Raw genomic sequence first — 121,896 nt, 5'->3', positions numbered from 1 at the left:
TAGAAATGTCTGAACAGAAATTAGAACTCTAGTAATATAACCCACTTCTAGGAAGAGATGAATGTGCAATTAATTAGGATACAAATATACTGTAGACAAAAGCATTTGGAAAAATAATGGCGAAAAGAGAAATAGAGCTGGCAACATTTTGAAGCATGTTATTAATAACCCTTTCATGACTGGACTATAAGGTTTCAGAAGACCACCCCATGGAACATATTTGCAGTTAGCTCAAAGGGTAATAACACATGTCTGCTTATCTGTCCCAAAAACTTATCTACCATTATGACACTGGCTGCAGCACAGCACAAGGTCAGGACAGAATTGAAATAGGCTGGCACTGATCAAATGCAAGGGAGAATGAACACCCTGATCCCAGTTAAGAAATTCCTAGCTTATATTCTGGAATCCTTATTGAGCTGAAAACAGAGGAAATGACTCACAATCTGTGTGACAGAAAGAGAAGATCACCATTATAAAATGGTGGGAATATAGGTCTAACCTGGGAACGCATCACCAAAACGTAAGAGTTAAGAAATGTTTTTCTCCTCCCCAGAAAAGCAAGCACTCTGATGCAATTACCACTCTTGATACCACTGTTCCTGAAATATTTTATTTTTCTCAAGCTTGCAAGGAGAACAACAGTTTTTATGTTTCAAAATTTATTGTGCAAAATTAGGTAAGTACAGTATTAATTACATATGTTGCTTGTATCGACAAAAGAAGCCCATAGTGTAATACTCTGTGCAAAGCAACTTATTTAAGTGCCACATCTTCAAGCGTCATTAAGCTTCTTTCATAACTTGCGGACTAGATCCAACATCTCTCACTGAATAAGGTAGGCGTAATTGCTACTTCAACAGATCTGACTTCTACAACATGTATGCTCACAGGAAAGAAGAAATTTGGCAGGCTGAGTATAACTAAAACAAATACATAGAAGAAAAACATGTAAGAGATTTCAAAGGGAAGTGTATAAATACTTAAAAGGAATAGTATTATGCTGTATTTGTTCAAACACAACAACCTACACTACTTTAAGGAGCACTGCCCTAACATGGTTGGCATTTATGAAGGTAGGAATTAGCCAATTTTTCATACCTTTGCTAGTTCTTTCTCCTACTTAACCATCAAACTGAACCCTTGCACACTGCTTTATTAGAAACAGAAAATATCTGCTTAAGGTTTGGTTACTAAGACTTTTAACCAACTGTGCCAGATATTGCTAAGTAAATTAACATTCAAGGCAGTACTCCTTACTTTGATTGTTAATAGGAAGTTGAAGTATACCAAGTGCATGAAGAAATGAGAAAAGGGGTAGAAGAAATTGAAGGCAGTGCTTTTTTCATGGCTTCGCAAAGCATGGCTCCAAAAGATACTGAATGAACTGACCTATTGTTAGTTATTAAAGACATGTTTACTATATTGCATCCAGTGATATAAAAATATGCCAATGTTCCCATTAACTATAAAACAGCTGTAATATAGTTATAATTTCATTAATTTAAATGACATTTAATTATTTAAGATCAAACACAGAAAATCTCATGAGTCATAAATGCATCAGAATAGTATTTGATCACACTGCTATTTTGGAATACAAATAACGCAAGGTTAATAGTCTTCAATAAAATCTGTTTACTTTTATTGCATATTGCAGTTCTCAACTGGAGAATGTGTTATCTTCAGCCAGAGAAAAATATTCAGATATGGTGCTAGATTCACTAAGACTAGACGCTTGGCTTAAATCTTCCCCATCAGAATCTGAATTTACTATGCAACTTGCTTCTTTAGGTACTGAGGGAGATTTCTGATCTTCTACAGCCAGTACATGGTTTTCTGATGTATTTGTCATTTTGGTAAGTTTAGTTGAAGTTAAAGTACTATTTGCAGAATCAGAGACATTTTCCTGAGGAACAAGCATATTGGCAGTTTGTGATTTTGAACTATTGTCAATGGAGGAAGAGCAGGCCACTAGATGTTCAAGTCCTTTTTGAGTGGGCACATCCTTTATTGAAGGCACAGAGGTTTTTGCAGCTAAATATTTTTCTTTTGACTTCATTTCTGATTTAACATTTACGTATTTAATTCTGTTGAAAGGACTTTTCCTGGCCCCTTTGAAAGAAAACAGACATGCATCATTGCTTGTCCAAGAACAACTAGGAGACAGCTTAGCAGGAATCGCCTGCTTTTTGGAAGCATCTCTCTGATCCAAAGCTGAATCAGATAACAAGTTAGAAGTGAAGCCAGAGTTACAAACCAAGTCCTTAGAAGACACGGCAGATGAAGCAACAAGCCAAGTTTGCTCCTTATTAGTCTCCATACTGAAGCAAGATGCTTTGTTCTCTTGCTGTATCTTCTCAAAAGGAAGAGTAAATGAAGTTTGATCTGAAGTGCTTAGTTTAGTTTTCTGAAAACATTCACTTTTGGAACTAGTAGAAAAAGCTGAGAAGGAAGCATTCTCACCAACTGATGTGACTGGCTTAGAACCTGTGATGGTAGTAGTGGCAGTACCTACCGAATCTGAAGAGTTATATCCATTTATATTACTTGCATTACAATCTTGGCTTACAGATTTTCCAATGAAAAGTGTGGGGAATACTTTCGTTTTTTCGAATAAGAAGCCTGATCCCTTAGATGTTATGAAGTTGCCACTTGGATTGGAATCTAGAGGTGCAGTTGGCTGTTCTGCAGCACCATCTAAAGGACACAGGCTTAAAGTAGGTGCAGATGTTGCTGCTGTTACGGGCACTTTTGAAAACAAAGTTGAGGGGAGATGCATTTCTGAAGGAACTGTTACTGCAGGAAGCAGGGGATTTGTTGCTGCATTCATACAGTTCTTGCTATTTTTTGACAGTGAGCTCTCCTTGCTATCATTCTGAGGTTCTTTCACATTAAGCTGAGGCAAATTATTGTTTGAGCCAGAGAAATTCAAGTTCACAGCCTCGAAAGTAAAAGAAACTGAATTAGATGAAACAGCTTCCTTGATACTTTGTCTTTCTAACACCTGAATCCTCTGTTTCTGTGGATGTTCTGCTTTGGCAGTAAGGCAAATGGGAACAACTGAAATGCTTTCGGAAAACAGAAACTTTGGCAATGTATGGTTTTCATTTACAGGAGGGGCCTGTGTCTGCGATGTACTTGGATGCATTTGATGTTCCCTGTAATAGTTATAGCGCATTTCCTGAAATTAAAGAGGATATCAAATTTAGTGCAATAGTTTTCCCAATCACACAAACTGATTCTGAAATAAATGTCTTCAGTGACTATGTTCAGATTTATCAAAAGTGTGGTTCATCCTTGTACACAATGGTAATGTGTATTCTGTAAGATGCAAGCTGGGGATATGGAGTATTTTACAGACTTCCCCCAAAATTATCTACCATATACCCACATATAGGTCAACCTCATGTATAAACTAAGGACAGGTCTGGGGGCCAAAATGATAAATTCTGATATGATCTGTCAATGAGTCGAGAGTCATTCTGAGGTTCTCCTGGGCTGGATTAAATTCTTACACCTTTCACCATTTGACTCAGAAAAGTAGATGATTCTTTTTTTGATAAGAGTTAAGGTACAATGCTTATACTGAACTGTGGATAAGACCCAACCAAGGGGTTTGAGTTTATTTTTTGACTAAAACTTCTAGAGTTATAGATCATGCAAAGTAAATAAGTCAAAGGATGTGGTGACATTCCACTGGGTATTCCACTTAGAGTAAAGATCATGCAAAGTAAATAAGTCAAAGGATGTGGTGACATTCCACTGGGTCTCAGCTCTAGCTCTTCATGTCTTGGTACTACATCTATACTAGGATGAGCAAGTGTTTTTAAAAATATAAAAGGATTCTCATTGGGGTATGTTTAGCATGCAGAAGAGAGGGTTAAGAGGAGACATTATTGCCATGTTTAAATATTTGAAAAGGTATCATAAAGAAGAGGGAACAAGCTTGTTTTCTGATGTCCTGGAGACTAGGACTCAGAATTCAAATGACAGGAAAGGAGATTCCACCTTGACATTAGGAACTTCCTGACTGTTGAGGAGAGCTGTTCAGCAGTGGAACTCCCTGTCTCAAAGTGTGGTGGAAGCTCCTTCCTTGGAGGCTTTTAAAAGAGGCTGAATATCCATTTTGGGTGTACTTTAATTGTGCTTTTTCTGTATGGCAGAGGATTATACTGGATGGCCCATGTGGTCTCTTCCATGATTGTAATATTCATAGTCCAGAAGAACACTTAAGCCAAACAGATGACATTTAATGTTTGTCACACTGTAGTGGTAGATATGAAAATAAACATAATTATGCATAAAGGGACACTGAAAGGTTTTCATCATAAACATTTCTGAACATTAATCTCGAGAAATATTACATAAGCAACCTACCTCATGACTCATATCTCCAAATTCAGCTCCTGCAGATACTGACATATACCGAGTAGGAATACTGATACCAAACAAATCAGTGTCTTCTCCTGCCATTGGCTAGAAAAATATTGAAATAAAACACCATTTTGATGAATTAATCTATTTATTTATTTACGATATTTCTACCCCACCTTTTTCAACCCCGGAGGGGACTCAAGGCAGCTTTACACATAGACAACTATTTGATGCCTTAAAAACATTGTAAAATTCAAATGTATATTAAAAGAGAATTATAAAATACAGTGAAACAATTAAAACATTTAAAAACAGTACATTCACAATTAAACATGTAATCCACAGGCGTAATCTAGGTCGTTCCAAAATAAATGCTTTGAATGCGATTTCCTGCTTCTTGGCAGGGGGTTGGACTGGATGGCCCATGAGGTCTCTTCCAACTCTACTATTCTATGATTCTAAATAATATTCCATTACATTCATTACACATGGAAACTTACACAGAAGGCATCCTTTTTGTTTTTCTTATCTTCCCACTTATTTCCATAGTTTGCAGATGTGGGACATACACTACCACTGGGAGGAATATCTGCTTTTCAAGAGAGATAGCTAAATCAATGTTAAGAAACACAGCATGGAAAGCACTTTACCTATTTTTATGTATACATTTTCTGAAAATAAAAATCAAGTGATTACAGCTATATTTGTATACTAATCAGCTTATGGGGATTTGTTTAAGAATTTAATGCTGTAGGAAAAAAGTTTTTAAAACTTGAAAAATAACTTCAAAATTTCAAAAGTACGGATTTTGTATTATAGAGAGGCTACGTCACACCTGATCAACAGTGACATCATCCTACCTGTGTCAGCATCCAAATTAACCGCAGTGAGATTTAAGGCTAAGATATCATTAATTACAGATGTGGTATCCATTTGCCTTTGTCTGTCTTCTGGCTGATTTTCGTGTTTGGATGCTAGTTGCATTAAGTCCAGCTGAGTTTCCATTCTGTATAGAAATTAGAAGATTCAGTAACCTTTCTATCACTGCTGCTGAAGAATCAATCACATCAAGAATTTCTAAATCTCTCAACAAACATGAGAACATGCAAGACTAGTTCATAAGACTCTGCAATGACAACGCGTACAAAATCTGTGACTATATGTATTTTCACATAGATTAGCCACTGCTTCAGCTCCAACTGTATTGCTCTGATAGCATAGGAAACCCCTATTTATGAGTACTTAAACCAGGCATTGGGGAAGTGTAGCTTTACAGGATGTTTCTGAAATCCTAGGGTTCAATGTTCCTGTTCCTAAATGCCCTCCAGGGGTTTGGGGGGCGTTCTGCCCATGGTTTTGCCTCCCCTGGAACAAGTATGACTAACGAGAGGCTATTTGTTGAATCAAGAACCACAGTAACCACATATGATTCTCAGTTAGAAATGTGTGGGTGGCAGTGCTTGGTGGGTCTGGAAGCACGTTTGAATGAATAAGCCCATCAGACTTGTTATCTGATTATGTTTACAAATCTGTACGGCACCTTATCACTGTTCCTCACTCTACATGCTATAGCACTTTAATGGAATTTGTTCCCTTGTTCCTCCCCTACTTGCTTTGGTTTCATTTATGGACCTTTTGGAGCTCTGTACTAGTCATCCTCTGCCACGCGTAGCAATTGATGCTCAGGCTCTTAAAGTAACTGTCATGTTATATTGTTTTTATCTTGCGATGTAATGTTTTAAAATTACTGTTTAATTACTGTGTATGCAATGTTATGCTATGCTGTTCGGGCCTGTCCCTGTGTAAGTCGCCCTGAGTCCCTTCGGGGAGATGGTGGCCAGATATATAAACAAAGTTATCATTATTATTAAGTGCATACACCAGGCAGCAGCATGCACAGGCTCTTCTGCAATGCTTGAAAATGTTGAAGCATTTACACACACAGATAAAAATAAATATGTTAAGAAAAACACCTGTTTAAGTTGCATTTTTTATTTTTGTTGGAGTGGTGTGGGGTTAGAGCCACTGTGATTTTTTTTACTAATGACTGTATCATTAAATTAGAAAGATTTAATTTCACTTACTGTACCTTTTTCCATTTCATGAATACAAAATAACATGCTCACCTTTGATTCAAGCTGCACGCAACCTGTCAATTAAACATAATAGTAAAAAAATCAAGTACTACTTTTTAAAACCTACTACTTTATCAGAATGAATAACACAAATCAGACATTTAACCATTTATATTAATTATGTCATGGCACCCAAGTCTCCCTCTCTGAAGGTTTTTAAGCAGAATCTAAATGGCCATCTGTTGAGAGTGCTTTGATTGTATTTTCTTACATGGCAGGGGGTTGGACTGTATGGCCCTTGTGGTCTTTTCTAACTCTGATTCTATGAAGAAAGTAGGTTGGGAAGAAACTTCACCTTATAATTTTTTGGTTCAAAGTGTAAGCACTAGGATCTCTTTTGAGTCCTTATTTAAACAGTAAGACACCATAGATATACTTGCTAGAGATAATTTTACCTTTAATTCTACCTGACAAAATACTTTCTAACTCCCTGCATTGAATAGAACCACAAAGAAAAGCAGGATAACACAGTAGGAAAAAGAAAAGCAGTATAACACAGTGGTTTGAATAGAACCACAAAGAAAAGCAGGATAACGCAATGGCTCGGGCTGTGGCGCAGGCTGGAGAGCAGCTGCAATGAATCATTGCAATGAATCACTCTGACCAGGAGGTCATGAGTTCGAGGCCCGCTTGGAGCCATGTTTGTCTTGTCTTTGTTCTATGTTAAAAGGCATTGAATGTTTGCCTATATGTGTAATGTGATCCGCCCTGAGTCCCCTTCAGGGTGAGAAGGGCAGAATATAAATGCTGTAAATAAATAATAAATAAATAGGAAGCTTTTCAAATCTACGTGTTTGAAAATTTCCCCCAAGAAGACGTTGTTCTGAATATTTTGTTCTGATTATTTGAATACTTAATTTTAGATGCTGTTTTGACTGATATGAGCCATTCTGGACATTCAATTTGTATTAGCAATGCTTTCTGTTTTTGTTTGGAAGGTGGAAATTAGGGTATATACTTAAAAGATAACTGAATCAACATTTATATGGCTGTCTTGAATCAACATCTCAGCCACAATATATTGGAAGGACTGCCATATTACATATAATTCTTGTTAAGTCATTTCTTTCAACATCAGAGGGGCTGCTATGTATCCCATCACTTTCCAAATAAAGAAAAGAAGTTGAATGGACACAATTTTTTTTTTACTGCTGCACCAGGTTTGAGAGGCTTGGTAAGCTTCCCCTCTTTTAATCTTCAGCAAAGACACTAAGCTATTTTCATTTTGCTCACCTTTTAGTGTAGGACTTTCAGTTCTGATACTGAATTTTATACTGATTGTAATAATTAGGATCTTATAAAATGTGTAAGGTGCCTTGACTTTGTTATGATCTTTTCTTAAAAAATGAACATCAGCCTTACTGCTATCTGTGTGATTTTGCCATCATTCAAATGAACTCAGGCCTTGGTCTTCACAAACACAAACTAACTGGAAGTATAAGGGAATACTACTCTTTTTAGCAATTGTATAACACAGAATAGGAAACAGTTTTAGAATAACATTCTCACAGAATTGTTTTTACTGATATTTTTGAAAAATCCTTTTTTTCCAATCTTTTATTTATGGTGTCGGCCCAGATAACATGAATGTTTTTACCTCTAAGAAATGCTGGGGATTGCATTCATCTAAAATCTTCTCACAATCATTCAGAACATTTTCAATGGTTTTCCTATGAACGTCCTTCATTCGCTTCCATATCTGATATTCCTTTTCTTTCCACTTCTTCTGGCTCTCAAGATCTTCAAGCAATTGTTTCATCCTCGTTTCCAAAGCATTATGGACTTTTTCAAATTCAGTTTTAATAATCTCCTCTTCATTCTGCATTACTACCTGAAAACAGTAGTTATACATGATAAACGTAGGTGCATATACTTATTGTCTCCTGGTTGCTTTGCAGAGTCCGTTCAAGAATTATGGCATTAACGTTTGAAACAAGTGTGTGTCTGTCTTTACAATGTTGTTAAACTGCACGTCTCAGATCTCCTAGTACTGATCTCAACACCTTGAAGGCATTCATAATTTAGTTTTAAAAACAACATACTGCTTCTTTTGAAAGACCTAGAATGAATGAGATGGTGTTATTCACAGGAATATCCAATAATTCAAATTCAAATAATATCCAATAATAATAATAAAACTATTTATACCCCGCCATCATCTCCCCGCGGGGACTCGGGGTGGCTTACATGGGGCAGAGGCCCAAACAACATAGAAAAAACATAGGCAACATATTGTCACTTTCATGTATAGTTGCTGAGAATGAACAAGCATGAGTGCTTTGGCAGATTCCATACATTAGAGATTACTGAAAAATGAATCTGCATTAATCTTAAAGTAATTTACACACAGAGAACAATGGGCTACTGTTGGCTTTTCTTTATGGACAACATTTTCAGTCTAGTTTATGCTCTCACACTATCTTTAAAATCTTCAAACAAAACTGAATAGTAATAAATTAGTATTTAAAATCATTCCATCAATAATGGAATTGCATGCCTTACTGTGCACATGATTACAACCCAATAATATATTATGATCTCAGAATTCCTCAAAGGTCTCTTTTATTGCCTCCCTATTTCTCCTTAATACAGACCTTTAACAGGATAAAATTTGGAACTAATCTCTTACTGTACCTAAATGAAAGTCAAGGTAATTGAAATAATCACGAAGTGAATCCTGATTTTTCTATTCAGCTCTCTCTTTTCTTGTGTTCCTGTTCCTTGCAAGTCCCTTGGAAAAATTAATTACCACACCCTTACTTTACACAGTACTATGTGCACAGACAGTTCTGAATCTATATGAATAAAATTAAGTTTGTCTATCTGTTATCAGATCATGTCAGCTAGCTGCCTCAGTGTCAACTGAATCTGATGTACAATGAGAGGAACATTTGAGTACCCTGAAAGATAAGATGTGGGTTGTTACGCTGTATGTGTAAAAGGTGTTTGTCAAATGTTTTGATACAGCTAATCAATAAAAGTATCCTGAAAGATAAGATACATCCTTTAAAGTAGTTGAAACTGAACTATGTAACAAAATACGAAAACATTTCTGTTCCTGGTTTGAAAATGTTGTTTCCTGTTTAATTATGCAATAATTACTTTGAAAGTAATTGTTAATACTCCAGAAACTTTATGTTTGTTGCTACTACAAACTACAGGTATGTTGAATTGGTTGAGACTCTATGAGGTATTAACTGAAAAACTATGGCAAAATGTTCCACAAAACTGTTCCGCAGTTTAATAAACCCTTTCCATGTTTTTATCATAGAATCAATTAGGAAATGACATTTATAACCCAGGAACAAAAATCGTGTTACATAGTGCCATTAACTGAAAATGAACAATGAAACTGAACAATCATAATTCTCCTGAGCAACACTTGGCATTACAGCTAACAAATAAATGCATGACAAACCAGGTAAACATGCACAGAATAGATGTAAAGCAGACTGAGTTTACTTGAACTAAATATTCTCTTCATAGTTCTCTGTCACTGCATTCATTTCAGCTTACCTCTGCATTCTTGGATGAAGTTGTTTCCTTCAGTAGGTTTGCTTGTAATTCTCTTATTTTTTTCAGATTGCTAAAGAAGGCCAGCTGTAAAAACAGATATTTATAACAATGTGTTATCGTTCTGAAACTGACTGAACTTTATTCAACAATATATTTCATTACAAATATCTTTTGCTTAAGGTCAACATGATATAATAAAATTATCTAACTACCTAATTTTTTCTACTGTCCATGAACATCTCCTACATAAGCAGAACTTCCGTATTCATGGGACTGGTACCTGCAGTTTCATTCATTTGCACCTCACAAAACATGTCATCTTATGACACTTTTAAGGTCCTCCAGAGGAATTCTATGCAATGCTGCTGCCTGAAGTTGACCACAAAATAGTGCTAGTGGCCCTAGTGATACCTGGAAAGGGGTCATATCTAAGCATTTCCTAGATCCTCCAGCACAATTCTTTCAATAGGTGTCACTATTATCCATGATTTTTGTTAATTGCATTAAGACCAGGAATAGGCCCTTAGAGATGCAAAGGTTGTACTGTACTCATATTTTGGAAGAAGTACAAGGTTTTCCACTTTTACCCTGTAATTTGTTGAAGTGTTAATTTCTACAGACTGGAAATTTGAATCAATGTAACATTTAAGTTCCATTAAAACCATCACTGCTGGTTAGCACTGCAAATATAAGAGCCCCTGATTTGAAGTACAGCAGTCCCTGAGTTATAAACATCTGACTTACATCTGGCTTCTAGTGACAAACGGGAGTGAAACAAAGGAAGTGAAAGGAAATCTAGGAAGGGGAATTCACTCCTGTAAAAATTATCATGGGGAAAAGGGTATCTTACTGAAGCTTTATCACCAATCCTTGTTTTCGGGACAAGCCTACATTTTCAAAACTGAATAGTCACAGGGTCAGAAAGTGAGGTGAAATCTTCTGAACAGGGGCACTGACAGCAAAACAAACATCACAGGGGTGTTAACTATTTCCTATGCTATCCAAATTTTTTTAAAAAACCCACTTAAAATGTACCTGTTCCTATCTACATACATATTCAACTTAAGAACAAACCTACAGAACTTATCTTGTCCAAAAGCTGGGGACCGCTTGTAAAGTGTATAAAGCAGAGCTTTCTGAATATGTGTACCAACGTGAAACAAGCAATAAATCATACATTTTTAAAAACATAAATGAAAATTATCTATGAGATACTTTGTGCCCCATACATTCTGTTATTGTTATAAAAGGGGTTGCAGACCACATGCTCTCTCTCTCTCGCCTTTTGACTATGTGACCTGTTGATAGCTGTTTTGTTATAAAAGAGATGACCTAGCCAAATGCCACAAAGAGTTATCTTAAATGGTTATTAGTTATAATTATAACTATAATCTGGATCCTGTAATGATAGAAATGGCTGACTTTAAATGGCGTTATATAATGTTTTTATGAGGTTTTACAGTGTCTTAAAATTGGTTGTCTATTTATATTTATATTGCTGTGATATTTTGTTTTTATTAACTAATGTGTCATTATTTTTTATGTATACTACTTATTGCTTTTGTCTGGTTGTAAGCCGCCCTGAGTCCCTAGGAAGATGAGTCGGGGTACAAATAAAACTTATTATTAAACATATCTGAAACTGGACAAATAAGTTTTGTACCTGTGTAAGCTGAACACACAAAGCTTATGAGGAAACCAAATATGTTATTTTTATCCAAGTCAACTTCATTTTTATCTCTTGAGTGCATGATATAAAACAAGTTGTTTTATGGGAGAGTATATATTATGGGAGCCCCCAGTGGTGCAGCGGTTTAAACCGTTGAGTTGCTGACCTTGCTGACAGAAAGGTTGGCAGTTTGAATCTGGGAAGCGGGGTGAATTCCTGCTGTTAGCTTCTGCCAATCTAGCAGTTTGAAAACATTCCAACGTGAGTAAATCAATAGGTACTGCTCTGGCGGGAAGGTACATGCCAGCCACATGACCTAAGAGGCATCTATGAACAATGTTGGCTCTTTGGCTTAGAAATGGAGATGAGCACCAATCCCAAGAGTCGGACACGACTGGACTTAATGTCAAGAATAAACCTTTACCTATATATTTTGGGCACTGGAAACACTTCTGAAGCTCTGCTGTTTTTATGCACTGGAAATCTGTTTTCCTAACAGATCTGTAATTACAGATTATTCCGTCAAACAACTGATATCACTGCCTCGCATAATTACATCTGGCTGTGTACCACAAGAGAAAATTCTACTCTAAAGGATTTTTGGCTCTTCTCAGAAATGTCATGCTTTTCTAAAAGGTATGGAACACCCCCCTCCCCCATTACATCAGTGCTGGTTTTAGCCTATAATGCCCTAAAAGGCTCTGGCCCTGTTTATCTGTCAGATTGTATCTTCCCCTATGAACTAGTTCAGATGCTAAGATCTTATGAGGAGGCCCTGCTCTCGATCCCACCCCCTTTGCAAGTTTGACGGGTGGGGGCGAGAGACAGGGCCTTCTCAGTGGTGGCCCCTCGGCTATGTAACTCCCGCCCCAGTGATATTAGATCGGCTTCCTCCCTCCTGGTTTTCAGAAAGGAAGTTAAAATCTGGCTGTGGGATCCAACGTTTGGGGAGTAAATTTATTTATTTAAAACATTTATATTCTGCCTTGAAGGGGACTCAGGGCAGAGCACAACATATATATGGCAAATATTCAATGCCGGAACATAAAATAAACCATAAATATACATAAATGCTAAAATCAGTTATCTTCACATTAAAACCATTATTTAAAACCATCACAAGTCAGCCTTACTGTATCTGGGCAGCAGGGTGAAATTTCCCATTGCTGCCGTTATTGCACTGCCCCAAAGGCTTGGGCCCACAGCCAGATCTTTGCCATCTTTCCAAAGCACAGTAGGGAGGGCGCTGATAAAATCTCACCAGGAAGGGAGTTCCACAGCCGAGGGGCAATTACTGAGAAGGCCGTCTCTTGTCCCCACCAATTGTGCCTATAGGCAACCACCAAATCGGGATTGCGGAATTAGATGCTATGACTTTATATAGTTTCTTGTAAGGAGCCCTGGTGGCGAAGTGTGTTAAAGCACTGAGCTGCTGAACTTGCAGACCGAAAGGTCTCAGGTTCAAATCCCGGGAGCAGAGCGACCTCCCGCTGTTGCTCCAGCTTCTGCCAACCTAGCAGTTCGAAAACATGCCAATGTGAGTAGATCAATAGGTACCGCTCTGGCGGGAAGGTAACGGCGCTCCATGCAGTCATGCCGGCCACATGACCTTGGAGGTGTCTACGGACAACGCCGGCTCTTCGGCTTAGAAATGGAGATGAGCACCAACCCCTAGAGTTAGACATGACTGGACTTAACGTCAGGGGAAACTTTACCTTTACCTTATATGGTTTCTTATGATTTCAATGTCAAATGTGTTGTATATTTATTTGCTTTTACACTACTATGTGGCATTGAATCACTGCCCAACTGGAAGCCGTTCTGAGTCTCCTTCGGGGTGGAGATAGAGTGGGGTAAAAATGAAGTAAATATATTAATAATGATCTCCAAATGGTGTTTATGAATCCCATTTCCCCAAAATCCTAACAGCCTTAGTTTGGTGGCGAAGCGGTGCCCGAAGACCCTGTAAACCTACAACTCCCAGGCTAGGCCCTCCGAGCCTTGGACCCCATAGCTCACTTTCTCCTCCTGGTAGACGACGTCGATGAGGTTGACGGCGTGGAAGAGGCCCCGGTGCTCCTCGGAGACGCACTGCCCGCACCCGGCGCGGAGGCACATCCGGCAGAAGAGCTGCAGGGGGCGGTCCGGATGCTTCTCGCAGGGCAGGCGCAGCGCCGCCAGCTGAGGGGCCAGCGCCGAGGAGCCCTCCGCAGGCCCCGCTTCGCCCTGGGCGCCTTGGCTGGTCCGGAAGAGCTTCACCACCTCCGCCAGGGTGGTGTTCACCGGCAAGGAGGCCACCCCGCCCTCCGGAGGCAGCGGGCAGCGCTTGCGGCAGAGTGGACAGGGCACGGACAAAGTACCGCCGCCGCCGCCGCCTCCTCCTCCTCCGTCGCTGGTCTGAGTGGCCCGAGTCGAGGCCCGCCCGAAGGCCGCGGGCGTCGTCTCGGCGGCGCTAAAGCACTCGGCCAGGCAGCGGCGGCAGAAGTTGTGCGAGCAGACCGGGAGCGTGACGGGCTCTTCGAAGAGCGAGAGGCACACGGCGCAGGTCAGGCTCACCTCCATCCCCGCTACCTCGCCCGGAAGCGCCCTGAGGGACATAAACACCCGTTGCCGAGAAACCGGCTTCCTGCTTCCGTTTGCAAATACCCCACACCCTTCCGCTCCCGCAACTGACACTCCGGAAGATTCCATGGCATTAGAAAGCTTTCTTCGCTCCGCCTGTTTTCAGCATTGGTGGGTCGTTTCAGATTGGCAGCGGCGTTTGCCAATAAAAATACAAGGTATGGACGTAAGGGTGTGGCAAGTCTTTTTGCCCCGCCCTTTCTCAGCATTGGTGGGTCCTACAGATTGGCATCAACTTCTGCCAATAAAAATACAAATTATGGATGTAAGGGCGTGAGGAGTCTTCTTTGCCCCGCCTTCTTTTCAGCATTGGTGGGTCGTTTCAGATTGACAGCACCTTTTGCCAATAAAAATACAAGTTATGAGTGTAAGGGGTTGGACGCGTTTTCATCGCCCCTCCCCTTCTCAGCACAGGGAGCCGTGTCAGATTGGTAGCGCTGTTTCCTAATAAAAATACAAACGATTGACGCAAGCATTTAGGAGGGAGACCTTCGTCGCCCGCCCCCTCCTCACCATTGGTGGGTTGCTCCAGATTGACAGCGCCCTTTGTCAATAAAAATTATGAAAGTTATGAAAGCAAGGTTTCGGGTATTTTTCATCGCCCGCCCCCTTCTCACCATTGGTGAGTTGCTCCGGATTGGCAGTGCGTTTTGCCAATAACAATACAAGTTATGCATACAAGGATTTGGACACACAGCAGTCTGAAATGATGCAGATTCTTCCACAACAGGGCGAATGGAGGTCTATCTGCGCTACAATGGAGGCCGTTTAATTTATGGCTCTATGCTGTTAAGGGTTGTTGAATGTTCTGGGAGGCACCCTGCCTTCTCAGTCCAATCCACTTTGGGAAAGTGACAGAGGATGTATCTACACTGCAGAATTAATGCAGTTTGACCTCACTTTGGGTGCCATGGCACAAAGCTATGGAATCACGAGACTTGTAATTTTACAACCAATTCGTAGTTTGGTACTTCACCAAACTACAAATACAGTTAGACTCTCAGTTAACTAGAATTCTCAAACAACCAGCAAAAATAAAAAATTAAACTGTAAAACCGTAGGAGGAGTTGAGGAGCCTTATAGCCAAGGCGAAAGAAGAAAGTGCAAAAGCTGGGTTGCAGTCAAACATCAAGAAAACCAAGCTTATGAAAACCAGACTCATTGATAACTGGCAAATAGAGGGAGAAAACGTGGAGGCAGTGACAGACTTTATATTTCTAGGCACAAAGATTACTGCAGACACAGAAATCGGAAGACGTTTACTTCTTGGGAGGAGAGCAATGACCAACCTTGATAAAATAGTGAAGAGCAGAGACATCACACTGGCAACGAAGGTCTGCATAGTCAAAGCAATGATATTCCCCATAGTAACCTATGGATGTGAGAATTGGACCGTAAGGAAGGCTGAGGGAAGGAAGATAGACGCTTTTGGACTGTGGTGTTGGAGGAAAATTCAGGGAGTGCCTTGGACCACAAGAAGATACAACCAGTCCATACTCCAGGAAATAATACCTGACTGTTCATTGGAGGGAAGGATGTTGGAGGCAAAGATGAAGTAATTTGACTGAATGATGCTGGAGAAAATGGAAGGAAAAAAGAAGAGAGGCCGACCAAGGGCAAGATGGATGGATGGCATCCTTGAAGTGACTGGGTTGACCTTGAAGGAACTGGGGGTGGCAACGGTCAACAGGGAGTTCTGGCATGGGCTGGTCCATGAGGTCACAAAGAGTCAGAAGCGACTGAACGAATAAACAACAAGGCCACTCTTGATAACACTATTCAATGCTATTCAGCTAATCAAGGTAGCCAATTGAAACATTCACACCTGCCTCAAACAGACACAAGTTCTTTCTCCCACCCTGAACATTCCATATTGACAAGTTTCCAACAAACCTCACAGCCTCTGAGGATGCCTGCCATAGATGCAGGCAAAATATCAGGAAAGAATGCTTCTGGAACATGGCCATACAGCCCGGAAAACACAACAACCCAGTGATTCCGGCCATGAAAGCCTTCAACAACACATTAAGATACTACACTTAGGCAGAAAAAATGAAATGCAAAGATACCGAATGGGTGATGCCTAACTCAACAGCAGTCCATGTGAAAAAGATCTTAAGAGTCTTTGTGAACAATAAGTTGGACATGAGCCAGCAGTATGATGCAGCAGCTAAAGAGCCAATGGAATTTTGGGCTGCATCAATAGGAGTAGGCTGGCTTTTGAGGTGTCAACGTGTCAGTTGAGGAAATCACATCGACTCTAGTTTCTGCGGTGCTCTACTCTCGAGTAGACCGGATGTTGCATCTCATCTCCCTGCCAAGCCTGGACAGCGATTCAGCTCTACCACGACTAACTTTGCCTTGCCTTGTTATCCTAGCCTTGGACTTGAAACCTGGAACTCTTTGACAGACCTTGCTATATTCCCCACTCAAACTGCTTAGAAGTTTGAGTGTGCTTCAGTTATTGGATTAAAAACTTTGAACTCTAATACTGGACATCTACTTTCACATTATTGGACTATATTTGACCTTTTCTGAAAGGACTATTGCTGGACTATATACTCTGCTTATTTTTGTTTGACTCCTTTATTTCTTTAATAAAGATATTAGATTGTTTATTGGCCTCCGTGTCTGGTTCCCAGTGCTCACGCTGCCCTGAGGCGTCACACACACTTTATTTGAACACAGTGAAGTTATAAAAGAGGATGAAATTAGATGTTGCGTATTTGTAGCTACAGTTGGAATAGAAGCACATATGATAGTAAAATTATGTATCAAATTATATACACTTTTTTCTGGTGAGAAGTTATTCTGTTAAACATCCATTTATGACTGTACAAATGGTATGATATCAAAAAATGTGCCATATCCAGTTGAAAACACTTAAAATTTTACTTCTGCATTCCATATCAATCAAACTGTAAAAGATCCTACTAATACAAATGCTGCCATGCTGCAATCTGACAAATGAGTACAATTATGTTGGAACAATATGTCAGGCTAAAAGTTGGAAGTAATACAGAAAATAATATTCACTTGTCTTATCAATGGATATGAAAAAAAATCCTTAATATAATCATAAAATGGAAAGTGTGTTTATGTGTAGTGGTTTGTGAGAATCTGTCTATTTTTTTTGAAGAAAGACAACAAATTGAACAAATCAGACTGATGATTGTGATAATTTGCACAGATTGAATTTCTATAATTAAAACATTTCCAGGCTGTAATGGCTTCTTCTCATCTTCAACACTGTTGTCTTCCCTTTAATAATCTTGAACATCACCACCGCAGATGGCAAGTAGAGCTGTCTCATAATGTCCAGAGGAAAAATGCTGCAAAGTAAATAACAATTAAACATTGTAAAGACGTAATTTTATGTAAGATTTTTCTAAGGTTGGGATGTGGTGTCAAACTGCATTCATTGTTGGAAATAGCAACTTTCTCAAGCCTCCACTAATACTTTGTGTATGATTTTGTTTTTTACTGCATTGTATATGTATGTTATGTATGCAGCTTTCCCTTTACTCTATGTTTCTTGAGGTTGTGGGAGGGGCTGCAGACCACGTGATCAGATCTGGGACTCCTCTAGGATCTCAGACTCCATTTTAGAACAGAAAAAATGCTTTAGCCATGAGATGCTACTGACTTAGACTGCTTAGAGCACAGAAGATGAGACACCATGTAGACTTTGGACTGTTAAGAGCAAACACACATTGCTCTTGATTATAAGAAAGATGCCCTGTGTTATCTGCACAGAGAAACCACTTCAACTGTAACTGGATTGACAAATTATGTACCTGTATGCTGAATACATGAAGGTTGTGAATAAACCAGGTATGTTACTTTTAACAAAGTCTACTTTATTTTTGTCTCTTGAGAACATTATATAAAAATGAGATGTTTTATGGGAGAGTAGATGTTTTTGGGCACTGAAAAGAATCACTTCTGAAGAGCTGCTGTTTTTGTGCATTGACATAATCTCTGTGCCTAACAGATCAGAGTCAATCAGGTTATCAGTCTAACAACTGGAAACTAAACTGTCTTACATAAGTACATGTGGATATATACTACTGAAGAGAAGATTTTACTCAAATGAGTTTTGGGCTCTTCTCTGGAAGATCATACTTTTACAAAAGGTTATGATTTTCAAATGCTATTATTCTCCAAAAGGATTATGGAGATTCTGGTTTTCCAAAGGTTACGGTCTCTAAAAGTTCACGCCTTTCCAATCTACAGTGTAGATGCACCCTAGACCCATGCATAAATAATAATAATAATAACAACAATAATAATAATATATCTGCAAGGAAGCAGATGAAACAATAGATCACATCCTCAGCTGCTGCAAGAAGATCGCACAGACAGACTACAAGCAGAGACATAACACCGTTGCTCAGATGATTCATTGGAACTTTGCCTGTGATAAAGAATTGGTAGGATCACAAGTCTGAAAAGGTTACAGAGAATGAACATGTCAAGCTACTCTGGGACTTCCGAATTCAGACAGACAGAGTTTTGGAGCACAATACTCCTGACCTCATGATCGTGTTAAAAAACAAAGTATGGATTGTTGATGTAGCAATCCCAGGTGACAACAGGATTGAGGAGAAACAACTGGAAAAGCTGACACGATATGAGGATTTAAAGATTGAATTGCAAAGACTCTGGCACAAGCCAGTCAAGGTGGTCCCAGTGGTGATTGGCACACTGGGTGCAGTGCCTAAAGACCTAGGCCTGCACTTAAACACAATCAGCGCTGACAAAATTACCATCTGCCAGCTGCAGAAGGCCACCTTACTGGGATCTGCATGCATTAATCGCCGATATATTCACACAGTCCTAGACACTTGGAAAGTGTCCGACGTGTGATCCAATTCCACAGCCAGCAGAGTGTCCGCTGTGGACTCATCTTGTTGGGTTTCAAATACTAATATAATAATAATAATAACAATAATAACTTTATTTTTGATTCCTGCCACCATCTCCCTGAAGGGACTTGGTGTGGCTTACATGGGGACAAGTCCGGTCAGACATAGTTAAAAATATAGCACAGTAAAATGTATAAAAACAACATCATAGAATAACATAAAACAACCATTCAACAAACAACCAATAGTCTGACATAGTAATCAATACTAAATTCGGGCAGGCAGGGACTGGTGCAATACAGTTGCAAGGACAGGGCTGATGGATAAAGTGCCAGAGCCAGATGATAAGTTACGGGTAGAAGGGCAATATCAATTAGAATACTATAATTATAGGGCAGGGAACAGTGCAAGAGCAAGATATTGAGTTATGCCGGGGGGGGGGGGGCAAAATTATCTCACGAACTGTTTAATCAAAGGCACAGTGGAATATCCACGTTTTTAGGTCTTTATGAAAAGTGGATACTGAAGCGGATAGCATGGGAATTGAGGAAACTTGTTATGAAATACTATCTACTGAATTGGAATGATACAAGATGAAATAACATATCAGGCCCTTCAACCACCAAGCCTCTTGTTTTCCAAGAATATAGATGCAAAACTATTTTTTTTAAAAAGAAGTCTATTGTCAATTTAGATTCCATTGTTGCCCGCTTTCTTAAAAGTTGAGGATATACTGTATTAAGATTAGAATATTTGCTGTCTGTGTCTGAATGGCAAAATGAATATACAGAAATATACACAGGCAGTTATAAACTAGACATGTACTGCAAACTTACGTTGATATCATGGAACAGTGATTTTCCATATCTCTCTTTATACCGTTGTCTGATAGTCATCAAGTCAATTTCACTTCTGGCAATCAGAATCCTTATAACTGTTTTATTATGGAATCCTAAATCCTGAAAGTAGATAAAATACTTAAAAGTGGTATATTTTTGTTGCCTACATAGAATTTTGTCCTATATAATAAATTAGGATGAATCGTCATGAAAAAAAAAATGGCTGTTTTTATTTTATTTTTTTACTGCACAGAAATAAAGAATGTATGGTGTACATTAGAGGCCATGCCAAAGGTGTAACACAGCCTCTTCTACACAGCAATATAAAATCCAGATTATCATCTTTGAACTGGATTATATGGCAGTATAATCCAGTTCAAAGCAAATAATGTGGATTATCTGATTTGGGTTTTTTTATCGTGTCAGAAGTGACTTGAGGCCATACTGCAAGTCGCTTCTGGTGTGAGAGAATTGGCTGTCTGCAAGGATGTTACCCAGGGGATGTCCAGATGTGTTCGCTGGGAGGCTTCTCTCATGTCCCACAAGCTAGAGCTGACAAAAGGGCACTCACCCCGTCTCGTGGATTCGAACCAGCAACCTTAAGGTCAGTGACCCAACCTTCAGGTCAGCAGTCCAGCCGGCACAAGGGTTTAACCCATTGTGCCACGACTCACCACCTTTGATAATGTGCATTATATGGCAGTGTAGATGGGCAACAGACAAAAGTAATATAATTTTCTCTGCTGCATTTGTTGCTTCGGAGGCAATGACTTACTCCCATTTTAGAGATTATCCCTAAAACGTTGGATCATGGCAGCTATAATAAAGAGTTTAATTAAAATAACTCTACTCTCCTTTAGCTGGCTTTTAATGGTTTAAATGATGTTTTTTTAAGGGCTTGTTTTAATTCACTGTATAATGTAATGTATTGTGTGTTTTTATATCTTTCTTGTTTTATATCGGCATTGAATGTTTGCCTTTATTATGTTGGGAGCCGTCCTGAGTTCCCCTGGGGAAATAGGGTGGGCTACAAATAAAGCATTATTATTATTATTATTATTAAAATAAGGATAACAATAATTCTGCTTGCAACAGTTTTAGTAGATACAATTTAATTAGATACTTTGCATGGATGCCCTTTCAAGTCACTTGTGTCAATCTATGGCAACCCCATGAATTTTGTGAGATTTTCAGATATTTTAGAACCAGTAATTCCAAATATGAACTTGAATTTCATTGCCTGCCTGTGGAACAATGGTGACATCTAGCGGACAGAATTTTAGGAACAATATTTCATTGGTGATATTATGCAAACACATCATAACCATGGATCCAATATTGGAAGCAAATCATCTGGGGGAAAAAAAACTTCATTTGGCAGACTAGAATCAAGTGAGTGGGTTAAGCTTGGAGTCCTGATTTTTCCCATCCTTTAGGTGTCTGATTTATGTGTTGCTGTGAGTTTTCTGGGCTGTATGGCCATATTCCAGAAGCATTCTCTCTTGACATTTCGCCCACATCTATGGCAGGCCTCCTCAGAGGTTGTGAGGTTTGTTGGAAACTAGGGAAGGTTTATATATCTGTGGAAGGTCCAGGGTGGGTGAAAGAACTCTTGTCTGTTTGAAGCAAGGGTGAATGTTGCAATTGGCCACCTTGATTAATATTGAATGGCCTTAAAATTTCAAAGCCTGGCTGCTTCCTGCCTGGGGGAATCCTTTGTCGGAAGGTGTTAGCTGGCCTTGATTGTTTCCTGTCTGGAATTCCCCTGTTTTCTGGGTGTTGGTCTTTATTTACTGTCCTGATTTTAGAGTTTTTTTTAAATATTGGTAACCAGATCGTGTTCATCTTCATGGTTTCCTCCTTTCACTGAAATTGTCCACATGCTTGTGGATTTCAATGGCTTCTCTGTGTAGTCTGACATGGTGGTTGTAAGAGTGGTCCAGCATTTCTGTGTTCTCAAATAATATGCTGTGTCCAGGTTGGACCATCAAGTACTCTGCAGGAGTCTATCGTATACCATGCAGCTGTGGACCACGACTACATGGGGACCACGAAACACAGCACAGTTTTCTTAGACAAGGCATGCTCAGAGGTTTGGCAGTTCCTTTCTCTAAAATATAGCCTATAGCACCTGGTATTTTTGGTCACCCATCCAAATATTAACCAGGACTCACCTTATTTGGATTCCAGCATCAGACAAAATCTTAGGTTGTGATTTAGGCTTACAAAGGTGAATTGCGATGTCTTAGGCCCCTTCTACACTGCCCCTATATCCCAGGATCTGATCCCAGATTACTTGCAGATGGCCAATATGAGGGCCCTTCCAATCAGCCATATAACCCAGAATATCAAGTCAGAAAATCCCACAATATGTGCTTTGAACTGGGATATCTGAGTCCACACTGCCATATATTCTAGTTCAAAGCAGATAATGTGGGATTTTATTCAGCTGTATGGAAGGGACCCACGTTTCCACTGCCAGAAAACCTGGGATAAGCAGATAATCTGGGATCAGATCCTGGGATATAGGGACAGTGTGGAAGGGTCCTTACTCATCAGAAGGGAAAAGAGACTTAACTACCTTTCTGGGACCATTTAGCAAATATAGCCAGCGGCCTGGCAGATGCACAACAATCCTAATGCGTATATTGTGCTTTGGAACATGTCATATGAAGGTAACCCCAGTTGCAGAATTTTAAATTTCCTCTGTTATACCTCTTTGCAAACAATAGCATGGTTGCAAATCATGGCAGTCACATAGCCCCACACTGAAGACTGATGTAGGCTCTTGGTGAATATATCCCAAGATTTGTTTGGAAGGAGAAATGAAGCACTAGAGTTGTGCTTTTGTATGGAATTGCTGTTCGTTTTGTGTAGTTTCATTCGTGACCTCTCATTTTCGTATTTGGTTTCTGCTAATGAAAATGGGCCGCCTCTATGACACAAATTTTCCTCTGGCTAACGAAAAACATGAATTTTTTTGTGCCATTGGCGGCAATGGGAGGGCTTCCGAGGCTCTCCCTCCCCTCGGTTTTTGGGCCAGAGGGGTGAAAATTGCCACATACGGAGGGCATTTCGACCCCTTTTTGCCCACCAAGTTTTTATTATTAACACCCATTGGCACACATTAACTGTCATGGGGCTATGGTATTGTTGGACTACAGATGAGTCCTACGGCATGATAGTTTATAACTTGCAATTTCACATTTGCACACCAGAGGGTGCAATGCTCAATGTAAGGAACCCATACAGAACAATTATTTTCAGTGGAATATTAAATATTTGTCTTCATGTCTTCATGTTAGGTATATACTCAGGGCCCTTCCAGACAGGCTCTATATCCCAGGATCTTATCACAGGTTTTCTGCTTTAAACTGGATTATATGAGTCCACAGTGCCAGATATTCTGGGATAAACAGAAATCCTGGGATCATATCCTGGGATATAGGGCCTGTCTGGAAGGGCCCTCTGTCCTTGATAATACCAATGTAGAGGACTTTATAATGGAACATCAACTATATACAATTTGAAATATTGGATAGGAAGAATATCTAATAGTACTGTCATTTCCTCTCTTATTAATAATAGTAATAATAATAATAATAATAATAATATTTTTCTTACTCTATTTAACAGTCAAAAAGACTTCAGTTCAAAGCAGAATAGGTAGTATGCAAATATCTCTCTGTACATCTGGCAAACCAAGCAATTTGCAAAAAGAGGGGTCATGTTGCATTTCTCGGGTCATTATATTAATTAGATTGTTTGGGATTTGTAATTGACATAATCACAATAAATCCCTAAAGCTACAGAGCAGCACTTTTAAAATGAAGATTATAACCCCTTTATAGAGGAGAACTGGGCCATTTAACAAACAAAAGGATAGTAAAACCGTACTTTCAGATTATGTAAATACTCACATGAATTGCAGTGTAAAGTCTATAAGCAAAATAGGCAGCTTTGTCTCTAACACACAGAACTGAGGGGAGGAAATCGGATAAAGACATTACAATTTTCAAAACATTCCTATCACAATTATAAGTAATTATTATTTGTTTATTTAACTCATAGCAAGGATCAGCCACTTCTTTCTACCCTTTGCTCTGTTAGAGCAAAAACAAAATACAAATAGACACTTTCTACACTGCCATATAATACTAACTGCATTATATGGTCCGTGCAGACTCATATAATACAGTTTAACTGCGCTGAACTGCATTATATGAGTCTACACTGACCATATAACGTAGTTTTAAACTGGATTATATAGCAGTATAGATGGGGCCCTAGTTGAAGAATTCTAAATTTCATATTTTACAATGAAGGGTAAGATGCTAGAATTTCTTCACGCCTGCAAGAATCTGCTTTGCAATGTTTTCCTTTGCAATCTAGTAATTGGGTTATCAAAAGCAGTATTATTCCTTAGCTAGAACGAGAAATTCCAAATTCTATTGGTACTGAATTGGATTTTTAACCTCAATTTCATTAAATACATTAGACATGCATGGAAGTCCTCAGAAGCATGATTTACTTAAGGGTTGTTGTGTGTTTTTGGGGCCGTATGACCATGTTCCAGAAGTATTATCTCCTGATGTTTTGCCCACACAACCTCTGAGGATGCCTGCCATAGATGTGGACGAACTGTCAGGAGATAATACTTCTGGAACATGGCCATACAGCCTGAAAAGCACACAACAATCCTGTGATTCCGGCTATGAAAGCCTTCGACAGCACAATGATTTGCTTAAGTTTAAAGCATGGTGAATGTGCATAAGAGTACATGAAAATACTTAAACTGTCTAAAGCAGGCATGGACAAACTTCAGCCCTCTAGCTGTTTTGGACGTCAACTTCCACAATTTCTAACAGGCAATAGGTTGTTGTGGGAGCTGGAGTTCAAAACACCTGGAAGGTGTTTGCCCATGCCTGATCTAGAGGACGGAAAACAACTAGACATCTAAAAACATTGTCAGTAGTTTCAAGTATTGATCTAGGCTCAGATCTAAGTGGACACAGAAAATTTTAAGCAATGATAGCTATAAAACAGGAGGCAGAAGAGCAAAGTCTCCATGTTATATACAACTGTAGTTTACAAAGCAATTTGTAATGCTGTTTCAGAAGTACTAATAGCTTTTCCAATTAGAGAACTGTTTCTCTAATGTTTTTTTTCTATGTATGAGAATGTTATATTAATATACATGCGACAGAATAATGTATTGTAGTTGTAAAAATTTTGTTACCTATTGCTAGCAGTAATTCCTGAAAGTATCCATCGTAACATTCATTAATGGCTTCTACTATGTCCTGTCCAGAGATATTCTGAAATTCCTGAAAAACTTAAGAAAACATATCTGTAGTTGATGAGCAGCTTTTTTTGTCAATGAATTTGAATACATTGAATTAATGTAAATGTTACTGTTCCAAGTATAATTTTACATTTGAGATACAGCACAATATCCACTGGCTACAAATCCATATTGTCATAGTATAGGATTTAGCAATCACAATTTACCAAAGTAATCAAAGAATATTGTTTACACCAAGTATAAGATTATACTTACTACTTACAGTATGCAACTGGATCATAGTACCAGTCATTGTACCAGTTATTAGCTTATGTTTCTAATCTTGTTTCTATAAGCAATACGTAAACCACTGAGATCCAATTTGGTCAAAATGAGAACTTGTTAATGTGACTAATTCTTTGAAGTAGTAAACTCCCATGAGTGAAGGGGTCTTCAGCCACCCATTAGTTTGGGTTAAACTAAGTTACTATGAGTGGCTCCTCAGTTCTGGCGCTATTAGCATTCACAAAGTAATATTTTGTTCTTATATGAGCACTGTATCATCTTTTCCCATTACACGTTCATTTGGTTAAGGCTGGAGTGAAGTATGAAAATAAGTTACCCATCCACAACTGCTGGTAGCTCTTGTTGCACAAAATCATCTGCAGCATGTTTTTGTGTTCTCCAGTCTTTTGCTGGCATGCTTCCCATAAGACCTAGATCATTAGAAGGATAATGATGTGTAAGATGTTACTCCAGCAAACAACTTTTCAAAGGGATTTTAAACTTGCTCATACCATTGCATCCTGAGCAGCCATAGCAGGATCCGCATATCCTTCTTGTCTGGTTCCCTAGAAGAAATGAATGCATACGGTGCAAAGTAAGATTCTGTGATTATCACACAAATGTAGCACAGTGTTTGCCATGGAACCCCATCTATCTAAGTCCACATCCATGGCTTCTCGTAGCTATTCGGTTGAAGGAATAGTGCAACCAACATGAACATAGTTACTCTTTAATATTGGTAATGCCTCCCGAAGTTAGACCACTGATACTCCTGTACTCCTATTATACATGTACTTAGGCATCATCTGACTGTCCATTAGGTTGGTTTGAAGGTGGATCAGCTTGCAGGTTTATATACAACACATGAAGACTTATCCAGCTTAGCCAGGGAAAATCCACTTAAATTCTAACCTTTGCTGATTACTCATAATTCTATAGTCTCACACTGTATTGGAGGAGAAGTGAGGAGTATAAAGGATTAATTTACCTATAATGCTAGAGTGTGGTTTGGCAATATTTGGGCTTGCAATATTTGTTTTCCTCCTAAACCCAAGTCCTCCAATTTTTTGCCTGAATTCTTTATTCTTACATTCCAGTGCTTTCTCATTGAATCCTAATAATCAGACTATAGTTAGTGTCTGGCTATCAGCTCGGAATAAGAGACCAGTCTTAAGCTACGATTTCCCATTCAAGACTGAATGGCATTGAAAGTTCAGGAGCAATCTTTCCTATTCTGTCTACCGGAATTAAAGTATTAACCCTGGCCAATTTAAAGAGCAAAAGAGACCAAAATAACAACAGGAATGTTGATATTTAAAACAAAAAGTCATACACATAATACCTGAGCAAGGTTCATAAGTGTATCTCTAAAATGCCCAGAGGTCTCAGAGTAAATGTCTTGAAGAAGGTCATTTTGGTATTCTAGGAAAATACACAATAACTGTTATTAACATTGTTTAATGCGTCAGGTGCAACTATTGTGAAATAATGGTGTACTCTATAATATATAGTAGAATCTTTTCTAACACAAATGAGTTCTTTTCAGGGGGAACAACATATATAATTAAGACAACTGTTGAAGGATGCAAGGGTGGACCTCTTGTGTCGTTCCAGCTGCTGATCGTCTATATCTCTAGCTAGGCCTAGAAAGAAGAGTCAGTGGTCAAGTTGTGTTTCATTCCACATTGGGATTTGTTTCCTACTCAGGATATCGAAAAGCCACATCTATTGGACCTTCATTTTACTGCTAGCTTACAGAGGTATTAGAGGAGAGAAAATCCCATTATACATTGGGGGGTAGGGGGTAGTCAATACAACCTTTTTTGTTTGTCTGCAGTATTTTCTTCCACCTAAACCTACTCTGGAGCAGATAGGAGAGGAAGGGGAAATCAATTCCATAACTAATTGTTATTTAATTGACAGACATCACTGTCTTGATCATTTTTGTCTAGAACACACTTCTTATGAAGTCTATTAGGGGTGTTATTACTCTTTGCACCTCTTACCTCCACCTTTACCCAGCTACTATACTTTATTCTGGTCCATCTTATTAGAGGTTGCAAGTTTTGCAGATATATAAATTTTATTGCCTTGCCTCCAATTTTGAATATGTTCACTGTGTCTGGCTATTGGTTATCTGTTATATGTTTTTATTGTATTTTATATACTTTATAATTTTATTTGTTTAATATGTTTTAAATATATCTATGGTGTTGTATTTTATTGTGTGTTATGGGGCTTAGTACCCATGTGAACTGCCCCGAGTCTGTTCGGGGAGATGGGGTGGGATACAAAAATAAAATAATAATTATAATTATCATTAAGAATCCATTTTTTCTCCAATCCATTCCTATGAAATGAACTTCTAAATTCTATCAGAGTACAGACACATTTGGGATTGTATGCACATGAAAGACTTACAGCACAATGCTTAGAAGTAAGACTAACTGTGTTCAATAGAGCATGCTCTCTGATGAGTGTATAGAGCAGGCATAGGCAAACTTTTTTGCCTTGGGGCTGCATTGTAGGCCCGACCAAGAGGACCAAGCCAGGAGGGAGGGTGGCCAGGCACATACTGGGTAGGATGGGCTTGGAAGGGACAGAACCTGTGAGAGGATGGAAGTGGGCAGGGCAGAACCCGGGTCATCTTCAGGTTGTCCTCCTGGCACAAGGATGGGGCTGCTTGACCCATCCTTATGGCGGGAAGAAAGCGAGACATATGCTGACTGTCCTGATCCTCCTTCCCCTATATTTGAGCTGTCCTCTCAGAATTATGCCAGGTAGACAGCAAGACATGCTGTGGCTGAGAGCACTCCAGAGGGTTATCAGCTTCTGTGTGCCTTCTTCCCCGTCCTTTCTGCATAAGGATGTGGCAAGCCACCGTGTCCTTATGCCGAGAGGACAGGGAAAATTAAGAGGGTATCACATCTGGCCCCCGGGGCTTAGTTTGCCCATGCCTGGTATAGAGACTTACAGCTTTAGTAATAACTCCTCCTCCTCCTCAAGTAATTATGGACACTGTAGAGCAGATGTTTTTGCCTTCAACTTCCAGATATCCTAACAGCTGGTATACTGGCTGGGATTTCTGGGAGTTGTAGGCCAAAAACATCTGTAGAGGGAGTAGGTAAAAGTCCTATGCCAATATCTCATCATACTATGATTCCCAGGATTCCACACAAGCAACCATAATAAATGGTCTGAAACAAAGCTTGGACAAATTCAATTTTTGGGCTATGCTAGTTGGCAATTATTGATGTTCTTCAAAACATAAATTTCTGGTCTAACACACAAAACATTAAAGGTATAAATATGTTCTTACAGCCTGTTCTAGATTATAGTTGCTAATGTATGCTTTGTGTGGGAAAATAATGATAGTTACGCATGAGGTAGGCCTCTTTCATCTGGAAGATCTCTCCATTTGATCTTGAGGCTAATATGTCAATTAGGCAGTTTTCATCTGTGCCTGCTCCCTAGGGTGGAGGAGAAAAAGATTGCTGATATAGAAAGTGGTTTCAAATACAATTAATTCATATTTAGAATAAGCAGAGTAAACTAGAGCTTATAAAACCATTTCATAGCAAGTAGCTTTTCAAGTTTTTCATTTTCTGGGAAGTAGTGATTTTATCTCTTTTGCTTTAGGACTGCATTGATCATGGCGTATCAGGCTGCCTAAGCCTATGACAGCTTATCAGCATGTTTACATTTAAGTGCACAAGTACTTCTTTTGATGAAACAAGATAGAAAATAATGCAGCCTCTTAGCTAGTATTAATTGGATCCTTAGGAAGCAGTAAAAAATAACAACAAATCACTGTTATGTACATGGGATTTAATACTGTGCCACTATGTTAATATTGTAATTGCATACACCTTTACTTAAGAATAATCCACCTCCCAGAAACAAGTGCACTTTCTGAGCAAATATGCATAGGACTACACAACATAACCTCTAAAATATTAGGCAATGTATTAATAATATAAAATTGTGGTACCCATAGAATTAATTGTGCTACTGAAGTGTGTACTAGATATATATGTTATAGTACATGTGTCACATTTGAGATGACACATAATGTCAACATTCACCAATTATCAGTACATTTTATTATTTACTAAATACGGATATGATTTCCTCCCTAATACCATTCAAATTTCAGTAATATAGATCTGCCCCAGTGTTTGGGCTGAAGCCAATACCTCAGTAAATTAATGAAAAAAACCCCCATCATTTTTTGTAGTTTAATAAAGGTCAGAGGACACCAAAATCCTGGCTTTTAAATTTTTCTTTTAAATCCTGAAGCAAAGGGAGAAAATAGGGGTGTTTATGGTGGTGTCAAAATTTTGGCTTGTTTTTTGACCCTCAATAGCAGCACTGATGGATGGTTGAGGCAAATGAAACAATAGATGCTTCAAAATATATGACAAGTAGGTTATATATTTCCTACCCCATGGTTAACAATGCAATACTATACAATGCCATATGACGCAATGAAATGCAATTTTAACAACTCAGACATTGGGATTTCAAAATTTCCCCTTCCAATTCTTGTGACAGTTAAGTCACAACAAATCTAAATAGTGTTTAGCTTTCTGAGTGAAATAACAGAATGCCGAACTTTGATTTGATTGTGCCTGTTGTAATTTGTGAAATAAAACTGTAAGATTATTGATTATGAAAAATATTTATCTCTATTGAAAATATTGCAGGGTGCTGAAAAAGTGTAATGCTACAGTTTAATGGTTCAATAAATACCTTCATAGCATGCCAGAGCTCATGAGCATCGTAAGTGGCGGGTGGATACATCAGACCAACCATGACTTCTTTGAAGTGATGTGAGAGACTCTCTTTCAGGTCCATAAGCAAATCCTTGGAATGAGAAAGTTAACATTATGGCTGCAATCAACTTGCATACAGTACTGCTGATCTCTGAAGGCAAATATCAATTCTCGTGAAATGCTTGAGTTCCATGCGCATCATACTAATCTCTGGGGAATGTTCCCAAGAAAACATAATCATTCTGAAGTTATCAAATGGTATTTTCTACTACATCATTACTAAAAGGTGGGGAAATGGCCAAGATTATGACTAGAGGGACTAGGGTTCAAAATCCAACTTAGCTATGAAATCTTGGTATAGCCTCTGCCTCTCTCAAATAAATTTATTATTTAGGTATTATGGTAAAAACATTCATTATAAGTGTATCACATTGACTCTCTTGAATAATAATGCAATGAACAAAAAATAAGAGATAGAGAAGGTAAGCTTTGTACTACTACGTTGAGTGAAAGAGTATTACATGATACTCCCAGAAGTGCCATCCATATCCCCTTAGGGATATGTAACTAACATATTTACTCACACCGTTTGGTATACAGTATTATAAAAGGTTGTTTTTAAAACATTCATACAAATGATTTACCTGTAACTAATTAAATTTATCTGCATTTGATTTCTGCACTGGAGTAAATTCTAATTGATTTTATAAGATTCTAATGCCTAAGTGACAGACACTCTTCCCACATGAACATTGTATCTCTTCCAACCATAAATCCTCATATGCTATTGTGGTTATACCAATGCTAACCACGATTGCTTTTGAGCAGGATTTGCAATCAATTTCAAATGTTTCTAGTTGGTGTAAAATATTTATAATGCTCTAGATTTAGCAAGGAAGCATAATTAAAAATAGCATAGAGGTGGACAGGGAACCACAAATAATGAGAAATGGAAGCTATCATTGCCCTCTGTGACCTCTTCTTAATACTGGGTATACCTCTAGCAATCATGCTAATTGCAGTGATGTTCACTTCACTTCACTTCACTTCACTTCACTTCACTTCACTTCACTTCACTTCACTTCACTTCACTTCTTAATTAGTCGCTCTCCACCAGAGTGCTCTGAGTGACTTACAATTTAAAATATCATTTCACAATATAAAAACATTCAACATAAAAACATTCAACAGTGACTATTTGGCAAATTTGATCTGATTTACTTAAATGCACAACCGAACAACCAAGTCTTGAGCGCTTTTACAAAAGGTCGCAACTCCGACATTGCGCTAACATATGGAGTCAATGAGTTCCACAGAATTGGAGCATAGGTCGAAAAGGCTCTACACCTTGTAGCTTCCAGGCGTACCTCCCTAGGGCCCAGTACGTATAGGAGATTTTCCTAGGAGGATCGAGGTGACCACTGATGAAAAAAAGGAATGAGGCGGTCCCTAAGATATAATGGTCCTTGGCCATTTCAAGCTTTAAATGTCAGGATCAGTATCTTGTAAAAGATCTGATGTTCTATTGGTAGCCAATGCAGTTGTTTCAGAATCGGTGTAACCCTGGCCGCCACATTTTGGACCATTAGGATCTTCTGGGTTTTTGTCTTCAGAAGGCCGGCATATAAGGCGTTACAATAATCCAATAAACTCTCATCCACCCTGGACAGTCCTTGTTGGTTGGGTTGATGGAGTCCAACATTTGAAGAGCTATAGGGTCTTCATCTCTATCTTAAGGGTATGAACCACTGCAATCACAGTCCTAGATGTTTTTAAAACTTTACCCCCTCCTTTTCATCAGAGATATGCAGTTGAAGCAAGTCCCATAATTTTTATTACTGGCTATGTTTGCCTGGGATGATGGGAACTGTGAGCCAAATAAATAAATAAATAAATAAATAAATAAATAAATAAAATCTGGAGAGCCACAGTTTCCCACATTTGTATATATTGTGTCTCTTTTGCAAAGCCTGGAAAATCACTTTTTTGAAACTATATATTCTCAGCCATCACTGCAGACTGTAGTACCCAAAAGTAACTTTTTCTCCTGATTCAACAAAAGGTTTCCCACTCAGAAGTCAGTTTTCAAAAATATTTTTTTTTACTGGATAGGGATTTGTATCCTCCTTTTTAACTAGCATTTGTTTTGCTTTAATCAAAACAAGGCCTGGATTTTGATTGACTGGACCCAAACACAAGGGGATGTTTTCTCCAATGCAACTTGAATTTAAGTGCTTCTTTGTGAATTGTGTATGATTACTTTCATTACCAAGGGATCTAGCAATAAAGAGGCAGCATAAACTATAAATGAAATATAGCACATATAATGCAAAAGCTGCTCTCAGAAGGCAAATAATTAAAGGTATCCACAAGCCCTGTGAATATAATTAACATAGCAGACAGTGCAGCAATGAGGAAAGAGACATACAAATTAAAAATGAATTTATGTTGAAAAAACAATATGTAATCTTTGCTGAACGCACATTAGATACATTTGACAGCCACCAAATCACACATGGAATAGAAATTAATCCATTAAGACATTTGCAGCTGACAGCATGCCTGTAGGAGAGCTGATTAATAATAGAAATGGAGACTAATTAAAAATTACCCCTTCCAATTGAAAATAGAATAATGGAGAAGAGTAGTGAAAAATAACAGAAGATAACTCTGAGTTGTCATTGCTAAAATTTTCTTGTTATTTTGATGATGAGAAATCAACGTAATGAAATGTAAGCAGACAGTTCAGAGAGCTTTATCTGTATGTCTAAACCACAGGATGACCCGAAATGATATTTTCATGAAAATACATGCTTCAGCTTGCATCTGATTTGTTTCCCTCTCCCCATGCAATTCTTTTGCAATTAGAAATTCATTCTAATGTCAAACTTATCAATTATTCCTTATTATTGGCTCTCCTTGTTTTAGAAATACTAGTGGTAATACTGATTAGCTTTTTTTTCTTTTTCAATAACATGTGCAAATACTAGTTTGGTTTGTGCAAATACTAGTCTTCGAAAACTGAAATGACTATGAGGTAGAGGTGAAGGACATAATAAATGGAATCCTAGGGGTATTTAAAGTGCAATAACGATATCACAGAGAACTTTCCCAACTGTTTTAAAAACAAAACAAAATAGTAGTATTCCCCTTATCTCCTGTTGGTAGGTTTCTAATGGATATCCAGTTAGAGACTATGGAAAGGAATGTTAAACTAAATACTAACAGGCATTTTGTATGGTTCAACAGTGCTGTTTCTACATTCGTAAAAAAGTTAGACGGAAACCTTTGGATCGCCTAAAGAACTTTTTTTTTTTAAATCTATAGTATAAGTCTTGTAATGGATCAAAGGAAAAGATCAAAGGAAGAAGAAACTAGAGTAAGGGACTTGTCAGTTCTTAAACCTGAGACTGCCTACAGGTATTCTTGAACCATTTAGAAATATGATGGTTATGAGACAAGTAACTGTACTTCTGAATGAAACCAAATAGTCAAAAGACAATATTGCTGAATTCTCCAGAATATTTATTTATTTACTTACTTACTTCTTTTCCATCTTGCTTTTCTCACCCCATGGGGGATTCAGAGCGGTGTACATCATAGGTAAAGGTAAAGTGCTGAGTTGCTGAACTTGTGGACTGAAAGGTTGCCAGTTCGAAACCGGGGAGTGGAGTGAGCACCCGCTGGGGCTAACAGTGGCAACTTTTCGATCTCAAACTGGCAACTTTTCGATCCACAAGTTCAGCAGCTCAGCACTTTAACACACTGTGCCACCAGGCGCATACATCATACGTGTAGGCAAAATTTCAAAATACATGTATTAATAATAATAATAATAATAATAATAATAATTTTATTCTTATATCCCGCCCCATCTCCCCGGAGGGACTCGGGGCGGCTTACATGGGGCCATGCCCAGACACGACAGCACAAATCAGATAAAACATTAAACCGAGCAGTAAAAACTTCAACATGATTAAAAACAGTCATAAAAGTCAATATACACAATAATATTAAAATCCCAATTTGGGTCAAAAGATCCAGGCCAAGGTACAAAGCAATATCAAGTTATCAGGGAGGGATAATTATACAGCAGGTGTAATACTTAAGGTGCTGAATGAATCCTAAAAACAATCCAGAGGGTCTACTGCTTAATAGGTAAATAACATGATCCCACAAGGATCAGTCAACGAAGGCCTTCTGGAATAGCCAAGTTTTCAGGCTCTTCCTGAAAGAAAGTAGGGTAGGGGCCTGCCTAATCTCCCTGGGGAGCGAGTTCCACAGCCGGGGGGCCACGGCAGAGAAGGCCCTCTCCCCCGTCCCCACCAACTGCAACTGCGAAGTTGGTGGAAGCGAGAGGAGGGCCTCCCCCAACGAGCGAAGAGGTCGTGTGGGTTCATAGGGGGAAATGCGGTCTCGAAGGTAGGTGGGTCCCAAACCGTTAAGGGCTTTGTAGGTGATAACCTGCACCTTGAATTGGGCTCGGAAAATAAATGGCAGCCAGTGGAGCTCTTTAAACAGCGGCGTTGAGTGCGCCCTGTAATCTGCCCCAGTTAGAAACCTGGCTGCCGATCGTTGTACTAGTTGTAGTTTCCGAGCCGTCTTCAAAGGCAGCCCCACGTAGAGCGCATTGCAGTAATCCAGTCTAGAGGTAACTAAGGCATGGACCACCATGGTCAGATCTGACTTCTCGAGGTATGGTCACAGCTGGCGCACAAGTTTTAGTTGTGCAAAGGCCCTCCCAGCCACGGCCGACACCTGGGCCTGAAGTGTCAGCGCAGAGTCCAGGAGGACCCCCAAGCTGCGGACCTGCGCCTTCAGGGGGAGTGCGACCCCGTCAAGCACAGGTTGCCACCCAATACCCCGATCAGACATACGACTGACCTGGAGGACCTCTGTCTTGTCAGGATTGAGCTTCAGCTTGTTCGCCCTCATCCAGGCCAATACAGCGGCCAGACACTGGTCCAGTATCCGAGGGGCTTCCTTGGAATTAGGTGGAAAGGAGTAGTAGAGTTGGGTGTCATCTGCGTAGAGATGGCACCGCACTCCAAAACTCCGGATGACCTCACCCAGCGGTTTCATGTAGATATTAAAAAGCATGGGGGACAAAAGAGCCATCCCAGAAGGATACCATGGTCGATGGTATCGAAAGCCTCTGAGATGTCCAAGAGAACCAGCAGGGTCACACTCCCCCTGTCCAGCTCTCTGCGGAGGTCATCCACCAAGGCGACCAAAGCCGTCTTGGTACTGTAGCCAGGTCTGAAACCAGACTGCGATTGGTCCAGAAAATCCGTATCTTCCAAGAATCCCTGGAGCTGGGAAGCAACCACCCGCTCCAAGACCTTGCCCAAGAATGGAAGGTTAGAGATTGGTCTGTAGTTACTGAGGTTAGCCGGATCCAAGGAGGCTTTCTTCAAAACAGGCCTCACCACAGCTTGTATTAGCAAGAGGATACAGGATATCACACTTTATATTTTGACTGTTCTTGGTCAAGAAGCATACCAATGGATGACCAAGAGAGACGTATAAATACCTCCAGAGGAAAATGCTTTGGGAGGGTCTGGGTAAGTGAAACCATGGATGTTGAATCTGTGGATAAGGGGGTTGTACTGTATAGGAAAAGAAGAATGGAAAGTATAGACAAGGGTGAAATCATAATAACCTACCTTGCCATACATATTCCTGTAAGCTTCAGCAATCATGAGTCTTTGTGCATTGCAGCGCTGTGTTAGAATATCAATCAGCACATCTTTATTGCATTCTTCAAGAAAAAGCAAAAAAATATGTTAAGATTAAGGAGCAGTTTCTTGTTGCTGTTGTTATAGGGACTGGTCAGTGATTGCGGTGCTTTATTTTGTTTCCTGTAAGGAAAAAAAATAACCCATGAATGTTCTATTGGCATTTCCAAACTCTGATGGAAATTAGAGTACTTATGTGCCTTTGACATACTGCTGTGCTCTTGACAAATAGCATTATCAGATGCATTGCTGTACCTCTCAAGGGCAATGGACATGAACGCATGGAGAGAAGTGATAATGGCTTTCTCTGAACAAGTGCTAGTCGTCATGTAAAGATTTATATCTGACTCTTGTTTGTGGTGTTTACATCCTTCAAATGCTGATTAAATCTTTATTTTAATGTCACTGACCTCCATTTTTTATGCCTACTTACCATTTCACTACTGATTGAAACTGCATATACATGTGTACCAAGGCTGTGTGTAATAAATCGAAGAGGTTGCCTTTTTAATGTGCTGTTCCCTTTACATTAACTTCTGAAATAATGGTTCAGTCTTCCACAGCCTGTGTTTTAACAAAAGCTTACAAGAGGAGATTATAATTAACTCCCAGAATGATAATTTTGTCCCAGGGAATTGTTTTGCATTTTAGGGAATTTGAGGAGGGTCTTCGGCTATTTATTGGGTTTATAACATGTGTCTCTAAATGAAGACAATTGATGTGTATTGCCTGAGAACAGTTGTCTTTCACTACCAATCCTTCATTCCAGGTATCACAACCTGCAGTGAAACCATATTTGTCAAGGGCCAGAAATTTTGGCTGACAACCATAAGCAGTAAGAACAAAAGACAGCACTATATGAAATGAGAGTTTATATAGGGACCTCATCACACTTATTTTTTTCGCATCCTAGGACATTAAAGGTACAGTCTAGCGATGGATGGCCACTCTGCCCACCACATGATATTGCTGAACTACCTGTTGAAGCCCTGCTGTCAACTGAAGTGGAAGCATCATAGGACACTTCCCTCCTATCACGGGAAGGCTCACGACACTTTCCCCATGTGACGAGAGAAGCGGTGCCGGTCAGGACCTGCCTGTTCACCACAGAAGCTGGTGAAATGGCACTGGGAAGGGGGCATGTAATTGTAAATGGCTGATAGCAGAATTTTTTCATCTAATAAATCAACATGGAACGGGTTTCCCGAAGGTTGAAAACCAGTAATTGTGATGGTTTTTCCTGGATCCTGAATATGAAGATGCAAATGCAAATGCTGAGCAGCTTCTCTTGGCTCCATCTTGCATTTCAGATTCAACCATGACAGGTATTCTAAAGTTTGTTGCAGCATGGTTTTTTTAATATTAAAAAATGCTGGTTGTGGAAGCAATATAAGAATTTTTTTAAATTTCACCTTTGAAAGGTCTCATGCATGATATTCCAATTACTTTAGGTCTGAGAAGTTTTTATTCATATATATATATATATATATATATATATATATATATGAATACATTTGGGAGATGATGTGATATTTTTTATTTTGAACCAAAGGTGATGGCAGCCCTAATGTTATTTTAATCTAGTTTTGGTTTGTTTGTTTTTTGGGAATTTTTTAGCTAAATAAATAAATAAATAAAACACAAATTAAGGCTATTCGTTTTCTTTGAAAATAGGTACTGAAGAAAAATCTTTTCTATAAAAGATCTGATTCTATAGACCTTGGTCAGACTCCCAGAGGAAGGCAAAGTCAATTCCCCTCTGAACAATACTGCTAGAAAATCCTTTGATAGATTTTCCTTAGGGTCAAACATAAGTTGGAAATTACTTGAAGGCATACAGCAACAACAGCAACAACCGACATACCCATTCCTTGTAGAGCTCCTCCTAACATCTGGGCATCCATGACAGGGTCAAAACTGGGAGCTGGGAAGATTGTTCCCTGAAACTGTTGAGAGAAAGGGGCATTGTTAGTCTTTTTCATAAGGTGGGTAAATTTTAAGTAATGTATCTCTGGCCACAACATGGGCCTTACTGGTCAGCAATTGTCTGCAGTGCTGTCAACCTGGGAGAAAGGGCACTCAGGGAAAGGAGGGGAAGATTTCTTCAGTGGAGTGGGTGCTATCTTGAGTTTTTTGGGCTCCAGCAGCCTGGAAATCCCAATACAGCTGTGTGGATTGGGCCTGGGCATTGCACACAGGGCCCATATCCACACAGGGCCCATACCTGGAAAGACCCAGATCTTATGAAAGGGTCAAATTTATTTGGGACAAAGCAGAGTCTTCCCGCTTTGTCTCAAATTAATTTGATTTTACTGGAGCGTTGTTTGGACACCTCCGGTAAGAGCACGTGAACTCACGTGTTTTGGGCCCTGTCCAGAGAATGTGAGGAGACAGCAAGAGTGGCCACCGTGCAGTGGGTTTGGAACCACTGGGCAGTGAGGACTCCTTCCACTTTCTCAGATGCTGAGGAGAGGTACCTATGTAATCTAGCTCAGGATTAATCTGGAATATGCCAATCTGATCATCTCCGAAGTATCTGATCAATGTTGACCCATCCTGAGTTCCTCATTTCCTACTCTCATTGGCCTCAGCCATCATGTTTTTCATTGTTGTAGTTTATTGACTGGTAATGAGATATTGAATGAATGAATGAATTCTTTATTGTATCAGCCATAGATCATGACATCAAATAATAAACAACCTTTAAAAGTACAATAAGCACTTCCAATATAAACATTAAAGCTTATTCTATATACTGGCTGTTTAAAATTACAGTAGCAGTGACGTGTCTGATTTGCATCATCCCAAATCTCCATTTCCATTTCTAGCCTCCACTGTGGACTGAGGTGGCTGAGGCAGCAAATGTGGTAACCTTTAATGCTATATTTTTGGAATAATTCGCTAACAAGTCACAGATATTGGAGTTCACTTAACTTCTGTTGAGGTCTACTGTTGCCCACCCCTGCACCAGATAACCTAATAGTGTTTTTCTTCCCCATGTGCATTATTCTAACATATTAAGTAGTGTTGGTGTGGTCTGAACTCATATTATTTGCCCAGAAAACCAATATCCTATAAAGTATCAATTTAATATTGACCTCGTACTTTGGCAGACAATACATTTCAGGGGCAGAGTGCATACGTTGCATTGGAAAGTCTCAGGATTGATTACCAGGGTCTTCATTTGTAATCAGGTCTCAATTAAAGCAGAGATGGGCAACTACTAAAGGTTAAAAGGGCTCATGGGGAAGTTTGGGGAGGGGCTTTAGAACCTATCATAGTGCCCCCATTTTTATAGTATTTTAATTTTCGCAAAGGTATACAGGGCGATTTCACCCAGTTTTACCAGGAGTGGCCTTTTATTAAACAGGAATTTGACTAGAATACAGCAGACCACTAAGAGTCAGAGTTCACGGTACTGGCCTAGATAGCAAAATAAATCACTGTGTGTGTATGTATGTGTATGTGTGTGTTTTGAGAAATAAGGCCTTCTGTTAGCTCTAATAAATAAATTACTGTGCCAGGCTCCAAACTACTCAAGGAGCATTTCCCCATCAATGAGAGTGAATTATTTGAAAGGACTTATAGTTTTGTCATCATTGGATTCCAATAGCTTTGACACCACTATCACATCGTAATAACTCCTTCTACAGATTAATCTAAAATATTTTTCTAGGTGGGAGAGCACATCATAAATCAAAGTGAATAAGAACCTGCAGAGTTGCTAGTGTTCCTCCTCAAAATAGAAAACATGTGATGCAACTGCTGGAAGACAGATCACAAAATTCTTAAGATAATCGGCTACAAACCTACCTGAACACAATCAATGACAGGTGAATAAACAGAAACATTACTAGTCCTCAACTTCTTGCCCATATAGTAACTCAAAACAGCTACTGTAAATCAATATCCATATAAGCTTCTTGCATCTTTGCCAGTGGGCTTCTACTCAAAATAGTCATTAAATACATGTAAGGTGCATGAGAACAAGATAGTCATAAATGGTTTATTTAAGAGCACAAAAATAAAATAGAACTGGATTTGTTTCATGTTTGGCTTTATTTCTAGGGCAGCAATGGCAGTGTAATGACATCAGGTGATGGGATTCTTCTCTCTTTCTATCTCTTTTATTCCTGAACTGTGTTTGATATTTACTTAACATTTTACTGTTATATTAGCCCTTTCTTTATTAATAATTAACACCATAAATCAATTATTTATCAATGCCTTAAATCAAGAAATAGCTTCCCAAGATCTACAGAGTTACTAGCAGGAACACCTCAGCAAGCAAGAGTCCAAAAGTGGCAGGTTAAAACCTAGAACCTCAGTCAGTGGCTGATACCAGATGAGAAACTCCCTCCTGGGCACACAGAAGACTGGGTGACTTGGAAGGTGCTGAACAGACTACACTCTGCAGCATGAGATGCAGAGCCAAGAAATGGGGCTACAAAATGGAGTCCATTACATGTGAGTGTGGAGAAAAGAAAACCACAGATTACTTGCTACAATGCAGTCTGAGCCCTGTCACAGGGCTCACACAGGGTTACTGTGTGGGTGTAGCATCTGATGCTCAGTGGAGGACCTTCTTACAGCAATATCGGAGGCACTCGAAGTGACCAGCTTCTAGTCAAAGAAACTTTAGTATAATGCCAAGTTTTTAACTTTGTTTGTGGTTTGTCTATATGTTATAATTGTATTCTCAATTCTCTTCTGACATGATAAATAAATAAATAAATAAATAAATAAATATTAACCATTGCTGGGACCATGAGATTGCTTTAAAAAATAAAATAAAATTATGGCACAGCATGTGTGCCAAGGAGGGGTCACAAGAATATGTGGGAATATTGCAAAACCACTGATTGGTGAATCAATGCAATTATGCAAATGAACACAGGTGCAGTAATGAAGGTGTTCATACCAGTATGTTTTGGCTATCCATGGTTATGTGACTGCCATGGAATAGCAGCTTCATGCAATAAAGTCTCATGCATTGGATTATAATGTTTGATGAATGGTTACTGTGGTGGATGTAGCTACTCATCTGATAATTTACTATGCTGCTCATATCTTACCCCAAAGCTCTACAGCATGATATTGGGGGGTGGGGAATTTGAAGTCAAAGGGATTGCTGTGTGAAAAGACTCACAGAAGGTTTGTGTCACTGCAGAATATTAAATAGTAGTCCATATAATACTATGTAATATCAATCCTTCAATACATGATAACTTTCAGAGCATATTTCTCACTGATCGATAAGTTCATGATTAACTGAATTGTAAAAATACTGAGTGAGATCTTCAACCTTGCCCAGTTCAAACACTGCAAAATTCAGATGATATCTGCTAAGAAACACCTTGTGCACACAGTAGGATATCTGGTTAATTCCCATATTAATGCTATTGGACCTTGAAGGTGAGTCAGTTGGAATTTGCATGAGGGTAGGCTATTTTCCTTTCTTATTATAATATTGTGCAGAAAGTTCAGATAAAGCTTTGTGACTGCCTAAGCAATATGAAGTGCTTTCCAACTTTCTAATATTTGTTTAGTAAGTCATTCTTCAGATAACAAAAAGAAGGAATGTTAAATTTTTCCTAGACAAATGCTTTCCAGAATGTAATGCCTGTCTTGAAATAAGCCACACAGTTCCCTGCTTATGAATTGGATCTCCTTTTGAAAAGAGGAAATCGTGGTAACGTTTTTGCTAACCAACAAAAAGCATATCCTAGGACGATTGTTGAAAAATGAGCTTTTCAGATCAGTTTAAAGAAATGTGAGCTCTCACAGTATAGCTCCTTGGATTTTGTCAGTCGTTTTCACTTTCACCTATATAGGCAGTCCCGAAGTTATGAACAAGATAGGTTCTGTAGGTTTGTTCTTAAGCTGAATTTCTATGTAACTTGGAACAGGTAACTCCAGCCACACACACACACACACACACTTTGGATTGCATAGGGAAGGACGAACATCCCCATGGTGTCTGTTTTGCTATCTCCCTTTTTGTCCCTGTGAGAATTGAATTTTGACAAATTTGGCTTGGTGTGGAAACAAGGATTAGTGATAAAGCTTCAGTAAGACGTCTTTTCCTCATGATAACTCTTTCAGGAGTGAATTTCCCTTACGAGGGGCATGAGTCATTTGTAAGTTGGATGTTTGTAACTTGGGGACTGCTTGTATTTATTCTGTGCAGGGTATTGCTTTCTATTCTCTTTAATGGCTGTTTGTTTCCAAATATAGTGATTTCTTAGATCTACACTAAGAATTTTCTGACTTTTTAAAGCTACGGAGAAAGTTTGTTGAAGTTGGGCTGTAACTATAACAATTGTCTACATTGTATTAACACGTATTAACATGTAGCTTCCTGGTTTCAGCAAATGGTGAGAACTTATAAGACTTGTTCATGTGGTGAGATAACGTTATCGAATTCAAATGTCTTTCTGATTGGTCTAAACCAGAACAGTCTTGAGATATCCATTGAAACAAATGGAATTTGCTAGTGTCTGATTGGTTGAAAATATGTTTACCCTAGATAAGACTAAAGTTGACTTTAGCCCATTGATGGTGCATTATTCAAGGAACAATTTTACATGATTCATGTTCTGCATGTCCTATACTTTACAACTATAAGCGCCAGTGTTGCTCGAGCTTAAGCTTAATATGTGATAGTAAACTCACTTTTTTCTTGCTCAGTTTTTTTTTGCTAACTTTGTTTTTTTGAAATTGATAGATGTTGGCTTTTTAGAAAGATGGCTACCATTAAAACTACTGAGTTGGAAATATCTTCCAATAAAACAGTTTTGCTGGATAGCTATGCTTAAGTTTGAATAGCATCAGAAAAGAATCCCCCTCATTTGCAGTGGTCAAACTGATTAACAGTCCTTAGGATTGGCTCATCTTATAGACACTTTAAAGCAGTTGTTCTCAACCTGTGGTCCATAGACCACCAGTGGTCCCTAAGAACTAAAATATGGTCCATGGCCTCACTGTTACACTGTTGCAACGAGAGCGACTAGTCTCAAAAAATCCTCTTATAGCACCGAGGCAACGGGGATGTTGGGAGGGGAGAGCCTGATTACTCACGAAAGATGTGACAACAAGCCTCCTGACTGCTGCTTCTCCTCCTCCTCCCTCCCTCTGAGTGGAGTTGTTTCATGTGGTATCTGGAAGTGGGGGCGCCTTGGTGTCTTCATTTTTAGGCCTGTTCCTGGGGTTATTTGGGGTGCTGATTCAGAAAATTGCATTGGATAGACCACTTCAGCTCTAAATTATCAAATATGGTTTTCTGTGGGCGAGCAGATGGTGACTACTGGATGGCATATGTTCTGTATAAGAAACTAGAGCTGATGTGGTCTATCCAATGCAATTATCTGAATCAGCACCCCAAATAACCAAACAAAATCTAAAATTGACCAAAAACTGATTTGTAACCCTTTTGATGCTAACGTGGGTCAAAGTGGTTCCTGGTCAAAGTGGTCCCTGGTCAAGTGATCCCAGGTCAAAAAAGGGTTGAGAACTACTGCTTTAAACGAATAGGAAATTTGTCTCCATGTGGCCCTAGGTAGCCAAAACGGGACAATCTACACAAATGTGTGAGGTATCAGTAGGTTTAGGCGGAACCCCAAACCTAAAGAGTTTAGAAAAACACAGCAGAGGAAAATATTAAAGGTGCCCCCACCCTCCAAAAACCCAAGGTGATGAGGAATTACTTTTTGGACATAATGGTGAAATTATGTGTAGATGAAATTCAGATCCTCTGAAGATGTCAGCCACAGATAGCGGCGAAATGTTAGGAGAAAATGCTGCTAGAACACAGCCATACAGCCCGGAAACCACACAACATTCCAGTAATTCCGGACATGAAAGCCTTCAATGATGCTATCGTAAAATAGTTTTCCAACAGTAAAAAGTAGCAGTAAATCTAGCCAGCACCAAGTTCATAAGCAAAACACATGCATTATTCAAATATTATTGAATATAGTTAATCAGATATGGAAGAAACTGAAGAGAAATGAAAGTGACGAACAGAGTGTTAGAAAAATAAGTGGGATCAGCACATTTTTCTTTGAAGGAATTGATTGCCAGCGCAAGTCACATAATTAGCACAGATATTTTCCTTTAGATGTACTGTTAGAAAGAAACCATTTGTACCTTGGAAATTCTCCTATTGATTTTTCAAAGCAATTTGTAAGATGTAGGCTAAAAATGGCTTGAAAAGACACATATATTGCTGGTAGTTTTAGTAATGAATTCTTTAAGTGGCAGACTTGCCCTTATGTTCACAGATCAAACAATGCATTCAGCTTATTTTATTTAAGATAGTTTAACTTTTATGAATTGTTCTCCTCTTTGCCCCAGTGGTCACCAGAATCAACTTTGTTGTGGATCTCCTCTAGGAACTTGCAATTGAATTTGGAATCGTGTCATCCTTTCTTTTCCCCCCATTTTAATTCTAATATCTGAAATTGCTCCAAGGGGCACGGACAAGCTAGATAACCAATATATTAACTTTAAAAAAACTTCTTCCAGAAACAATATCTTAATTAATGGCAACTCATGGCACATGAATTTCAATTGGTCTTATTTTTTCACCAGATAACTTTCTCTTGATTCATGTGACAAAGAAACAATTAGACAAATACAGATAATTGTACTCACGTAGTTACCGCCGTACATCTTGGCACAAGCTTTTAAGTAAAAACTGAGTTCAGAACAGAAATACTTGTGTAGGATGGTGTCCTAAGTATTGTTCAACTATAGAGCTAAGTTGAGCTGGCAGTGATAATTTTCTCCAATCATTTTAGGTCCAAGATAAAAGGAAGGAGGAGAACTTGATAATGAATGTTCCTTTGCTTTCACTGTGCTACCGTGTGTGCTTAGTCATTACGGAGGTGTGAATAAATATAATTATTTGATAAAATAAACAGAGATGTAGTGCAACCACCTTTAACCTCCTGTGTTGTATTGAGGACAAAAAACTTAATAAATCACAGAACACAGTATTAATCTATAGAAATACTGAAGTTAATGATTTACTTCGATTGGGCTTTGTTCATATTTTCCTGCTACTGAGTCAGTAGTTTAAACATGAAAAGGAACTACACAGGCACAACACTTAACAGTTGTTTAGGAATAGAGTGGATATAAGTTCAGTTAACTCATTAAAATTGCTGTATTTCTAGATTGGTTTTCAAAATTATACAAAGTACTGTTGAAATATCCCTTATCTAAAATGCTAAAAAGCATTCCATATTTTGGATTTTTTTAAAAATTTGGAATACTTGTATCTACATAATGAGATACCTTGGAGCATGAAATTCTCCATAGTGAGATATGTAGTACAAGTTGTAATGGAAAAGTTAAAAACTGATAAGAAATATGCTTAAAGATTTTTTTTATGTTCTAATTTCGGATAGTATACAATATGACATACTCCTTTGTCTAAGACAGGGGTCCCCAAACTAAGGCCCGGGGGCCGGATGCGGCCCTCTGAGGTCATTTACCTGGCCCCCGCCCTCAGTTTTATAATATAATATATTGTATATACATATAAGATTGATAATAATATTATAATGTAATACAATATAACACTAATAATAATACCATATAATAATATTAATTATATATTCTATATTACATATAATATTACTAATAATATTACAGTATAGTGGCATAGTTCAATATAGTAATATATAATGCTAATATTGTGCTATGCTAATAATATAATATATTGTATGTACTAATAATTTGTAAGCCACTCTGAGTCCCCTTTGGGGTGAGAAGAGTGTGATACAAAATGTTTTTATTTTTAAATATTGTATTGTTCTTTCATTGTTGTTGTTGTTGTTGTTTTTGTTTTTGCACTACAAATAAGACATATGCAGTGCGCATCGGAATTTGCTTGTATTTTTTTTTCAAATGATAATCCGGCCCCTCAACAGTCTGAAGGATTGTGGACCGGCCCTCAGCTTAAAAAGTTTGAGGACCCCTGGTCTAAGATATTGTAAAAAGAGGAAAGAATGTATACTTATACATTTTGACTGATAAATTTATAAATAAAAATTATTAAAAATGGAGCATGAAATTCATTTATATTTAGTATACAACTTAAACTTACATATATAACCCTGATAGTAATTTTATACACAATATTGCAAATAATTTTGAGCATGAAACAAAACTCATGTACACTGAACTGTCAGAAAACAAAGGTGTTACTATCTCAGTCAGGGAGCACCAGGTGGCGCAATGGGTTAAACCCTTGTGCCAGCAGGACTGCTGACTTGAAAGTTGGGTTGCTGACCTGAAGGTTGCCGGTTCAAATTGCCGGGAGAGTGCAGATGAGCTCCCTCTGTCAGCTCTAGCTCCCTATGCAGGGACATGAGAGAAACCTCCCACAAGGATGGTAAAAACATCAAACATCCAGGCATCTCCTGGGCAATCTCCTTGTAGACGGCCAATTGTCTCACACCAGAAGCAACTTGCAGTTTCTCAAGTAGCTCCTGACATGAAACAAAATCTCAGTTACTCATGTGGACAATTTTGGATGTTGAAGTATTTTGGTTTTTGGATAAAGGATACTATATTATCTTTTATCCAAGCATATTATCAATATATATGGATGCCATATCTAGTAGGCTAACTAAAGGGATGGAAAAGCAGTTTGAAACATTCAAGATATCTGGATGTCTAGTACATCTTTGTCTAGCAGTTTTAAAGATCTCTAATAAAATCATATAATTTTAACATAGAACTGTCTTCTGGAAGTTCAGAACAGCAGAATATAGCATTAATAACAGTTTTTTTTGAACAACAAAGATCTTTTCTCTCTTATTTATTTCTTTATTTTATATACCGCTCTTCTCCCCCAGGGGGACCCAGAGTGGTCTTACATAATGGCAAGATTACTGCCACCTATAATACAAAATATAGTAAAAACCAACAATCGTAAAACACACTTAAAAATCAATATCATACCCAATTAAAACAGTAAAACACTGTGTGACTGTTACAACAGGACCAGTAGCATTGGGCCAAATGTCAGAGCTATTACTGTTGTCAATAACTTTTTGATGATCACTGATAATAGGAAAGCATATATATCCTGTGAAAACAAGATTGCAGACAGTAAGCTGTCTCTTTCATAACTAAGCATGCATTGCTGATTTTTTTAATCATGTTTTATTATACTACTAGCTTGGGGACCCGGCGGTGCCCGGGTTATTTGAGAACGGAATTGTTTGCCTTTGTTCCAAGTTTAGTCTCGATCCAGTGTCAGTTGGCTTTAGTTGGTATGGGTGAACTACAACTCCCATATGCAAGTCCATGGTCGATCCCCCTCCAAACAGCTCCAGGATGTAAAGCAGGTCATGGGGACTCGATGTGTCAAGTTTGGTCTTGATCAGACATTGGTGGGGTCGCAGTGGTCTGGGGAAGTGAGTGAAGATACTGTCAATCCCATCATCCATGGTCTGTTGTTCCCTCAAATGATAGGAGGACGTAAAGTGGGCCACATTGCACCTATATGTCAAGTTTGGTACAGTTTCATCATTCATGGGCATCACAGTGGTCTGTGGGAGGTGAATTGGATGAAAGTACTGGAAATCCCATCATCCTTGGTGCATTCTTCTGCAAACAATACCAGGACATAAATTGTGTGACATTGCACCTGTGTGTCAAGTATGGTACAGTTTCGTCTTTCATGGGTATCACAGTGGTCCGTGGGAGGTGAATCGGGTGAGGGTACTGCAAATCCCATCATCCATGGTCCATGCTGCATGAAACCGGATCAGGACATAAAGGGGGCCACATTGCACCTGTGTATCAAGTTTGGTACAGTTTCGTCATTCATGGGAATCACAGTGGCCTGTGGGAGGTGAATTGGATGAAGGTACTGCAACTCCCATCGTCCTTGGTCTGTCCTCCCCCAAACTGCTGCAACATATAAAGTGTGTCATTTGGGATATATATACCAGATTTGGTTCAGTTCTGTCATTTGTAGCAGTTGCTGTGGTCTCAAGAAGAGAGTGAAGGTACTACATGTCCCATCTGTGTGCCAAGTTTGGTCCAGTTCCGTCACTGGTGGGCATCGCAGTGGCCTGTGGGAATCGTAGTGATTGACAGTACTACATATCCCATCACCCATGGTCCATCATCCCGCAAACGGCACCAGGACATAAAGCGCATCATGGGGTAGGCTGTCTGGAATTGTGGGAGTTGGAGTCCAAAACAGCTGGAGGGCCCAAGTTGGCCCGTGCCTGGTTTAAAGGCTTCCATAGAATCCTAGAGTTAGAAGGGGTGCCCAAAGGCCATCTAGTTGAACCCCCTTCTGCCATAGAGGAAGACACCATCCAAGCCCTCCCGACAGATGGCCATCCAGTCACAAATACGATTGGGAGATAGAGAGAGTCCTAGATTTGAAAGGGGTCTCTGAAGGTCATCCAGTCCAGCCCCTTCTGCTGTAAAGGAAGACACCATCCAAGCCCTCCTGACAGATGGCCATCCTGTCATACATACGATTGGGAGATAGATAGAGTCCTAGATTTGAAAGGGGTCTTTGAAGGTCATTGTCAAGACCCAGAGCACCAATAACCATGCGCAGAGGCCGGATTCAATCTAATATCTTTATTAAAGGAATATATAAAGTCAATAAAAACAAGTGAAGAATATAGTTCAGAAGTAGACCTTTCAGGAAAGGTCAAATATAGTCCAGGAAAATAATGTCCAATATGTGATATTAGAGTCCAAAGTTATAATCCAATAACCGAAACACACACTTTGCCAAGCAATAGTGTGGGGAGATGACAAGGTCTTTTAGTCCATTGAAGCTTGACAACAAGGCTGGAAAACAAACTAGATTCTTGGCTAAACAAGACTTGATACAAGGCAAACAAGAAGCAAGAACAAGGTCTGTGGCGAGGTCCGCGGGCAAACGTGAAACAAGGCAGGCTTGGAACTTGGTCCTGGAAACAAGGAACTGGGGTTACGAAGTCCACACACGATCTCACTCCTCAAGCTGACGAGTTGACTCCGCAAAGTTTCCTTTGCGGCAAAACACCTAAATAGGGTCTCGTTTCCCGCCAGAAGAACACTTTCCCTGGAGAACGAGAAGTGAAACCCAACTCCGTCCAGATGCATGACTCCTTAGAATTTCCCAAGGGAAGCAGACCTAATCAGCTAATTGTTTGGCTGCGATTCTGAGACTCCGGCGATTCGCCTCCCTAGCTCCTCTATCTCTATTATAATTGTCCTTTCGAGAAAACGGGGGAGAATTCTGCCCAAGGCTTGTTTGGCTGACTTCTTGAGGGCAAACATCCTCCAGGTGCAGGGGCTCCGATTCTGGCTGAACCGGTGGAAATCCCATGTTTTCCTCTTCGTCTGCCACAATAGTACTAGGAACGGGACTACAAGGCCCATGAGACATCACACTATCCCCGCCCTCAAGGCCCCTCTCCAACATGGGCCCTCTCCACAGGGCGCGGGGCCGCGGCTTGGCAGGGTAGGCCTGATGGAAGCGGTGGACTAAGTCGGGGGCATTGACTGTGGAAGCATCTTCCCAAGAGCATTCTTCGGAGCCAAAACCCACCCAGTCAATGAGATACTGAAGGCGGCGGCGATGAAAGCGAGAATCCAAAATGTCCTGAATCTCGAATTCCTCCTCCCCGTCCACCAAAACAGGGGTGGGGGCCGGCCGGTTCGCATCAGGGCATACCCCATCCGCCGGAAGGAGCAGGGAATGATGAAACACCGGATGAATGCGCATGGAGCGCGGAAGTTGGAGTTTGAAAGTCACGGGGTTAAGTTGCGCCACCACTGGGTAGGGACCAATGAAACGGGCATCTAGCTTCTGGGAGGGACGGTGGGAGGGCAAAAAGCGAGTGGACAATAGAACCCGATCTCCTACCTTGATCTCGGGGCCCGGCTGGCGATGACCGTCAGCGTGGCGTTTATAGTCCTCCTTGGCTTGATCCAGTTGCTGGTGCAAGAGTTGTTGCACCGCTGTGAGTTCTTGCAGCCAGTCCTCCGCTGCAGGGACTTCTGAGGTTTCAATGACAGAAGGAAAGAAACGTGGATGGAAACCGTTTGCAAAAAACGGGGTTTCTTTAGTTGAAGCCTGGACACCGTTGTTGTAGGCAAACTCTGACAGAGGTAATAGGGAAGCCCAATTGTCCTGTTGATAGTTTACATAACAGCGAAGGTATTGTTCCAAAGTGGCATTGGTGCGCTCCGTTTGCCCATCCGTTTGAGGATGGTGAGCTGAAGATAAACGAGAGTCTATGCCCAATAGTTGTTGCAGTGCCTTCCAGAACCGAGAGGTGAATTGAGATCCACAGTCAGTGACTAAACTCTTGGGCAACCCATGTAGGCGGAAGATATGTTGAAGGAATAAATCTGCAGTCTCTTTGGCCGTGGGAAGGCCTTCACAGGGAACGAAATGGGCCAATTTGGTAAAAAGGTCCACCACTACTAGAATCGTGGTGAATCCAAGGGAGGGTGTCAAGTCAGTGATAAAATCCGCGGAAATTATCTCCCATGGACGAGAAGGAGTGGGAAGGGGATGAAGTAGCCCTGATGGCTTCTCCCTTCGTGTCTTGGAGCGCTGACATACAGGGCAGGTATTGACATATTTTTCCACATCCTTGCGGATCTTGGGCCACCAGAAATCTCGCAGGATCAAGTGCATGGTTTTAAATAGTCCGAAATGCCCTGCTGGCTTGCTGTCATGACACAGACGAAGTGCCTTTTCTCTGTCGGGGCCTGGAGGGATGTAAACATGGTTCCTGTAGCATAGCAAGCTGTCTTTAAGCGAAAATGGGAAATGTAGTCCTTGGCGAATCTGTTCTTGAGCCCAGGCATCTGTCTGTTGACTGGCTCTAATTTCTTGAGAGCAAAGGGATTCTGGGTTAGAGGGAGTTGGTTCAGTTGGAGTGGATTTGGTGTTTCCCACTGTGATCGTGGCAAAGTTTTCGGGTTGCAGCAATCGAGATTCTGAGGTCTCTCTGCGCCCTGCAGCATACTCCGGTTTCCGTGATAGAGCATCTGCTTGCTTGGTCTGAGCCGGGGTCACATAATGGATCTGGAAGTCAAAACGTTCAAAGAACAAAGCCCAGCGCTGCTGCCTTTGATTTAGCTTTCGTGCAGTTCTTAGATGCTCCAAATTACGATGATCAGTATGAACCTCAATGGGAAATTTGGCCCCTTCCAACCAATGCCTCCAATTTTCAAAAGCTGCCTTTATGGCCAAAAGTTCTTTCTCCCAAATAGTGTAATTTCTCTCTGGGGCTGTTAGTTGACGGGAGTAATAGGCACAAGGATGAAGATGCTCTCCCACTGGTTGCATGAGTACAGCCCCAATTGCCACATCAGAGGCGTCAGCCTGCACAACAAAAGGGGTTTTAGGATCAGGGTGCTGTAGAATTGGCTGGGTCGTGAATAACTTCTTTAGCTGCTGGAACCCTTTCTCTGCTTGCTCCGTCCAGCGGAAAGGCTGTTTCCCACGGATGCAGCTGGTGATTGGGTCAGACCAGCGGGCGAAGTCTGGGATGAATTTGCGGTAGTAGTTTGCAAACCCCAAGAAGCGCTGCACTTCCTTCTTGTTGGTTGGCGCCCGCCATTCCAATACTGCTGAAACCTTTGCCGGGTCCATGGAGAGCCCTAGTGGCAAGACGCGGTACCCCAGGAAGTCTACTTCTTGCAGATCAAAGGCGCATTTTTCTAACTTGGCATATAGTCCATGATCCCGCAACCGTTGTAGCACCATCCTGACGTGTTGTTCGTGCTCCGATTGTGATCTAGAAAACACCAAAAAATCGTCCAAGTATATGATCAAGAACCGATCTAGATAATCCTGGAAGATATCGTTGACAAAATGCTGGAACGTTGCGGGAGCTCCGGATAAACCGTAATTCATGACTAGGGACTCAAATAATCCGAATTTGGTCTGGAAGGCGGTTTTCCATTCATCCCCTTCTCTGATGCGAACTAGATTGTAAGCCCCCCGGAGATCCAGCTTGGTGTAAACCTTGGCCCCTCGAAGCTGGTCTAATAGGTCCGAGATCAAAGGCAGGGGGTAGCGATTCCGCTTCGTGATATTGTTCAATGCTCTATAGTCCACAACCAAGCGTAGGTCCCCTGACTTCTTTTTCACAAACATCACTGGGGAAGCAGCTGGGGATTGAGAGGGTCTGATGAATCCCTTGCGAAGGTTTGACTCTATAAACTCCCTGAGAGCTTCTTGCTCTGGTTCAGTCAGGGAGTAGAGGTGTCCTCGCGGAATTGGGGCCCCCTCCACCAAGTCAATGGCACAGTTGTAGGGTCTATGTGGGGGTAGTTTCTCGGCTTCCTTTTCATTGAAAACATCCCAAAAGTCCGAATATTTCTTGGGCAAGGTGATGATGGGCTCAGCGTCTGTGGCATGGCAGACCTTGGTTACTAGACAATGGTTTTGGCAATATCTTGAGGCAAACTGTAGTTCTGTGTTGGACCAGGAGATGTTTGGGTCGTGGAGCGTCAGCCATGGAATCCCCAAAATCACAGGGAAGTGGGGAACCTCGGTAACGAAGAAGGAAATTTCTTCCATGTGTTCCCTTATCCACATCCTGGTGGGTTCAGTCCATTGGCTTACTGGACCCGTCTTTAGGGGACGACCATCTATGGCCTGCACCACCCGGGCATTCTTGAAATCGTGATATTGTAATCCCAGAGAGTCGGCATACTCTCTATCGATGAAATTGTTTGTTGCCCCTGAGTCTATCATGGCATGGATCATGACGGGTCCCTTTTTCACCGACCACAGCGTAATCACCAGGAGAAATAGGACCCCGGTTTGCGGCTCTTGACCGGGGTTTTTGACCGGGTTGTCGAGCCTCTCTACGCCCGGTCGCTGGCTTCCCCCGCCGGCTTGATTCCAGTCGCCGCGGCCGCTTCCGCCTCCGCGGAGCACGCCTCCGCCAGGCGGGTGGTGGGCTTTCCCTTGGCTGGGCATCCTTTGGCGAAGTGCCCCCCATTCCCGCAGTACCAACAGAGGTTTAAACGTTGGCGGCGGGCCTTTTCGGCAACATCTAGTCTGGGGCGCACATTGCCCAACTGCATCGGCTCCTCCTCGCTTCCCCTGGGGTTTGGGGCTGGTGGTGGGGGTCTCCACACTGGACGTGGCTGAATACTGGCGGAAGCGGGAGGTTTCACTCCGGCTCTTCCACTCTGGCCTCGGAGCCACTGTTTTTTGTTGGCAAGCAGGACTTCGGCTCGTAAACAATGATTGATAAGTCTCTCAAGAGAATCTGGAGGATTCACCTTAGAGATTTCTTCCTGCATCTCGATGTTGAGACCCTCTCGAAACTGTCCTCTGAGGGCTATATCGTTCCAGCCGGTGTTCTGAGCCAGCACCCGGAACTCGGCTATGTACTGGGACAACGGCCTGTCCCCTTGGAAAAGACGCCGGAGCTTATGGCCGGCTGCCTCCTCGTTGTCCTCGATCCCCCATGTCGCTCTAAGGTGATTCAGGAAGTTGTGCGCGGAACTTAGGTGCATGGAACCCGCATCAAATAGCGCCGTCGCCCAATTGGCCGCAGGCCCTTCTAGGAGGCTGTAAATCCACGCCACCTTGACTTCTTCTTGGGGAAACTCGGCTTGACGGGCTTCTATGTACGCCTGGCACTGGCGACGGAAAACATGAACCTTGGAGGCTTCTCCAGAAAACTTGGTTGGAAGCGCTAGGGCAGGGAGCCGGACACCGCGTTCTTTCAAGCCCCGTATTTCTCCCTCCTGCCTATGGAGTGTATCTCGGATCCTGTCGAATTCTTCCTTGGAGATGGTGTAGCTGAGTGGTTGGGCTTCCGCCCCGGTTCCTGTAGACATCCTGGCCTAGGTTAATTGGTGCTTAGGGTGGCGGAGTCAAACTGTCAAGACCCAGGCTACAGAGCACCAATAACCATGCGCAGAGGCCGGATTCAATCTAATATCTTTATTAAAGGAATATATAAAGTCAATAAAAACAAGTGAAGAATATAGTTCAGAAGTAGACCTTTCAGGAAATGTCAAATATAGTCCAGGAAAATAATGTCCAATATGTGATATTAGAGTCCAAAGTTATAATCCAATAACCGAAACACACACTTTGCCAAGCAATAGTGTGGGGAGATGGCAAGGTCTTTTAGTCCATTGAAGCTTGACAACAAGGCTGGAAAACAAACTAGATTCTTGGCTAAACAAGACTTGATACGAGGCAAACAAGAAGCAAGAACAAGGTCCGTGGCGAGGTCCGCGGGCAAACGTGAAACAAGGCAGGCTTGGAACTTGGTCCTGGAAACAAGGAACTGGGGTTACGAAGTCCACACACGATCTCACTCCTCAAGCTGACGAGTTGACTCCGCAAAGTTTCCTTTGCGGCAAAACACCTAAATAGGGTCTCGTTTCCTGCCAGAAGAACACTTTCCCTGGAGAACGAGAAGTGAAACCCAACTCCGTCCAGATGCATGACTCCTTAGAATTTCCCAAGGGAAGCAGACCTAATCAGCTAATTGTTTGGCTGCGATTCTGAGACTCCGGTGATTCGCCTCCCTAGCTCCTCTATCTCTATTATAATTGTCCTTTCGAGAAAACGGGGGAGAATTCTGCCCAAGGCTTGTTTGGCTGACTTCTTGAGGGCAAACATCCTCCAGGTGCAGGGGCTCCGATTCTGGCTGAACCGGTGGAAATCCCATGTTTTCCTCTTCGTCTGCCACAATAGTACTAGGAACGGGACTACAAGGCCCATGAGACATCACAGTCATCCAGTCCAGCCCCATCTGCCACAAAGGAAGATTCCATTCAAGTCCTCCCGACAGAAGGTCATTCCAACCATACATACAACTGAGACATTTATTATTTATTTATTTATTTCTGATATTTCTCCCCGCCTTTCTGCAATGGACCCAAAGTGGCTTGCAAGGTCATTAAGCCACGTGCTAACATCCACCATATAAATAAAACATAAAAGTAACGTCAAGCAATAGTAGTATAAATAAGACATAGCTGGGTTCAGTGGGGGCAGGTGAACTACAACTCCCATATGCAAGTCCATCATCCATGGTCCATCCCACTCCAAACAGTGCCCGGGTGTATAGTAGGCCATGGGGACTGTATGTGTCAGGCCTGTTAGAGTGAGTAGGCCGAAGCCTGCTCTGTGGTAGTTTTTTGCCTCAGTAAAAACGGGGGGGGGGGGGGGAGTAAACCATCCTTAAAAGGAAAGATTTAAAAGATAGCCATTATTTTCTCTTTAGTGTGCTGTGAATAATACTATGTCCCAATGAGCCAGGGAAAACCTGTCTTCTTTGGAACAGTATTAAGGGGTGAAGATGGCCCCCTCCTTTGGGCCTAGCTGGGCCTAGCAGCCTGTCAGTAGCAGCGCTGAAGGAGGTGAGGTGAGGTGAGGGGGTAGAGTTTTCATAAACATACCCACAAACATTGTTGAAAAGGAAGCATTAAAACATAATTATTTTCCATCATAAGTTGGATTCAGAATGCTGTGAATGTGTGAGTGAACTGTAATTCTTAGAACCAAAGTTTTTTATTATCAGTATGACAGTTGGGCATGTTGGGTCTATGTGGTCCAGATCCGTTGTCAGTGGGTTCATGGGTTGTAGGGGTGATGTGTGTCAAGTTTGGTCCAGCTCCGGCCTTCCTGGTGGTCCCAGTGGTGTTTTGGATTACCAAAGTGTAGGCCGAAAGCTGTTAACTGTACAAAAGCTAGCGTCGTTCTGAGGAGAGAAGTAGGCCGAACGAAGCCAGTTGGTAGTAGTTTTTGCCTCAGCAGTCCCAGTGGCCTGTGAAAGTGGAGGCCAATCAGAAAGCTGATCCATATTCCGCCAGGCCAATCAAAACGCGAGCACATATTCCGCCAGGCCAATCAAAACGCTGATACATACTCCGATACAAACATTCACTTTTATTATATACTAACTTGGGGTCCCGGCGGTGCCCGGGTTATTAGTAGACGGCATTGAGTTGTTTGGGGATGTGAGGAAATATCACTTAAGTGTGGTCCAGATCCGTCATCAGCTGGGTTCAGTGCTGTCTGTATAAGGGTGAACTACAACTCCCAGAGCCAAAGATCAATCACCCCAAAACCATGCCTGTATGCACAGTTCGGCATGATAGGGCTGTGTGCCAAGTTTGGTCCAGATCCGAAGTCGGCTGGGTTTAGTGCTAACTATATAAGGGTGAACTACAACTCCCAGAGCCAAAGGAGAATCACCCCGAAACCCTGCCTGTATGCTCAGTTGGACATGATGAGGCAGTGTGCCAAGTTTGGTCCAGATCCAAAGTTGGCTGGGTTCAGTGCTGTCTATATAAGGGTGAACTATAACTCCCAGAGCCAAAGGATCTAGCAACCTGAAAGATAGTTGCATCTGTCAAGTAGGAAATAAGGTACCACTTATAAAATGGGGAGGCAAATCTAACTCATTTATGACGTTGGAATGAGGAAGTGCCGTCACAGTGGATGATCTCTCGGTTCTATGTGTTTATGTATATAATGTGATCCGCCCTGAGTCCCCTTCGGGGTGAGAAGGGCGGAATATAAATACTGTAAATAAATAAATAAATAAATAAATAATGTTGCCTAAGTACCTGATGTTGCCTGGGTTCATTTGGTAAGCATATATATTAGAAATATGCATTTTTTTGATTTTGGATTTTAAGAATAAAGCTATTAGAAAATGCATAACCATATAAACAGAACCATTTATATACAGTAGAGTCTCACTTATCCAACATAAACGGGCCAGCAGAATGTTGGATAAGCGAATATGTTGGATAATAAGGAGGCATTAAGGAAAAGCCTATTAATCATCAAATTAGGTTATGATTTTACAAATGAAGCACCAAAACATCATGTTAGACAACAAATTTGGCAGAAAAAGTAGTTTAATACGCAGTAATGCTATGTAGTAATTACTGTATTTATGAATTTAGCACCAAAATATCATGATATATTGAAAACATTGACTACAAAAATGTGTTGGATAATCCAGAACGTTGGATAAGGGAGTGTTGGATAAGTGAGACTCTACTGTATATATAAACAGATCACATTATATACATATAGGGCAAACATTCAATGCCCATATACACACAGAACTGAGATAGAGACAGATGCAGAGGCAATTTAACCTTCTCCTGAGGGGATGTTCGATTCTGGCCACAGGGGAGAACAGCTGCTTCATCATCCACTGTGACAGCACTTCCTCGTTCCAACGTTGTAAATTAGTTAAATTTGCCTCCCCACTTTATAAGTGGTACCTTATTTCCTACTTGATGTGGTGCTACTTCCATCAGCCCAAGATCAACCTGTCAGGCTCACTTCAAAGGACCAGTCTGAACGCAGATCAAAGATAGCTGCTCTCAAATCCAATCTTTATTGAAGAATACATGACTTTGGAAAAGTCGAGAATGACCTAATGTTTACATACAATCATTTTTATCACCTCTGATGCAACGTAACACCACACGCAAATATCATCATCAAACCCCACCCCTTGTATCACATTTCTACTATTCCCACACACTATACCAATTATAATTGTTTATACTTTCAACCCCTAGTTCCCAGGCTCATTCTATCTTCTTCTGCCAGGTGCTTCCAGGATTATTTATGTTATGACTCCAAGCCCAGGGCTTGGAAATTCAGCCCTGGGACTTGGTTCCATGACATGGCGCCCTCTTTTTCTTCGTCTTCCTCTTCGTTTCTTCTTTCATCACAATCCTGAAATAAATTAAACAATAACTCTATGTGTCCATTTTGTCCAAAGTACCCATATACTTTTTCAGTAAGCTGCGATGGAATACTGGGTGTATTTTCCCTAAACTTTTTGGCAATGCCAACTGGAAAGTCACTTCGTTGATAACACCCTGTATTCTGAATGGTCCAATATATTTGGGGCCCAATTTTCTCGAAGGTAGCCCCAATTTGATGTTTTGGGTACTTAACCACACTAAATCTCCTTTCTCCAATTTATCGACTTCCACCCTTTTTCTGTCTGCGAATGTTTTATACTTTTTGTGTGCTTCCTTTAAGGATGCAGTCACTTGACTCCAGCATTCTAGCATTTGAGTTTTCCATTTCCCTGCCCCTGTTTCTTCATTCTCTGTCCATTTTGGCAACTGGGGCAGAGGCTGTATTTCATACCCGTAAACTACTTCAAAGGGAGTTTTATTTGTTGCTGAATGTATAGTCGAATTAAAAGCTAGTTCTGCGAAAGCCAGCCACTTAGACCAGTCATTTTGTCTCATGTTAGAGTACATTCGAAGGAACTGCCCAAGTGTCTGTTGAGTACGTTCTACTGCCCCGTTTGTCATGGGGTGAAAAGCAGAACTTAGACTCCTTTCTGCTCCTAGCATTTCCAAGAATTTTTCCCAAAATTTTGCTGTGAATTGAACCCCTCTGTCACTGACCACTCTACTGGGACATCCATGAAGTTTGTAAATATGGTTTATATATAATTCAGCTAGTTTCTCTGCCGATGGTAATTTCGTCAGTGCTATAAAGTGGGCCTGTTTAGAAAACAGGTCTAATACTGTCCAAATATAACGATGTCCTTTGCTAACCGGCAGTTCCCCCACAAAGTCCATAGCTACACATTCCCAAGGCCTGGTAGGTTCCGCTACTGTTTGTAATAATCCCATTGGCTTCCCTCCTCTCGATTTATTTCTGGCACAATCATCACATTGAACAACATGATTCTTTATGTCCTTCCTCATTCCTGGCCACCAACAATGTTTTGCTATTGCCTTTGTTGTTTTTGTAATTCCTGTATGACCAGCGCTCTGGTTATTGTGAAAACGATGCAAAATCTTAATCCTTAATATTGCTGGGATATACAGTTTCTTGTTCACAAACCAAAATCCCCCCTTCTGCTCCCCCTTTTCTGCGTTGGATGCGATCCACTGATCTCCTTCGTATGACTGTTTCAGTTCTTTTCCCCAACTATTTTCCCCGTCGAATTCAATAATAGCAGTGTTCTCTCTTTGGGTTTGCGCTCTTGTCCTGACAGCTAAGCCCCATTGTTTATCAGAGAATATTGTTCCCTCTTTTGCTGTGGTTATGCCTTCGTGTTGAGGCATGCGTGAAAGAGCATCTGCCAAGACATTCTGTTTCCCTTGGAAAAACTTTAATTGGAAATCGAACCTGCTGAAGTATTGTGCCCATCTAATTTGTTTGGGGGACAATTTTCGAGGAGATTTTAAATACTGGAGGTTCTTATGGTCAGACCAAATTTCAAATGGGATTCCGCTCCCTTCGAGGAAGTGTCGCCAGCATTCTAAGGCTTTTAATATGGCTAATGCCTCTTTTTCCCATATGGGCCAACATTTTTCAGTTTCACTGAACTTCCGGGACAAATATCCACAAGGTTTTAAGTTCCCATTTTGATCCTTTTGCAATAGTACTGCCCCGTATGCACAGTCTGAAGCATCGCAATGGATTATGAAAGGGCTCCGGATATCGGGTTGTTTTAGGACGGGTTCTTCTGTGAAGCATCCTTTTAGGGTTTCAAATGCCTTTTGGCATTCTGGCGTCCAACTCAGTTTGGCGCCAGGAGCTTTCACTTTTGCTGTCTCCCCTTTCCCTTTTGTTTTTAAAAGTTCAGTAAGGGGTGCGGTTATTTGCGCAAAGCCTTTTATGAACGATCTATAAAAATGTGCAAACCCCAGAAATGATTGCAATTGCCTCCTTGTTTGAGGTACTCCCCATTCTTTTACGTCTGATACTTTAGACGGGTCCATAGCTAACCCTTCTGGAGATATCCGATACCCCAGAAAGTCAATTTGAGTTTTATTAAATTCACATTTGGACAGTTTTGCATACAGCTTTGCTTCCCTTAGTCTCTGCAAAACTTCCCGGACCAATTCCACGTGCTTTTCTTTATCTTCGCTCACGATCAAGATATCATCAAGGAATATGAATACCCCTCGGTACAACAATGGGTGCAGTATTTCATTTATAAGCTGCATAAAGCAACTGCCGCCATTTTTTAACCCAAATGGCAAAATTTTATATTCAAAATGGCCGAATGCACAGGAAAATGCAGTTTTCCAAGTATCCTCAGGTTTGATTCTTAATTTATGATATGCTTCAATTAAATCAAGTTTAGTAAATATGCTCCCTTTCTTCAATACGGTAATTAAATCCTTTACTAAGGGCATAGGGTATTTATTGTCCTTAGTAATTGCATTTAAATTTCGATAGTCAATGCACAATCTTAGGGAGTTGTCTTTCTTTCTCCTAAATAACACTGGGGCTCCGAGAGGAGAATTGGATGGCTTAATGAAGCCTCGCGCCAGGTTCTTATCAATATATTTCCTCAATTCCTCCTTCTCCTGAACAGACATGGGATACACTTTTGGTTTTGGTAAGTTTGCTCCTGGGGTTATTTCAATTTCTACTTCTATATTCCTCTTGGGAGGTAATTTACTTGCCTCTTTCTGATTGAAAACATCCACAAAGTCTCTGTATTCAGGTGGCAATAGCTGTGGGTCTATTTCACCTGCTTCATCTCCCTTGTCCTCCTCTCCTGCTATTTTGCTTATCTCCCATTGCGTCTGTTGTTCTTTAAATGCTAGGCTCTTTCCTCTCCAATCTACTTCAGGATTTGCCTGTTCGAGCCATGGGATCCCTAGTATTACGTGGTATGTGGCAATAGGGGCTATCACAAAGGATATTCTTCCTTCCCATTTGCCTATTTTACATGGGACCCCCCGTATTTCCTTTGTAGATACTTCCCCAGCAGCAACTGATCCATCAAGCTGCGAAAATGCAATTGGGGAGTCAAGCAACGTCTGCTGGCATTTCAGCGCTCCTGCTAGTTCCGGAGTTATAATGTTCCTAGAACAACCGCAATCCACGAATGCCCTGCAGGTGGCCCGATTCTCTAGCCCCGATAGGCAGATTGGCACTACTAGCATGCGTTTGTCTCGACTCACCAGCCTTTCCGGAGATTCTGGGGCTCGCACCTCCTCCTCCGCTCGCCTCCCGGTTGCTGGCTTGGGCTTTGAGGGTTTTGGCGGCTCCAATCTCCTTCTTTACTTGGCTCTCTCTCGGCGCCATATCGGGTGGGCTCCTTTTGGAGATTCTCTTCCAATAGTGGCACCAACCTCCCCACGGTTTCCGACAGCCTGGATAAATTAGTTTCCAGGATGGATAACCGCAGGGCCACGGTCTCCGGCATGCTTCCTCCAGATCCCCAACTGGTTTCTGCAGCCGCAGAGACGCCTCTTCCTCCTCTGGGAATCCTCTGGGTCACGCCGTTCGGCCTGGGGTACCCCGTAGAGGAAGCTATGGCTTGCAGCGTCTCTTCCCCCAACGGCCGGGCCCCTGGCAAAGGCCTCCCTGCTCCATTTGGGCTTTGATCTCCTTCTTCATTCATTATCACTTCACTGCGAATCCGCAGGAGGGTGAGAACGGGATTCTCGACTTAAATGTCAGGCTCACTTCAAAGGACCAGTCTGAACGCAGATCAAAGATAGCTGCTCTCAAATCCAATCTTTATTGAAGAATACATGACTTTGGAAAAGTCGAGAATGACCTAATGTTTACATACAATCATTTTTATCACCTCTGATGCAACGTAACACCACACGCAAATATCATCATCAAACCCCACCCCTTGTATCACATTTCTACTATTCCCACACACTATACCAATTATAATTGTTTATACTTTCAACCCCTAGTTCCCAGGCTCATTCTATCTTCTTCTGCCAGGTGCTTCCAGGATTATTTATGTTATGACTCCAAGCCCAGGGCTTGGAAATTCAGCCCTGGGACTTGGTTCCATGACATCAACCTATTTACGTACTGCCTCCTGACCTTGTTGAAGGAGAGTGCTGTATCCAAAAGACACAGGCAAAAGATGCCCTGTTTGGAACAGGGAAGATGGCCGCCTCTTTTGCGGCCTAGAACAATGGAGCCAGGCTGCAAGGCCTGAAACGTGTTAGCAAAATGATCAAAGGAGGCTTGGATTGGGGCTTTGGGGGCTAGAAGTGTTTATAAGCATATCGTTAAAAAGATAATAACAATGTTCTCTGCTGTCTTTTGAGGCAAGTAGGGCCTTACAAAGAAGTTGAAAGCTGAGGCAAGATGGCGTCTTCCTTTTCGGCCTAGCAGCGAGGGGCCAGCCTGGAAGGCCTTAAACATGTCAGCAGAGGGGCCAAAGGGGCCCATCCGTTGTCAGTGGGTTCATGGGGTTACGTGTGTCAAGTTTGGTCCAGGTCCGGCCTTTCTGGTGGTGGCAGTGGTGTTTTGGATTACAGAAGTGTAGGCTGAAAGCTGTTACCTGTCCCAAAGCTAGCATCATTCTGAGGAGAGAAGTAGGCCGAACGAAGCCAGTTGGTAGTAGTTTTTCCCTCAGCGATCCCAGTGGCCTATGAAAGTGGCGGCCAATCACAAAGCTGGCATATTCCGCCCAGCCAATCAGAAAGCTGATCCATATTCCGCCAGGCCAATCAAAACGCGAGCACATACACCGCCCGACCAATCAAAACGCTGATACAAACATACAAACATTCACTTTTATTATATATATAGATATAGATATAGATTGTAATGGGTGAGACTCCTACATTCTGTTTATTTTAAAATTTCTGTTATGTTTTTAAATAGGAATTATTGAATTTGAAGAACATATGTGCTACTTTGTCATCTATCTTATTGCTATGAGTATTAGGGGGTAAAATTAAGACATATATTTAACATGTGCTATACATGGATTGAAAACACCAATAATTGGTTTCAAACCAGATAATGTTTTTAAACCATTCCATAATCCTTCAATTGTATTCCCGGCTTTACCTGTGAAAAGCTATACAGGTATAGCTTAGATAAAGAAATACCTGCATATGTTCATTTTGAAGATGTAGAGACTCCTGATGTACAAATATGAACACATAGATTTCTGTGTGACTGGAAACAGCATTTTCAGAGTTAACACTTACATGAAGATAGCTCCACATGAATATAGAGCTGTATGCACTGGAGTTCTATTCATTTGATAAATGAACATGCATAGGTTGGAGGCAGTGACAGTCACTGCTTTCCCACTACTGCAATAGTTTACTGCAAGCATGAAAGGAGTTTACTCACAAAACTGTTTATTTAAATGTTCAACTCTTCCACTCCCCAAAACAAGCAATGGCATATATGACTAAGTCCAAAGCCATTTCAGCTGTGGGATTTAAGATTCGTTGTAAAGTACTGGATGTTTTCTCTTCATTGTTGATTATCTGCAAAAATTAGAGTTGGACTCCAAAATTCCATTGTATTGTAACAACATTACATTGCATGAAGAAAAAATAATCAGGTAAATTTGCAGCTGGGAATGAGCTTGATTTTCCTGGCTTCTGACTTAATCCTAATGGCTGCAATGTGGGACAAATGATATGGAACTCAATTAGATCCCCCAAAACACTAGAATCACAAGTGCAGTAGAAGAATTATTGCTTCAGACTAATGACATCCCCAAATACATAGCTTTACTATAATACAGTTTAATGCAGCTAAGCTGCATTATGAAGCTGCATTATATGGCAGTGTAGATGGGCCCATCAATGTCTTCACATGAACACACTAAATGCTGTTTTAATCCTGATCAGTGTAACTGCCCTAATCAGGCCTGGCCCAACACGGGAAGCTGCCTATGCCCCCGCGTTGGGTGCCATGTTCCCGGGGGTGCTATCGAGCCCCCGGGAGGCAGGGCCAGACCTGGCCCTGCCTCCCGCGCCCTGACACCACTCCCACGCCATGCGGCCTGGCTCCGCCTCCCACACCGAGCACCCTGGCCCAGCTGGCCTGGCCCAGGCTGCAGCGGGAGTCCTTCCAGGCCGTGGCGCGCGGGGGGGGGCACAGAAATGTTTTTTACCTACCCCTTTTAATTACCTCGGGCCGGTTTGTCTACATGTGAATGTAGACAAATGGTTTGTCTACATGTGAAGCTACCATCTAACAATCTGACTACTTCAGTTGGGACTAACCAGTTGAAACCAGTCTATGGATGGATTGATGTTGACTCACAACCTGGAGTTGATCCAGAGTGCCAAATGTCAGATCTGCCTGGATATAGTCCAAATAAGAGGGAGTTCCCACCACCCAGTTAGTGTGGAGGAAGGAAGGAGTCCCCATTGCTTGGCGGCCACTCTTTCTGCTCATGCCTATCTCCCTTGCTCTTCATGTCACAGCAGTCTAATTGTAATACAGTTCCTACATATCTACTGCCCCATACCTAGACATCAGCTGAGGCAATGGGGTTCAAAAGGAGGAGGAGAGGAAAAATCAACCCCGCTCTCCCCTGTCTCTTCCTAGAGCAGTGGTTCTCAACCTGTGGGTCCCCAGATGTTTTGGCCTTCAACTCCCAGAAATCCTAACAGCTGGTAAAGTAGCTGGAATTTCTGGGAGCTGTCCTAGAGCATTCCTTTGCACAGCTGATGTCATTGCATGCAGTGGTCAACAGGTTGGACTTTTATTACAGCTGGAACCACAGAACCACAGAGGATGGGTAGGAGGGGGCTGTCATCTTGTGAACCCAGACTGCCCAAGGCCAGGAAACACGGGATGGCAATGTGGACAATTGCAGCCAATTCCACAGGCCCTAAGTAGGAGAAAAGTCCAAATTCTGTGCCAGAATTCAGATTTTTCCCTGACTTTGGCTGATGTGGGGCAACACTTCATTAAAGTGGGCTTGACCTACATTTCCCTATATCAGTTCCAGGTGATGTTTGGCCACCACAGGCTGATCACCTCTAGACCAACCCAAGTGGTCAGAGTATATGGAAGCTCTGTCTTCTCAGAACTCTACACACTACCTTCACTTCAAGGAAGTGCAGCCAGTGATCTCAACTCCTTTTGGGACAGCCCTGCAGTCCTCAAAGTCAAACCTTCAGATGCCTTAAAATGGCATCTATATCTAGTTGCTTCAAGAAACACACATAATAATAGCATAATAAAATAGAATAAATCAAACACATGCACACACATATTAAAAACCAAGCAATGTACTAGCACATTATGGGCATTTTGCTGGTACTAGATAATGACAAGCGATGCACATCCACAGTCCATTATATCACTAGTTCTCGAAGTAATACTATAAAGCCCTTAAGCTCCACATAATCCCTACTTGACACCAAGAAGTCAAATAACTTGGTTAAGTTTACACAGTGCATTTCCTCTCCTCTGATGCCTTTCCCGTTCTGCTGGTACTTGAAAATACTAGGAATAAAAAAGTATTTCTACGCAGCCAACATTAGCATTTTTCTGCGTACCTCTCCTAAACAGTAGTTAAAGGTTACTGGTGTTCCTCTTTAAGCAATACAAAAGGGATTATATTTAAAAGAACATAATAATAAATCCAACAGTGCAAAATCCTTTAGTGATAGGAGATTATGGGGCAGTTTGTACATCAGCCTTATTCAGGCATTTGTTAAATCTGGCATAAAATGGGAAGATGAGCAGATTGCATGCAACATGTAATTTCTATACTAACTCTGTTAAATATTAGAGGTGATATGAATTATTTAATGAAGTTTTTAACACCAGGGTCTTACAGCCAATTGCCTGTCAATAAACAGCACAATAGGTGTAAATTATTGAGACTGGATAGATCAAACAATGTTTTCTTATATATTGTAGATATAGCTACTTTGGTACAATAATTACATTCAATTTGAAGAGAACTTTGAAGGATATGGAATGAAGAAAGCAGAATTTTAACTGTATAAGAAGAAATGTTAGAACAGCCAGAGATATTAATTTTTAATTTTAGGCTAAAATGTAAGGAATATTCTGGATACTTGTTCATCCTGTATAGCAGCAATGAATGCCCTTGGTATTCTTCTGTGGTTGCTGACACTGAGAAAATATTGCCAGAGGACATTGCTTTCAAACCAAGAGAATTTTGCCGACTGCCATGACAGTGACTGTACAATCATATTTTCGTCTTTAGTCTAAAAAGATAATACAAGGTAGGCATGAAAAGAATTGAAATATTTGAGCATGAATATTTTTTAGCCATCATCTGGACTTCCAATTTATAATTTATTTATAATTTATGCTTTAGAATGAATAGAAATAGTGATACTACAGACTATCTCATCCAATTTGCTTCAAGATAAGTGATTCCTTGTATGTTCATAAATGTACATAATTGGTATTAACAAGTGCACCGTGCAGTTTGTCTAGAGAAACAAGCTAAATCTAGATTGGAGATGCTTTAAAAAAAATCTTAAACATTTCGTTGCAGCTATATGACTTGCATCAAGAAATGCTTGGAAATAGCTACAGGCAGTTCACAAGTTATGAACAAACTACATCCTGTAGGTTTTGTTCTTAAGCTGTATGTAAGTCAGAACAGGTACATTTTTAAGTGTAACTCCAGCAATATATATATATATATATATATATATATATATATATATATATAATTTTCTTAAGTGTTGACTTATCAAATTCCCATTGATTTGTAGAATAGATTCTAGTTAGGACTAGCAATTTAATTTAAAATTGGGACTTTGGAAGTAACAAAATTTGTCTAAAATTGATATAGCAAGTTATGACTTGTTCACATGCTGATTGTCTTACCACACCAACAATGAGTCAAATAACCATAGTGAGAAAAGACAAATGCAATCATTATGCAATAAAAGATAAGGAAGGTCTATATATTTTTCCGGGCCATAAATTTTCGCCATAGAATTTACACGAGTAAAATGGTGTCCTTTAAAAAAAAAAAGGCAAAATTAAGAGGATTTGCAGAATTTCTTTTTAAAATATTTTTGAACTGTAGATGGTTGAATCTGTGAATGCAGAATTTGTTGATACAGGAGACTGGCTGTATATGATTGTTTAAATTTATCTTTGGAGACATTCTCCTCTTCCTTCTTCTCCTCGCCAGCATTCTCTTCTTTCCCTTTCCTCTGTTATTCCTTGATATCTCCTTCTCTCATTCAAAAGTTGTGATAAAGGCACTTCCCACATACTCTTTTGCATCTTGCTTTTTTAAAAATATGCACATCCAGGATGGGAATGCTTATTAGAATTCTGATTGACCTTGCCTTTGTTGGTGAAAATCCTGATGAAAAACAATTCAGTGTAATTAATTTCTAATTAGGTAGCCTATACTTATAAAATAATACTTTAATTAAAATGAGGAATAAAAATGAGCTAGCATCAAATTATCATATTCATTTCCCAGGAAATGAGGTTCTCATACATCAATCATGCACATTAATTAAAAACAAAGTTCACTTTGTTGATATATAATAGGCTTCAGGTGTTGCTGCAGGGATTCCTCTGAGAATTGAAATGTGTGGTCAAGTAAATACACTTGCTAGTTCTGCTAACTCTGTAGGTTCTAATGACAAGCATTAACATATGTTCCACAGATATTTTGCAACACAAACCAACATGCAGCTTTGATAATTATTCACCTGGACAGGTTTAATATCAGCTTCAAATGCTATGGTAGAATTTTACTTTTGCTTGTTGTGTGTCTTCAAGTAATTTTCAACTTATGGTGACTTGAAGGCAACCTATATTGGGTTTTTCTTGGTAAGATTTTTTCATAGGGGGTTTGTCTTTGCTTTCCTCTAAGGCTGAAAGAAGGTGATTTGCCTAAGATTACACAGTGGATTTCCATGACTGAGCAGAGATTTGACCCCTGGTCTCCAGTGTCATATAATGGCAAAGCCCTATACCACCAGACATTTGTTAATACAAATATTTGTCAGCTGGATATGGCCAGCTGATCATTCCTAGTAGCGGATGAAAACAGGACAAAAAAGTTTGATTTAAACATGGACAGTTTAAAGAAATGAGAGTTCATGTAATGATAACCCTTGCTTATTACCAATTAGTATCTCTTTGTGTTGCCTCCATTTTCAAAATGTTAAAATGTAAAAGGCTTCAAGTATTATAGGCCCAATCATTATTCGAGTTTTCTCCTTCTCCGTTTCCGTTTCCTTCTGCTTCTGCTTCTTCTCCTCCTCTTCCCTCCTCAAACACTGTTCTGTAGATCTTAGGGCCCTTCTACACAGGCCCTAAAATGAGAAAGAAACTAGGATAAAAGGGATGGTGGTGGCTAGATGACATTTGCTGAAAATGCAATCTAGATTGCATTATCGTCTGAAAAACACATGTTAAAAAGGTGCACTTAAAATCCGATTTTGGCATCACTTCATTGCTATATGCTGGTGTTGATTGTACCAGCTCATGTGCACATTTAAACATTCTGAAATAGCTGATGAGGGCTGTAAAGAAATGGAGCCATGGACACAAAGGTGGTTAAATGGAAGCACAATTGGAAAGCAATTTCCATGAGAACTCTCTGCAACCATTCCTTGTACTCATATTTATAATTGAACTGAATTTACAGAATTAGCACCAACATGGCAGGCAAGTGAACCCAAAGGGAAGCGACATTTAAGAGGGCAAACCTAAATGCAGCAGGAGGATGATGAGAGATAATGACAAGAAATCTGTTTATGTGCACTTTTGTTTATCTGCATCAGTGCTTATGAGGTCTAGCACATCTCAGAGAGTCAATAAAAAAATTAAAATAAAACTTCTGGCATATGTCCCATGTCCATCGTGTGGATTTCTAAAATCCGCTACAACTGGAACTGACAGCTCTGTGTCTGGACTGGCCCTAAGGTTCTGTGATTTTTAAACCCACTTCTTTGTCTCGGATTATGAGGCTATCTGGAAGAGCTCTTAATGAAACCATAAGGAATGTCTGTTTTGCTACTTCTCCTCAAGTAGTGTGGAGGAAGTATGGCCAAGAAAAAAGCATGAACCATAAACATAGAATCACCTTGCAACCTTTAAAAAGTAGCTGAAAGGGGCGGGGGATAATACAGATCAGAATGGTCCTGTCACATTACGACAATCATAAGGTATGCTTTTGTCATTTCACGACATTCTCCTGGGAACTATCCCACAGTTCCCATCTATTATCTCAAGATGTGTAGCTGAGGAAGTTTGGCAGTCCACCTTGCATGGCATCCTAATGTCTTAGGATCTCAATGTCATGAAGCGTGGCCTTCAGTATGTGCTAAGAGTATGAAGTTGCCTAAAGTTAAGCTCTCCTTTCAAACTTTCTTTCAGCACTTTATTCCCAAACTTTCCTAATAATCTCTCCTCCCTCCCTTCTTACTTTGAATTACTAGAATCTTAATTGTTTTTGCCAACCAAAAAAACAAGCAAGATGCTGAACAGCCAGACAACTGTTTCTGTAACAATACTAGCTCTTTTCATACAATAAGTGGCACTGGCTAGAGATACTGGCCAAAGATTGGAACAGTCTTTTGGGTTGCAGCTTTCAGTGGCTATATTGGCTGTGGGGATTCTGCTTCATATAGTCCAAAAGTTATATTTATGAACTCTGCAGTAATCTCGTAGCAGGATTCTACTTGCTAACTCTGCCCGTCATTATGAGAGCTGTATATATCTAGAGATATTGTTTCATACATGTCATAAAGCTAGTGGCTACTTTGAAGAGGTATACACCTAGGACTTCACGTTTGAAGTGTTACACTGAAACACAGATATACAACAAACTGGAAATGCTGACATGTGAAACCCACATAGGGCAGAATAAAAGGAATTCAAACAACAGAAGAAGAAAAACTGTTTTCTTTTTTCTGCTCTTGGCTATGCTGCATATTTTGTGTGGTTTGTTGGCATTTCTTGTTCTAATTAGTATCTACTTTTAAAAATGATAACTTTTAGGTGATGCCATTTATAATTAAAAGGTTGAAAATGAAAAAGATAATAACGGTATAGATCAGGCATGGGCAAACTTTGGCCCTCCAGGTGTTTTGGACTTCAACTCCCACAATTCCTAACAGCCTACTGGAATTGTGGGAGTTGAAGTCCAAAACACCTGGAGGGCCAAAGTTTGCCCATGCCTGGTATAGATCATAAGATAGTAGGCCATTTGTTGTACTTTCATACTTTGAAACTATTTGCTACAAATACAACAAAGTCTCACAATCAGTTCTTAACTTTCAATGCTGACCTTATTTTGCCCATCTAATTAATTATTCTTGCAGGATATGAAATATTAACTTTTTGTTTGCATTAGAGGCCCTTAAGACCAGAGAGATGTCTGAACCTAGTGCTAACTACTTATTTTGCAGCGGTGGTTGTCAGTGTTAACATTTTTTTCTTTCTTACCCTTTGGCTTGAATATTATTATCTATTCTCTATTCTAATTGGCAATCAAATTTGAAGCAAGGAAGATAAGAGAACACCTGCTGTGCTCCCGGGGAGTTAAATAAACTGTGCTATATTAGCTCATTAGCTTACAAATTGACACGGGCACTATATTATACATCTATAACAACAAAAGAGGATATCTGCCTGTCAGAACCATAGTTCCAAGACAATGAAACCTAGATACAGAACTAGGGCAATTCAAGGTATATTTATCTGAGGTTTATGTAATTACTGCAACACACAAATTAATATTCACTTGTCAGTATGTATGATGGCTGAAATACCACCTTCAGTCACTAAATGGCAGACTTTCCTAACCAGCACATAGTTTTCCTGATGGGCATGTGGCAGATTCTTTCTTGCTATCACATAGCTTCAATACAATTTGAAGTTAGTTGTAGAAATCTGTTAAGCCTTTATATCATTTTCATCTCTATAGTTCTTCTTCTTCTTTATTCATGCAGTCATTTCTGACTCTTCGTGACCTCATGGACCAGTCCACGCCAGAGCTTCCTGTCCCTTTCTATAGTTACATATAGAAAAACATCATCATCTAAAACATTATTAGGAACGTCCTGATGGTAAGAGCTGTTCAGCAGTGGAATATGCTGCTTCAGGGTGTGGTGGGGTCTCTTCCTCTGGAGGTTTTCGAGCAGGGGCTGGATGGCCTTCTGTCTGCTTTGATTGTGTGTTCCTGCATGGCAGAAAGTTGGACTGGATGTGGTCTCTCCCAACAATATGATTCTATGAATGTAATTTATCCATCTATCTTCTAAGTAATGGCATCTCATCTGTTGAGGAATTACACATCTCTAAACAGGCATCTAAGTGCACACAGGCATCCAGGAGTTAACATCCTTGTGCATTGTTAAATCTAGCAGCATCCATCATATGTTTTTAAATATCGATAATTGACATCAATTACAATCTTCCAGTAGAATGAGAAATATACATGTTTAGTAGTATAGCCTAGTGGAACGCAGAGATGTTTTCTCTTCCTACTTGCATTGTAGGTCAATTTGTGGCTTATTTTTTATATCTTGTTGATCATGATGTTGGTGTTACTCTTGGTTGGTGTTACACTGTCTTGATGACACACATTAATTCCACACTACACAAAACCTGCTTTGTATTGTATGCTTTATAAAGCCATTGCTTAGATTTACCAGGGTAGGGCATACATTTCTCTAAACTAGAAAGTAAATTGGAGTATAGCCAGTATCACTAGACTCGGTAACTATCAACACTGAGACTATCACAACAATACCAGAAAGACATTAAGGTCTTTATCACACTACACTGTTGTTCCATAGTAGAGGGTTTGCTCCTCTACACACAACTTCTGCAGCAACCATAGTCAGTTCAAGTAGCTTGTGTAGTGGCAGTGCTTGTTGGATTGCACTCCCATAATGTCCAATAAATCTGCAGGAGTTCTTGTGATGAATAATTTACCGAGAGAAGCTTTCATTTCTTGTTTCCAATTTGTCCAATTCTACCTGGTTTTTTTCTTTCCTCTATCCCCCTTTCATTCAAGGTCGCTTCACATTTTGTTTTCAATTTTCTGTTCTCCCTCAGTAATTTTGTGGCGTCAGTCATATGACATTATCCCTCTGCAATGTTTGCATGGCTGAAATCCTTTATAGACAAAGTCTGAATAATGTATGGCTAACATGAAGAGCTGTGCCAATGCATAATCACTGCACTGTGTGTAGGATTTCTGCTCTCTTTGGATAGTTTTTTGAACTCAAAAGTCATGATTAGGAACATTTGCTTGAGTAAGTGAAAGAGAAGCAGCTCTCAGGCTTATTATCCACAAGGCCAATATTCCTGGCAAAAATATTGAAGCAGCTGAAGTATAGGGCCTCAAAATCAGGATAGGTACAGCAGGAACAAGCTCATAGGTTCTGTCTAATTTCCCTTTTAACAGGTTGCTTTGCAGAATGGTATTCTTGTATAATTTGACTGTGCAGGTGCATTGCTCTTACCTCTGCTGTGAACTAGACTTCTGCAGGCTTACTGGTGCAATGGGAATTTCCTTGTATGTTTTAAAGACTTCATCTTGCTTGTTCAAAACCACCACGAAAAATACATCAAAAAAGGAAATTACATGTTTGGATACTTCTTAGGAGACAGTAAAATAAAATATTGAATTGTTGATGTAAATTGAACATATTTTTATCTCCAAGTCCAGTTCTACATCATATATCATTATAACATATTGTGGTTCGAGGGAGGCCAGGCCGGAGAAGACTCACCTGGTAGCACACAAGAGGGAGCGAAAGAGAGAAGGAGAGCCCCCCAAAGTTGTTGTTGTTGTTGTTGTTGTTGTTGTTGTTGTTGTTGTTATTATTAGAGCTGTTAGGGACAGTTTCTTGGGTCTTGTGCTCTGTTGTGTGTGTGTGTGTGTGTGTGTGTGTGTGTGTGTGTGTTTTGGTATTTTTTCAACCTCAGGCCCCCTCCCCTCCTTTTTTGTTACACGAGCATTAACAAAAACCACTGATAATAACACAATCCAACTCCAAAAACAAAATTCTTGATGTCTTAGTTTTTAGGCTTGTTTCTGGGGTTATTTTGGTGTTGATTCAGAAAATTGCATTGGATAGACCACATCAGCTCTAGGTTATTAAATATGGTTTTCTATGGGTGAGCAAATGGTGACTACTGGATGTCATATGTTCTGTATCAGAGACTAGAGCTGATGTGGTCTATCCAATGCAATTTTCTGAATCAGCACCCCAAATAGCCAAACCGAATCTAAAATTGTCCAAAACCTGATTTTTAACTCTTTTAGTACTAATGTTGGAGAGTGGTCCCTGGTCAAGTGGTCCTTGATCAAAAAAAGGTTGAGAACCATGTCTCTACATCTATTTGTCTAAATCAGATTTAAACCTATTAATTCGGGGGGGGGGGGGGTAGATCTCTTTCTGTATAACATCTGTTTTTTGAACGCTGAGGTCTGAAATGCATACATCTCCTCAGTGTCTTTAGTTCTAATTTATGAAGGGGGAAATGGTGGCTAGCACCTCATTTTTAAACAAGGAAAATAGAATGTTCAAATTTTGTTCCTTCTCCCTTTTCACACCTCACAGCTTTTTCAAATCTCTTCAGCAGACATAATAATGTCTGACATTTGTACAAGGAGGGAGACTTATTGAAAAACCACCTGGGGTAGTTTTAACAGGCTGGCCCTTTGGAAGAATCACCTTGCATTGTATCTAGAAAGCATTAGCAAAAGTCTGACATTATCTTGAGCCCAGAACTCTTGTTTTTTATGCCTAAACTCATTTATCTTGCAATGTGGATAGTGATAACTCTTTAGATTTTCTTACAAGACCGTATGTTAAGTGTATTCCAAGGGTTTCTAAGAACAACCAGCACAATATTAAATGGTGATACTTTTCATAGCTGTCTCATAATATCTGTAGTGAGAAAAAGCAAACGATGCTTTCCCATGTGGTATTTTCTTCCTCGTGTAAAAATAAAATAAAATGAGAAAAATAAATAATGGAATAATAAGAATCAAATAAGCACTCTAGGCTTTTTTTAATTAATTCCAAGCCTATTTCCTTATCCTGCCTAAAGAAAGATTCTTTATATTTATATAGTTGAGTCGAGTTCTTCTCCTGACAGTACTGTATAAATACTAAACAACCAATGACATCATATGAGGTTTTCAGAATAACTACTTCCAACAATAACAAGTAATCCATATTCTAGAAGATATGTTAAGGGGTAGTGGAACTCTGTGTTGGAGCTACAAGCCAGAGTTAAAAATAATGAGCTGTATAGCAACTTCAGTTTTATGAGTTAAAAATAAAAGTAAACAAGCTATTTTTTTCAACCGTTTTATGTGTCAAAGGCTTCTAAGTCTCCAATGATTTCACATGTTTATCTACAGTTCTTTGCATGATAATTAGAAATATTCATTATGCCTGAAATAGTGGATTATAAAATTAAAAACAAAAGGAAACTTGTGTCCTTTTAGTGTGCTATAGATGAAACACACAGCTTGACATCTGCCATAACAGTAATTGGGCAAAGGGGAAGACGAATCCAATGGTTGCCACCCTATTAGTGTCTTACTTGTGGCTGGAACAAATTCTCTTATGGAAGAGGTTGGACATTTTCATAGGACAGGAAACATCCTCAAGGTTGCAGAAGTAGAGTTGTGCATATAGTACCTCTGAGCATGGATACACATGTGCATGTGGTTGGGCATTCCCTTGTACATTTGGGGTGTTGGCTAATGGCTATGCAACCCCAATGTCAATATCTGGGACAAATTGTGCAAATCTTTAACTAAATTTACATCAGACAATGAGGTTGGAATAAATTTAGAAAACCTGTGTGTAAATTGGTGCCCTGTTAAAGTACCTATCCTAAGTATCTTAATTTAAGGCTATAATTATTCATGTGTACATTCTTTATCACCCATCTTTACACACACACAGTTGTATACGTATTTGTGCCTGTATGAGTCATTAACTGTTAGGACACATCCCTGTTTTTGCTTTCTAACAGACCAAATAAATCAATATTGTAAAGTCACAGATCTGTACCATATGATTACGTCTAATGCACACGGCCCCAAATCAATGTTGTATGATTATATCTGGCATATATAAATCTCTGCATAACATAGATATGACTACAGAGTCAATATAGCATGACTGTATATTGGAAGCTTTCGAGGAAAGCCTCCTTTTCCTATCAAAGCACATTAAAATTTCCAAATGGATGGTTAAGTAGGGTGTACTCCATAAAACAGACAGTTTGACTATGAAATACCAGCGTATTACTATGTTTGTGTCATAACTGATTCTATGATACGATCTAATGCCAGAATATAAGTGTATATTCACTCTTATCTCACATTCTGCATCCCACCCACAACCTTACATGTTGTGTATCTACTCAAGCCATAAAACCATTATTGTGCCAGTGTGCAACTATGTAATGATGCTATTATGGAATCCCACTGTGTCAGGAAGATGAACGATACCATGCCACTTCAACCATTTTTTCCATGCTTTTTCTCATGGATCAACACACACCTACTTTTTATGTATTCTTTTAACTTTTTCTGAACCCTGTGGTGTCTTTGTGCGATAATGCTTAACAGGATTGTTTGAAAATTGTGCTATTGTGTTACAAGCCCGCCTAAAAATAATATTTAAAAGCGTGTTGGAGAATGAAGGACAAACTTACAGCAATGATATTGGGAATGCTTGGGAATCTTGGTGTCTTCACATTCCAATTATGAAGTAATATTTAGTTTCTCTGCTGAGTCCACATCACTTCTAATATCACAACAAAGCAAATTAGACATTTGCACCTAAGGTGATTATTAAACCATAAGGGGTGATCAATGGAATATTTGAAATAAGTGTTAATTTTCAAATGACTCCACAGTGACATACAGCCATGACAACATATGAAAAACACCAGGCAAAGACAATACTAACACAATCTAATTGCAGTTTAATAGTGTTGTGTGACAAGCTCCTCTGTATTATTTTAGGTCAACTGATAGACTAGATTTGCAGAGTTGAAGTTCCTGGTCAGCTATATAACTTTTGTCAGACCCTTGCCAGCCACATGCCCAAGGGCTATCAAAGTAAGGAGGGGCCAGGGGTGTGACAGAGAAAGCAGGGAGCTTATTTCTCTTTACTCTTAGAAAACACTTATATGTCCTTTAATAATCTATGTTACACTTTCATTCATACACAATACATACCTTCAAAACAAATTGAGAATTATTAGTGGCATACTGCAGAATGGGGTTGAGGTTTGGCCACTCCATGAGTATGCTGCAAAGGGATTTGAATGAAGGGTCTTCTGATCCATAATTCCTTCTGATCCACTCTGCTACACCAGCTCTCACTCTCAGCTCTTAGTGAACACAGATAATAATATCAAAACATTGGGCTTTACTTAGCTTGACTGGAAACATTCTGCATGCTATTGAGGTCTGAATGTGGGTGATAAAACATCAAATAATACACTAACATTGGTGTAATTTGACCATGTCAATAGGTTTCCAATTGTGATGACTCATGGGCCTTGTAGTCCTGTTCCTAGTACTATTGTGGCAGACGAAGAGGAAAACATGGGGTTTTCGCCGGTTCAGCAAGAGCCGGAGTCCCTTCACCTGCAGGATGTTGATGTTTGCCCTCAAGAATTCAGCCAAACAGGCCTTGGGCAGAACTCCCCTCCGTTTCCCAGGAAGGAATCTTATTCTAGAGAAAGGGGAGTCAGAGAAGCCCAATGGAGGATTTTACGCTTAGCCGCCAAACATCAAGCTGATTAGGCCTGCTTCCCTTGGGAAATTCTAAGGAGTCACACATCTGGACAAAGTTGGGTTTCGCTTCTCGTTCTCTAGGGAAAGAGTTCTGTTGGCGGGAAAACGAGACCCAATATAGGTGGTTGGCGCGAGGGATTCTTTGCGGAGTCAATTGATCATCTTCAGGAGAGAGATCGTGTGTGGACTTCGTAAACCCAGTTCCTTGCTTCCCGGATCAAGCTTCAAGCCTTGCCCTGCCTTGCGTTTTTACCACGGACCCTGCTTCATGCTTCATGTTTTGCCTTGTCTCCAGTCACGGATCTAGTCAAGAATCAAGTTTATTTCCAGCCTTGTTGCCAAGCTTCATTGGACTCTAAGACTCTGTCATTTCCCCATACTATTGCTTGGCAATAGTGTGTGTTTCGGTCAAGTGGATTAAAACTTTGAACTCTAATATCATTTATTGGACAATACATTTTTGGACTATATTTGACCTCATTTGAAAGGTCTGCTTCTGAACTATATTCTTCACTTGTTTTTATTGCTTTTATATATTTCCTTAATAAAGATATTAGATAGAGACTGGCCTCTGTATAAGGTTATTGGTGCCCAGCAGCCAGGGACCTGACACCAATATACTGTGGTGCATAGATGTCCACTGTGTAACTGTACAGTGGTGGCCTCAAAATAAACTTTTTCTGTTGATAGTTCCAGACTGAGGTTGATGGTAAGATGGAAGTTGTTGAAATTCTGGTGGAATATCTGGAATAAGTGACCTCCATGAGTCCAAATTATGAAGATATCATTAATGTACTTCAGGTAGAAGAGGTTTCTGGGTTCAGGAGTAAAAGAACTATTGTTTCATGTCTGCCACAAAATTGTTGGCATATTGTAGTGCTATGCATGTGCTCATGGCAGGGTTGTGCAATTCGGCTGGACTGCTATCCGTCTTCGGTATCCGAATTTTGGTGGATACCCAGATCCGTTTTCGGGAGCCTCCCAAAATCAGCTAATGAAAAAAAGCAATTTCCGGCTCAGCAACTGAAAGATTCAGGAAGATCCACCCTATTGGCAGCAATGAGAAACTTACGAGACTCCCCTTCCTGGCATTGAACTTAAAAAAAAAAACGCTTCCTGAGATTCTTTCCTTTCTTCTTTCAAGGAGACCTCGGTTTAAGCAGAACCTTTTTTGCCTGTGTAAAAAACAAACTAGTGAATTTGCCCTAATATCTTTTTTTTAAAAAGACCCAGCTGCTGCCTGCACAATTTACTTTCTTTCCTTGTGCTGAGCTTTGTTCTACCTCTCCTTTGCTTTGTTCTATAATGTCTATTCAATAACAACCCATTCCTGGCCTCTGCATTATGTTTTGACTGTGCCTTTGGCTTGCCAGATAGTAAGTAATCCTTATTTTAAGAATGCAATTTACTGCTGATAGTTTTACATTGAAAGTGATTTAGGGCCTTGTAAAGTGACCTTACATATCCAAGAATAACAAGATATTGATTGGGTTTAATTCATGTACAGTGAACTGCAGAGGATATAATAATTTGTTTCTTATTCATTATTAACTGTTCCTGAAATGAGATGGCATTGTACACCAGTTAATTCAAAATTACCATTCAGTTCCTATGAAAGTACACTTTATAACCACAATACCATGATTAATTCTACTATAGTTAAGATTTAATGAATTAATAATGGTTTGCTACTTATTTTAAATGGTACCAGTACAACTTCTAATGGTGTTTAATTATGGCTGAATTGCTATGGAATTCCTCTAGATGTACACATGAAGTTTTTATTAATACAACTGAGGGTACATCTACACTGTAGAATGCATAATAATAATAATAATAATAATAATAATAATAATAATAATAATAATAATAATAATAATAATAGCAGTTTGACTCTGTGAACTGCCATGGCTCCATGCTATGAAATTCAAGGATGTGTAGTTTTGTGAGATATTTAATCTGTCTGAATGCTCTCATGCCGCAACAAACTAGAAATCGCAGGCTGCTGTAGGATGATGCAGTGGCCATTAAAGTGGTGTCAATCACTAGAATTCTGCAGTGCGGATGGTCCCAACAGTGTCAAGTTCTTCTTTTTCTTCTTCTCCTTCCTCTTCTTCTTCTTCTTCTTCTTCTTCTTCTTCTTCTTCTTCTTCTTCTTCTTCTTCTTCTTCTTCCTATTATATCATCCCAGGATCTGATCCCAGATTATCTGCTTTGAACTGAATTATATGACTCCACACAGCCAGAATTCCACATTCCACAATTTCCCACATAAAGTTTGAAGATGTATTATTGGTTCTGTCTTAATTTTCTCACTATTCTTCATCACTGGATAATTCTAGGTTCTAGTATAGAAGGAGAAAAACACATATCCTTCTCCTTTCTCCATGGCAAGCATAATTTTTGTAGTTATAGCTATACAAATTTATGGAGACAAGAGATATGTAATTTTACATATCTGAAGTCCTCTCCACTAATCTAAAAATCCCCATACTTTGTATCCCTTGTTAGAATAGGTAAATAGTTCCATCTCCTTTTCATTCTGAGTGCACTTTTCTTCACTGTATAGCAAATGCAGATGTTTAAAGTATTCAGATACATGGCGGTTTCTGGAATAGTGTGGACCATCTTCACTTTTGAAGTCTGGTCTGATTTACAAAGATATACTAATTTTATCTCTCTCTGATGGACACAATTACCTCCAGAGGAAATGTTGTTAGGTGCTGATAACTCTCAGAGATTTCCCAGCCTCTCTTTAAAGAAACAGCAATGCTTTGGAAATTCGATAATATCTGGTAAATATATTTCAAGGGAAGGTCCCTCGTTTTATTGAAAATGGTGGTCTGCCTGTAATTTAAGCCAAGAACATGATGCCTTTAAGTGCCTATTTTGTGCCTGTGTGGTCTGCATTGCTCACGCAGGCAGCTGTTAGGTTGGCAGTTGGTTGGCTCATTTCATTGCTTAAATTAACTTGAACTTTTAAAAATGGGCATGTAATTTTCCAAGCAATACCACGGCTCCTTAAGCATGCCCCAAGGGCAAGGTATGCATCATGTAACTGTGACCTTCAAAAGAATAAATCACTAGTTCAACCACTGAGAGAGCAAAACCTCCAACTATTTTTTTTTGAGGTGGATAGTGGAAAACTTAATTCATTAACAAAAACTAGTCAACGAGTTTTAGGAAACGGAAAACAAAACGGCAAATGAAAATGAAGGCTTGCTAACTGACCATGTGGCAAAAGCATTCATATATGTATATATATGTTACTTTTTTATTGTGTCAGAAAAGCAAATTGAGAAAATATTGCTAGTCGCTTTTGGTGTGAGAGAATCGGCTGTCTAAAAAGATGTTGCCCAGGGGACACCCAGATGTGTTACCATCCTGTGGGAGGCTTCTCTTATGTCCCCACATTGGAAGCTGGGGCTGACAGACGGGAGCTAACCCCATCTCACGAATTCGAACAGCTGACCTTCAGGTCAGCAGTTCAGCCGGCACAAAGGGCTTAACCTATCGCACCACTGTGGCTTCTTATATAAGTACCTTATATCCATATACTTAACTTATATAAGAAGCCATGTTGGCAAAATGGGTTAAATTCTTGTGCCGGCTGACCTGCTGACCTGAAGGTTGTCGGTTCGAATCAGCGAGACGGGGTGAGCTCCCGTCTGTCAGCATCAGCTTCCCATGCGGGGACATGAGAGAAGCTGATGACCGAGACCCCCGCCTTTAAATTCATCTGACTGCGGAGGGTTCCACAGATCCGGATCGCCTGCAAAGTGGGAGACCGCAACAAATTATTATTATTAAATTCTTTTCATTGCTTTCCCCAGCCCTAACATTGTAACTAATCCTTAAATAAAAAGTATCATTTCCTTTTAACTTGAAATCCTCTCCAGTGGTTTTTTTGTATCCTTTTTGACTCCGTTGCATGAAATCCCTCCCCTCCTTCCTCCATTAACCTCGCCACGTTCTCCTTGCCATTGAAACGGAACAAATTGGACCCTAACTTCATCAGAAACACTCCAAGCATGCCTATCTCTTATATCTAACACTCTTTGAGGTCCCTGGTTCAAATACAACCAACAGCGCCCGAATGGGTCCAGTTTGAAGCCCCAAATCAGCTGACTGTCAAAAAGCCGGTTCGTTTGCCTCTTTCTCCGCAACAGCCGCTTCTCCTCTCTCACGGCTGGCAGGCTGTTTTCTGGGAACCTGGGCTTCTCCCCAAGGCTGCTGCTGGTGGACTGCCACCCTCCCAGAGAGAGAGGGAAATATAGTTTCCTCAAGGACCAGCCGCGATCCTCCTCCGTTCATCCATTCATCTTCATTTTTATGAATGACCGGACTTCTCATTCATATGTTGCCAGGCTACCAAGGACTGGAATCAACAGGAATCCCTTCACTTTGTTATTTTCATGAACCTCCTATTGCCTGAACTGCTTATGAACTTTCCATGAATTGCATGCTTATATGTTTATGAAATATTGGAATCAATTCTTTATTAACTGTCTAGCCAAATGTCACTTGGTCTATAGGTCCCCTGGAAGATTCCCAAATTCATATATTTCCCTTTTTTATATATTATATTACAAAAAAAGGAAACCGGGTTTACTCTCCGCTTTAAAGCCGGAGAGAACCTGAATTTCCTCCTGGTCCCCAGGAAACCTTCGATATGGCCAGATTGTTTACCAACACCCCCCCAGCCTATACTTCCACTCAGAACTCACTCAATTTCACACCAAAAAACACCCCTTTTCATATTTATGCCTATAATCGTCTAGTCTTAAAAATACAACCAGCAGAAACCACTTTGGACCATTTTTCCTCGGCTCAACAGCTGACTGTCAAATGACTCTCTTTGCGTAAATAGCCTCCCCGATCAGCGCTATTAACGCAGGGAGGGAAAATGAGCTATAAGTGTTAATATTTAATACTTTTTCTGGTAGTTTTGGGGTAAAATGGCTATAATATGATTCTCTATATCCCCTAGTATGTTTTAATCAATGAAGGCACAGTCTGAACTCTAGCTGAACCCGGAAATTCCTCCCTCCCTGTTCTTGAACCTTGAGCTCCACACACAAAGAAGGGTAAAACTGTCACCATAAAACTTTATCTATTTGCATCTGCATGGCCCATAGCTAGAGATTGTCACCTTAGATCGGAGCAGCCCCACGGGTGATTGTATCTCATATGGTAATGTTGACCACAATCCCATCCTGGACCCCTGGGGAGCCAAAGGAAGACTCCCCACTGGTCCGGTTTCTGTAATCTCATAGTGTCAATATAAACTGACATCTCCGCCATACCTCACGGTATTCATGAACTGTGTACGTGCGTAAAGGACCCCGGACATCCCAAATGACCCTATTCAAAAACAGCAATAATCTTAAGATTATCCTGGAAGGCGCTAGCCTCGGGTGATCGCTTTGCATAAGATAACTCCAATGATTCATTCACCAGAACCCATTGTCTAGCTGACTCCCGCCTTCCCCAATCTGATTGGCCCTGGCAGAGGTGAGGGTTGCTCCTCATTGGCTCAAACACAGAGCAGGAAGCCCAACTCCTGCCTAGTGCGGCGTCCTTGCCCAATCAGCAGCCAGATGAGCGGAGGGACTGGGCGGGAAGTTCAAACAGACTTCAAACTTGAAAATGTATAAAATGGCTTTATTTCTCAATGTAAAATTACATCTCGCATGTCGATCTATCGCGGCGGATGTCCTTTTCAATTGAATTGTTTTAATAAACACTTTGACAGGTTTTTCCTTCAACATGGCAGAGTCTTTTCCTTTTGGTCTCAGGTAAATTTATATTCCGGGTTATTTTCTGCCTCCCTAATGGCTCGCCAAGACTCGTTCCCTCATAGATCTCCCTCATAGGGCAGATCTGGGCTAATTGCGGTCTCGAAAACAAAGCCTCCCACAGGATGGTAACACATCTGGGCATCACCTGGGCAATGTCTTTATAGACGTTATAAGTTACTTATACCCATATACTTGGGAGCCCTCAGTGGTGCAATGGGTTAAACTGCTAAGGTGCTGAACTTGCTGACCAAACATTGGCAGTTCAAATCCATGGAGCAGAGTGAGCTCTCACTGTTAGCCCCAGCTTCTGCCAACCTAGCAGTTCGAAAACATGTGAATAGATCAATAGGTACTGCTCCAGCAGGAAGGTAATGGCACTCCATGCAGTCATGCCGGCCACATGACCTTGGAAGTGTCTACGGACAATGCCAGCTCTTAGAAATGGAGATGAGCACCAACCCCTAGAGTCGGATATGACTAGACTTAATGTCAATGGACACTTTTGAAATACCTAAGTAGAAGGAGCAAGTTGCTTTTCCTAAATTAAAAATCATAAGCAAAGCTGAGCAAAATAAATGAAATCATGTTTGGAACTTGAAAAGCAAAGTGTGCTGACAGTATTTGTAATCTCTGAATCTTTTACATCCATGTTGCAAGAAATGGGAGCCTGGAATGACTATTTCCAAGGTTTCATGGAATCACCCGGTAACTATTAAACTCTTTGACATCTGTGATGCTGATATACATGAAGTTTTATTTTGTTGTTTAATGTTATGGCAACACAAGTCAGATATATGGTTCCTGCTTTATGTTTGTCTGTTATACTGTGTTTACATGGAACGGATACCCATTTAGATTTAGCACAGAAGACAGCCCTGCATTTCTGAGTCTACGTGGAGCTTCCCTTGAAGACGGCCCGGAAATTACAATTGGTCCAACGCTCGGCTGCCAGATTAATAACGGGGGCAAGTTACAGGGAGAGATCCACTCCCCTGTTTAAGGAGCTCCACTGGCTGCCGTTCATTTTCCGGTCCCAATTCAAGGTGCAGACTATCATCTATAAAGCCCTAAACGGTTTGGGACCCACCTACCTCCGTGACCATATTTCCTTCCATAAACCTGCCCGATCTTTATGATCATCCGGGGAGGCCCTGTTATCACCACTGTCTTTATCCCAGGCCCGCCTTGTGAGTACAAGGGAGAGGGCCTTTTCTGCTGTGGCCTCCCGATTGTGGAACTCACTACCTACTGAAATTAGGCAAGCTCCCACGCTGTTAGCTTTTAGGAAAGACTTGAAAACATGGCTCTTCCGCTGTGCCTTTGGTGAGTAATTTCTGTTATTTCTGTGTTACTCCCACCCCGAACATCTATCCTCTAGATTACCCCACTTCCATATGTCCCTGCCCGCAGTGGAGTACCCCTATGTCCCTCTCACTCCAGGTTTTATCTTTGTGTTCACGTGGCCTGCCCTTGTTTTACTGTTTTTTGATTTCTTGATGTAATGCCTATTATCATTTATTGTATTTTTAATGGTGCTATGTTATGTTGTTTTATATTTTGTTATATTGTATTGCTCTGGGCATGGCCCCATGTTAGCCGCCCCGAGTCCCCGTTGGGGAGATGGTGGCGGGGTATAAATAAAGATTATTATTATTATTATTATTATTATTATTATTATTATTATTATTATTTCTGCCTCCTTCTTTAAAATAGGGTGAGTATATCAGGGCTCTTTTTAGGAGTCACAGCTAGAGTGCTACAAAGGAACTTTAGGAGTTAAGAAAGCTTTGTTATACCAAATTAGCTCAATCAAGTTGAATGTTATCTTCTTGGCAGCAGCTCTCCTGGGTCTCAGATCTTTCACAGCATTTGCTACCTGATCAGTTTAGTTGGAGGTGCCAGGGATTGAACCTGAGGCCTTTGATATGCAAAATATGCACCCCACTGCTCAGCTCTCGCCCTCTTCCTTTATGATCAGGGAAGATCAGGGAGTTGGTGTCAAACTAGTTGAAGTCTGTATTCAAAGCGATCTAAGAGAAATTGAAGGGTCACATTAACGTGATAAAATCTGAGGATAAATCAAAAGTGTCCTGTAGGAGCCCCTCAGTGTTGTTTAGATTCAGGTTCCATTTGTTCAGAAAGTGTGCTTTCTTCTTGACAAATGCCTGTTTCTCCCATTGACCTTCATTTGTTTGGCTTTTTCAGAAAGAAATTTCAATGTTTAATTACTGCTGAAGCCCGGAGTGACTTTTGGAGATTAATGACAGTTGATGGCCTGAGGCAAGACTGAAGGCCAGAGATAATTGTTCTGAAAACATTTGGGGTTGTGGGCAAGTGTGGTTTGCCAGCTTTCAGACTCCATTATACTTGGAATCTACAGATCTTGCATGTAAGCAACTCTTGTCAACAGAACTAACTCAGCATGTGACATTAAATGCAGGATTGGATCTAGCCAACGACCACTACTTTGAACTCCCATTGGTTTTAATAGAAACCATTAAGCATATGCTAGCTTAACTCTTCCAAAGAATTCAGTGAGATATAAAAGTCCTTGGATTTTGCTCAAAGGAGATTGCTATTTTAATCTCATTAAACACACTGTTGCTTAAGCTTTTGCACATTATTATTCTTACAAGAAACATTATTCACAACTTTCCCAAATGATGCTCTCATGCCTTAAATAGTGTACAAAGACATTAATATCTCATCTCTTCTAACTGAAGCTGACTCTGTCGAAAGTCAATAAAGTTGGTGCACTTTCAGGTTACTTATGTGGCTTTGGATTTCGCTAGTTCCAAAACTACCCAGTGAGTGGCAAACAGGAAGGTTTCATACCAACTGAGTCATGCATTGAGGATTATTTTCTTTATACAGTGGGCCTTCAGCATCCATTGGAATTTGATTTCAGTAACCTTGATGGATAACAAAATCTGTACTTGCTCAAGTCCCAGTACATAATGGCATAATAAAATAGTGTTCCTTATATAAAATGGCAAACAACTCAAATGAGTGCCAGAGAGAGCCTGAAAATCTGTGAAATGTTGGGAGGGCACGGCACATATGCCTGCAGATAAATTTAGAGCTCTGCAGAATTGCTTTTTTGATTTTTTTTCCCTTTCAAATATCAAGTGGTTAGTTGAATCAATGGATGCAGTAGCAGTGGATGCAGAGGGCTGACTGTAAATAAAATTAATGTTAGCTTTTTAAATTTGTGCATGTGTTTACGTATTTAAGTGCTTTGTTGACATAGCAACCCCATGAATTTCACAGTGTTTTTTTCTGACAGGGAATATTCAGAGGCTGCTTTCTTTCCTCTGAAATTTAGTTTACAACACCTGGTTTGCTATCCAAGTACTAACCTGAGCTGATCTCACTTATCTTGCAACATCAGATGAGTTCTGGTGTGTTCAGCTTATATAGGTCTTTTTTATGCACAGTTCATAAAGGAACTGGGATAGGCACCCCAATTAAAGCTTGTGCGCCCGTACCTTGGGAAGTCAGACTTGGCCATGGTAGTCTATGCTCTGGTTACATCCCGTATAGACTACTGCAACGCGCTCTACGTGGGGTTGCCTTTGAAGACTGTTCGGAAGCTTCAATTGGTCCAACGGGCAGCAGCCAGATTGCTGACTGAAGTGGGGTACAGGGAACACACAACCCCCCTGTTACGCCAGCTCCACTGGCTGCGAGTGCTTCTGAGCTCAATTCAAAGTGCTGGCTTTAGCCTATAAAGCCCTAAACAGTTCTGGCCCAGCTTATCTGTCTGAACGTATCTCCTTCTATGAACCACCATAGAGGTTAAGATCATCTGGGGGCCCCTGCTCTTGGTCCCACCTCCTTCACAGGCACGACTGGTGGGGATGAGAGACAGGGCCTTCTCAATGGTGGCTCCTCGACTGTGCAACTCCCTCCCCAACGAAATTAGATCTGTGCCCTCTCTTCTGGCCTTCAGGAGAAAGATAAAAACAGGCCTTCGGGCAATAAGCAATAAAAGAAATGATCAGAGATTACATGCAATAGAGATTGATATTGGAATGGCCCTGGACTTTGATTTTTGGATTATGTGCTTTTAATGTTTAAATTAATATGTTTTTAATTCTATGTTTTAATGTTAATGTTATTGCATTTTTATAATTCAATTGATAGTTGTATTTTATTATTGTTGTGTATGCATTTAATTTTGCCATAATATGTTTGGAAACCGCTTTGAGTGTCCCATTTGGGGTGAGAAAAGGGGTACAGAAGTGGAATAAATAAATAAATAAATAAATAAAGCAAGCAAGCATTGAGTTCAGCTTATGTCATGTTCTGTTGTATTTACAATGTGCATGTCCACATACTTGGGAACTACTGGTGCTGGAGAGAAAAAATTGGGTTGTTTGAGATTCAGTAATTATGAGGATTACTAAAATTTAGCAGCCCCAGGGAAACATATGGAGAAACAGGATGAATCATTTGGAGTAAAACACACCTGGGTTTAGTTAGTGCTTGGATGATAGACTATCTGGGTACCTTATGTATATTGTACATGGGAGGAAAGCTAGGATAGAGACATGAAAAATACATAGCTGATCATAGCCAGTGAACTTCATGGCTATCCATCTTCCCTCCCCAGTTTCCATTTGACATTCTGTGACACATTGGCTGAGATCCTGCATCATGAAACATAGTTATGTCTCTGTGGTTAGCTCTCTTATTTCTGTCCACTGAAACCTACATTTTAAACTGTGCATTTCCCTGCCTCTGCAAGCATTGCCAATTCCATATTGCTGGAAAGCTGGGTCATAGTTGGGACACCATCAGCTTTTCACCATGTAGCTGGATGTACTGTGTGCAGAGCGACCAGCTACAAGAAAACACAGAACACATAAATACCTGCACAATGGAATGGCAATGTTGGTAGTGGGCTTCCCTGCTTTTAGTCATAATGTCATCAGAAGAGTCTCTGATCCATGCAATGACTGTCAAAATGAAGTGTGGTGGCATGAGTCAGATGTACATCATAAATCGTAAATCATAAATCGTAAATTGTAAATCATAACCAGGGTGCCAACCCTTTGATGTGTATTTGGGTGACCAACCTACTTTGAATCAGTTTATTAAAAAAATGTCTAAGATGCACATGAAACCCCAAAGAATTTATGAATGTTGAGTCTTGGTAGTGCCATTCACATTGCCGTGCTTCAGAACAACAAAACAAAAAGTCACAAAACCAAGTAAAGTTAAATGATAGAAGGGTGTTGTACCATGGGACAGTAAAGCCACCTGAGTTTAAATAGAAAGCGTAAAGGTGCCATCCAAGATGCCTTTAGTGCTTTGGATTAGAATCTAAATTAGAGTCACCACTCTAGCTGCATTGGAGCCGCCCACTTGCATTTTGAAGGATCATTGTTTTGGTTGGTTTGCGTTATGGCTTTTACATTTCAAACTCCCTTGAAACATCTATAGCTAAAGAGTTAAGATGTTGAACTACTACATCTATCTATTTAAGAAAGATCTTTTCTCTTGGAGCAGAGGAAAAGAAACACTTCATTCCATGCTGATTCTTCAGAGGTTTAAACTGCCCAATAATATAGATTTTTATTCAAAGATTTATAGTCTACCTAGAGAACTTGGATACTTCAAAAGGTCTCAGTGATAAGCATAAGTAGCAGTTGAGATAAAACTTTCACTTTCCATCCAAGAACACTGCAGAGTCAAAGCTGATTCATTGGTTGGAAAACTGCAGGCAATAAGAAATAAGTGAAAGGTTCTTTTTCATTACCAAATGGTGATGATTGAGAAAAGATCTATTACTGTTAAGTGTGTAGATTAATATAAATGCATAGTGCTCTTCACTGTAAATTTGTGTTTCACTCACTGATTCCATTGAGTTATCTATAAGGAGGTTCTTAAAATATGGTATCATATGAATGAAGCATATTTAAACGAAACTATCATTGTAATTACAAACGAACTGTTCTCAGTCTCTAGACAGAGGAAAGTATTCCTGAAAAGTAGCAAGCAATATTTTAGGTACATGCTATCTTAATGCCTTCCCCATCTTTCCATGAGTGATTCATATGGGGTGAAGTAAAAAAAAAAATTCTGCCAGAGTTTTCATTTTGAAATACAGGATAATATAATTAAAAAGGGGAAAGTAAAAAATGTGGGGGATTTAAAAATGAATTAGAGTAAACAAAGGGAAAGAATAGGTGGCAAGTTTTTGAGTCAGTGAACACAGAACGCGCTTCAGTGATCTGTCCTCTTTTATGTGTCATTGGTCTATAGTAATGTTTCTCAAACTCTCCTCCTCCAGATGTTTTGGACTTCAGCTTCCAGAAATCCCAGCCAGCTTCCCAGCTGTTAGGAATTGTGCAAACTGAAGTCCAAAACATCTGGAGGAGCAGAGTTTGAAAAACACTGGTCTATAGATTAATGGTTCTCAACCTGTGGGTCCCCCTGTGTTTTGGTTTATAACTCCCAGAAATCCCAGCTAGTTTACCAGCTGTTAGGATTTCTGGGAGTTGAAGGCCAAAACATCTGGGGACCCACAGGTTGAGAACCACTGCTATAGGCTTACTTGCTACAGTTCATCTATTAGCTTCATTGGCTGCTGTTATAAGATTTTATTGATTTGTTTTTCCTGCCTTGAATTTTTTTACATTTATATTTTATTAATGTTTTAATGTGTTTGAATTTTCTGGTGAACAAGTATCAGTTGGTGGAAAGATATTTTGAATGTATACCTGTGTTCACAAGGATAGTTTAGCAATCTCTTTTTTTTCCACAGAAAAGCAGTTTGGGACTCCTGAAAAAATTGTGAATTTTTTTTTTTTTTTTTTTTTTTTTACAATCTGCAGTGGAGTGTACCAGCCAGCCAGCCAGCTATACTACTCATTAAACTTGTCTTTGATGAGACAAGTCATCATTGTTTCTTGGTTCATCAGGTATTGGTGGGCTTTAGTTCTCAGGAGTCACTAGGACCCTCATCAATGATGAGAGATTTTGAGAGTTGTAACTCAACAGAATATGGGAAACTGATGCCAAAATGAGAAAAGTTACTTCCTGAATTCCCTGAATTCCCAAGCCAGCATGATTGCTGGCTGTTCCTCATGGACAGAGGCGTCTGGGAGTCTGGGAACTGTAGTCCCTCTAAGCCTTTTGAAGCTTGTGTTTACGCTGAGTGTGAATAACTCTCTTGATTTCAGACAGGAATCTTTCCCAAAGTTATCTGAAGCTATAAGGGAATGAATCCAGGAAAGCATAAGTCCTAGCACTGAGCGATCTTTCTCTTGGATGAAGAACTGAATATCTCTTTGTTAATGTTGTCTAACTGCTACCTACATATTTTCATCTACCTAACTGGACCATGCTCTGACTTACAAGAAACACTGCTTGACTATCAAGCAGAAAATGGGTGCTAGAAATAACATTGTATGAAAGCTGACTGGCATAACCTGGGGATCACAACCAGACACAGTGAAGACATCTGCCCTTGCATTTTGCTACACCGCTGCTGAATACGTATGCCCAGTGTGGAATACATCTCATCATGTTAAAACAGTGGATGTGGCTCTTAATGAAACATGCCGCATTATCACAGGATGTCTACGCCCCACGCCACTGGAGAAATTATACTGTTTAGCTGGCATTGCACCACCTAACATCCTCTGAGAAGTAGCAATCAAAGGACCAAGGCACTGACATCTCCGGCCCATCCCCTGTTCGGATATCAGCCTGCACGCCTTAAATCAAGCAATAGTTTTCTAAGATCTACAGAGATACTCGCAGAACACCTCAGTAAGCAAGAGTCCAAAAGTGGCAGGCTAAAACCCGAAATCTCAACCAGTGGCTGACGCCAGATGAGAGACTCCTTCCTGAGCACAAAGAAGACTGTGTGACTAGGAAAACACTGAACAGACTGCGCTCTGGGACCATGAAATGCAGACCCAACCTTAAAAAATGGGGCTACAAAGTGGAGTCCACAACATGTGTGTGTGGAAAAGAGCAAACCACAGACCACCTACTACAATACACTCTGAGCCCTGGTACATGCACAATGGAGGAACTTTTAATAGTAACACCAGAGGCACTCCAAGTGGCCAGCTACTGGTCAAAGGACATTTAGTATAATGCCAAGTTTTTTTTAACTTTGTGTTTTCAAATACATTACAACTTGTACCCTCAGTTCACTTTTGACACTATAAATAAATAAATCTAACCAACTAGTTTTCCTTTGCTGGTTTAATTTATTCCAGGTGAGGGCAGTAAAGGACCTCTGCACTTTCTGTATGTAAAGTACACAGTTGTTAGCATCTACCAAATCTGAACCGTGATTTTCTTCCTTTGTTTTCTAGCTCTCCCCTAAGAAGAAGAAATATCTATGGCATTTGTCTGGTTCTTAAAAACTACAATAATAGTGCCTCTGATATTTGGCTTTTGTTTCATGACCCCCCTCACACCTTATATTTCAGCACAGCCCCCAAATGATCTATATTCCATACTGTGTGACAATATTTATGTTTGGCCCTAATATATTTTCAGCTGCCCCCTGGATCAAAAGGGTAAGCTCCATGTTCAGGTTTGGAAAGGGTTGTTCCTCTGTTTGTGTGTTTGTACATTCTCAATGAAGCTGTTTAAGTGGAATTTGTCACTCAGGCAGATGGTAACAACCCAACGGTATGCCAAAGTCAGTTTTAAAATGAAAACCCATGCAGTGAGCCTGGGGTGTACCTGCTGGAGCAGAAAGCAAATCATCTATTCCCTGGTAATGCTTTATAGAAGGGTTGAAAGGAGAGGAGGGGTCGGGAAAATCAGAGCGGCAGACAATCCTGGGGAAAAAAATAAGACACACTGCAGCTTTGCAATTACCTTTCTAGATCTCTTTTTAAATAGAGATGAAACAGACTTGTTTTTCCCCCAACTATATTATAAAGAAAGGCTCATAGAAGTGAATGCTTTTCATCAGTTGTTTTTATTAGACTCTTTTGTGTCCTCTGAAAAAGAAGTGGATCCTCCTGGGGAAAATCTCAGAGTGATGGGGAACGACATCTTTCTGCTGAATGTTACCCTTAGGGAACAGCTTGTGTTCATTAGGAAAGATGTGTTCTGTAGCTCACAAAACATTAAAGTGCCCAGGAAAAGAAAAACCTCCAGATCAAACTTTGTGTATTGTGGTGATTCTGTCAGGGGAAATTTATCTAATGCATTTTTGTCATGTCCATTTCCTTAATTATAAGACTTTTGTTACAATAGCACCGGGTGGCTTCTATAAGAATGGGGTAATAAATCTGCTCCAGGATATAGTCTGAATTTTAAAAGAACTGTTCAAGGTGCTGAATCCTATCCCCAATAGCTCTGATAGTTCATATAAACACAGTTCTTTGAGGTCAGGAAAGATTGTTTCTCCCCACAGCACCAGTTCTACTGTAGAGGGTCAAATACACATAGCTATGGCATAACATGGGTTTTCATGACTCACAACAAATGTTCTAGCCTACCAAGGACCTAATAAAGCTGTGTTATATGTGTCATGAAAATATGGTTAACTGGCCTATAAATGATGACAAATGGGGCTTTCTAGGTCTTGGACTAAAACACAACAAAAACCAAAATAATCTCACTATAGCCCCCTAACCCTTTCAAGCTCAGTCCAAGATTTCAAATATCTGAAGGACTATTTTGCAGAAGATTCAAGATGCTAGTGAGCTCTTTTGTCCCAGAGGCTAAGACGAAAATCATTGGGTGGAAAATGTAGAAAAACATTTTAACTAAACTTATTGCAGACAATGGGAAATAGATTACCTTTGGAGATGGTGGCTTGTTCATTGCAGATTTTTAAGCAGACATTACAGAATCCTCTGTTAGGGATACTGTAATGTTTTTTCTTCATCACAAAAACTACAAATGAGTGACCCAGCAACCTAAAATATGTATTACAACTAGGTGAATAATAAATGAGTTGAAACTAATTTCCCTTCAAAATCTTTCAAAATAATTGACATCTAGGATATAGTATTGGTCTTTGTCATGCAACAGTATTGGAAATCTGTTATTGCACTCAAGTAGGAAATGAATCATTTCTGTTTATTTCCAAAAGGAACATACTAGCCCCTTTTCCAAAACTAATCCTTGAGTTTACTTTTCACTCTTCCCTTCCAATCCTTTTTCCTTCTATGGTGCATTTTTTGACCTGAGGCCAGGAACTATCTTATCAGTCCATGCTAGACATTTTGGAAGTGGGGTATAATGCTTTTAATTTTTCCAATGTCTAAATTTGAAGTGCTGGTAGATTATGTTCATTTTTTATTATTTCAGCTTTTATTGAAGTTTAATTGGGGTTGCCAACGGACACAAAATCCCCTGGCCACTATTGCTGGGGATAAAATGGTGCAGAGAGAGAGAATGTGTGAAAAATGAAGGCCAGATGGTTTTAACATCTGGGCGAGATTGTGTGTGAATTGGTCTCCAGAATAGAGGCAGCTGCCATATACCAGACAAAAGTCTTTGTCTATTTTTACCCAATGTTGTCTACTCTGAACAGCATCAGAATCTTACATGGGAATCTTTCAAATGACATCTGGTCCTTTTCCTTGGAGATGTCAGAGTGTGAACTTGGGAAGCTAAATGGATGGCTTTGCTTTTGAGCTATGACTTCTCCAATTTTCAGTATTAGAAAGTAGGACAACTTACCCAAAGAGGTTTAATGCTTGGAAGAAGGTGTGTACTTTCATAAACTGCAGGGCCAGGAGGAGACAGATTTACTGTCCAGAAACTTTGTATTAAAAACCCCATAATCCTGTATAATAGGCTGGGTTTCTGAGAGATAAAAGCTACGATCCAATAGAACTACTAGATGAATGTAAATATCACTTTCTGTACTTATGCTTTTGGACATGTGTGTGGGAGGTTGCTTCTTCTCCGTTTGCACAAGGGCAGACGGAGTTTGTGGGCAGAGCGGCAACTCTTCTTCTGCCACAGATTGGCTGGACTATATGACTGGGGGCTGTCCATCTAGAGAGGAAGAAGCAACCATTGCCCCTTAGACAATGGATCTAAGGTGTGCAATGGCAGTTAGATATTTCCTGGGCACAGTCCCATGCCATTCAGTGGCCAAGAGACTGATAAATCTGCATCCACAAATTTCAAGCTGCCTTTGCACCTCTGGGGCTAAGACATTGCATTAGGAAGTTCTGGATGTCCGCAACATTCTAAAAAATGCTTAAATTCTGCCATAATTTAAAATTTTCAGAGGACCATAGGTTCCATTCTGCTGATCTAGAGAAACATTCTCACAAAGCAATTGTGAGTACTGGATATAGAACACTTGATTCCATTGGTATTTTTTTTTTTTTTTGCAATTCACAAGTGTCTTACACTTGTCTAAAATTAATGCTAACTCCTTCCAGTATTACAGCAGTCTAAGAGTTTATATGGAATTTCCCTGCGAGAATTGTTCTGTAGATTCTCTTGACAATCAGATAAATCTTCACTATATCGTGAGAACACTCAGGGTTATCACTTTGGCGTGAGCAATTTATATCCTTCAGATATTGATGTCTTGGTTTTAATAATTGTCATGTTATGTTGTTTTATAACTATGTTATTATATTGTGTTTTAAATGTATGGATTGTTTTTCTTATGTAAGTCGTCCTGAGTCCCTTCGGGAAGTTGGAGGCGGAGTAAAAGAATAAAGATTATTATTATTATTATTATTATTGACACAACGACGTTGTATGACACAGCAAACAAGATAGATATGCTGGATTTCGTTTCACAAAATCACAAGTCGAACACTTCCCAAGTGTCTAGGACTGTGTGATGTATTTTCGGATGATGCGTGCAGATCCCAGTAAGGTGGCCTTTTGCAGTTGGCAGATCGTAATTTTGTCAATGTCTATTGTTTCCAAATGCCGGCTGAGATCTTTTGGCACGGCACCCAGTGTGCCCATCACCACTGGGACCACCTGCACTGGTTTCTGCCAGAGTCTTTGAAGTTCAATCTTGAGGTCCTGATAGCGGCTGAGTTTTTCCTGTTGTTTTTCTTCAATGCGACTGTCACCTGGGATGGCAACATCAATGATCCAAACCTTGTTCTTTTCCACAACTGTGATGTCTGGTGTGTTGTGTTCCAGAACTTTGTCAGTCTGGATTCGGAAGTCCCACAGTATCTTTGCGTGTTCATTTTCCACAACCTTTGCAGGTTTGTGATCCCACAAGTTCTTAACTGCAGGGAGGTGATACTTGAGGCATAGGTTCCAATGAATCATTTGGGCCACATAGTTGTGCCTCTGTTTGTAGTCTGTCTGTGCAATTTTCTTACAGCAGCTGAGGATATGATCAATGGTTTCATCGGTTTCCTTGCACAGTCTGCACTTTGGGTCATCAGCTGATTTTTCGATCTTGGCCTTGATTGCATTTGTTCTGATGGCTTGCTCCTGGGCTGCAAGGATCAGGCCTTCTGTCTCCTTCTTCAGGGTCCCATTCGTGAGCCAGAGCCAGGTCTTCTCTTTATCAGCTTTTCCTTCAATTTTGTCAAGGAACTTTCCATGCAGTGTTTTGTTGTGCCAGCTGTCAGCTCTAGTTTGTAGTGCGGTTTTCTTGTACTGGTTTTTTGTCTGCTGTGCTTTGAGGAGTTTCTGATTTTTGACTTTAATCAAAGCAGGTTCTTCACTTTGCTTGACATATTCTGCCAGGGCATGTTCTTCTTCTTTGACTGCTTGTTTTACTTGTAAGAGTCCTCTGCCCCCTGATCTTCGAGGCAGATACAGCCGGTCAACATCACTGCGAGGGTGCCACCTTGACGTGGTGGGGGGGCTTACCTGCTCCAATGATGACTGAGGGCTGTGCTGGCGGTAGTGTAACTACCGGCAGGTCCAACCAAGCCAGAGAGGCCTCAGCTGAGGAGCAGAACTAAGAGCACCTAACCCATTAGCATTATGGAGAATCAAACCCAAACGAAGTCTATACTGGCTCGGTCGTCGCCCAGGATAAAAAGGACCGCGGTGGATGCTGCTGATTCTGGACATCCATCGACAAGTGGGCTACGGAATCATCAAACCCCAAATGAACAGTCACAGAAGCGGCAGAAATACACAATGCCAGAAAACCGCACAATTATTATTATTATTATTATTATTATTATTATTATTATTATTATTATTATTATTATTTTGTAGAATTGCTATTCTTTGCAGTCTTGAATGGCATATTCTATTTTGAGGAATCATGAGAATTACAGTCCAGCATCCTTAATTGGTTTTAACTCTACAGATTGTTAATTTTAAAATTGTGCTCACACACATTGATGTTTTTGTATAACCTTTATCTGTACTGTTTAATAATCTGCACATCATCTTGAGCTTTATTAGTAAATTATTAGAAAATGAATGAGGTTGTGAGTGAACTACAATGTGCAGAATTGTGGGTCAATCCTTCCCAAACCCTACCAATATTCACAGTTGGCCATGTTGGATCTGTATGCCAAGTTTGGCCAAGATCCACCATCTGCTGGGTTCAGTGGTCTCTGAATATAGGTGAACTATAACTCTCTGATGCCAAGGTCAATCACTCCAAAGTCTACCAGTATGCAAAGCTGCCAGCGTTAGGTCTGTGTGCCAAGTTTGGTCCAGATCATTCATTGGTGTGGCTCAGAGGGCTCACAAAACACAGGTGAAGTATAACTCCCAGAGTTAAAGATCAATCACCCCCAAAGTCCACCAGTATGCCCAGTTGGCCATGTTGAATTTGTGTGCCAAGTTTGGTCCAGATCCCTCATCTGCTGGGTTCAGTATTCTCTGAATAAAGGTCAACTATAACTCCTGGATGTCAAGGTCAATCACCCCCAAATCCTGCTTGTTGAGTCTGTGTGCAAATGAGTTCCAGGTCCATCACTAGTGGGGTTCAGAGGACTCTTATATTGCAGGTGAACTATACATCCCAGTCCCTACAACTCCTATAAATCATGGTGAATTCTCCCTAGATCGCTCTCTCTAGTATGTTCAGTTGCTGTGTACTATAGGAAAGAATCAGAAAGGGTTAAGGGAGAGGCAGTGGGTGGGGTCATGTAAATGGACAGGGAAAGGAACACTGGGATGTGTTTACTGTAATCTGCAATGTCCTTGGAGAGAATGACTTGGTGGCTCTTCAGCACTGGGAACGATAGCCTTTTTGTGGAGGTTGGGGGCTGTCTGTATGAGCAGACACCTGTGCCACATACACACATACAGATTTTCACTTTTATTATGTGTATAGATTTGCTTCATTTATACTCCGCCTTTCTCATCCCATGGGGGACTCAAGGCGGTTAATGTCAAATAAGTATACATATAATTGCAAACCAAATGGAGCATTTCACTTTGAACAACACAGTTCAATTATACCTCAGAGATGCCAATATATTTCCAACATTTATCAGGTATACTCCTTTTTTTTGCACTCCACTTTGCTTAATTGCCTAAAGCAACATACCATTGCATCTTATAATTGGAACCAAGGGTTTTTTTTAGCATGACCCATGCAATAATTATCAGTGAAGCAAAAAAATACAGAATCACAGAGATTGCTTTCATCAAATTAGCAGAACTATTGATATAAGGGAGGGTAAGCAGCTAATGTTCTGCCTGTAAGAGTGAAAACAGCTTCGTTTTAATGGATCATGACTTGTTTTAGTCTATCTTCCCTAGCCTACTGAGGCTGCATTTCAACCTGCCATTTCCAGTACTGTGTTCATACAACATTCTTTTTCTGCATGTATCTTGAATTTGACTCTTGTTCTCTGGAGAGCTGAGCGAAGCTGTCACGGGACATTTTGCTTGTCAAGTTTAACAACCATCAAGACGAAAGAATTGTATCTGTAGGTGGAAAGATTGAGTTTCAATTGACAAAGCATGCAGGTACTTAAGGTTCCTTGCAAGTAATTTACAACTTTGTCCATTTGACCCTAAGTTGCACTTCCCTTGATGATGATGATAACATCTGTGTACATTAGTTCAATATATATATGTGTATTAAATTGCTTGAAATGAATGGGGCTTTGCATGTACGTATTTCCCTTTCCCTCCCTGCTCACAGAACTTCTATAGACAGGATGTGATAGAACAGACTTTGAAACATGATGGATGAAATGAAGCAGAACATCCTTTTTGCGTTACAACAAGCAATTCCACAAAGCCCCATTTTCATTTTTAAATGCTTCCACCAAATGTGCTTTGGGATCCTATTTGAGCACTAGTCAGGAATGAGCCAGAGGGCTATGGAGACTTTCTTGTTAAAGGAGCTGGAAAGAAGCAATTGCATGCAGTAGAAGAAAATATTTGTGGCTGGTAAAAGCAACACCGCAACAGCACTGCTTATGCCAACATCAATGTACCTTAAACTAACATAACAGCCTGTATTGTTTTTCTTCCTTGCAGTTGCCAAGACATGCAAATAATCTTCATAATCACATCATGCCCCACTGAAAAAATATTTGTAAATTTGTGTCTCCAATTTAACCATCTAGAACAGTGGTTCTCAACCTTCCTAATGCCGTGACCCCTTAATTCAGTTCCTCATGTCGTGGTGAACCCCACCCGTAAAATTATTTTTGTTGCTACAGCATAACTGTAATTTTGTTACTTTTATGAATCATAATGTAAATCTCTGATATGCATGATGTATTTTCATTCACTGGACCAAATTTGGCACAAATACCCGATATGCCCAAATTTGAATACTGGTGGGGGTGTGTTGATTTTGTCATTTGGAAGTTGTAGTTGCTGGGATTTCTAGTTCACCTACAATCAAAGACATTCTGAACGCCACCAATGATGGAATTGAACCAAACTTGGCACACAGAATTTCCATAACCTACAGAAAATACTGGAAATATTTGTTGGGCATTGAATTTTACATCCAGAGAGCACTGAGGATTCCAAATTATGATGGATCTGGACCAAACTTGGTATGAATACTCAATATGCCTAAATTTGAACTCTGGTGAAGTTTGGCAAAAATAGACCTTGACATTTGGGAGTTGTAGTTGTTGGGATTTATAGTTCACCTACAATCAAAGCGCCCCTTGAACTCCACCAATGATAGAATTGGGCCAAACTTCCCACACAGAACTCCCATGACCAACAGAAAATGCTGGAGGGATTCCTAAGGCCATCAGAAATATGTGTCTTCTGATGGTCTTTGGTGAGCCCTCTGACATCCCTTCATGATCCCCCCCAGGGGTCCTAATCCCCAGGTTGAGAAACGCTGATCTAGGAAAACAGTTTTTTTCCTCTTTCTTTCTTTCTTTCTTTCTTTCTTTCTTTCTTTCTTTCTTTCTTTCTTTTGGAACACATGTTTTGCACTGTCAAAATCTTTCAAATGAAATCTAGCTATTACAGAAGTATTATCCAGCTTTCAGAACATTTCTCTCTCCTCCAAGCAGCTCTATCGCTAATCCTTCAACAAAGACAATATTGAAAGATGGAGGATGTTGAGCTTGAAAATAGACAAGAATAAATCTTATGTGTATATAATTTGTACATTTTCGAACACTGGTAAGGCAATTTATTTTGCGGGAAGTGCTATAGAAGAGGAGGATGGGGAGGGCGAATTTTCAGTTCACACCTTGATGGAAATGAAATGACCTCAGTATTACTACTTGAGATGTCTGTTTATATCCTTCATGAGAAGGATATACAAGTAGAAAAATGAATACGGTGTCTATAGTTAATAGTGAAAATACAGTGAGAAGTGCTTCAAAAATCTGTTAAAATAAGATTAAAAAAAACAATATGGGTGCAAATTTTCATTCAGGCTTTTAACACTCATCCAGTCAGATGAGATATTTTAGTCTCTAGAATAATGTTAAGATCAACAAGATATTTTATAAAATCATCTGATGCTATAGCCAGCTTCAATTACACTTCTTTTTAAAAAATCATATTTGAAACAAAAAAAATGGCCTCTGACAAACTATGTCTTCTTGTTCCATCTTGTGTAATACATTGGTTTACAGTCAAAACATGATGCAGAAAAACTTCTGTGGCTGCTTGAATGAGAAACAATTCCTTTCCCTGCCTAAGGAGAGAAAACTGAGGGGCAATTGAGACCCTACCAGATAGATAAATAACTTTCTTTATAAAAGGACAAAATGTCCTATTTTTCAAAGCAAAAATATGCAATCAGTTGTTCTGCATTCGATGCATATTGGCATTCAGGATTCCCTGGGAGAGACAAATTTCACTTGAGACCATATCTATGGCTGTACCATCAACGGTAAATGTGTTGCTATGTGTTTTGTGTTCTTTAGTTATGAAATTCAATGGGATGGAAATGTACTCCAGATGAATCACAGGGATGGTTTTTTCAAAGTTACTTTAAAATATGAAATCACAGCAATGAAGACACTGTTATATCTACTGACAACTTCCTAGAAGCAGAAGACAATATTTCCTCAAAGTATTTATGAAATACAGATTGAATTTCCAGAATTATTTTTAGATTTCAAAGGTTTTTAGGAGGATTTTGAAATACTTATATTTGCATATAGTGAATGAGGAATGGGGGCAAAGAGAGCTAGTCACACATCCAGCTGAAGTTTTCCTGAAAGAGCAGGCAATAAAAATGAGAAAGGATTCCACTTACACAAAGTTCCTATAAAAAGCAGACATCCTAGGCACTTCAGTCCTCACCAGTACTGTGTCCAGTTCTGGGCAACATAATTTAAGAAGGATATTGACAAGCTAGAACATGTTCAAAAAAGGGTGACCAAAATGATCAAAGGGTTGGAAACCAAGCCCTGTGAGGAGCTGCTCAGGGAGATGGGTATGTTTAGAATAATAGAATAATAGAGTTGGAAGATACCACATGGGCCATCTAGTCCAACTCTCTGCCATGCAGGAAAAGCACAATAAAAGTACCTCTTTAGTTTGGAGAAAAGAAGGCTAAGAGGGTACATAATAGCCATGTTTTAATTTTTGAAAGGATGTCACATTGAAAGGGTTTAAGCTTGTTTTCTGATGCTCTGGAGACTAGGGCATGGAGCAATGGATTCAAACTGCAGGGGAAAAGATTCTACCTAAACATTAAGAAAAACTTCCTGTTTGGCAGTGGAATATGGCACCACGGACCATGGTGAACTCTCCTTTTTTAGTTGTTTTAAGCAGAGTCTGGATTGCCCTGCATGGCAGGGGATTGGACTGGATGGCCCTTGTGGTCTCTTCCAACTTTGATTCTATGATTCTCTAGTTGCCAGCACATTTTCTCCCTTCCAGCAAAGTAGTCAAAAGGAAACAAAAACCCTCTGCCCTGCTCTCTGTCTAGACTGGTTACAGGTAAGAGCCAGTGGGGTGCTACTCCATCCTCACCCCTTCCCCACAAAAGTAAAAATGGACTGCTGGTTACAAAAGAAATAAGAGCTTGGAATATTTTGGGTAATAAAGACTAAGCCCCCTGCTACACTGCCATATAATCTAGATTATCAAAATAAAAAATCCACATTATCAGATTTGAACTGGATTATATGAGTCTACACTGCCAGATAATCCAGTTCAAAGCAGATAATCTGGATTTAAATGGCAGTGTAGATGGGGTCAAAGCCTGTACCAAAACAGCAACTGGAAATGTCTTCTGATGTGTGGAAATGTCTTCTTATTGTCATTTTAGGTGCAAGTGAAAACTTGTTCATCCAACAGTCTTTTGGGAGCAGGGTTATGTAATGTGCTCTACTATTTTTATCTTCTGTCTTATTCTAATTTGGAATTTGAGTAAAACTTGTCCCATGATACAATTAACATTAGATTTTCCTGCAAATAAATAACAGGTTTTGTTTAAGGCCTTGAAAAGATGTTTGATTGATGGATGATGTGACAGGGATGGAATCCTTATGAATCCCACCGCTGCCACCAAATTGTATAGATGATGTGTGTGGCTGATGGAAATGGATGAGGTGAGGCAGGGAAATGGTAAATGCTGTTTCCACTGCTGAGGGGATTTTGTATCTTTTAATCCCTCTAGATTATATATATCACCTTTATATGAGGGGAAAGATTACAGGGGGTGATCCCTATTCCAAGATCCCAGCCTCTGTTTCTGTATTTAGGGTTTTAGATGTTGTGGTTCCCTTTCTGAGGTACTTGTGTCTATTATTCTTCCTCTCCAATTAGGTGATCTATTCAGGTAACTGCCACCAACGTGAGGTTTTTGATTTATTACCGATAAAACTTGGCTCCACAGACGTAGATGGAATGAAATGAGACCGTTGTTAACAAATAACAACACATTTATTTTGTACAAAGCTTATGGTTGCAGGTTTGATTAATTAACTTCTGTAACTTTAAATAAACCAGTGGTTTAACCACCCAACAGTAGTCTTTGGTGTAAATCCTCTTCCACTCTCCTACTGATGTTACCAATTGTAGCGAACTCTAACCTCAGCCTGAGCTCTTTAATGTACAATGTCCCAACTACAATAAACTATTAATTTGATCCAATACCGATCAAATCTTTGATCACTAGTCTTCTCTCAACTAGTGGTCTTACTAGATTCCCTTTAGTCTATCCTGACTAAAGATTTCAGGCCAGTCAGCCCTTCCTGACTCAAAAGCCTCCAGCCATGCTCACACACGCTTTCTCCTTCTCTCCCACACCCTCAAAAACTGGCTTCTCCTTTTTAAAACAGCTCTCCTTTCCCTCTCCTTGGCTCCGCCCACTTCTCCCTCTTCTTGAGCTAGCCAGCTTCGTCTCCATGGTAACCGAACCACTGTGAAATTGAAACAAAATGGCTGCTGTTTCATTCATGTTACAAAATGGCTACTGTCAACTAAAACACAAATACATACTCCAACAGACATAATTTAAACACAATAGCTATGACTTCTCTACAGGCCTGTATTAATTTCTTGGTTTTGGTTTTGGAAATGGTTTTCAATTGTTTTTGCTGTTCCTGAATTGGAAATGGTAATGCTTGTATTTTTAAGAAACCGAAGTTGTGTTGGCTGCATTTTCGACTCAAAGGAAATCCTGAAAACTACTGCAAACAGATGTTTAGCATCACAGGAACATATATTCTCTGATTCTGGGTATTTATGTGTTGTGCAATATTCTTCATTCTCAGCCTACAAACACTTCTGTGGACAATGGCCATTTTATAACAAGAACTGGTTTGGGATTCCCGTGGAATTAGAACATACTTCAGAAATCAGTCAATACAGTTTTTAAAATAGTCTGCCTAGATGAGGGTTAAAGTAAAAAACTGGTGGAGAAATAGGATTGATTAAATTTAAGTTGGGAAAAATTAGAAACTAGGAGAAACCACTGAGAAAAGCCAAAAACAATAGATCTATTCATTTCAATTTGTTCTCCAATGCATTCAAAGTGACATAGGGTGAATTTCACCTCAAAAGGATACTTTAATCAGCCCAGATGACTGCCATCTTGCATGTTCATGAAGAATGTTGTCAAACTGATATGGCCAGAGCAGAGTGACCAAGATTTGAAAACCAAGCCTTACAGTAGTTGAGTTAGGGAAAGGTTCATTTTTCTTTTGGAGAAGATTGAGAAGTGGCATGTTATTTCTCTTTAATTGACAGAAAGGGTGACAAGTACATGATAGAGTGAGCATGTTTTCTGTTGCTGCAAAGATTAGAACACACAACAATTGGATTCAAATTAGAAGAAAAAATATTCCATCTACATTTTAGAAAGAGTTTTAAAATGTCTAACCATGGAAGAGTTTGATATGGACTTTCTTTCTTTGGAGGTCTTTAAATGGATGGTGGATAGATACCTTCCAGGAAACGCTGTAGTTGAGTATTACTGTATGGCAGTGGGCTAGTTGGCAACTGCAGTTCCTTCCAGCCCTAAGATTCTATGATTCTGTTTATGCTTTTATACTTTAGTCAACAGTTACATGTGACCAGAGGTAAAGTTTCAAAGCACTCCAGATTCCAAACTCAGAGTCGATAGAGCTGCATGGTCAGGATGCAATCCAAATATGAGGAGATCCTGTCATGGGAAATTCATGACAATTTGCCATTTTGTGCCCTGAAAGTTAAAACCAAAGAAATCTCTGAGGATGCCTGCCATAGATGTGGGCGAAATGTCAGGAGAGAATACTTCTGGAACATGGCCACACAGCTTGAAAGACATACAACAACCCTGTGATCCCGGCCATGAAAGCCTTCGACAACACAGAAATAAAAAAGTTTGTTGCAAATTCACATTCCTTCTGGGTCTAGTCAGCACAAACAAAACAAGATAAATTGAGGATTGTGATTATTACTTTATACATGCTAAACAATCCCCACAATGGGAAGAACACTTATAACTTAAAATAATCTGACTGAAATACATATTCACAGAGAGTTAGAATTACTCTCGGAGATGATGAACGTTGAATGAATGTAATGTACTGGAAATGCTGAAATGCTATCAAATAATGAAATGTGTATGAATGCTTTCTATAAGTTGTGTAAATTTCCACAATAGAAGAAAGATGTATGGTGCTCATTCATTGCAAATATTGAGTAAGGCCATGTTCCTTTCCATGAAAGGTATAACAAGTGTCAAGTGCCTTATAAGCACAGGTGTACTTCAGTTAACAAAACCATTGATGAAGGGCCTTCTACACTGATTGAGGATGCAGGCATGATCTGGCATCCCAGGCGCTGAATCAAACCAGCATGGAGTCTTGACAGGAACTCCTTCAGTTGCCTCAGAGGTGGGAGAAAGGACCTACTACTGAGTCACACAAAATATTACTGACTTCCACTGGGCAACCAGCTTGAGTGTCCCCCTTCTCCCTCTCCCTCTCCCATCACCTGCAGCATGTCACTGCTTTACCTGAAGGCAGGCAGAGCACTATAAAACTGGTAGATGTTGTGTAACACCTGGGGACCACTGCGACATGGGGCCAGCGTGTGGGCGCGTGATGGGACTGCTACATCATGTCCTTGCTGTGCTTTGGATTACCCTGATGTATTTATGTTTCTTGGATTTTTGTCATGCTCTTCTTGGATATTGTTTATTCCTGGTAAGCTCTGGACTTCTACTTTAAGACTATATTTGTAACTGACTCTTGGTGCCTTACTTTGCTTTTTGAAGAACTTTCTTCCATAAAGACTTAAACCTGTTGTGGGGTTTGTGTGCTGTAGCAAAGTGAACTCAAGGCTGAGGTGCGACATCTTGTGAGGTCTCTGCTTATCTCTTGTAAGTCAAGATTTCTTTAAAAGCACAGGTTGATGCTGAATTTTAAATGCTGAATTTTAAAATATACCAAAATCCCAAATAGTTGATATGGATGACTGAGATAGCGACATTTTTGCATTCTGGTGGTTCAGTGTACACAAACTTTTTTCTATGCACGAATGTTTTAAAAACATTGTCTATAACATTTTCCTCAGTCTCAGCACCAAAATAACTGCCAATATGTCAAATGCATCACTATGATACAGGTTGAGTATCCTCTACTCAACACGCTTGGGATCAGAAGTGTTTTGGATTTTGTAGTGACATTAGAGCCTTGATGAGATACAAAAATTCTTACTTCCAGGTACATTCATGTAAGATTTCAGGTCCAAAGCAGCAAGGCAGAGCCTTTTAATATGATGAAGAAGACAGGTTTAATTTCTCCTTTTTTTCTCCTTCTCTTCTATATGCTTCTTTTTATACAAGCAGTATGCCACTCGAACTCTTGCCCTGTTTTATATATAAATAGGATGGTGCAGAGACAACTGCCATATCATGTCTATTTATTTTTAGGATTTATAGCCTGCTCCTCAATAAATTATGTAGAACTCACCATAATAGTAGGACCTTTTGTCTTGTTCAGTCAAGGAACATTTTGTCTCTTTTCCATCTTGTACTGGAGTGATCATATGACCTTGCCTTTGTGTAGTTGTATAACTTCATCATTAAAGTTTTCTGTAATGCAATAAAATCCATGATATCTCCTATGATAAGTCTTTAAAAATATAATTGCAATTTTTAATATTTCCTCCACACAGTCTTAGTCCAAGAACAAAATTGTGTTTGATTTGCAACATTGCACAGCCTTTGGGAGTCGAGAGTTCATCTGTGCTCCAAGTCTGCTTAAATTTGTTAAGCAAAGACTGCTATTCAAACATACACATTTTTATGAACCTAATTATTTTGAATGTTGAAGCAGGTAAATAAAATGGAATGGAAATATTGGAGCTCTACAATGCTTTTAAAGACCACCCACTAAAGTTGATAAAAAAACTTCTAAATTGGAAATTTATGATGTTATAGTGATGCAAACTGAGTATTAGTCTATATGTACTACAATCAATCCCATAACAGTAGTCCTATAACATTAAAGATATTCTCTAGGCATTATCCGTTTTTCTAACATGATTGTTGATATCATGAAACTCTGTCTCCAGTTTATTGGCAATAAACAAATAGTCAAAACTAAGGCAGTTTTTTTGTAATGGATCTTTCAGTAAAACATTTTTGTTATTAAGGAAAATACTCAACGTATTTTAATTCTACTAAAAATACTAATAACAGTAATTATTATTACCATCATCCCCGCTTTCTCCCAGAATTGAGACCGAAAGTGACTTGCAATTTACAAGAACAATGCAGTTAACAACATACAAAAAACATTAAAACAAACTATTCACAATGTTAAATCAAGTCAAATCTTCAGTTAAAAATATAATTCAATTAAAGGATAAAAGAAAAATAAAGACTTCATTAAAAATATAGCACCCTGGCCCATTAATTAAATTTAAGCTTATAGTTTAACCTTATTAATCTCTCCTCCTTGAATTCTGTAGGGTTTATTCCCAGGCCCATACGTGCTGATATGGATTTAATTAATCTGAATTCTGACCTGTAGAAAACAATTTTCCATAATAGTAAAAATATTGGAGTGATAATAGCACTTCAGAAAACTACCAACAGCTGTGAATGGGCAAATAAAGATGATGTTTAGTTTTTGACTGATGTTTAGCAAGAGTTGCATTTCATGACATGACACAACATCACCTGAAGATAGCAGACTTCAATAAGGAAATGTTAGTGAAATGAACACTTGATAACACTTGGTAATGGGCATATAAATGATGGATATCATATATTTAAATCCTCTGTTCACATATATTATGTACATTTTACCATTCCACATAATTGTGCTGTGTATTTCAGGAGGTCCACAACATCACACAGTTTTGCTGTTCTTCATATCCCTAATCTTCTATATTACATTAGTATCTGGAGATATTTACCAAATCACCATCATTTTTACACAACATATATATGCCGCTAGGAGAAGTACCAAGTTTTGCAAGTACAGGAAGTCCCTGAGTTACAAACATGTAACTTACAAATGACTCATAGATGTGGGACAACAGGAAGTGAGAGAATTTCCTGTTGGAAGAAAAATTCCTGAAAGAGTTATCATGGAGAATGGTGTCTCCACTGAAGCTTTATTGCCAATCCTTGTTTCCACAACAAGCCACATTTTTCAAAATCCAATTATCACAGTGACAGAAAATGAGGTGAAATCTTCTCAACAGGGGCACAGATAGGAAAACAAAACAACACAGGGGTGTTAATCCTTCCCTATGCTTATATATATATATATATATATATATATATATATATATATATATATATAACACTTAAACAACATACCTGTTCCAACTTACAAACAAATTCTACTTGAGGAAAACCAACAGAACCTATCTTGTTCATAAATTGGGGCTGCCTTTATTAGTCAGAACATTCCCCACATTGCTGCTTTTTCTTTCTGTTCTTTCTCTTCTCCCTCCTTTCTTTGCTGCTAATACTTCTCCTCCCCTCTCATTGACTATGGAAATAAAGAGAGAGAATGAAAAGTGGCTACTATTAAAATAAATTTAACTATAATCTACTTAAACTTGAATGCCTAAGAGCTGCAAAAGGGAGAGTGCAGCTTTTGGGAGGAACAGCTGAGTCAATTGATCTTAAACAGAATTTCTTGCCAGCCTCTCCTGGAGAAACACTTGAGCCCCAAGGAGAACTCCCAACCTGGATTGTTGTCCAGTTGGTCCATAATTGGAAAGCCAACTTGAGAAACCCTTTGCTTAGTCTCATGACTTAAAGTGGGGGCAAGTCTCCTTTCCTCTCCTTTGGCTGCTCAATGACATTTTTCAGCTCACAACTCTGCACAGCACAGGAGGTGAGACAGATTTCTTCTGATCATTCTGTTATCTGTCCTGTTCTTGTAAACACTATCCCTCTTTCTCTGAACAATTTGAACAGTCCAGGGGTTATGTGAAAAAAAAAGCATAAAATGGATCTGCCTACAGACCCTGGGGATAGTTAAATATCTTATGTTTGCTTTGAGTTTTAGGAACATTGTTCGATAGATAGGTAGGTAGATAGATAGAAACTTCATAACTTTCATCGGTAGGCAGATCTACATTGACCTATAATATGTGTCCAAGGTCATAAGCCGGATCAATCATGGATATGGGTTGCACAGGGACTCTCCCAGCCACTGTCATTCAGGGCCACTGAATGATCACCTTAACCACCTTCCATGTCACTGAAGTCACTGAAGACAACATGGGTCTTACCTATCCACCATTGACTGCATTGATATTGGCTGGGCAAGAAGGGAGAGGGGAGAGAGGAAATTGCCTCTTCTCTCCCCTTCCTTCCCAGAGCCTCGACCTGCATTACCTCGGATCAGATCTGGCCCTAAGTGGTCAGTGGATGTGTCTTGTACAGTACAGTCTCACTTATCCAACACTTGCCTATCCAATGTTCTGGATTATCCAATGCATTTTTGTAGTCAATGTTACCAATGCATCATGATATTTTGGTGCTAAATTCATAAATACAGTAATTACTACATAGCATTGCTGCGTATTGAACTACTTTTTCTGTCAAATTTGTTGTATAACATAATGTTTTGGTGCTTAATTTATGAAATTGTAACCTAATTTGATGTTTAATAGGCTCTTCCTTAGTCTCTCCTTATTATCCAACATATTCGCTTATCCAACGTTCTGCCGGCCCGTTTACATTGGATAAGCGAGACTCTACTGTATCTCCTTTTATCTTTGTACAATTCAGACATTAAGTTCAGTCATTGGATTCAGTTGTCTAGGCTTCATCAACCAATGCACACACACATATTGTGCACTCACACAAACAAATGCTAGAAAAACCCCTCTCACAAATTATAAAATTTACAGCTGCTCTTGAGATTGTTAAGGGTCTCCAGATAAAAAAACCCCACACTTGCTAACCTAAGGAATATGATTACTTTTATATACCATAATTAACAAAAAGGTTACGAAAGTACACCACAAGTTAGCAATATGGTAAATCTCTTTCCTGGCTTTTGATTATTCATATTCTTACCCTGTTAAAATTTGGTATATAAAAGAAGATAATGAATCAGGTCTGCAAAGCCAAATTTGACATCCTAATTGCTTTGAACAGATTCTTTTTTTGCCTCAGTTGCCGAACACCCCCAGGAGGGGTAAAAAATAAATAATATGAGGCAGTTATCTAGGTTAAATCAAACTAATTACAAGTTTCACTGTGGATTTAATGAAAGCTGGGCTCAAGATTTAACTTTATCATGCGTTCTTATGCAGATATGAACATAAGAATTCTAGTACCCTCTTGTATTGAGTCTAGTGTCTTGTAAATTATAATTAATTTTAAGATGGTGAAGCTTCTAAATCACTATATCATCTGTTTTAATTATTCCAAAGTACATGGCTCTATGAGAGTAAACTTGAAGCTGCCAAACAAAGAAACTAATCCTTTTTGTAGGGGCTTCAACATAAACTCATTATTTAGGTCTTTTATGCTGAATAATTGTAATGCCCTCTCATACAATTAGATACAATGTTGGTAAGGATCTATTAGAAGGCCTTTCGTATTTATTATTTTTGTTAGGCTTACACCATTAAATGTATGTTGTGCTTTACAATTAAACAAGCAAAAACACAAGCAAAAGTACATAATTATCACATTAAATTGATTTTAATCACTGTGGTAACATCCATCCTATGGAATCCCGAGACTAGCTATTGAAAGAGGGGCATTTAGAGTTCTTGGCCACAGAACTTAATGCCTCATCAACCTACAAGCCCTAGAATGCCTTAGGATGCAGGTTTGGCAGTCAGAGTATAATTATAGTACTATAATTGTGCAGTGTGAGAGACCACAGGAGAGACATCACTATTTTTTTCATAGCTTATATGAAAAAAATAATGTAAAGTTTCTGAACAAAAAAGGAGCAATAATATTATTGTTGTCAAGTCACACCAACCCCTCCCCAAAATTTTATGCACAGTAAAAAGACTTCAAACAAGAGACTAACAAAATGAAGTTCAACAGGGACAAATGCAAGATACTTCACTTCGGCAGAAAAAATGGAATGCAAAGATACAGAATGGGGGACGCCTGGCTAGACAGCAGTACATGTGAGAAAGATCTTGGAGTCCTTGTGGACAACAAGTCAACATGAGCCAGCAATGTGATGCGGCTGCTAAGAAAGCCAATGGGATTCTGGCCTGCATCAATAGGGGTATAGCGTCTAGATCCAGGGAAGTCATGCTCCCCCTCTACTCTGCCTTGGTCAGGCCACACCTGGAATACTGTGTCCAATTCTGGGCACCGTAGTTGAAGGGAGATGTTGACAAGCTGGAAAGCATCCAGAGGAGGGCAACTAAAATGATCAAAGGTCTGGAGAACAAGCCTTATGAGGAGAGGCTTAAAGAACTGGGCATGTTTAGCCTGCAAAAGAGAAGGCTAAGAGGAGACATGATAGCCATGTACAAATATGTGAGGGAAAGTCATAGGGAGGAGGGAGGGAGCTTGTTTTCTGCTGCCCTGCAGACTAGGACGCGGAACAATGGCTTCAAACTACAGGAAAGGAGATTCCACCTGAACATCAGGAAGAACTTCCTCACTGTGAGAGCTGTTCGGCAGTGGAACTCTCTCCCCCGGACTGTAGTGGAGGCTCCTTCTTTGGAGGCTTTTAAACAGAGGCTGGATGGCCATCTGTCGGGAGTGCTTTGAATGCGATTTCCTGCTTCTTGTCAGGGGGTTGGACTGGATGGCCCATGAGGTCTCTTCCAACTCTACTATTCTATGATTCTATATGATTTTCTTTATTTTTAAAACATTTTCCACAGTTTCAAAGTTTTGCAATATTGAAGCTGCTAGAGGCTCCAGAAGGACCTAGCAGCAACTGTACCCCGAACTCTGTCAAAACTAATCCCTTTAATAAATGTATAACAATGATACTTTTTGTTTAACATAATCTTTTGTGTACTGTATCAATTTCTATATGTATAAACTTGTGCCAAATGTATCTTGAAGGCAGCTGCGGTCCCTGCACCCCTTGTTTGCATAAGTTCCTGGAAATTGAGATCACTGCATAATTAACAAAGGTTCATTCCAGCAATTTCCCAAGACAGATAAAATATTTTGTGTGTATATATATGTATATGTGGAGCCCCGATGGCAAAGTGTGTTAAAGCACTGAGCTGGAGACCGAAAGGTCCCAGGTTCAAGCCCCGGGAGCGGCGTGAGCGGCCGCTGTTAGCTCCAGCTCCTGCCAACCTAGCAGTTCGAAAACATGCCAATGTGAGTAGATCAATAGGTACCGCTCCGGCGGGAAGGTAACGGTGCTCCATGCAGTCATACCAGCCACATGACCTTGGAGGTGTCTATGGACAGCGCCGGCTCTTCGGCTTAGAAATGGAGATGAGCACCAAGCCCCAGAGTCAGACATGACTGGATTTAATGTCAGGGGAAAACCTTTACCTACCTTAATATGTGTATGTGTATGTGTGTGTGTGTGTGTGTGTGTGTGTGTGTGTGTGAGAGAGAGAGATGATCCTTTTGTCACCAATATGAGCTTAAGATATTTTCCTGTTCAACTGAGGCTGGAGGCTGCCATTCTCATGGAAGAGAAATCTAAGCAAATATGAATACATTAACCTTCTGAATAGGTAGCCCAACCCCTGGTTATTTGGGTTTGTCACCCTTTGTCCTGTGGGTCTTGCATCTTTGTCTCAATGGAACTAAACACTTAAGTCAATCAAAGAATCATCTGCATACCAACACCATCATTTCCCCCAGTTTTGGAGTTCAAAACATCTGGAGAGCAACAGGTTCCTCTCCTATATGTAAACAATTAGCTAAGAAGTGAGATAGAACTGTTACAAAGCTATTATAATATACTAGCTGTGCCCGGCCACGCGTTGCTGTGGCTTAGTCTGGTGGTGTTGGTCAGTCTCCATTAGGTTGTATTTATGCTGTGACCTCCACCCTTTTTTATACTCACATTAGTAGTAGTATTTGAAGTCTGTTACCTTCTTCAATTTTTGTGTTGATTGAGAATTGCTTGAGATCCCTGTTGTCTTTTGTTTGTTGTTAATCGTGATGTCTGATTCTGCTGAGTGCGGTTTACATCTTATTGTGGTACAATAGTCTTTTTTTTGTTTTGCCTGTGTAGGTGTTTATTATTATTGTTGTTGTAGTGGTCATGAAGGCTGGATAAGTTAAATGGTACTGTATTGTTTTTTGGAGGCCCAGTGTAGCACTGACTGGCCTCTCAGACTCAGTACCTGGCTGCTTCTTGCCTCTGATGGTGTAGATTCTTATTGTTGTTGTTGTCATTGTTATTATTGTAATTGTTTTTTTGGAGGCCAAGTGTGAATGTAGGGATTGGGGAGGTGGATGAGCACTGAATGGCCTTGTAGACTCAGTGCATGGCTGATTCTTGCCTGTGTAGGTGTTTATTATTAGTGGGTGAGTGGATGGATAGATGAGTGGATGGATAGATAGAGTGGGTGCTCTCCTTGTTTCCTTTATTCCTATGCTGTTCCCTTTCTCTGCTCCAATCCTGAGCTCGCTGATAAGAATACACTGGTCAGAAAGGAGGGTAAATATAACTGGATCAATTGTCTTTCTCTCCCTTTTGCTCTTGGCCTTCCGGGCAGAGAGGGAGGGCTCTTGTCCTTGGCGTTCCTTCGCTTCCCTCCCCTCCCTCCTTCCTTTGTTCTATCCGTCCCAGCCTTTCCTGCCTGTGGAGCCATGGAACTGGGTCAATGGGTTGGATGGCGGGAAAAGGGAGAAGGAAGAGGCCTCTAATTGAAATGCATGGACTCCATGCCATGGGGTGCTGGAATTTGTAGTTTGCATCCAGTCCAACCCCTTTCTTTCTTTTTGTCATGGAGGAAGAACCCACCCAAACTTCTCAGACAGATGGCCATCCGGTTTAGTTGTGTTGTTATAGTCACAATGCTTAGTTGTGAGTTTTCTGGGTCCAGATTGTGGTTTTGTGGTGTGGTTGTGTTCTTACAACTGGGAGGCAAGGTTTTTGCGTTGTGTTGCCATGTTTCGTATTTCTGGGGCGTTTAGATGTGTTGTTATAGTCGCGATGCGTTGTTGTGAGTTTTGTGGGTCCAGATTGTGGTTTTGTGGTTTGGTTGTGTTGTTACAACCGGGAGGCAAGGCTTTTGCGTTGTGTTGTCAAGTTTTGTATTTCTGGGGCGTTTAGTTGTGGTGTTATAGTCACAATGCATTGTTGTGAGTTTTGTGGGTCCGGATTGTGTTTTGTGGTGTGATTGTGTTGTTACAACCGGGAGGCAAGGCTTTTGCGTTGTTTTGGCAAGTTTCGTATTTCTGGGGCGTTTAGTTGTGTTGTTATAGTCATGATGCATTGTTGTGAATTTTGTGGGTCTGGATTGTGGTTTTGTGGTGTGATTGTGTTGTTACAACCGGGAGGCAAGGTTTTTGCGTTGTTTTGTCAAATTTTGTATTTCTGGGGCGTTTAGTTGTGTTGTTATAGTCATGATGCGTTGTTGTGAGTTTTGTGGGTCCGGATTGTGGTTTTGTGGTGTGGTTGTGTTGTTACAACGGGGAGGAAAGGCTTTTGCGTTGTGTTGTCAAGTTTTATATTTCTGGGGCGTTTAGTTGTGTTGTTATAGTCACAATGCTTTGTTATGAGTTTTGTGCATCCGGATTGTGGTTTTGTGGTGTGGTCGTGTTGTTACAACCGGGAGGCAAGGCTTTTGCATTGTGTTGTCAAGTTTTGTATTTCTGGGGCATTTAGTTGTGTTGTTATAGTCATGATGCGTTGTTGTGAGTTTTGTGGGTCCAGTGTGGTTTTGTGGTGTGATTGTGTTGTTACAACCGGGAGGCAAGGCTTTTGCATTGTGTTGCCAAGTTTTGTATTTCTAGGGCGTTTAGTTGTGTTGTTATAGTCATGATGTGTTGTTGTGAGTGTTGTGGGTCCGGATTGTGGTTTTGTGGTGTGGTTGTGTTGTTGTAACTGGGAGGCAAGAGTTTTGCATTGTGTTGCCAAGTTTCGTATTTCTGGGATGTTTAGTTTTGTTGTTATAGTCACTGCACCCGCAACTTTATCCTTTTATATATATATATTGTATTTACTCAAGTATAATGCTCATCTTTTTTGGCTAAAACACATTGCCAAAATTAAGATGCACATTAGTTTTGAGTATTACTGAAATCAGTGCCAATCCAATGGAAAAGGGGAAGTTGCTTTAGAAGCACTATGACGCTTGCAAACACAGAGCAGCCACGGGGAAAAGAAGGAAAAGACACAAAAAAGGAAATGACTTGCTTTAAAAAACATTTTCTGCCTTCTTTTCCCAAAATTAGACTGCTACTGAAGCCAAACAGAGGACATGGGAGGTGGAGAAGAAGCCCATCAGGGAGGGAAGGGAGGGAGAGGATACTGTTTTTTTACTAGCTAGATCACACTATGTTTCTTTTTATGACGCTTCCATATTTCATGAAGTTTCATTCAAGCTTAAATTAACTGAACAGATAGTATTTATAGTTATTGTTTTCATCAAAACCACATGTATTACTTTTACAATGGAAAAGTGTTCTAAGATCTGTGAGTCTGATGACAGTTTGGACATGTATTATAAACAAAGGGAACTATATGATCTGTGAAGCAGTTCAAAATCAGGGTGACTTGTTTTTTCTCTTCAGGGTAAAACCTTCCTTAGCCATGGATTGGAACATGATTTAAGGAGGATGCAAGGGACTTCCTGCAAGTGTAAAGAAATGATTCTTTATATTTGCATGTCATAATTCAGAAGAATTTAAAGGGGACTATACAATGAGAAACAGAGCCTTTTCTATTCGGGCTTATGGAAGAACTATTGGAAAGGAAACATGGAAGATTACTACAATGTAGAACTACAGCAGCAAGATTGTTATATGCACAAAGATGAAAGAGCTCAACATTACGAATAATAGAGGACTGACTGTTAAAATTAAATGATTTAGCAGAAACAGATAAACTATATAAACAGATATTTGCTGTGATTAGAGAAAAAGCATTAGTGATATTAAAAAAAATACTTGATGATTATTGGTTTTGGGAATTAGTAAAATTTGATCAAATCAGAAGAAATGTGATTCTTAAAGAGTGGAGTAAGCTTATGTTACATGTGTTTATAGCCACTAAAAAGAAAGTCGGAAGTCACTTCTGTATTTGATGTCCCCCCTCTATAATAGAAGTGCCTTTTCTGTTTCTTGTTTTCCTGTGTTTTTTCTTATTTCTACCTTTTATTATGTACATTTTCTTTAAAATAGTTGTAGTTTTAGTACGTGAAAATTAATTTAATAAGAATAATTAAAACACAAAAATTAAATTATTATTGACCTTAAGAAATGTATTTCCTTATTGTGAAGTGTACACAATTTTAACAGCAACAGATGCTCTTAAATCACACTGTTGATTTGTGGGTTAATCTTCACTATATGTTCAAATCAAGCCTTTAAGCCTATTTGTGTTTGTAATATGTTTTAAACATACTCTAAATGATAATAATATTCTTTTAACATTACTGCTGTTTAATTAAGTTTTGTTTTTTTTTAAAAAAATTTTTTTAATGATAATATGCAACAACTACAATTTATTAGGTCCATAGACCCATCCGTGAACAAACAGTCATTAAAAATCATCCCATTGCCTTGTTCAAAATTAATATACATGGTTTCAAGTAATATCCCTGTCAGAGATTAGTTTCTTTCTCAGTCTTGTTGCCACTGCGAGGAAATTTACCACTATGAGGGTTACCCTGGGACACTTGTCCTATAAAAGAGATTTTTAATGATAATGATAACATTTCAGCCTACTTCAACTTTAAATTAATGTAAGGCACTTTCGGTTCCTTGACAGGAGAAAGATGGATTATAAATTCAATTTTTTTAAAGCAAATAATTTTTGTGAATCTTCTCCTGCCCAAAAAAACCTAAATGTAAGCCAGACAAGGATTGGTTCTCAGAGAAAAGCACAGAAAGCACGGCAGAAGTAACATCATCTTCCTTGTGAAGTAGAGATGGTGGCATAACAGCACAATTACATCATTGCACAATTATGCAATTGTGAAATTATGGCTTCCAACTTTTAAAAATGCAATGCTGGAGTAGAAGGCAGAGTGGCATCAATGATATCATATTTCAAGTGCAAGTAAACATACATGGAAACTAATGCTGCTGAAGCATGAATACAGAAATGCTGTGAAAGAATTCATTGCTATTCTGCTACCTTTCCGAGTAGAGGAGAAGTGGAATTCAGAAAGATTGACCCACATGGAATGATTAGTATGATAAGAATTAGCAGAACATGTGAAGAAAAACATAATTTACTACAAGAGTGTGATAATTTACATTACCAAAAGTAGAGAAGGTATCTCAGGGATACATTCATTTGAAAAAGGACAGGTCATTCAAGCTTTACTCACTATGGTTTTTTAAAAAGTGGAAAAAAAATTGAGGAATGGAACTATTACAAAATCAATTCCTTTTTTTTTTAACTGTCTGCATTTATGTGAAAAATGCCATTTGGAAATGAGCACCCCAATCACATGCATGCTTATTCAGAAATAAGTTTCATTGTTCAGTAGAACTTACCTCTGAGTAAATGAGCAAAAATATACTTCCTGGAGAGAGAAAAATATATCTGATGGTGCCTTGTTTCTCTCTTTGACAGATAAAGAGGGAGAAGCAAAAGTAAAGCCCTGAAAGTTCTTGAAGAGTACAGCAGGAAAGATGAATTAGTTTGCAGAACTAATTCCTTGCCAGTTCAGTCTACAGCTGAGTTCAGACTTTTTTATTGCCGATATTTTGAGATTTTATAGCCTGCTCAACATAGTTTCCTTCTCTGAACTCATACTGATTTCCCACCTTCTATTTGCTCTTTCCTATAAGGACTCATAACTTGAGTCCTTCCATCACCAACAGAAAGATGAATCATCCTGAAAACTGTTTCAAGTTCTTGCTGTGGAAACAGCATGACCTTGTCATGCTGCATGTTCTTCACAAATAGACTAAAGCCTTTACTGCAGAGCTATGACAAATTCTTCAAAACAGGGCACTTTGTTCTACTGAATGTCACGCAGGAGCTTTCGTTCCTTCATTTCATCTCTCACAACTCCGGGCTTCACTTACAAGGCCAACATCTCTCCCTTCTCTTCAATAATACTGTAATAGTGACCAGGAGTGCATAACAGAAACACAAACAAATCTCCAAGCTTTGGAACAGAGCTTGTTCAAAGTTAATGGCTAAGCTTTGCTGAGCAAACTATATGCATGCATTGTCCTAATTGTACATGCAAATTCCCTGCCCTCTGATATATTATTATTATTTTATTTTATGACACAGCAAACAAGATAGGTATGCTGGATTTCGTATCACAAAATCACAAGTCGAACACTTCCCAAGCGTTTAGGACTGTGTGATGTATTTTCGGATGATGCGTGCAGATCCCAGTAGGGTGGCCTTTTGCAGTTGGCAAATCGTGATTTTGTCAATGCCTATTGTTTCCAAATGCCGGCTGAAATCTTTTGGCACTGCACCAGTGTGCCCATCACCTCCGGGACCACCTTTACTGGCTTGTGCCGGAGTCTTTGCAGTTTGATCTTTAAATCCTCGTATCACATAAGCCAGTTGTTTCTCATCAATTCTGCTGTCACCTGGGATTGCAACATTGACAATCCACACTTTGTTTTTTAACATCATCGTGAGGTCAGGAGTATTGTGCTCCAAAACTCTGTCAGTCTGAATGCGGAAGTCCCAGAATAACTTTTTCAGGCTTGTGATCCCAACAGTTTTTTGTCACAGGCAGATGGTATTTGTGGCACAAGTTCCAATTGATCATTTGAGCAACAGTATTATGCCTCTGCTTGTAGTCTGTCTGCACGATCTTCTTGCAGCATCTGAGTATGTGATCCATCATTTCATCTGCTTCCTTGCAGAGTCTACACTTGGAATCTGTAGTCGACTTTTCAATTCTGGCTTTGATGACAGTTGTTCTAATTTCTTGTTCTTGGGCTACAAGAATCAGGCCCTCAGTCTCCTTTTTCGAAGTTCCATTTGTGAGCCACATCCATGTTTTTTCCTTGTCAATTTTGCTCTCATTTTTTTCCAGTAATTGTCCATGGAGAGCCTTCTTTTTCCAGTTTTCTCTTCTGCTCTGCATTGTATTTTTATGGTACAGTATTCACTCTTTGTTTTTTGCACCTTAAGCAGTTTTCTACTATTGACTTCCATCAGTGTTGGTTCTTCACTATATTTCACAGAATCTGCAATTGCATGTCTCTCTTCCTCTGCCATTTGTTTCACTTACAGAAGCCCTCTGCTTACAGATTTTCTGAGCATGTAAAGTCTGTCGACATCACTACGTGGGTTTAATTATTATTATTAATTATTATTATTATTAATCATTTTTATCCTGTTTTTCTCCCATGGGTGGGACTCAAAGTGGCAAACAAATGTTTTATCAGAAATTTCATAATGCAAAAGTACAACATCACCCCCCCCCCAACCCAAACAAATATTCTCAAGGAAATAGAAGGCATCGTTCTTAAGGCAGGTACCCCTTATCTGTGTTCCTCTCCTTTCATCCCAATGTCATTACTCTCAATTGTGGAGGTGCGAAACCAATAGGCTCTAGAACTTACTGTAGTTGGTTAAAAAGTGTGTGTGTGTGGGGGGGGGGGGGTTGGGAAACAACATTTAAAAGCTAACAGTAGCACAATTTTGAAAGCCAAGATTATTATGAAGTAGAAATGACAGGAAAAGCAAAGTGGGGATTGGAAAAGCAAAGTGGGGCTAGCTCTGAGTTTCTAAGTAGTCTGGAGGTACCTGATTGAACAGCACACACAAGCAAATAGCAGAGTTTTCATTCCAAAATCAGAAAGGTTTTTATTGTGCAGTGAAGTAACACAAACACAAACAGCACTGTACAAAAATCACATTTTCACCTTCTCTTACTCTCTGTAAATTCTTCAACATAAATCTCTCACTCCAACGTCCATCAATGACTAGCAACAACACCAACAACAATCACCATGTTGGCTGCCCTGCTTTTATACAAGACCCTGCCAATCAAATATTGCATTGCATCATCCCCGGTGCTTTGGCATTACCTCATATTTTCATCAGACACTTAAACCTGCTTTGTCATTTTGACCTTGCAAGTAGCCACCTGGATATCCTGTCATACTTGATTTCTTGCCAAATCCTGACAATGATATCTTGAAATTGTGGTATACCTAATGATTAAATTGATTAAAAAATATACCATGCCAGGCTCATGTAGCAGGATTTTATGAGAGAAATGTCAATGCTTGATAGGAGACCACCCATAGGAATACCCATTACTCCCCATCACTGAAGCAATTCAACATGAGCAAATCTTACAGATCATCTCGCATGTGCTTTACCCCAGTGTCTTCTGTTTCCACTCAAATAATGAGTTCAGAAGATGATTCCTCCCTGTCTCCAATCTTCTCCCCCTTCTAAACACTTTTAAAATAGTTCCCCGACAAAGCATCATAGTTGACAGGTGGAAGTCTGTTTGTGTTGTTTGATGGGCTCCATTATACTTCATCAGAGAACTGTTTTAGAAGTATTTAGAAATGCGATGGAAGGGGGGATTGTGTGTGACAAAGTCCTAAAAGAAATTTAAGAGTATGGTTATACTTAAATTTTTGTTTTAATGTTGATTTTTCATATATTATCAAATCTAATCTTTTTAACGTATAATTCAGATCATATTGTGGGCTTTCTATTGGCATCTACTTGGCCCCAGAATGCGCGGAAAGATAGACCTTTTGTCTGCTCCATCATGATGGTTTTTACATGGAATGCTGGAGGAATTTTTTAATGTCAGATATTGACAAAAAAGAAGCTCAAAGCAGCTAAGTGAATATATAAATACAAAGCAATACTCAAGCATAAATAAACAATAATAACTGGAGGACTATCTAAAAATGGCAATAAAACCTAATCCAACAAGAAGAAGAATAAACAAAAGGCTGAACGACAATCCAGCCAAGATCAACAGAAGTACCATATTCAAAACATAATCAAAATCAGATCAGAGACATTTCATATCTTCCTCGCTACTATAAAAATATTTTTCTGAACAGGGATGGAGAATCTCTGGTCTTCCAGATGTTTTGGACTACATCTCCCACATTCCTTCACTATTGAAGTTGAGAGATATGAAGAATGTTTGCAAAATTCTTGTTCTTGAGAAATCACCAGTTTCCACAAGACTTCTCACCTTGTATTAGAACAAGACAAGGAATAACTTGCCATTTGACAATATGTGTGGGATGCATATTTTTGGAACCTATGAATAAAATGGTCCTCTTTCCTCATCAAAAAGCAAACCGTGCACACAAAAGGAATGGGTGATTGAAGATGAAAGACTCAGAAAAGGCTGCATGAAGGAAAACATTGCAAAAACAATTGTAGGTTTGCACCATTTACACACAAATCATTCTCTCTAACATGACAATTCTCATGTAGAAGGGCAGAAAATATCTCTCCATTTCATAAGTAAGGAGGGAAATGATGCATTTTTTATGTACAGATATGAGAGCATTGAGGATTTATATTTATGGTGTGCAGGCCAAAAATGTTTGGAGAGCCAAAGTTTGCAACACTCTATGAAGCTATTTATATTACTATAATATCCATGCATGTGTATCATGCCTTACAAGTCAAATTATAGTCTACTCCTCCCAATGCTGTTTAGGAGGACTGACTGTAATTCCCCAGGGAATCGGGAAGGGGGTCTTTACCATAACTTGCGAAATGTTCTTTCTGCTTGGATATGTTCTGGCTACATAGTTCCTCTCATTCTTGGATACATTTAATACATCTAATGAAAGGGGTTCATGTCCAAGATAGCCTCTATTGTAATACATTCAAATATCTATAACTTTATTAAATGTCAGAAGTTTCCTTGTGTCCATCTAGACCAGTGGTTCCCATCCTTCTTTTTGGTCATGTCCCATCTAAGCATCTCTAATGGTCCTGTTGCCTCTCCTCGCTGACATATAATTCTTGTTATAGAAAGAGTGAACTCCTATTCATGTGGAGGAAGCCTAAAAGGCCATTGACTTGATCTAAACAAGCTTCCAAAGAACATGGCATCTACAGAAGAGAAAAATAAAAGAGCAAAGTGATAGTTGAAGTCCTGAGGAAGAAATCACTAAGAAATTGTTTTTTTAAAAAACAATGAATAGTATGAAGATACTTCAGGAAATTTGTGATTTATCAACAAGGGAATGTATGACACTTTCTTGTGGGTTGCATGGTTTATGAGGAAAATATAATAATAACCACTATAGAAATATAAATACAAATGGTAACTATATTCAAAGTTTTAAATAAACTTCAGTGACAATTCTGTGATAGTTAATGCTACTGTTCTTCAACCTCACTAAAAATTATGTTTCCAGGGCTTTTTGTATCTTTTTTGTTAGCAGTTAGATGGCACTTTTGCTACTCTGTTGTCATAAAGAGACACAAGTTGTGAAGCTAGGCCCAAAACTTCAGCTTCTGAGTTTTCTGACATTATAGCCAATGTCATTCATTATCTATTCAAAAGGTTATTTCCCCCAAAATATAAAGCAAGTATTTTAAGTAGCCAGTAAGATATTAGGAAACAATCATGGGAATTGAAAATGTGAGATTTCTATCCTTGAACCTGATGAATACTGCTTTTTGCTAATGAAAATGCTTCACGATTGATAAAGTTAAGTAATTAAATAGAATAACTATCATGTGGGTGGTAGTAATATTCTAGGCTCAATTGATTTGAGCAATCTGCATCGAATTCAAGGTAACTTAAGTGTCCAACTTCATTGTGTGTATTTGGTGAGAATATGCAAGAATATCCTGTTACCTGACATAAATTTTCTTGCTGCAGATAATATTTTTTTTCCATATAAAAATATTGGCTTACCTATGAAAGGAATAATTATGCTTTGGATTTTTTCACAGATTTCTTGCTACATTCATATGCAGAACAAAAAGACATTTTATATACTACTAGCTGTGCCTGGCCACGCGTTGCTGTGGCAAAGTGGTGGTGGTATTGGTTAAAAATTGTTGTGTAATTTTTATTTGACGTTATTTGTATTTTTAAATTATTTGTATTGT

The 121,896-nt window shown here is 39.8% G+C and overlaps 2 protein-coding genes across 3 annotated transcripts; both read right to left on the bottom strand.

The window, feature by feature from the left end:
• Positions 1–591: 591 nt before the first annotated feature.
• trim75 (tripartite motif containing 75) lies at positions 592–14,416 on the bottom strand. 2 transcript variants are annotated; one of them, XM_008115208.3, is made up of 8 exons: positions 13,717–14,416; positions 10,029–10,112; positions 8,110–8,343; positions 6,504–6,526; positions 5,238–5,383; positions 4,878–4,969; positions 4,381–4,479; positions 592–3,184 (listed from the first exon to the last, which is right to left on the bottom strand). In XM_008115208.3, exons 1-8 carry the CDS (start codon positions 14,386–14,388, stop codon positions 1,664–1,666), a joined length of 2,871 nt encoding a protein of 956 aa, XP_008113415.1. In that variant the 5' UTR covers positions 14,389–14,416; the 3' UTR covers positions 592–1,663. The 2 variants fall into 2 exon arrangements, with proteins under 2 accessions (XP_008113415.1, XP_003223761.2); XM_003223713.4 differs by having other exon boundaries at positions 4,878–4,966; positions 13,717–14,415.
• A 2,775-nt stretch (positions 14,417–17,191) lies between these two features.
• On the bottom strand, positions 17,192–76,357 carry anxa10 (annexin A10). Its single transcript, XM_062981363.1, has 12 exons — positions 76,083–76,357; positions 37,973–38,054; positions 36,037–36,131; positions 30,348–30,461; positions 28,975–29,065; positions 26,938–27,017; positions 26,108–26,161; positions 25,933–26,026; positions 25,266–25,361; positions 23,947–24,005; positions 20,024–20,146; positions 17,192–17,651 (listed from the first exon to the last, which is right to left on the bottom strand). Exons 1-12 carry the CDS (start codon positions 76,146–76,148, stop codon positions 17,583–17,585), a joined length of 1,023 nt encoding a protein of 340 aa, XP_062837433.1. The 5' UTR covers positions 76,149–76,357; the 3' UTR covers positions 17,192–17,582.
• Positions 76,358–121,896: the final 45,539 nt, after the last annotated feature.

This window comes from Anolis carolinensis, chromosome 5, assembly GCF_035594765.1.
Source record: "Anolis carolinensis isolate JA03-04 chromosome 5, rAnoCar3.1.pri, whole genome shotgun sequence".
Classification (NCBI taxonomy): Eukaryota; Metazoa; Chordata; class Lepidosauria; order Squamata; family Dactyloidae; genus Anolis; species Anolis carolinensis.
This window is presented reverse-complemented; position numbering and strand designations above follow the sequence as displayed.

Bases quoted from the DNA above. Each gene is read 5' to 3' on its own strand.
- trim75 (XM_008115208.3), bottom strand. From the start codon at position 14,388: ATGGAATCTTCCGGAGTGTCAGTTGCGGGAGCGGAAGGGTGTGGGGTA. The intron at 5,384-6,503 runs GTGAGCATGTTA...ATTTCTATACAG, and splicing joins GCGTGCAGCTTGAATCAAAG to AATGGAAACTCAGCTGGACT. The intron at 3,185-4,380 runs GTAGGTTGCTTA...CTTTAATTTCAG, and splicing joins TTGGAGATATGAGTCATGAG to GAAATGCGCTATAACTATTA.
- anxa10 (XM_062981363.1), bottom strand. From the start codon at position 76,148: ATGGAGTGGCCAAACCTCAACCCCATTCTGCAGTATGCCACTAATAAT. The intron at 38,055-76,082 runs GTATGTATTGTG...TTCTCTCAACAG, and splicing joins ATTCTCAATTTGTTTTGAAG to TTTCAGGGAACAATCTTCCC. The intron at 26,162-26,937 runs GTATTATGTGTA...CATTTCTTCTAG, and splicing joins CACTTATGAACCTTGCTCAG to GGAACCAGACAAGAAGGATA.